Here is a 144,179-nt window from a genome sequence, read left to right as displayed (position 1 = left end):
GCAGTTCTGCATGCGCTTCCAGTATTGTAACTCCATTGTATTTGCTGCTGAAGCTATATGGCCATTTACAGCTCTCAAATTTAAAACCGGTGACCACATAGGAGGGCTTGCACAGCTCGAAGGCTGACTGCAATTATGTTTCAGTAGTCCTGCATTACTATAGCATTTTTTAATTGCAAAAGAGAAAATGCTATGTATGAAGGCCGTGGTTCCCACTCTGAGACGCAGCACCCTGGTGCGCTGTCAAAACTAGCCATGGGCGCTGCAAATTATTTGGGAACCACTGACGTTTGGCACTTGTTCAATATTTATTTCAGGATAAACTGATATCAACCTAGAAATGTTACGCATATTTATTCCAGCAGGTGGCGATCTTGCATAAAAAAATTAACAACTCTTAAACCTATGCCACTTACGCATCAATGAAAATAAATATTTTTTCAGTGTTTGTGTGTTGAATTGGTTTGTGTTTAAAAAAAAATAAAGTATTAAAATAATATTAATGGTGCACTTCCAGTGTTTGAATACTTGATATCCGAATCTTCCAAGCCACTCTTTGAACCACCATAAGATACAGACCCTCCCCTTAGCTCTCACCCCACCCTCAGTACTAGCAAAGTTTTGCACCAGTTTCTTCTGCATGGTGATTTTATAACACGAACTTGTTTTCACATTTTCTCCGCTCCGATTTGTTAAAGGAATCAGGTGCAGGCGCTCTGCCCATTTTGGGCCATATTTATACTTTTTGACGCAAAACTGCGCTAAAAATTTAGCGCCGGCTAACGCCATTCTGAAGCGCCATGCGGGCGCCGTATTTATTGAATGGCGTTAGCTGACCGGCGCTGCCTGGTGTGCGTTAAAAAAAACGACGTACACCAGGCAGCGCCGGCGTAGGGAAAAATGGCGTTTGGGCGTCCAAAAATGGGGCAAGTCAGGCTGAGGCAAAAATATCGCCTCAACCCGATTTGCGCCATTTTTTTACGACGCCCAACCCCCATTAACATGACTCCTGTCTTAGCAAAGACAGGAGTCATGCCCCCTTGCCCAATGGCCATGCCCAGGGGACTTATGTCCCCTGGGCATGGTCATTGGGCATAGTGGCATGTAGGGGGGCACAAATAAGGCCCCCCTATGCCACATAAAAAAAAAAATAATACTTACCTGAACTTACCTTAATGTCCCTGGGGTGGGTCCCTCCATCCTTGGGCGTCCTCCTGGGGTGGCAGGGGGTGTCCCTGGGGGCAGGGGAGGGCACCTCTGGGCTCATTCTGAGCCCACAGGTCCCTTAACGCCTGCCCTGACACAGACGTTGAAATCCGGCGCAAATGCAGGGTTTTTTGCCCCGCCCACTCCCGGGCGTCATTTTTGCCCAGGAGTATAAATACCACGCACATGCCTGGGAGTCATTTTTTTAGACGGGAACGCCTACCTTGCATATTATTAACGCAAGGAAGGTGTTCACGCAAAAAAATGACGCTAACTCCATGAACTTTGGCGCTAGATGCGTCTAACGCCAAAGTATAAATATGGAGTTAGTTTTGCGTCGAAAAAAACGACGCAAATTCTGCGCAAACGGAGTATAAATATGCCCCTTTATTTGTAGCGGATTGAGGCCAGAAGCTTCCTTCTTTCTATTTTTTTTTCTCAATGCCGTTGAAAGGAGTCCTGGAAAGTGAGTTAACGGTCCATGAACTTTCAATAAAAGCACCAGCCATTCACGAGAAAATCTGTATCTTCATCCTTGTTAATCTGCCCTCATGGCCGTAAGTATGGTGTGAGATCTGAGTGGTGGGCGTAGAGAGACATGCTACCAATTAACTGGTGTGGAGTTTTTGTTGTATCCATTGTGCATGGAACCATACCAAAGGCACTACTTGAACAATGGAATGTTTTATTTTTTATTAAACAAATATATATTTATTTTGATGCATCTATGATTAGAATAACTTCATCCCTATTATTTTCAGAGTGAAACTCAAGTACTCCCGAGGGTGGTCTTACATCATCCCCACGCGCCCAAAAAAATGTAACATAAGGGGAAACTGCAGCCAATAGGTCAAGGGAGCCGTGGGACAAAAAAACTTGGGGAAACACTGTATTACTGTATGTGGGTATTTCAAAGGACAGATGGAATTGTTTCCCTCAGAAAACTGTTGGTGTCAAACAAGTCATAAAACCTTCAAGCAATTGCGGTGGAACAAATTTTGGGGGTTATTCTAACTTTGGAGGAGGTGTTAATCCGTCCCAAAAGTGACGGAAAAGTGACGGATTTACCACCAGCCGTATTACGAGTCCATTATATCCTATGGAACTCGTAATACGGCTGGTGGTATATCCGTCACTTTACCGTCACTTTTGGGACGGATTAACACTCCTCCAAAGTTAGAATAACCCCCTTTGTGTCATACCATATAAATCATCCTTTGCACACCACAATGTTTAAAATGTAAATTTATAGAATGTGTGTACTGCACATAGCCAAGATTTTATTTCATGCTTTATAACTTCTAGGAGATCCGCAAAAACATGGAATTATGGAACACATAGAAAATATATCATAAAAACGGATTGAGTTGCTGCCCTCAAGGCATGCTGGGTCAACAAACGCCATGCTCTGCGCACATACCTTTGCATTAGAGAGTATATTAAAAGGCAAAATTATATAAAGAAAAGGTTACACAGTAATCTGGTGAGCAACATTAAGGGTATGTTTGCAAAAATATAGTTAATACAAGGATATCATGTTTAAGAAATTATCCCTTGGCCACTGACCATTTTATTTATTGTTTTGGTCCACCCCTTCCTCAAATTGCATACTTTCCGATGCCCCATCCTCTTTTGCGGGAGGACTTTACTCGAGAGGTATTTGGCTTTCTTTGAGCTACACTGATACATTACCCTCTGTTCTATGGGCGCAGGATACCTGTATCCTCATCCCTTATGTTTTTTGCAATTTATTTTTCCCTACCTGGCCCAAGTGAAAAACACAACGGCCGGCACAACTTTCTTCTCATGTTGCGGTCAGCTAACAGGGCTCCTTTTGCCTGGATCCTCGAGTAGCTCTTTGGCCCTAGATATCTATTTTTATTTATTTAATAGCTCCAAATCTACTGAACAGAGTTTTACCAAATAAAAAAACATCTTTCGGGATCCAGATCTAGCTTGCTGCCAAATTTTGTATACATCTGTTCAGTGGTTTGGGCTGTAGTTTTGTTCAAATAATGCAAAATCCCCAAACACATTGAATAGAGAAAGTGTTTTGTAAATCTCGCCCCCGCCCTTTCTTTTTTTTTGTTTGTTCTTTTGCCCCCCCCCCCCGGCTTGGCTAATCACCCCCCGAAGCTTTGCACACAGCAGCTAAACTAACTACTCTACGAGTTTTAAAATTTCAACAAACTGCTAAAGTTATGAGAACAACAAAAAAAATGCTTTGTCCATGGGAAAAGTTGGTCCTAACAATAACTACGAGTAGGTTATTACCTGGTGGCGGTTGCCACTCGGTAGGTATGGTTAGGACCTAGTTTCTATAGAAGAAGCAGTTTTGTGCTTGCCTATATCTTTTGTGCTGCTTGACCAATCTTCAGGAAATTTTCCCCAAAAAATGTGAGTGTAGCGTGAGCTGCTGCCTGGAAAGTTTTGGCTGATCTGTCAAGTGGGGGCTGAAATAAAAGGGGGGTGTAAAATTTAGAGCATGTCCAATGTTAATTCCCATAGGAGAAATTGAACGGCGATTGTGCAAAAAACGCTACATGGAATTACACCATGTTAGCCCTTTTTGTTTTTTGGTGTAAATCCGTTCTGTAGTTTTTGAGAAATTTAAGAAAATCCAAATTTTTACATGTAGGAATGCAAAGGAGTCGCGACTCCTCCTGATCTCGTGCTGAGATGTGATTGGCTGCTCACATCTCACCAACTCAAGTGTTGTCAGCCATCTTCGGACTCAGCTGAAGGAGAGTCCCAGGAAAAAAAATACAAAAGGGGCCAGGGTACGAACACTCTGACACATGGTGGGTGGGTCCCAAAAGATTTTGGCCCCCCCACTCCCTACCAGGCTAAAATTGATGTTTTCTTTTGATTGTAATGGCCGGATCCACTTTTAAATTAAAAAACAAAAAAGTGGTCTGCGCTTTATAATGCTCCTGGTTGGGTCAAGTCCGGAAAGTTTATTTTTTTTATTTTTTATATAAATACTACCCTGTCCATCAACCCCCCTTTCCCCCCCCCTAGGGCTTATAATGTATATGCAGGGGGCTGCGTGCCTGGTGACCCACCGCCCTGGAGACTGCCATCCCCACAGGGTGGTTATATTAGTGGGGGAGGGGGTGTCGCCGAGCCCCCACCTGCTGCCCCAGGCACAACCTCCTCCCCCTGGGGTAAATATTTAAATGAAAAGGGGGTCCCCCCACAGGGATACCCCTGGGGATCACCACTCCTGGGGCACATAATTGATAATGTAAAGGGTGTCTGTTCTGGGCTCCCATTAGCTCTAGGACCACCACTTCCCTGGGGCTATATTAATGGAGGGAAGCAGGGTGGTCCCCCTCGTGGAGCCACAGATGGCCCTGGGGACCCCCCTCACCAAACACATGCACACTGCGATTGCAGCTTGTGTGTGCTGGTGGGGAGAAAAAGATAAAATCGACATGGCATCCCTCTCTGGATGCTATGCCCACAAACCACTGCCTGTGGCATAGGTAAGTCACCCTTCTAGCAGGCCTTACAGCCCCAAGGCAGGGCGCACTATACCACAGGTGAGGGCATAGCTGCATGAGCAATATGCCCCTACAGTGACCAAGTCCATTCTTAGACAATGCAAGTGCAGTGTGGCCATATTAAGTACATGGGCTGGGAGTTAGTCATCACGAACTCCACAGCCCCATGATGGCTTCACTGACGATTAGAAAGTTTGGTATGAAATGTCTCAGTACAATAAACCCACACTGATGCTAGTGTGTGTGTGTTTTTTTTTTATTTTGGTAAAATGCACAGAGGGCATCTTGGAGATGCCCCTTGGATTTAACCAACCCTCTAATGTAGACCTGACCAGTCTATGCCAGCCTGCCACTAACAGACAAGTTTCTTTACCCATGGAGGGGAGAGCCTTTGTGCTCGCAGAGGTCAGGAACAAAGCCTGCTCTGGGTGGAGGTGATTTACGCCTCCTTCCTGCAGGAACAGGATCACTTGGTGGTGAGCGTCAAAGGCTCAGGCCTCCTGTTACACTGCCACATGCCACTCCAACTAGTGGAGATGCCCACCCCTGGGCCGGACCCCACTTTTAGCAGAAGGCCCAGCTGGAAAATTAGGTAAATCAAGGGAGTGCAACCACTTCAGTGGGGACCACCCCTAGTGTGTTCAGAGTTGAAGTGACCCCCTCCATGCAGAATCCTCCATCCTCCATCTTGCTTTGGAGGAGAGGGACCAATAGGGTTAGGAATGTGCCCTCCTCCTCAAAGGAAGTGGGCACAAGAAGGGTGTAGCACCCGCAGGGACAGTAGCCATTGGCTCCTGCTCTCTGACGCCTGTAACACCCTTAAATCTAGTATTTAGGGGCCTCCCTGAACCTTGTTCTTCGGGTTCCTGGCAACCTCACGAAGAAAAAAGAAGTGCTGAAGAGCTGACTCCAGATGACAACTGACTTGGCCCTAGCCCTACCAGCCTGTCCGCAGCTTCACTTCTACTACAAAAAAGCAGCGCATACTGCAGGACCAGCTATATCTACAAATCCCAGAGGAGTGCCTGCCCACCAGAGGATCAAAAACTCCAGAGGACAGCAGCCCTGTCCACAAGAGAAACTTCCAAAAAGGACTCTAGAACCACCGGGGGTCTGTGAGCCCTGTCCACTCTGCACCTCACACCCACGGCCTGTGTTGAGGTGGCCTGTCGGTTCAGAGGAGGTCCCCAGTGATTCCACACTCAAGTCCATGCTGGGTTGACTCCTCCTGGCCAACATGACGATGCCTGCAGCCTGAATCTGGTGGGCCCCGTTCCCCCACGCTCCTAGCCTCCACCCAGCAGATTTGATAAAGATTCCTGGCACCTAACGGTACTCCTGAACCCACAGCCCCCTGGCCTTGGGGAATCTGATCGAAGGTCTGGCAACATCCAGCAGGCTCCTCTCCTACCTGTCCAGCCTTTGGTTTTCAGCAACCACCGCCCTGGACCCAGCCTGCAGCATCTTTGTGATCCCTGGGGTTCCCCAATTGAAAAGCATTGGGTGCTCAATGCTGTGTTTGCACCTGGTTACCCATGCCGATGAGGGTGTGTTTGGTGCTGACCTGTGGTCGTCCCGGTGCTGATGTAAACCCCCCAGGTCTGTGCTCCTGAAGTTGTGGGTACTTACCTGCAAGCTGTTTCTTTCTAATTTTTTAAAATTATTATTTAAAAAAAAAAAAAAACTAAAACGTATTGCTTAGCGGACATCTACGGGGGCCTGCAGTAGTGCACTGTACCACTGCCTGCTCCCCGAGGCTGCCAACACCATTCACAAGGGGGAACTTCCTCTTCTCAAATCCTTTACACCTCCTTTGAGGTGGCGGCACCTGATCAATGTGGTGGGATACAATTGTGGTTGCGAACCATGGATGTGTACAATGTTTATCTCAACTAGAAAGGAATGCTCCTTTCATTCCTCCTCTTAATTACATTTAGGAATGTTGGTAAAACCAATTTGTGAGTTTTAAAAGCTTTTCCGACTCCCAAAATGTTTTTCCTACATATCAAAAAGCTATTTTGTGATCACGGATCCTGTGATTTTGAAAATTGCAGGGGTTTGTGACCACAAAATGACTTTGCACATCAGGCCCCTAAGGCTCTTAGGGACACGTGTAAGAGGCCCAGCGCCGTTCTCACACCACGTTAGTCTCATTGTTTAATGCTAATGTGACGTTAGAAAGGCAAAAATGCTGCACCATATTTACAAAGTGGCGCTACATTATGCCAGTGTAGGAAAGTACCATCTTGCCTGGCATGTTACCCCCATTTTTCACTGTATATATGTTGTTTTAGTGGTATGTGTCACTGGGACCCTGTTCTCCAGGGCACCAGTGCTCATAAGTGTGCCTGAATGTGTTACCTGTGTAGTGACTAACTGTCTCACTGAGGCTCTGCTAATCAGAACCTCAGTGGTTATGCTCTCTCATTTCTTTCAAATTGTCACTAACAGGCTAGTGACCAATTTTACCAATTTACATTGGCTTACTGGAACACCCTTATAATTCCCTAGTATATGGTACTGAGGTACCGAGGGTATTGGGGTTCCAGGAGATCCCTATGGGCTGCAGCATTTCTTTTGCCACCCATAGGGAGCTCTGACAATTCTTACACAGGCCTGCCACTGCAGCCTGAGTGAAATAACGTCCACGTTATTTCACAGCCATTTTACACTTCACTTAAGTAACTTATAAGTCACCTATATGTCTAACCTTTACCTGGTAAAGGTTAGGTGCAAAGTTACTTAGTGTGAGGGCACCCTGGCACTAGCCAAGGTGCCCCCACATTGTTCAGGGCCAATTCCCTGAACTTTGTGAGTGCGGGGACACCATTACACGCGTGCACTACATATAGGTCACTACCTATATGTAGCTTCACAATGGTAACTCCGAATATGGCCATGTAACATGTCTAAGATCATGGAATTGCCACCTCTATGCCATCCTGGCATTGTTGGCACAATTCCATGATCCCAGTGGTCTGTAGCACAGACCCTCGTACTGCCAAACTGCCTTTCCTGGGGTTTCACTGCAGCTGCTGCTGCTGCCAACCCTTCAGACAGGTTTCTGCCCCCCTGGGGTCAAGCCAGGCTTGTCCCAGGATGGCAGAATAAAGGACTTCCTCTGAGAGAGGGTGTTACACCCTCTCCCTTTGGAAAATGGTGTGAAGGCAGGGGAGGAGTAGCCTCCCCCAGCCTCTGGAAATGCTTTCTTGGGCACAGATGTGCCCAATTCTGCATAAGCCAGTCTACACCGGTTCAGGGACCCCTTAGCCCCTGCTCTGGCGTGAAACTGGACAAAGGAAAGGGGAGTGACCACTCCCCTGACCTGCACCTCCCCTGGGAGGTGTCCAGAGCTCCTCCAGTGTGCTCCAGACCTCTGCCATCTTGGAAACAGAGGTGCTGCCAGCACACTGGACTGCTCTGAGTGGCCAGTGCCACCAGGTGACGTCAGAGACTCCTTCTGATAGGCTCCTTCAGGTGTTAGTAGCCTATCCTCTCTCCTAAGTAGCCAAACCCTCTTTTCTGGCTATTTAGGGTCTCTGTCTCTGGGGAAACTTTAGATAACGAATGCAAGAGCTAATCAGAGTTCCTCTGCATCTCTCTCTTCACCTTCTGCCAAGGAATCGACTGCTGACCGCGCTGGAAGCCTGCAAAACTGCAACATAGTAGCTAAGACGACTACTGAAACTCTGTAACGCTGATCCTGCCGCCTTCTCAAATGTTTTCCTGGTGGTGCATGCTGTGGGGGTAGTCTGCCTCCTCTCTGCACTAGAAGCTCTGAAGAAATCTCCCGTGGGTCGACTGAATCTTCCCCCTGCTACCGCAGGCACCAAAAAGCTGAATGACCGGTCCCTTGGGTCTCCTCTCAGCACGACGAGCGAGGTCCCTCGAATCCAGAAACTCTGTCCAAGTGACTCCAACAGTCCAGTGACTCTTCAGTCCAAGTTTGGTGGAGGTAAGTCCTTGCCTCCCCACGCCAGACTGCATTGTTGGAAACCGCGTCTTTTGCAAATACTCCGGCTTCCGTGCACTTCCGGCAGAAATCCTTTGTGCACAGCCAAGCCTGGGTCCACAGCACTCTAACCTGCATTGCACGACTTTCTAAGTTGGTCTCCGGCGACGTGGGACTCCTTTGTGCAACTTCGGCGAGCACTGTTTCACGCATCATTGTAGTGCCTGTTTCTGGCACTTCTCTGGATGCTACCTGCTGTTGAGAGGGCTCCTTGTCTTGCTCGACGTCCCTTCTCTCTTCTGGTCCAATTTGCGACCTCCTGGTCCCTCCTGCACCGCAGCAGATTCCAAAAACGCTAACTGCACGATTTGCAGCTAGCAAGGCTTGTTGGCGTTCTTTCGGCGGGAAAACACATATGCAAAACTTTTCACGGCGAGTGGGATCAGTCTACCAAAGGGGAAGTCTCTAGCCCTTTTTGTTCCTGCAGAAACTGCAGCTTCTTCTGTCCAGTAGAAGCTTCTTTGCACCCACAGCTGGCATTTCCTGGGCATTTGCCCATCTCCGACTTGCTTGTGACTTTTGGACTTGGTCCCCTTGTTCCACAGGTACCCTAGATTTGAAATCCACAGTTGTTGCATTGTTGGTTTGTGTCTTTCCTGCATTATTCCTCTATCACAACTTCTTTGTCTTTTGGGGAACTTTAGTGCACTTTGCACTCACTTTTCAGGGTCTTGGGGAGGGCTAATTTTCTAACTCTCACTATTTTCTAATAGTCCCAGCGACCCTCTACAAGGTCACATAGGTTTGGGGTCCATTCGTGGTTCGCATTCCACTTTTGTAGTATATGGTTTGTGTTGCCCCTATCCCTATGTGTCCCCATTGCATCCTATTGTAGCTATACATTGTTTGCACTGTTTTCTAAGACTATACTGCATATTTTTGGTATTGTGTACATATAACTTGTGTATATTTGCTATCTTTTCACTGAGGGTACACTCTAAGATACTTTGGCATATTGTCATAAAAATAAAGTACCTTTATTTTTAGTATATCTGTGTATTGTGTTTTCTTATGATATTGTGCAAGTGACACTTGTGGTACTGTAGTAGCTTCACACGTCTCCTAGTTCAGCCTAAGCTGCTCTGCTAAGCTGCCATTATCTATCAGCCTAAGCTGCTAGACACCCTATACACTAATAAGGGATAACTGGGCCTGGTGCAAGGTGCAAGTACCCCTTGGTACTCACTACAAGCCAGTCCAGCCTCCTACATTGGTTGTGCAGCGGTGGGATAAGTGCTTTGAGACTACTTACCACTCTTGTCATTGTACTTTTCATAAGAGAAAAATATACAAAACAAGTTCAGTGTGTGTACACATTGCTAAAAAGTTTTGCATTCCCTCTTTTCACTCTTTTCTAAGTGCTGAAAAGTACTTCTAAACTTTCAAAAAGTTCTTAAAAGTTTCAAAAGTTTTTTTTCGGTCTTTCTAAAAAGTTCTGAAAACTTTTTTCTCTTTTTCTATCACTTTAACTATCTCTAAAAATGTCTGGCACAGGCCAAAATGCTGATCTGTCCAAACTTGCATATGATCACCTTAGCTGTAAAGGAGCAAGGAGTCTCTGCATAGAGAGAGGTTTGAGTGTAGGGAAGAATCCTTCCTTAGAACTGTTAATTAACATGCTTAGAGAACAGGATAAGGCCATAAGTGACCCATCTGTTGAAAAAGTAGCTAATGGTTCTCAATCTGATCCAGGGACTAGCCCAGGAAAAGATGTAGGGAAGAAACTCCCTAGCCTGCCCATTACTAGACAGTCTAGCATAGTTGGTAATGATGGAGAGCCACACCATACAAATAGTGTTGTCTCACATCATAGCAAAAGCATGTATTCTCACCATGCTGGTAGTGATGTTTCTGTTAGCCAAGCTGTTAGGGTGGCTTCTGTAAGGGACAGGTCTCCTTCTGTTCATTCTCATAACACCTCTGTGTCTAAGAATGTCCCTCCCACCAACCCTGATGACAGAATGTTAGAGAGGGAACTCAATAAGTTGAGGGTGGAACAAACCAGACTGAAGCTTAAAAAGCAACAGCTGGATTTGGATAGACAGTCTTTTGAACTAGAGAAAGAAAGACAGAAGTTGGGTTTTGAAACCCATGGTGGCAGCAGCAGTATTCCCCATAGTCATCCTGTAAAAGAGCATGATTCCAGGAATCTGCACAAGATAGTTCCCCCTTATAAGGAGGGGGATGACATTAACAAGTGGTTTGCTGCACTTGAGAGGGCCTGTGTTGTACAGGATGTCCCTCAAAGGCAGTGGGCTGCTATCCTATGGCTATCATTTAGTGGAAAAGGTAGGGATAGGCTCCTTACTGTGAAAGAAAATGATGCCAATAATTTCCAAGTTCTTAAGAATGCACTCCTGGATGGTTATGGCTTAACCACTGAACAATACAGGATAAAGTTCAGAGAGACCAAAAAGGAGTCTTCACAAGACTGGGTTGATTTCATTGACCATTCAGTGAAGGCCTTGGAGGGGTGGTTAAATGGCAGTAAAGTAACTGACTTTGAAAGCCTGTATAACTTGATCCTGAGAGAGCATATTCTTAATAATTGTGTGTCTGATTTGTTGCACCAGTACTTGGTGGACTCTGATCTGACCTCTCCCCAAGAATTGGGAAAGAAGGCAGACAAATGGGTCAGAACAAGAGTGAACAGAAAAGTTCATACAGGGGGTGACAAAGATGGCAACAAAAAGAAGGATGGTAAGTCTTCAGACAAGGGTGGGGACAAATCTAAAAATGAGTCTTCATCAGGCCCACAAAAACACTCTGGTGGGGGTGGTGGGCCCAAATCCTCTTTTAATCAGAACAAGGAAAAGAAACCATGGTGCTATTTATGTAAAATAAAAGGCCATTGGACAACAGATCCCAGTTGTCCAAAGAAAGGCACCAATGCTCCTACCACTACAACCCCTACTGCTACCCCTAGTGTCCCTACTAATAGCAGTGGTGGTGGGAGCAAACCTACTAATAGCCAATCCAAGGGAGTAGCTGGGCTCACTATTGGTAACTTAGTTGGGGTTGGCCTTGTTAGGGAGGCCAAAGAGGCTGTGTTAGTCTCTGAGGGGGCTATTGATTTAGCCACCTTAGTTGCTTGTCCACTTAATATGGATAAGTACAAGCAACTACCCCTAATAAATGGTGTTGAGGTTCAGGCCTACAGGGACACTGGTGCCAGTGTGACTATGGTCATAGAGAAACTGGTCCACCCTGAACAACACCTACTTGGTCACCAGTACCAAGTAACCAATGCTCACAACAACACACTTAGCCACCCCATGGCTGTTGTTAATCTCAACTGGGGGGGGGGTTACTGGTCCAAAGAAAGTTGTGGTAGCTTCAGATTTACCTGTAGACTGTCTATTAGGGAATAATTTGGAGACATCAGCTTGGTCAGATGTTGAGTTGGAGGCCCATGCAGCAATGCTGGGCATCCCAGGGCATATGTTTGCTTTGACAAGGGCTCAGGCCAAAAAGCAAAAAGGACAGGGAAGCTTGGATCCTGGAACAATGGACCAAGTGCTCCCTAAAGCTAGGGCTAGTAGAAGCAAACCACTTCCTACTATCCCTCCCTCTACAGTGGATTCAACTTCTGAGGAAGAAGAATTCCCTCCCTGTGCAGAACCTACACCAGAGGAGCTGGAAGCAGACACTGCTGAGCTTTTGGGTGAAGGGGGGCCTGCCAGAGAGGAGCTGAGTGTGGCACAGCAAACCTGTCTCACATTAGAGGGTCTCAGACAGCAAGCTGTCAAACAGGCTAATGGGGATGTCAGTGACTCTCACAGAGTTTACTGGGAGGACAACCTCTTGTACACTGAGCATAGGGATCCTAAACCTGGAGCTGCCAGGAGATTAGTGATTCCTCAGGAGTACAGAAAGTTGCTCCTAACTCTGGCACACGACATTCCCCTAGCTGGGCATCTAGGACAAATGAAAACTTGGGACAGGCTTGTTCCCTTGTTTCATTGGCCTAGAATGTCTGAGGACACAAAGGAATTTTGTAAGTCCTGTGAAACCTGTCAAGCCAGTGGCAAGACAGGTGGCACCCCAAAGGCACCCCTTATTCCACTGCCTGTGGTTGGGGTTCCCTTTGAAAGGGTAGGGGTTGACATAGTTGGCCCCCTTGACCCTCCTACTGCTTCAGGCAATAGGTTTATCTTGGTGGTAGTGGACCATGCCACAAGATATCCTGAAGCTATTCCCTTAAGGACCACTACAGCTCCTGCAGTGGCAAAGGCCCTCCTGGGACTATTTTCCAGGGTGGGCTTCCCAAAGGAAGTAGTATCAGACAGGGGAAGCAATTTCATGTCTGCATACTTAAAGGCCATGTGGAAGGAGTGTGGTGTGACTTATAAGTTCACTACACCCTATCATCCACAAACTAATGGACTGGTAGAGAGATTTAACAAAACTCTCAAAGGCATGATTATGGGTCTCCCTGAAAAACTCCACAGGAGATGGGATATCCTTTTACCATGCCTCCTTTTTGCCAACAGGGAGGTACCCCAAAAAGGAGTGGGCTTCAGCCCCTTTGAACTTCTTTTTGGACACCCTGTTAGGGGTCCACTAACACTTGTGAAGGAGGGTTGGGAACAACCTTTAAAAGCTCCTAAGCAGGATATTGTGGACTATGTACTTGGCCTCAGATCAAGGATGGCTGAGTATATGAAAAAGGCCAGTAAAAACCTCCAGGCCAGCCAAGAGCTCCAGAAGCAATGGCATGATCAGAAGGGTGTTTTGGTTCAGTACCAACCAGGGCAGAAAGTGTGGGTCTTGGAGCCTGTGGCCCCAAGAGCACTCCAAGATAAATGGAGTGGTCCCCACACAATTGTTGAGAAAAAGGGTGAAGTCACCTACTTGGTTGACGTAGGCACTGCCAGGAGTCCCCTTAGGGTGCTCCATGTCAACCGCCTGAAACCCTTCTATGACAGGGCTGATCTCACCCTGCTCATGGCAACTGATGAGGGACAGGAAGAAGACAGTGATCCTCTACCTGATCTCTTCTCTTCCACAGAACAAGATGCTCTTGTGGAAGGTTTAGTTTTGGCTGATTGTCTTACTGCTGAGCAGAAAGACCATTGCATAAATCTCCTAGATCAATTCTCTGAACTCTTCTCTACTGTGCCAGGTACCACTTCTTGGTGTGAGCACACTATAGATACTGGAGACAGCTTGCCTGTCAAAAGTAAAATCTATAGGCAGCCTGACCATGTCAGGAACTGCATAAAGCAAGAGGTCCAGAAAATGTTAGAACTAGGAGTGGTTGAGCACTCTGAAAGTCCATGGGCTTCTCCTGTGGTACTTGTACCAAAACCCCATTCCAAAGATGGAAAGAAGGAAATGCGGTTTTGTGTAGACTATAGAGGTCTCAACCTTGTAACCAAAACTGATGCTCACCTTATACCCAGGGCAGATGAGCTCATAGATACACTGGCATCTGCTAAGTATCTAAGCACTTTTGATTTGACTGCAGGGTATTGGCAGATCAAATTGTCAGAAGATGCTAAACCTAAAACTGCATTTTCAACCATTGGAGGACATTACCAGTTCACTGTAATGCCTTTTGGTTTGAAAAATGCACCTGCCACTTTTCAAAGGTTGGTGAACACAGTCCTGCAAGGGCTGGAGGCTTTCAGTGCAGCATACTTGGATGATATAGCTGTCTTTAGCTCCAGCTGGGATGATCACCTAGTCCACCTATGGAAAGTTTTGGAGGCCCTGCAAAAGGCAGGCCTCACTATCAAGGCTTCAAAGTGCCAGATAGGGCAGGGTAAGGTGGTTTATCTGGGACACCTTGTTGGTGGGGAACAGATTGCACCACTTCAGGGGAAAATCCAAACAATTATTGATTGGGTTCCCCCTACTACTCAGACTCAGGTGAGAGCCTTCCTAGGCCTCACTGGGTATTACAGGAGGTTCATTAAGAACTATGGCTCCATTGCAGCCCCTCTTAATGACCTCACTTCCAAGAAAATGCCTAAAAAGGTATTATGGACAGCAAACTGTCAGAAAGCTTTTGAGGAGCTGAAGCAGGCCATGTGCTCTGCACCTGTACTGAAAAGCCCTTGTTACTCTAAAAAATTCTATGTCCAAACTGATGCATCTGAATTAGGAGTAGGGGCAGTCCTATCACAACTTAATTCTGAGGGCCAGGATCAACCTGTTGCTTTTATTAGTAGGAGGTTGACCCCTAGAGAAAAGCGTTGGTCTGCCATAGAGAGGGAGGCCTTTGCTGTGGTCTGGGCTCTGAAGAAGTTGAGGCCATACCTGTTTGGCACTCACTTCATTGTTCAAACAGACCACAAACCTCTACTTTGGCTAAAACAAATGAAAGGTGAAAATCCTAAATTGTTGAGGTGGTCCATATCCCTACAGGGAATGGACTATACAGTGGAACATAGACCTGGGAGTAGCCACTCCAATGCAGATGGACTCTCCAGATATTTCCACTTAGACAATGAAGACTCATCAGGTCATGGCTAGTCTTATTGTCCTTCGTTTGGGGGGGGGGGTTGTGATAGGAAAGTACCATCTTGCCTGGCATGTTACCCCCCTTTTTCACTGTATATATGTTGTTTTAGTTGTATGTGTCACTGGGACCCTGTTCTCCAGGGCCCCAGTGCTCATAAGTGTGCCTGAATGTGTTACCTGTGTAGTGACTAACTGTCTCACTGAGGCTCTGCTAATCAGAACCTCAGTGGTTATGCTCTCTCATTTCTTTCAAATTGTCACTAACAGGCTAGTGACCAATTTTACCAATTTACATTGGCTTACTGGAACACCCTTCTAATTCCCTAGTATATGGTACTGAGGTACCCAGGGTATTGGGGTTCCAGGAGATCCCTATGGGCTGCAGCATTTCTTTTGCCACCCATAGGGAGCTCTGACAATTCTTACACAGGCCTGCCACTGCAGCCTGAGTGAAATAACGTCCACGTTATTTCACAGCCATTTTACACTTCACTTAAGTAACTTATAAGTCACCTATATGTCTAACCTTTACCTGGTAAAGGTTAGGTGCAAAGTTACTTAGTGTGAGGGCACCCTGGCACTAGCCAAGGTGCCCCCACATTGTTCAGAGCCAATTCCCTGAACTTTGTGAGTACGGGGACACCATTACATGCGTGCACTACATATAGGTCACTACCTATATGTAGCTTCACAATGGTAACTCCGAATATGGCCATGTAACATGTCTATGATCATGGAATTGCCCCCTCTATGCCATCCTGGCATAGTTGGCACAATCCCATGATCCCAGTGGTCTGTAGCACAGACCCTGGTACTGCCAAACTGCCCTTCCAGGGGTTTCACTGCAGCTGCTGCTGCTGCCAACCCCTCAGACAGGCAGCTGCCCTCCTGGGGTCCAGCCAGGCCTGGCCCAGGATGGCAGAACAAAGAACTTCCTCTGAGAGAGGGTGTGACACCCTCTCCCTTTGGAAAATGGTGTGAAGGCAGGGGAGGAGTAGCCTCCCCCAGCCTCTGGAAATGCTTTGTTGGGCACAGAGGTGCCCAATTCTGCATAAGCCAGTCTACACCGGTTCAGGGACCCCTTAGCCCCTGCTCTGGCGCGAAACTGGACAAAGGAAAGGGGAGTGACCACTCCCCTGACCTGCACCTCCCCTGGGAGGTGTCCAGAGCTCCTCCAGTATGCTCCAGACCTCTGCCATCTTGGAAACAGAGGTGCTGCTGGCACACTGGACTGCTCTGAGTGGCCAGTGCCACCAGGTGACGTCAGAGACTCCTGCTGATAGGCTCCTTCAGGTGTTAGTAGCCTATCCTCTCTCCTAGGTAGCCAAACCCTCTTTTCTGGCTATTTAGGGTCTCTGTCTCTGGGGAAACTGCAGATAACGAATGCATGAGCTCAGCCGAGTTCCTCTGCATCTCTCTCTTCACCTTCTGATAAGGAAACGACCGCTGACCGCGCTGGAAGCCTGCAAACCTGCAACATAGTAACAAAGACGACTACTGCAACTCTGTAACGCTGATCCTGCCGCCTTCTCGACTGTTTTCCTGCTTGTGCATGCTGTGGGGGTAGCCTGCCTCCTCTCTGCACCAGAAGCTCCGAAGAACTCTCTCGTGGGTCGACGGAATCTTCCCCCTGCAACCGCAGGCACCAAAAAGCTGCATTACCGGTCCCTTGGGTGTCCTCTCAGCACGACGAGCGAGGTCCCTCGAATCCAGCAACGCTGTCCAAGTGACCCCCACAGTCCAGTGACTCTTCAGCCCAAGTTTGGTGGAGGTAAGTCCTTGCCTCACCTCGCTGGGCTGCATTGCTGGGAACCGCGACTTTGCAGCTACTCCGGCCCCTGTGCACTTCCGGTGGAAATCCTTTGTGCACATCCAAGCCTGGGTCCACGGCACTCTAACCTGCATTGCACGACTTTCTAAGTTGGTCTCCGGCGACGTGGGACTCCTTTGTGCAACTTCGGCGAGCACCGTTTCACGCATCCTCGTAGTGCCTGTTTCTGGCACTTCTCCGGAAGCTACCTGCTTCAGTGAGTGCTCTTTGTCTTGCGCGACATCCCTTCTCTCTTCAGGTCCAATTTGCGACCTCCTGGTCCCTCCTGGGCCCCAGCAGCGTCCAAAAACGCTTAAAGCACGATTTGCGCCTAGCAAGGCTGGTTGGCGTCCTTTCGGCGGTAAAACACTTCTGCACAACTTTCCAATGCAAGAGGGATGCGTCCACCAAAGGGGAAGTCTCTAGCCATTTTCGTTCCTGCAGAAACCTCAGCTTCTTCTGTCCAGTCGAAGCTTCTTTGCACCCGCAGCTGGCATTTCCTGGGCATCTGCCCATCTCCGACTTGCTTGTGACTTTTGGACTTGGTCCCCTTGTTCCACAGGTACCCTAGATTGGAAATCCACAGTTGTTGCATTGCTGGTTTGTGTCTTTCCTGCATTATTCCTCTAACACGACTATTTTGTCCTTAGGGGAACTTTAGTGCACTTTGCACTCACTTTTCAGGGTCTTGGGGAGGGTTATTTTTCTAACTCTCACTATTTTCTAATAGTCCCAGCGACCCTCTACAAGGTCACATAGGTTTGGGGTCCATTCGTGGTTCGCATTCCACTTTTGGAGTATATGGTTTGTGTTGCCCCTATCCCTATGTTTCCCCATTGCATCCTATTGTAACTATACATTGTTTGCACTGTTTTCTAAGACTATACTGCATATTTTTGCTATTGTGTATATATATCTTGTGTATATTTCCTATCCTCTCACTGAGGGTACACTCTAAGATACTTTGGCATATTGTCATAAAAATAAAGTACCTTTATTTTTAGTATAACTGTGTATTGTGTTTTCTTATGATATTGTACATATGACACTAGGTGGTACTGTAGTAGCTTCACACGTCTCCTAGTTCAGCCTAAGCTGCTCTGCTAAGCTACCATTATCTATCAGCCTAAGCTGCTAGACACCCTATACACTAATAAGGGATAACTGGGCCTGGTGCAAGGTGCAAGTACCCCTTGGTACTCACTACAAGCCAGTCCAGCCTCCTACATTGGTTGTGCAGTGGTGGGATAAGTGCTTGAGACTACTTACCACTCTTGTCATTGTACTTTTCATAAGAGAAAAATATACAAAAGAAGGTCAGTGTATATACACATAGCCAAAAAGTTTTGCATTTCCTCTTTTCACTCTTTTCTAAGTGCTGAAAAGTACTCCTAAACTTTCAAAAAGTTCTTAAAAGTTTAAAAAGTTTTTTTTCTGTCTTTCCAAAAAGTTCTGAAAACTTTTTTCTATCACTTTAACTCTCTCTAAAAAATGTCTGGCACAGGACAAGGTGTTGATCTGTCCAAACTTGCATATGACAACCTTAGCTGGAAAAGAGCAAGGAGTCTCTGTATAGAGAGAGGTTTGAGTGTAGGGAAGAATCCTGCCTTGGAACTATTACTTAACATGCTTAGAGAACAGGATAAGGCCATAGGTGCCCCATCTGTTGAAAAAGTACCTAATAGTTCCCAATCTGATTCAGGGACTCCCCCAGGAAAAGATTCAGGGAAGAAACTTCCTAGCCTGCCCATTACTAGACAATCTAGCATAGATGGTAATGATGATGAGCCACACCAAATAAATAGTGTTGTCTCACATCATAGCAAAAGCATTTATTCTCACCATACTGGTAGTAATGCTTCTGTAAACCAAGCTGTTAAGTTGGCTTCTGTAAGGGACAGGTCTCCTTCTGTTCATTCCCATCATAGCTCTGTTTCTAGAAATGTCCCTCCCACCAACCCTGATGACAGAATGTTAGAGAGGGAACTCAATAAGTTGAGGGTGGAACAAACCAGACTGAAGCTTAAAAAGCAACAGCTGGATTTGGATAGACAGTCTTTTGAATTAGAGAAGGAAAGACAGAAGTTGGGTTTAGATACCCATGGTGGCAGCAGCAGTATTCCCATAGTCATCCTGCAAAAGAGCATGATTCCAGGAATCTGCACAAGATAGTTCCCCCTTATAAGGAGGGGGATGACATTAACAAGTGGTTTGCTGCACTTGAGAGGGCCTGTGTTGTACAGGATGTCCCTCAAAGGCAGTGGGCTGCTATCCTATGGCTATCATTTAGTGGAAAAGGTAGGGATAGGCTCCTCACTGTGAAAGAAAATGATGCTAATAATTTCCAAGTTCTTAAGAATGCACTCCTGGATGGTTATGGCTTAACCACTGAACAGTACAGGATAAAGTTCAGAGAGACCAAAAAGGAGTCTTCACAAGACTGGGTTGATTTCATTGACCATTCAGTGAAGGCCTTGGAGGGGTGGTTACATGGCAGTAAAGTTACTGATTATGAAAGCCTGTATAACACAATCCCGAGAGAGCATATACTTAATAATTGTGTGTCTGATTTGTTGCACCAGTACCTGGTAGACTCTGATCTGACCTCTCCCCAAGAATTGGGAAAGAAGGCAGACAAATGGGTCAGAACAAGGGTGAACAGAAAAGTTCATACAGGGGGTGACAAAGATGGCAATAAGAAGAAAGATGGTGAAAAATCTCAAGATAAGCATGGGGATAAGGGTAAAACCAAAGATCCCACTTCAAATCTTAAACACTCTTCAGAGGGTGGGGATAAAACAAATTCTTCCTCTTCTTCCCAACCTGCACACATTAAAAAGCCTTGGTGCTTTGTGTGTAAAAATAGAGGCCATAGGCCAGGGGATAAGTCCTGTCCAGGTAAACCCCCTGAGCCTACCACCACTAATACATCAAGCTCTAGTGCCCCTAGCAGTAGTGGTACTAGTGGTGGGACTGCTGGCAACAGTCAAGCAAAGGGTGTAGTTGGGTTCACTTATGGGTCCATAGTGGAAACTGATGTCATCAGTCCCAAGACAGTTTCTGTCACACCTAGTGGCACTGGCCTTGCCACACTGGCTGCTTGTTCCCTTACAATGGATAAGTACAGGCAGACAGTTACAATAAATGGTGTTGAGGCCTTGGCCTACAGGGACACAGGTGCCAGTTTCACTTTGGTGACTGAAAACCTAGTGCACCCTAATCAACACATCATTGGACAACAGTATAAGATTATTGATGTCCATAACTCCACTAAGTTTCTTCCCTTAGCTATAATTCAGTTTAGTTGGGGTGGAGTTACTGGCCCTAAGCAGGTGGTGGTATCACCTAGCTTGCCTGTAGACTGTCTCTTAGGTAATGACCTAGAGGCCTCAGGTTGGGCTGATGTAGAGTTTTATGCCCATGCAGCCATGCTGGGCATCCCTGAGGAATTGTTCCCTCTCATTTCTACTGAAATGAAAAAGCAAAGGAGAGAAGGCCTGAAAACTCAGGATCCCTCTCCATCAACAGGTAAAAAGGGTACCACAGTATCCCCTAACCACCCTACCATTCAGGATACCATTCCTGTGGTGGGAGAAACCTCTCCTGGGGTGGCACCTGTTCCAAGGGAATCATCAGCTGGCAAAGCTGGACTCCCTGAGGTAGAAGTACCTCTCTGTGGGATAACTAACATTAGTGACAAAAAGAGCACCATTTTAGTTAACATGGAGCATCCCTCCAACCCTCCCAGAGAAACTTTAGTGCAGAAACCCTGCACTGCCTCACAACACTTAGGACAGCATCCCTGCCCTAGTGTGGAGCTCATAGGACAGCATCCCTGCCCTGCTCCAACTCAAGAGAAACAGCATCCCTGTTCTCTCTTCCAGCCAAATGGACAAAGTTTTTGCCCAGCTATGGCTTTATTGAGACAGCATCCCTGTCTGGCATTTCCATCACTACAAATAGGTTCAGTGGACAATTCCCACTGCTCTAAACTAAAACTTACTGATAGAAACTCTGAAAATACATCTTCACATTGTTGCTTAGCTAAAAAACTTCAAACAGGGTGGTTTACATCCCCACAGGGAAGTAACCATATAGTGGATGATAAAGGGAGTAACCAGTCTATTGCAGAGCTACTCTCTACTTATCACCACTTAGACAATAAAGTCTCAACTGGCCAAGGTTAGCCTTATTGTCCTTCGTTTGGGGGGGGGTTGTGTGAGAAGGTAGCCTCTTTCTAGCCTTGTTACCCCCACTTTTGGCCTGTTTGTGAGTGTATGTCAGGGTGTTTGTCACTGTTTTCACTGTCTCACTGGGATCCTGATAGCCAGGCCTCAGTGCTCATAGTGAAAACACTATGTTTTCAGTATGTTTGTTATGTGTCACTGGGATCCTGCTGGTCAGGACCCCAGTGCTCATAGTTTTGTGGCCTATATGTATGTGTCACTGGGACCCTGTCACACAGGGCCCCAGTGCTCATAGGTGTGCATGTATATGTTCCCTGTGTGGTGCCTAACTGTCTCACTGAGGCTCTGCTAACCAGAACCTCAGTGGTTATGCTCTCTCATTACTTTCAAATTGTCACTAACAGGCTAGTGACCAATTTTACCAATTTGCATTGGCTTACTGGAACACCCTTATAATTCCCTAGTATATGGTACTGAGGTACCCAGGGTATTGGGGTTCCAGGAGATCCCTATGGGCTGCAGCATTTCTTTTGCCACCCATAGGGAGCTCTGACAATTCTTACACAGGCCTGCCACTGCAGCCTGAGTGAAATAACGTCCACGTTATTTCACAGCCATTTTACACTGCACTTAAGTAACTTATAAGTCACCTATATGTCTAACCTTCACTTGGTGAAGGTGCCAAGTTTCTTAGCGTGTGGGCACCCTGGCACTAGCCAAGGTGCCCCCACATCGTTCAGGGCCAATTCCCGGGACTTTGTGAGTGCGGGGACACCATTACACGCGTGCGCTATACATAGATCACTACCTATGTATAGCGTCACAATAGTAACTCCGAACATGGCCATGTAACATGTCCAAGATCATGGAATTGTCACCCCCAATGCCATGCTGGTATTGGGGGGTACAATTCCATTATCCCCCGGGTCTCTAGCACAGAACCCGGGTACTGCCAAACTGCTTTTCCGGGGTCTCCACTGCAGCAGCTGCCAACCCCTCAGACAGGTTTCTGGCCTCCTGGGGTCCAGGCAGCCCTGGCCCAGGAAGGCAGAACAAAGGATTTGCTCTGAGAGAGGATGTTACACACTCTCCCTTTGGAAATAGGTGTGAAGGGCTGGGGAGGAGTAGCCTCCCCCAGCCTCTGGAAATGCTTTGATGGGCACAGATGGTGCCCATCTCTGCATAAGCCAGTCTACACCGGTTCAGGGATCCCGCTGACTGCTCCAGGACGCCTGCAAAATCGCAACAAATTAGGAAGATGACTACCAGCAACATTGTAGCGCCTAATCATGCCTGCTTTCTCGACTGTTTCCAGGTGGTGCATGCTCTGGGGGTAGACTGCCTTCACCCTGAACCAGAAGCTCCGAAGAAATCTCCTGAAGGAATCTTCCCCCTGCTAACGCAGGCACCAAAGACTGCATCACTGGTCCTCTGGGTCCCCTCTCATCCTGACGAGCGTGGTCCCTGGAACACAGCAACTCTGTCCAACTGATTCCCACAGTCCAGTGACTCTTCAGTCCAGGTTTGGTGGAGGTAAGTCCTTGCCTCCCCACACTAGACTGCAAAGCTATGTACAGCCTGATTTAAACCTGCTCCGGCTCCTGTGAACTCTTCCAGGATTTCCTTCATGAACAGCCAAGCCTGGGTCCCCGCCACTCCATCCTGCAGTGCACAACCTTCTGAGTTGTTCCATCGGCATTGTGGGACTCCCTTTTGTGACTTTGCATGGACTCCAGTTCACTTTTGTTCTAACGGCCTGTTGGGGGTACTTCTACGGGTGCTGCCTGCTTCTGTGAGGGCTCCCTAAGTTGCTGGGCGCCCCTTCTGTCCCCTCTTCCAAAAGGCGACATCCTGGTCCCTCCTGGGCCACAGCAGCACCCAAAAACCTTTACTGTGACCCTTGCAGCTATCAAGGCTTGTTTGCGGTCTTTCTGCGTGGGAACACCTCTGCAAGCTTCATCTCGACGTGGGACATCCGTCTTCCAAAGGAGAGGTCCCTAGTCCTCTTCTTTTTTGCAGAACTTCAAGCTTCTTCCAATCAGTGGCAGCTTCCTTGCACCCTCAGCTGGCATTTCCTGGGCTCCTGCCCACTCTCGACACTGTTGCGACTATTGGACTAGGTCCCCTTGTCTTACAGGTACTCAGGTCTGGAAATCCACTGTTGTTGCATTGCTGGTGTTTGTTCTTCCTGCAGAATCTCCCATCACAGCTTCTGTGCTCTCTGGGGGTAGTAGGTGCACTTTACAGCTACCTTACAGGGTCTTGGGGTGAGCTTTTTTTCTAACCCTCACTATTTTCTTACAGTCCCAGCGACCCTCTACAAGTTCACATAGGTTTGGGGTCCATTCGTGGTTCGCATTCCACTTTTGGAGTATATGGTTTGTGTTGCCGCTATACCTATGTGCTCCTATTGCAATCTATTGTAATTCTACACTGTTTGCATTACTTTTCTTGCTATTACTTACCTCATTTTGGTTTGTGTACCTATAACTTGTATATATAACTTATCCTCTTACCGAGGATACTCACTGAGATACTTTTGGCATATCGTCTGTGCATTATGTTTTCCAATGATATTGCGCATATGACACCAGTGGTATAGTAGGAGCTTTACATGTCTCCTAGTTCAGCCTAAGCTGCTTTGCCATTGCTACCTTTGATCAGTCTAAGCTGCTAGAAGCACCTCTTGTACACTAATAAGGGATAACTGGACCTGGCACAAGGTGTAAGTTCCTCTGGTACCCACTACAAGCCAGGCCAGCCTTCTACAGGGAGCTGCTGCCAAAGCATTTCCATGCTTGCTGAAGCATTGGCACTGCGAGGGAAGCCTTAAGGACTTTGAATTAAAAAAAAATATTTAAAAAGTAGGGACTGCAGGGGGAGCCCTTGACGGCTCCCACGCGGTCCCACATAGCCCACAAAGGGATTAAAGAAAAAAAGAAAAGAAAAAGAATAATCCCTGTAGCTCAGTGTGAATGTTGCAGTTCTTCACACTGAGCTATGGGAGTTTGAGTCAAGGTGGACTGTTTTTTTTTTTGTTTTAGTTAATAAGAAATAATTCTACTTTTTAAAATATATTAAAGAATTTTTCTTGTTAAATCCAACAAAAATATCTCATTCTAAGTATATGAGATATTAAAGCCTAAAAGAACTCTCTCTTTCTCTCTCACTTTCTTTCTCGCCTTCTGCCTCTCTTTCAATCCATTTCTCTCACTCACACAACCACTCAGACATTCACACACCCCCTCACAGACCCATTCAGACACTCATGCACCCACTCACAGACCCACTCAGACATTCACGCACCTACTCACAGACCCACTCAGACACTCACACACCCCCTCACAGACCCACTCAGACACTCACATACCCCCTCACAGACCCACTCAGACACTCATGCACCCAGTCACAGACCCACTCAGACACTCACGCACCTACTCACAGACCCACTCAGACACTCACAAACCCCCTCACAGAACCACTCAGACACTCACACACCCACTCACAGACCCACTGACACCCTCATGCAGCCACTCACAGACCTGTGCACAGACTGTCGCTCTCTTACACTCAGACAGACAATCTGACAACCACTCTCACCCCCCAGATAAACCCTCTCACACCTATTCTCACACCCAGAGAAGCTGTGGCTAACTCCCCCTGCGCTCTGCGAGAGGGCTGTGCACAGTGTGGGTTTGGGTCATTGGGGAGTGTTGGCCGCAGGGTCTGGCTGCAGTCTAGATCTTGTGGGCAACGTCCCCTGCACATGGGTGAAGGACGTGCACAGGTGGGTGCTTATAGGGAGTTGGCCTCAGGGCCTAGCTGCAGGCCAGGCTATATGTTAAAAAAACATAGAAATTCAGTTAAAAAAACTAAGGTTACAAAGAAGTTATACTTACAAATTTTAATTTAAAAAACACATATAAATTCACTTAAAAAAACAAAGGTTACAGGGACGTTATAGTTAGGCTCATATTTAAAACATACAAAACCATAGAAATTCACCAGTTATAGTTAGAGTTACCTCAAGTAACTATAACTCGTGCTTAAGGTAACTATAACTCGTGTCCTCGCCATGTACTGCAAAATACCCTACAAATTGTGGCAATCATGCCATCTTTCATAGCATTGTTGATTATATCAATGTAATATCTTCAGTCACATTTTTTATAAAAAAACTGTGCAACACTTCGGAAATCTCAAGCGCTTATAAAAACCTCTCATCCAACCATGGGGGCAGTATCCTCCCTCCTCGGCTCAATGGCCTTCTGTATATTTCTCACGCCGAATGTGTGTCTTCATATGAGACCATTACAGGAATGTCTCTAGGACCAGAGGGACCAGTCGACAGGCAATTGGGAGGACAGAATTCAGCTTTCCCATCACCCAAAACTGTCATTGAAATGGTGGCGCTCTCCAACCAACATCCTGCGAGGAACACCATTCCATCAGGACATTCCTCTTTAAGCAATAGTCACGGAGAAACTTATCCCAATAATCTCTTAGAGCTGCGCTCATCCATCGTTCACCTCCAACTCCCTGCTTGTTCAGACGGACAATACAGCAACCAGGTGCTACCTCAACAAACAGGGTGGAACGAGGTCCAGGCTCTTTTCTCACGAAGCCCGGATAATCTGGAAATGGCTTCTATCTAGGGACATTGTTTTCTCTCTCTCATCCATTTGCTTTTCTCACCACTGCACTCAGTATTGCTCCCTGTCCCCACCGTCTGCTTTTACCTGCCCCCACCCAAGCCCCCCAGGTTGCTCCCCCATCCTTGCCTAGTGTTGATTACTCCAAACAAGCAGCTTCTCCCAACAGAGTTCCCTTGCTGTGTCTGCCCTGTATTGGTTCCCACCACCCACTATTAAAAAAATGGATCAGTAAATAAAAAGGGAGAACAATGCCCGGGCAGCTGCATGAAGCTCTTTTTTAATTCTTCTTTAGACATGCTGCACAGCATCGGGGATGCTCTACAGCATCGCTAAAAACCAGTGCAAAAGGTGGGTTTATTGGCTTTGCCAGTGCTTGTTGTTATATCATCTATGTGTGATTTGCTCATTGTACAATGTGATATGCCCCCCTTTCCATCCGAGGTAAACAGGTTGGTTTTAGAGAAAATTCACACATTATTTTTGAAAGTAGAAATGATATCTGACGCAAAGGAAGTGTCCCTCTGTGCTCTTTTCCCTAACTATTTATTTTAAATGGTCTTGTAGGAAGTTCTACAGGATCCTGTTGCAGTTTAAGAGGGCCCTTTTATTGTAAGTTTATTTGTGTCAAATCCTGAATGAAGCCCTTCATCTCTCTTTTATCTAAGTCCCTCTTCTCTTTTCATACATATGTTATGTTCTCCAGTGTATGGTGCAGCTTGTGAGTGCCCTCTTGTGGTGTCAGAGGGCACTGCCGAAACGTGAAGATGTTGGGTACTTTATGACATCACATCAGCTCATCAGCTCCTTCACCCACTCTCCCTGGGTTTTCACAGACTGAAGGGACTCATGGCAGGGATTGTTGGCTGTGCTGCTGCCTCTTAGGTGCCCATTCCTCTCCCACCTACACATAAGGGACTAGGTGTCCTGCAGTGTGGAGGCAGTCTCTTGTCCTGGAAAATATTGCTATTTTATAGTCTATCCTGCAAACTAAATGATCCTCTCAGATGCACATCCTGGTGATTTGGAGTCTCTTCCTATGTTTAAAGCCCCCCTACCGTCTCTGCGGTCTCTGGGGACTTCAGGGAAGTGTTAAGAGGATGGGACATTGCAGCACGACGCTAATAGTTTTTAATCCGTCTCCATCAGGAGTCCTCATTTGTGGGATTCCATGGAAATGCAAGTGCTGCTTTCGGCCTTTCTGCTCCTTCTCCTTGTTGGAAGAGCAGAGCGCAGGGACCACAATTCATGTTTCTAATAATCTACTTTAATTCAGGCAGGACAGAGGTTACAATTACAGTGTCCTTTCTACACAGCAGTGAATACAATTCTAGTAAGCATTTGCAATGCAATGGGTCTCGCGTTTGCTCGAGTTAGCGCAATTAGCGTTGTAAATTCCTAACTGGACTTTTCTAGCCACATAAATTGAAAATGAACAGTACAACAGTTGACATAAGCGGGCCGTTTCAAAGCACCGCAGCGGCCATGAGCGCGAGAAACACAAAAGGAAAGAGAAGTTTGCTCGCTGTAAGGAAATACCTCCTTGGCAAGGTTACCCCCTGACTTTTTGCCTTTTGTTGATGCCAGTTATGATTGAAAGTGTGCTGGGACCCTGCTAACCAGGCCCCAGCACCAGTGTTATTTCCCCAAACTGTACCTTTGTTCCCACAATTGGCACAGTCCTGGATCCCAGATCAGTCCCTTGTAAATGGTCCCCCTGGTACCAAGGGCCCTTGATGCCCGGGAAGGTCTTTAAGGGCTGCAGCTTCTCTTATGCCACCCTGGGGACCCACCACTCTGACATGCACACTGCCTCACAGCTTGTGTGTGCTGGTGGGGAGAAAATGACTAAGTCGACATGGCATTTCCCTCAGAGTGCCATGCCCACCTCTCACTGCCTGTGTCATAGGTAAGTCACCCTTCTAGCAGGCCTTACAGCCCTAAGGCAGGGTGCACTATACCACAGGTGAGGGCATATGTGCATGAGCACTATGCTCCTTCAGTGTCTAAGCAAATGCTTAGACATTGTAAGTGCAGGGTAGCCATAAAGAGTATATGGTCTGGGAGTTTGTCAAACACAAACTCCACAGTTCCATAATGGCTACAATGAAATCTGGGAAGTTTGGTATCAAAGTTTTCAGCACAATAAATGCACACTGATGCCAGTGTGGGATTTATTGTAAAATGCACCCAGAGGGCATCTTAGAGATGCCCCCTGAATACCAGCCGACTCCTAGTGCTAGGCCGACCAGTTTCTGCCAGCCTGCCACAATCAGATGAGTTTCTGGACACATGGGGTGAGTGCCTTTGTCAATCTGTGGCCAGGAACAAAGCCTGTACTGGGTGGAGCTGCTTCTCACCTCCCCCTGCAGGAACTGTAACACCTGGTGGTGAGCCTCAAAGGCTCATGCCTTTTGTTACAGCACCCCAGGGCATCCCAGCTAGTGGAGATGCCTGCCCCTCCGGCCACTACCCCCACTTTTGGCATGAAGGCAGGAGAGGATGTTGAGAAAAACAAATAGGAGTCACCCAAGAGTCAGGACAGCCCCTAAGGTGTCCTAGCTCAGGTGACCTTTGTCTTTAGGAATCCTCCATCTTGAGTTTGGAGGATTCCCCCAATAGAATTAGGGGTGTGCCCCCCTCCCCCGAGGGAGGAGGCACAAAGAGGGCATAGCCACCCTCCAGGACAGTAACCATTGGCTACTGCCCTCCCAGACCTAAGCACACCCCTAAATTTAGTATTTAGGTATTTAGGGGCAACCCAGAATTCAGGAAATCAGATTACTGCAACCTACACAAAGGAGAAGGACTGCTGACATGAAAGCACTGCAGAGATGACTGAGACGACAACTGACTTGGCCCCAGCCCTACCGGCCTGTCTCCTTCTCAAAGAACCTGCACAGCGACGCATCCGACAGGAACCAGGGACCTCTGAGGACTCAGAGGACTGCCCTGAAACTAAAGGACCAAGAAACACCCAAGAACAGCTGCACTGTTCAATAACAGCAACATAGGTGCAACAAAGAAGCAACTTTTAAAGAACTCAATCTTCCCGCCGGAAGCGTGAGACTTCACACTCCGCACCCGACGACCCCGGCTCGAGCTCCAGAGGACTAACACCGCAGAGAGGACTCCCAGGTGACTGTGACTTCATGAGTAACCTGAGACGACCACCCTGCACCGCCACAGTGACGCCTGCAGAGAGGATCCAAAGGCACCCCCTGACCGCGACTGCCAGGTAACAAAGAACCCGACGCCTGGACCAAGCATTGCATCCGCAGCCCCCAGGACCTAAAGGAACCAACCTCCAGTGCAGGAGTGACCATCAGGTGGCCCTCTTCCTAGCCCAGTCAGTGGCTGGCCCCAAGAAGCCCCCCTGTGCCCTGCCTGCATTGCCTAAGTGACCCCCGAGTCCCTCCTTTGCTTTCTATAGCAAGCCCACAGCCAACTTTGCACATTGCACTCGGCCGCCCCTGTGCCACTGAGGATGTGTTTTTTGTGCCTGTTTGTATCCTACCCAGTGCTCTACAAAACCCTCCTGGTCTGCTCCCCCAGGACGCAGGTACTTACCTGCCAGCAGACCGGAACCGGAGCCCCCCTGTTCGCCATAGGCACCTATGTGTTTTGGGCTCTCCTTTGACCTCTGCACCTGACAGGCCCTATGTTGCTGCTGCAGTGACTTTGGGGTTGCCTTGAACCCCCAACAGTGGGCTGCCTATGCTCGGGAGACTGACTGTGTAAGTGCTTTACTTACCTGCAAAAACTAATCAAACTTACCTCCCCCAGGAACTGTTGATTTTTGCACTGTGTCCACTTTTAAAATAGCTTATTGCCATTTTAACCAATACTGTGTGTACTACTGCTTTAATTCAAAGCTCCTTACTTACCTCTTGTGGAGTACCTTGCATTTTATGTATTTACTTCAAACCTTGAATCTTGTGGTTCTAAAGTAAATTAAGAAAATATATTTTTCTATTTAAAAACTATTGGTGAGGAGTTAAATCTCTGAGTGTGTGTTCCTCATTTATTGCCTGTGTGTGTACAACAAATGCTTAACACTATCCCCTGATAAGCCTGCTGCTCGACCACATTACCACAAAATTGAGCTTTAGAATTATCTAATGTTGCCACTATCAGCCTCTAAGGGGAACCCTTGGACCCTGTGCACACTATCTCTCACGGTGCGATAGTATATACAGAGCCAGCTTCCTACATTGGTGGATCAGAGGTGGGGTCTAAGACTTTGCATTTGCTGGGCTACTCAGCCAATACCTTGTCACACAACTAAATTCCACAAATTGTCATTAGAAACAGATTTTTGCAATTTGAACTATTTTTCTAAATTATTAAAAGTCCTGCTAGGGCCTTGTGTAAGTCCCTGTTTGCATTTCTTTTAGAGTTTAAAAGTTTGTAAAAGTTTAGATTTAAGTTCTAGAAGTAGTTTTTAGATTCTTAAACAGTAATCCTAACTTTTAGAGTGATAATGTCTAGTACAGATGAGATGGTGGTGGAACTCAACCTCACCCCTTACCTGCATCTAGGGATGTCAGAGTTTAGGTCTCTCTGTAAAATTTAAAAGATAACAAATTGGTCCAACCCTACAAAACTAAGGCTCCAGGAGCTTTTGGCAGAGTTTACAAGGGACCACCCCTCTGAGGATAATCCTACAGATGGGGAAGTTAGTGAACTGGAGGATGATTTGCCCCCTCCTGCCCTAACCAGGGAGAACAGGGTTTCTCAACTTCACAAATCATAGTCAGAGAGACTGGCTCTTCCACAGGGTAGACCAGTTACTCTGGAAGCATTGAGGGCAGCCTCAATCAATCTGACCTCCTGTTAGCCAGGATGGTCAAAAGATTAGCTTTGGAGAGACAGCTCCTAGCCATAGAAAGGGAAAGACATGAGATGGGTTTAGCTCCCATCAATGGTGGCAGCAACATAAATAGGGTCAGAGAGAATACTGACCCAAAAAGGATTGTAACAAAATATGAAGATGGTGATGATATCACCAAATGGTTCACAGCTTTTGAGAGAGCTTGTGCAACCAGAAAAGTAAACAAATTGCACTGGGGTGCTCTCCTTTGGGAAATGTTTACTGGAAAGTGTAGAGATAGACTCCACACACTCTCTGGAAAAGATGCAGAATCCTATGACCTCATGAAGGCTACCCTGAATGAGGGCTTTGGATTCTCAACTAAGGAGTACAAGATTAGGTTCAGGGGGGCTCAAAAATCTTCGAGCCAGACCTGGGTTGATTTTGTTGACTTCTCAGTCAAAACACTGGATGGTTGGATAACTGGCCGTGGTGTAAATGATTATGATGGAATGCATAACTTGTTTATGAAAGAACATCTGTTAAGTAATTGGTTCAATGACAAACTGCATCAGCATCTGGTAGACCTAGGTCCAATTTCTCCCCAAGAATTTGGAAAGAAGGCAGACTATTAGGTCAAGACTAGGGTGACCAAGACTTCCACAGGGGGTGACCAAAAGAAAGGGATCACAAAGCCTGCCCAGGGAAAGAGTGTTGAGACATCCAAGGAAAAAAATGTAAAGAGTCTTCTACAGGGCCCCAAAAAACCTGCTCAGGAGGGTGGGCCCTGGGCCTCTTCACAGTCCTCAAATGGGTATAAGGGTAAAAACTTTGATCCCAAGAAGGCCTGGTGTCGCATCTGTACTCAGCATGGACACCAAACTGGAGGCAAGGCCTGTCCCAAGAAAGTTAGACAACTAATACTACTCCAGTTAGCATTGGAATAGGCAGTCTCCAGGTGGGATCAACAGTGTGCCCAGAGGAAATCAGGGTTCACACTGAACCTACATTAGTCTCTGAGGGTGGGGTGGATTTAGCCACACTTGCTGCCTGGCCACCTAACATGCAAAAATACAGACAGCAGCTCTTAATCAATGGGACTAGAGTAGAAGCCCTGAGGGATGTAGGAGCCAGTGTCACAATGGTGACAGACAAACTGGTTTCCTCAGGACAGTACCTAGCCGGACAGACATATCCAGTCACAAATGCTGACAATCAGACTGAAGTCCATTCCATGGCAATGGTAACTTTAGAATGGGGAGGGGTCATCAGCATAGGCTGAGGTAGAGCTCAAAACCCATGCAGTCATGCTGGCTATCTCTTAACTAGTGTGTCTAGACAAGGGCACAAAGCAGGGCTCAGGGTGAAAAAGAAGTGTTGGAGTCTGAAATAATGGCCCATCCTTCCAAGAGAAAATGAAAGAAGACTGGGGAACCAGCTTCAACACAGCAAAAGAAATAGAACCTCTCTTCCCAGGAAGATGTCCTATCCCCTGAGGGAACTGAGTCCATGGAGCTGGAGCCTTACCAGGTTGAACTCTTGGGCCCAGGGGGGCCCTCAAGGGAACAGCTGTGTAAGGGGCAAGATACCTGTCCCTCTCTTGAAGGCCTAAGACAGCAAGAAGCTGAGCAAGAAAAAAAAGATGTAAGTGGTACCCACATAGTCTATTGGGAAGATGGGCTCCTTTAAACTGAGGTAAGAGATCCAAAACCTGGTGCCACTAGGAGAGTGGTAGTGCCTCAGGAGGAGTTTAGGGAGTTCATTCTGATCTTAGCTCATGACATTCCCCTTGCTGGGCATTTGGGACAAACCAAGACATGGGAAAGATTATTCAATCATGTCTACTGGCCCAATATGTCCCAGAAGGTAAAGGAGTATTGCACCTCCTGTGTCAACTGTCAAGTCAGTGGTAAGACAGGTGGCCATCCAAAGCCCCCCCTCATTCCACTTCCAGTGGTGGGGGTCCCCACTGAAAGAGTAGGAGTTGACATAGTGGGTCCACTGGAACCTCCCACAGCCTCAGGGAACCAGTATATCCTAGTAGTAGTGGATCATGCCACTAGGTACCCTGAGGCAATTCCCCTTAGGTCCACTACTGCCCCTGCAGTAGCAAAAACACTCATTGGTATTTTTACCAGAGTGGGATTTCCTAAGGAGGTGGTTTCCGACAGAGGTTAAACTTCATGTCAGCTTACCTAAAACACATGAGGAATGAGTGTGGGGTGACTTATAAATTCACCACACCATACCATCCACAAACCAATGGTCTTGTGGGGAGATTTAGCGAGACATTGAAGGGCATGATCATGGGGCTCCCTGAAAAACTCATAAAGAGATGGGATGTCCTCTTGCCATGTCTACTTTTCACCTACAGGGAGGTGCCACAGAAGGGAGTAGGGGTTTCCCCCTTTGAGCTTCTGTTTGGCCATCCTGTTAGGGGACCCTTGGCACCTGTAAAAGAAGGCTGGGTGAGACCTCTCCATGAGCCTAAACAATATGTGGTGGACTCTGTACTAGGCCTAGGTTCAAGGATGGCAGAGTACATGGAAAAGGCAAGCAAAAACCTTGAGGCCAGCCAACATCTCCAGAAGTTGTGGTATGACCAAAAGGCTGCTGTGGTTGAGTTTCAGCCAGGGCAGAAAGTCTGGGTTCTGGAGCCTGTGGCTCCCAGGGCACTTCAGGACAGATGGAGTGGCCCTTATCCAGTACTTAAGAAAAAGAGTCAGGTCACCTACCTGGAGGACCTAGGCACTAGCAGGGCCCCCAAGAGCGTGATCCATGTGAACCGCCTTAAACTCTTTCATGATAGTGCAGATGTAAACATGTTAATGGTTACAGATGAGGATCAGGAAGCAGAAAGATAAATCTCTCCCTGATCTCCTCTCCACTGACCCTAAAGATGGCTCAGTAGATGGAGTGATCGATTCAGACACCCTCGCTGGCCAACAGCAAGCTGACTGCAGTTAAGTCCTCCAGCAGTTTCCTGAGCGCTTTTCTTTGACCCCTGGTCAGACACACCTGTGTACCCATGATGTGGACACAGGAGACAGTATGCCTGTCAAAAATAAAATATTCAAACAGTCTGACCAAGTCAAGGAAGGCCACAAGATGCTGGAGTTAGGAGTGATTGAGCAATCTGACAGTTCCTGGGCTAGCCCAGTGGTCTTGGTCCCCAAACCTCATACAAAAGATGGCAAGAGAGAGATGAGGTTAAGTACTGGGCTGCCCAGACCCCAGGAGGGCAGAACCCTGTCTATGGGTGGCGTCAGCGGTAGCTACAGAGAAAACCCCAGAGAGCTGGTTTGGCAGTACCCGGGGTCCATAGTGGAGCCCCGGAGATGCATGTAATTGGCTCCGCAATACCAGATTTTGGCATGAGGGACAATTCCATGATCTTAGACACGTTATATGACCATATTCGGAGTTACTATTGTGCACATGTGTAATGGTGTCAACGCACTCACAATGTCCGGGGAAATTGCCCTGAACTATGTGGGGGCACCTTTGCTAGTGCAAGGGTGCCCTCACACTTAGGGACTTTGCACCTAACCTTCATCAAGTGGAGGCTAGACATATAGGTGACTTATAAGTTACTTATGTGCAGTGAAAATGGCTGTGAAATAACGTGGATGTTATTTCACTCAGGCTGCAGTGGCAGTCCTTTGTAAGAATTGTCTGAGCTACCTATGGGTGGCAAAAGAAATGCTGCAGCCCATAGGGATCTCCTGGAACCCCAATACCCTGGGTACCTAGGTACCATATACTAATGAATTATAAGGGTGTCCCAGTGTGCCACTTAGAATTGGTAAAAATGGTCACTAGCCTATAGTGACAAATTTAAAGGCAGAGAGAGCATAATCACTGACGTTCTGGTTAGCAGAGCTGCGGTGACACAGTTAGTCCCTTCATAGGTACACACATTCAGGCCACAAACTATGAGCACTGGGGTCCTGGCTAGCAGGATCCCAGTGAGACAGGCAAAAGCAAACTTACATACATGTAAAAATGCAAGGCAAGATGGTACTTTCCTACAAAACCCTCCCAAACGAGGGACAATAAGGGTAACCTTGTCCAGATGAGTCTTCATTGTCTAAGTGGAAATATCTGGAGAGTCCATCTGCATTGGAGTAGGTACTCCCAGGTCTATGTTCCACTGTATAGTCCTTTCCCTGTAGGGAGATGGACCACCTCAACAATTTAGGGTTTTCACCTTTCATTTGTTTAAGCCATAATAGAGGTTTGTGGTCTGTCTGAACAATAAAGTGAGTACCAAACAGGTATGGTCTCAACTTTTTCAGGGCCCAGTGCACAGCAAAGGCCTCCCTCTCTATGGCAGACCAACGCTTTTCTCTAGGGGTCAACCTCCTGCTGATAAAAGCAACAGGTTGATCCAGGCCCTCAGTGTTAAGCTGTGATAGCAATGACCCAACCACAAATTCAGAAGCATCAGTCTGGACTATGAACGTTTTGGAGTAGCAAGGGCTTTTTAGGATAGGTGCAGAGCACATGGCCTGTTTGAGCTCATCAAAAGCTTTTTGACAGCTACCTGCCCACAATACCTTCTTAGGCATCTTCTTACTAGTGAGGTCATTAAGAGGAGCTGCAATGGAGCCATAATTCTTAATGAACCTCCTATAGTACCCTGTGAGGCCTAGAAAGGCTCTCACCTGGGTTTGAGTTGTAGGGGGACCCCATTCCATAATGGTCTGGATCTTCCCTTGCAGTGGTGCAATCTGTTCCCCACCTACCAGGTGGCCCAGATAATCCACTTTCCTCTGCCCTATCTGGCACTTGAAGCCTTGATAGTGAGGCCTGCCTTTTGCAGGGCCTCCAAAACTTTCCATAGGTGGACCAGGTGCTCATCAAAGGTGGAGCTAAAGACAGCTATATCATCTAGATATGCTGCACTAAAAGCTTCCAAACCTTGCAGGACTATGTTCACCAACCTTTGAAAAGTGTCAGGTGCATTTTTCAAACCAAAGGGTATCACAATGAACTGACAGTGCCTTCCAATGGTGGAAAATGCAGTTTTAGGTTTAGCATCTTCTGATAATTTAATCTGCCAATACCTTGCAGTTAAATCAAAAGTGCTTAGATACTTGGCAGAAGCCAGTGTATCTATTAGCTCATGTGCCCTGGGTATAGGGTGAGCATCTGTCTTGGTTACTTGATTGAGACCTCTATAGTCAACACAAAACATCATCTCTCTTTTACCATCCTTACTGTGAGGTTTTCGGACAAACACCACTGGGCTAGCCCATTGGCGTTCTGAAGGCTCAATCACTCCTAAGTCCAGCATCTTCTGCACCTCTTGTTTTATGCAATCCCCGACATGGTCAGGCTGCCTATAAATTTTACTCTTGACAGGTAAACTGTCTCTAGATTTGATTGTATGCTCACACCAGGTAGTTGTACCTGGTATCAGTGAGAAGTGGTCAGAAAATTGTCCTAGGAGATTAATCCAATTGTCCTGCTCAGCAATAAGGCAATCTGCAAGCACCACTCCCTCCAGTAAGCCATCAGCTTTAGTGGTGAGGAAGAGATCAGGGAGAGGGTCACTCTCTTCTTCCTGTCCCTCATCAGTTGCCATGAGCAGGGTTAAGTCAACCCTGTCATAGTAGGGTTTTAGGCGGTTGACATGGAGCACCCTAAGGGGACTCCTGGCAGTGCCCAGTTCTTCCAAATAGGTAACCTCACTCTTTTTCTCAACAATGAGATGGTGTCCACTCCATTTGTCTTGGAGTGCTCTTGGCACCACTTCCTTAGGGAATCCCACTCTGGAAAAGATTCCCAGGAGGGCCTTTGCCACTGCAGGTGCTGTAGTGGTCCTTAAGGGGGTAGCTTCAGGATACCTAGTGGCATGGTCCACTACCACAAGAATAAACCTACTGCCTGAAGCTGTTGGAGGGTCAAGGGGGCCAACTATGTCAACATCTACCCTTTCAAAGGGCACCCCAACAACAGGAAGTAGAATTAAGGGGGCCTTTGGTGTGCCCCCAGTCTTGCCACTGGCTTGGCAGGTCACACAAGAGCGACAAAACTCTTTAGTGTCCTCTGACATATGAGGCCAGTGGAACAATGGAACAAGCCTGTCCCAAGTTTTACTCTGACCCAAATGCCCAGCCAAAGGAATGTCATGTGCCAAGGTTAGAAGAAGATCCCTATACTGCAAAGGGATGACCAATCTCCTGGCAGCTCCAGGTTTAGGGTCCCATGATTCAGTACACAGGATGTTGTCTTCCCAATACACCTTATGGCTATGACTGACATCCCCATTCTTCTGTTTGACAGCTTGCTGTCTCAAACTCTCTAGTGTGGGGCAGGTCTGCTGTGCCACACTCAGATCTTCCCTAGCGGGCCCCCCTGCACTCAAAAGCTCAGCAGTGTCTGATGCCCGCTCCTCTAGTGTAGGTTCTGCACAGGGGGAGGATTCCTCTTCCTCAAAAAGGGGAATCTTCTGGAGAGGGAGGGATAGTGGGCAAGGATTTACCCTTACTATCCCAAGTTTTTGGGAGCACTTGGTCCTTTGTTCCAGGATCCAAGTCACCCTGTCCTTTTTGCTTTTTTGCCTGAGCCCTTGTCAAAGCAAAAATATGCCCAGGAATGCCCAGCATTGCTGCATGAGCCTCCAACTCCACTTCAGCTCAAGCTGATGTCTCCAAATCATTGCCTAGTAAGCAATCTACAATTAATTCAGTGGCTACCACAACTTTCTTTGGACCAGAACCTCCCCCGCCCAGTTGAGATTCACAACAGCCACAGGGTGGCTAAGTGTGTTCTTGTGAGCATCAGTTACTTGGTACTGCTGACCAAGTAGGTGTTGATCAGGGTGAACCAGTGTCTCTATCCCCATAGTTACACTGGCTCCTGTGTCCCTGTAGGTCTCAACCTCAAGACCATTTATTAGGGGAAGTTGTTTGTACTTACCCATAATAACGGGACCAACAAACACAGTGACAAAGTCAATACCACCATCAGAAACTAAAACAGCCTCTGTGGTCTCCCTAACAAGACCAACCCCAACTACAATACCAGTGGTGAGCCCAGCTACACCCTTAGATTGGCTATTTGTGTAGGAGGCTGGCCTGGCTTATAGTGGGTACCTTGTGGTACTTACACCCTGCGCCAGGTCCAGTTATCCCATATTAGTAGAATAGAGGTGTTTCTAGCAGCTTAGGCTGATAGAAGGTAGCTATGGCAAAGCAGCTTAGGCTGAACTAGGAGACATGCAAAGCTCCTACTATACCACTTGTATCATATAGCACAATATCATAAGAAAACACAATACTCAGAGTTACTAAAAATAAAGGTACTTTATTTTTATGACAATATGCCAAAAGTATCTCAGAGAATACCCTCACTTAGAAGGTAAGTAATATACACAAGTTATATGTACACAAACCCAAAACAGGTAAGTAACAGTAAGAAAAGTAGTGCAAACAATGTAGGAGCACAATAGGATGCAATAGGTAAACATAGGTCTAGGGGCAACCCAAACCATATACTCCAAAAGTGGAATGCGAATCACAAATGGACTCCAGACCTATGGGAGCTTGTAGAGGGTCACTGGGACTGTAGGAAAAAAGTCAGGGTGTCCAAGATACCCCACCCCAAGACCCTGAAAAGTAGGAGTAAAGTTACCCTACTACCCCAAAAGGACACAATAGTCGTGATAGGGGGATTCTGCAAGAACCACAAGCACCAGAAAAACACTGAAGACAGATTCCTGACCTGAGGACCTGCAAGGCAAGGGGACCAAGTCCAAGAGTCGCGATAGTGTCCGGGGAGGAAGGAGCCCAGGAAGCCCCGGATGAAGTTGTAGGAGGCTGGCCTGGCTTGTAGTGGGTACCAAAGGTACTTCCACTTTGTGCCAGGTCCAGTTATCCCTTATTAGATAGAAGAGGTGTTTCTAGCAGCTTAGGCTGATAGAAGGTAGCTCTGGCAAAGCAGCTTAGGCTGAACTAGGAGACATGGAAAGCTCCTACTATGCCACTGGTGTCATATGCACAATATCATAAGGAAACACAATACACAGATATACTAAAAATAAAGGTACTTTATTTTTATAACAATGTGCCAAAAGTATCTCAGAGAATACCCTCACTTAGAAGGTGAGTAATATACACAAGTTATATGTTCACAAACCCAAAACAGGTAAGTAACAGAAATAAAAGTAGTGCAAACAATGTAGGATCACAATAGGATGCAATAGGTAAACATAGGTCTAGGGGCAACACTAACCATATACTCCAAAAGTGGAATGCAAATCACGAATGGACCCCAAACCTATGGGAGGTTGTAGAGGGTCGCTGGGACTGTAAGAAAACAGTCAGGGTGTCCAAGATACCCCAACCCAAGACCCTGAAAAGTAGGAGTAAAGTTACCCTACTACCCCAAAAGGACACAATAGTTGTGATAGGGGGATTCTGCCAGAACCACAGGCACCAGCAAAACACTGAAGATCGATTCCTGGACGTGAGGACCTGCATGGCAAGGAGACCAAGTCCAAGAGTCACGATAGTGTCCGGGGGGGCAGGAGCCCAGGAAACCCTGGATGAAAGTGCAAAAGGGCTGCCTTCGGGTGGAAGAAGCTTAGGATTCTGCAACAACGAAGAGAGCCAGGAACTTCTCCTTTGGATGGAAGATGTCACACGGTGTGCTGAAGGTTGCAGAAGTGTTTCCTTGCAGAAATACCGCGAACAAGCCTTGCTAGCTGCAAGGGTCGCAGTAGAGGTTTTTGGGTGCTGCTGGGAACCAGGAAGGACCAGGATGTCACTCCTTGGAGGAGGAGACAGAGGGGGCGCTCAGCAACTAAGAGAGCCCCCGCAGAAGCAGGAAGCGCCTGCAGAAGTACCGGAGCAGGCATTTGGAAGTTCTGTGAAACCACAAAAGGAGGGTTCCACGATGTCGAAGTCCAACTCAGAGGGATGAGCACTGCAGGACGGAGTGCTGGGGACCCAGGCTAGGCTGTGCAAAAAGGAATCCTTGGAGAAGTGCACAGAAGCCGGAGCAGCTGCAAATCACACAGTACACAGGTTTGCAGTCTAGCGTGGGGAGGCAAGGACTTACCTCCACCAAACTTGGACTGAAGGATCACTTGACTGTGGGGGTCACTTGGATCTAGCTCCTGTGTTCCAGGGACCACGCTCGTCAGCATGAGAGGGGACCCAGAGGACCGGTGATGCAGTCTTTTGGTGCCTGCGTTAGCAGGGGGAAGATTCCGTCGACCCACAGGAGATTTCTTCTTGGCTTCCAGTGCAGGGTGAAGGCAAACAGCCCTCAGAGCATGCCCCACCAGGAAACAGTCGAGAAAGCTGGCAGGATGAGGCGCTACAATGTTGCTGGTAGTCTTCTTGCTACTTTGTTGCGGTTTTACAGGTGCCCTGGAGCAGTCAGCGGTAGATCCTTGGCAGAAGTCAAAGAGGGAAGTGCAGAGGAACTCTGGTGAGCTCTTACATTCGTTATCTGAAGAATACCCCAGAGGAGAGACCCTAAATAGCCAGAAAAGGAGGTTTGGCTACCAAGAAAGGGTGTTTGGCTTCCAAGAGATGTAAGAACCTATCAGAGGGGGTCTCTGACATCACCTGCTGGCACTGGCAACTCAGAGCAGTCCAGTGTGTCCCCAACAACTCTGAATCCAAGATGGCAGAGGCGTGGGACACACTGGAGGAGCTCTGGGCACCTCCCCTCGGAGGTACTGGTCAGGGGAGTGGTCACTCCCCTTTACTTTGTCCAGTTTCGCTCCAGAGCAAGGCTGGGGGATCCCTGAACCGGTGTAGACTGGCTTATGCAGAGATGGGCACCAGCTGTGCCCATCAAAGCATTTCCAGAGGCTGGGGGAGGCTACTCCTCCCCAGCCCTTCACACCTATTTAGAAACGGAGAGTGTGTAACACCCTCTCTCAGAGGAAATCCTTTGTTTTGCCTTCCTGGGCTGGGGCTGCCCAGACCCCAGGAGGGCGGAATCCTGTCTGAGGGGTTGGCAGCAGCAGCAGCTGCAGTGGAAACCCCGGAAAGGCAGTTTGGCAGCACCCGGGCTCTGTGGTAGAGACCCGGGGGATCATGGAATTGTCACCCCAATACCAGAATGGTATTGGGGTGACAATTCCATGATCTTAGACATGTTACATGCCCATGTTCTGAGTTACCATTGTGACGTTATACATAGGTAGTGACCTATGTATAGTGCACGCGTGTAATGGTGTCCCCGCACTCACAAAGTTCAAGAAATTTGCCCTGAACAATGTGAGGGCACCTTGGCTAGTGCCAGGGTGCCCACACACTAAGTAACTTGGAACCTAACCTTCACCAAGTGAGGGTTAGACATGTAGGTTACTTATAAGTTACTTATCTGCCGTGAAAAATGGCTGTGAAATAACGTGGACGTTATTTCACTCAGGCTGCAGTGGCAGTCCTGTGTAAGAATTGTCTGAGCTCCCTATGGGTGGCAAAAGAAATGCTGCAGCCCATTGGGATCTCCTGGAACCCCAATACCCTGGGTAACTAGGTACCATATACAAGGGAATTATATGGGTGTTCCAGTGTGTAGGAGGCTGTACTGGCTTGTAGTGAGTACCACGGGGTACTTACACCTTGCACCAGGCCCAGGTATCCCTTATTAGTGTATAGGGTGTCTAGCACATTAGGCTGATAGATATAGTTAATGGTAGCTTAGCAGAGCAGCTTAGGCTGAACTAGGAGACGAGTGAAGCTCCTACAGTACCTCTAGTGTCACTTGCACAATATCATAAGAAAACACAATACACAGATATACTAAAAATAAAGGTACTTTATTTTTATGAATATATGTCAAAGTATCTCAGTGAGTACCCTCAGTGTGAGGATAGCAATTATACACAAGATATATGTACACAATACCAGAAATATGCAGTATAGTCTCAGAAAACAGTGCAAACAATGTATAGTTACAATAGGATGCAATGGGAGCACATAGGGATAGGGGCAACACAAACCATATACTCCAGAAGTGGAATGCGAACCACGAATGGACCCCAAACCTATGTGACCTTGTAGAGGGTCGCTGGGGCTGTAAGAAAACAGTGAGGGTTAGAAAAATAGCACACCCCAAGACCCTGAAAAGTGAGTGCAAAGTGCACTAAAGTTCCCCAAAGAGCACAGAAGTCGTGATAGGGGAATTCTGCCGGAAAGACCAACACCAGCAACGCAACAACGATGGATTTCCAGACGAGAGGACCTGTGGAACAAGGGGACCAAGTCCAAAAGTCCCGAGCAAGTTCGGGAGTGGGCAGATGCTCAGGAAATGCCAGCTGTGGGTGCAAAGAAGCTGCTACTAGGCAGTAGAAGCTGAGGATTCTGCAAGAACGACAAGGGCTAGAAACTTACTCTTTGGAGGATGGATGTCCCACATTGTGAAGAGTCGTGCAGAAGTGTTTTCCTGAAGAAAGACCGCAAACAAGCCTTGCTAGCTGCAAATCGTGCGGTTAGGATTTTTGGATGCTGCTGTGGTCCAGGAGGGACCAGGATGTCGCCAATTGCGTGTGGGGACAGAGAAAGCGTCCAGCAGGACAAGGAGTCCTCTCAAAAGCAGGCAGCATCCAGAAAAGTGCCAGAACAGGCACTACAAAGAGGAGTCAAACGGTGCTCACCCGAAGTTGCACAAGAGAGTCCCACGCCGCCGGAGGACAACTCAGGAGGTCGTGCAATGCTGGTTAGAGTGCCATGGAATCAGGCTTGGCTGTGAACAAAAGAAATCCTGGAAAAGTGCACAGGAGCCGGAGCAGCTGCAAAAGACGCGGTTCCCAGCAATGCAGTCTGGCGTGGGGAGGCAAGGACTTACCTCCACCAAACTTGGACAGAAGAGTCACTGGACTGTGGGAGTAACTTGGACAGAGTTGCTGGATTCAAGGGACCGCGCTCGTCATGCTGAAAGGAGACCCAGGGGACCAGTGATGCAGTTCTTTGGTGCCTGCGGTTGCAGGGGGAAGATTCCGTCGACCCACGGGAGATTTCTTCGGAGCTTCTAGTGCAGAGAGGAGGCAGACTACCCCCACAGCATGCACCACCAGGAAAACAGTAGAGAAGGCGGCAGGATCAGCGTTACAGAGTTGCAGTAGTCGTCTTCGCTACTTTGTTGCAGTTTTGCAGGCTTCCAGCACGGTCAGCAGTCGATTCCTTGGCAGAAGGTGAAGAGAGAGATGCAGAGGAACTCTGATGAGCTCTTGCATTCGTTATCTAAGGAATTCCCCAAAGCAGAGACCCTAAATAGCCAGAAAAGAGGGTTTGGCTACTTAGGAGAGAGGAAAGGCTAGCAACACCTGAAGAAGCCTATCAGAAGGAGTCTCTGACTCACCTGCTGGCCCTGGCCACTCAGAGCAGTCCAGTGTGCCAGCAGCACCTCTGTTTCCAAGATGGCAGAGGTCTGGAGCACACTGGAGATGCTCTGGGCACCTCCCAGGGGAGGTGCAGGTCAGGGGAGTGGTCACTCCCCTTTCCTTTGTCCAGTTTCGCGCCAGAGCAGGGCTGAAGGGTCCCTGAACCGGTGTAGACTGGCTTATGCAGAAATGGGCACCATCTGTGCCCATGAAAGCATTTCCAGAGGCTGGGGGAGGCTACTCCTCCCCTGCCTTACCACCTTTTTGCAAAGGGAGAGGGTGTAACACCCTCTCTCTGAGGAAATCCTTTGCTCTGCCTTCCTGGGCCAAGCCTGGCTGGACTCCAGGAGGGCAGAAACCTGTCTGAGGGGTTGGCAGCAGCAGCAGCTGCAGTGAAACCCCTGAAAAGGTAGTTTGGCAGTACCCGGGTCTGTGCTACAGACCCGTGGGATCATGGGATTGTGCCAACAATGCCAGGATGGCATAGAGGGGGCAATTCCATGGTCTTAGACATGTTACATGGCCATATTCGGAGTTACCATTGTGAAGCTACACATAGGTAGTGACCTATGTGTAGTGCACACATGTAATGGTGTCCCCGCACTCACAAAGTCCGTGGAATTTGCCCGAATGATGTGGGAGCACCTTGGCTAGTGCCAGGGTGCCCACACACTAAGTAACTTAGCACCCAACCTTTACTAAGTAAAGGTTAGACATATAGGTGACTTATAAGTTACTTAAGTGCAGTGAAAAAATGGCTGTGAAATAATGTGGGCATTATTTCACTCAGGCTGCAATGGCAGGCCTGTGTAAGAATTGTCAGAGCTCCCTATGGGTGGCAAAAGAAATGCTGCAGCCCATAGGGATCTCCTGGAACCCCAATACCCTGGGTACCTTAGTACCATATACTAGGGAATTATAAGGGTGTTCCAGTATGCCAATCTGAATTGGCGAAATTGTCACTAGCCTGTTAGTGACAATTTGTAAAGAGAGAGCATAACCACTGAGGTTCTGGTTAGCAGAGCCTCAGCGAGACAGTTAGGCATCACAAAGGGAACACATACATATAGGTCACAAACCTATGAGCACTGGGGTCCTGGCTAGCAGGGTCCCAGTGACACAAAACAAACATACTGAAAACATAGGGTTTTCACTATGAGCACTGGGCCCTGGCTGGCAGGATCCCAGTGAGACAGTAAAAACACCCTGACATACACTTACAAACAGGCCAAAAGAGGGGGTAACAAGGCTAGAAAGAGGCTACTTTCTCACACAACCCCCCCCAAACGAAGGACAATAAGGCTAACCTTGGCCAGTTGAGACTTTATTGTCTAAGTGGTGATAAGTAAAGAGTAGCTCTGCAATAGACTGGTTACTCCCTTTATCATCCACTGTATGGTTACTTCCCTGTGGGGATGTAAACCACCCATTGATGTTTTTTAGCTAAGCAACAATGTGAAGATGTATTTTCAGAGTTTCTATCAGTAAGTTTTAGTTTAGAGCAGTGGGAATTATCCACTGAACCTATTTGTAATGATGGAAATGCCAGACAGGGATGCTGTCTCAGTAAAGCCATAGCTGGGCAAAAACTTTGTCCACATGGCTGGAAGAGAGAACAGGGATGCTGTTTCTCTTTAGTTGGAGCAGGGCAGGGATGCTGTCTTATGAGCTCCACACTAGGGCAGGGATGCTGTCCTAAGTGTTGTGATGTAGTGCAGGGTTTCTGCACTAAAGTTTCTCTGGGAGGGTTGGAGGGATTCTCCATATTAACTAAAATGGTGCTCTTTTTCTCACCAATGTTAGTTATCCCACAGAGAGTTACTTCCACCTCAGGGAGTACAGCTTTGCTAGCTGATGATTCCCTTGGAACAGGTGCCACCCCAGGAGAGGTTTCTCCCACCACAGGAATGGTATACTGAACGGTAGGGTGGTTAGGGGATACTGTGATACCCTTTTTACCTGTTGATGGAGAGGGATCCTGAGTTTTCAGGCCTTCTCTCCTTTGCTTTTTGATTTCAGTAGAAATGAGAGGGAACAATTCCTCAGGGATGCCCAGCAAGGCTGCATGGGCATAAAACTCTACATCAGCCCAACCTGAGGCCTCTAGGTCAGTACCTAAGAGACAGTCTACAGGTAAGCTAGGTGATATTACCACCTGCTTAGGGCCAGTAACTCCACCCCAACTAAACTGAATTATAGCTAAGGGAAGAAACTTAGTGGAGTTATGGACATCAATAATCTTATACTGTTGTCCAATGATGTGTTGTTCAAGAAGCACTAGGTTTTCAGTCACCAAAGTGATACTGGCACCTGTGTCCCTGTAGGCCAAGGCCTCAACACCATTTATTGAAATTGTCTGCCTGTACTTATCCATTGTAAGGGGACAAGCAGCCAGTGTGGCAAGGCCAATGCCACTAGGTGTGACAGAAACTGTCTTGGGACTGACTACCCCAGTTTCTATGATGGATCCATAAGTGAACCCAACTACACCTTTTGCTTGACTGTTGCCAGCAGTCCCACCATTAGTACCACTACTGCTAGGGGCACTAGAGCTTGATGTATTCGTGGTGGTAGGCTCAGGGGGTTTACCTGGACAGGACTTATCCCCTGGACTATGGCCTCTGTTTTTACACACAAAGCACCAAGGTTTTTTAACTTGCGTAGGTTGTGAAGAAGAGGAAGAATTTGTTTTATCCCCACCCCCTGAAGAGTGTTTAGGATTTGAAGAAGGATCTTTGGTTTTACCCTTATCCCCATGCTTATCTTGAGATTTTTCACCATCTTTCTTCTTGCCATCCTTGTCACCACCTGTATGAACTTTTCTGTTCACTCTTGTTCTGACCCATTTGTCTGCCTTCTTTCCCAATTCTTGGGGAGAGGTCAGATCTGAGTCCACTAGATACTGGTGCAACAAATCAGACACACAAATATTAAGAATATGCTATCTCAGGATAAAGTTATACAGGCTTTCATAATCAGTAACTTTACTGCCATGTAACCACCCCCCCAAGGCCTTCACTGAATGGTCAACAAAGTCTACCCAGTCTTGTGAAGACTCCTTTTTGGTTTCTCTGAACTTCATCCTGTACTGTTCAGTGGTTAAGCCATAACCATCAAGGAGTGCATTCTTAAGAACTGCTAAATTATTGGCATCACTTTCTTTCACAGTAAGGAGCCTATCCCTACCCTTTTCACTAAATGATAGCCATAGGATAGCAGCCCACTGCCTTTGAGCGACATCCTGTACAACACAGGCCCTCTCAAGTGCAGCAAACCCCTTGTTAATGTCATCCCCCTCCTTATAAGGGGGAACTATCTTGTGCAGATTCCTAGAATCATGCTCTTTTGCAGGATGACTATTTGGAATACTGCTTCTGCCACCATGTGATTCAAATCCCAGTTTCTGTCTTTCTCTTTCTATCTCTAAGGACTGCCTATCTAAATCCAGCTGTTGCTTCTTGAGCTTCAGTCTGGATTGTTCCACTCTCAATCTATTGAGCTCCCTTTCTAACATTCTGTCATCAGGGTGGGTGGGAGAGGCATGTCTAGAAACAGAAGTATGCTGGGATTGAACAGAAGGAGACCTGGCCCTAAGAGATGGCACTCTAACAACCTGGCTAACAGAATGAACACTCCCACTATGATGAGAATGAACACTTTTACTGTGATGTGAGGCAACACTCACATCAGTGCCAGCTATGCTAGGTGGCTTGCTAGGGGGCAGGTTGGAAAGATTCCCTCCCACATCTTTTGCTAGGGGTGCCCCAGAATCAGAATGGGAACCATCAGCTAATTTCTCACCAGAAGTGCCAACTAAGGTCTTATCTTGTTAAATGAGCATATTAACCAACAGTTGTCTTGAAGGATTCTTTCCTACCCCTAAACCTCTATCTATGCAGAGACCCCTTGCGTCCTTCCAGCTCAGGTTGTCATAAGCTATGTTGGACAGATCAAGAGGTAGGCCTGTACCAGACATGATAGAAAGTGTTTAATGGACAGAAAAAGTGAGAAAAAAGTTTTCAGAACTTTTTAAAGAACAGAAAAAAAACTTTTAAAACTTTTTAAGAACTTTTAGAAGATTTAGAGGTACTTTTCAGCACTTAGCAAAGAAGTGAAAGAGGAAAAGCAAAACTTTTTTGTTCTGTGTACATACACTGATCTTGTTTTGTATATTTTTCTCTTATGAAAAGTACAATATGACAAAAGTTGTAAGTAGTTGCAAAGTACTTATCCCACCGCTGCCACCAATGTAAGAGGCTGGACTGGCTTGTAGTGAGTACCACAGGGTACTTACACCTTGCACCAGGCCCAGGTATCCCTTATTAGAGTATAGGGTGTCTAGCAGCTTAGGCTGATAGATAATGGTAGCTTAGCAGAGCAGCTTAGGCTGAACTAGGAGACAAGTGAAGCTCCTACAGTACCACTAGTGTCACTTCCACAATATCATAAGAAAACACAATACACATATATACTAAAAATAAAGGTACTTTATTTTTATGACAATATGCCAAAGTATCTCAGTGAGTACCCTCAGTATGAGGATAGCAAATATACACAAGATATATGTACACAATACCAAAAGTATGCAGTATAGTCTTAGAAAACAGTGCAAACAATGTATAGTTACAATAGGATGCAATGGGAGCACATAGGGATAGGGTCACCACAAACCATATACTCCAGAAGTGGAATGCGAACCACGAATAGACCCCAAACCTTTATGACCTTGTAGAAAGTCGCTGGGGCTGTAAGAAAACAGTGAGGGTTAGAAAAATAGCCCACCCCAAGACCCTGAAAAGTGAGTGCAAAGTGCACTAAAGTTCCGCAAAGAGCACAGAAGTCGTGATAGGGGAATTCTGCAGGAAAGACCAACACCAGCAATGCAACAACGATGGATTTCCAGACGAGAGGACCTGTGGAACAAGGGGACCAAGTCCAAAAGTCACGAGCAAGTCGGGAGTGGGCAGATGCCCAGGAAATGCCAGCTGTGGGTGCAAAGAAGCTGCTACTAGGCAATAGAAGCTGAGGATTCTGCAAGAATGACAAGGGCTAGAAACTTCCCCTTTGGAGGATGGATGTCCCACTTCGTGAAGAGTTATGCAGAAGTGTTTTCCTGAAGAAACACCGCAAACAAGCCTTGCTAGCTGCAAATCGTGCAGGTTTAGTTTTTGGATGTTGCTGTGGCCCAGGAGGGACCAGGATCTCGCCAATTGTGTGTGGAGACAGAAGGGATGTCCAGCAGGACAAGGAGCCCTCTCAGATGCATGCAGCACCCGGAGAAGTGCCAGAACAGGCACTACAAAGAGGAGTGAAATGGTGCACACCCGAAGTTGCACAAGAGAGTCCCACGCCACCAGAGGACAACTCAGGAGGTCATGCAATGCAGGTTAGAGTGCTGTGGACCCAGGCTTGGCTGTGCACAAAGGAAATCCTGGAAAAGTGCACAGGAACCGTAGCAGCTGCAAAAGACACGGTTCCCAGCAATGCAGTCTGGCGTGGGGAGGCAAGGACTTACCTCCACCAAACTTGGACTGAAGAGTCACTGAACTGTGGGAGTAACGTGGACAGAGTTGCTGGATTCAAGGGACCTCGCTCGTCATGCTGAAAGGAGACCCAGGGGACTGGTGATGCAGTTCTTTGGTGCCTGCGGTTGCAGGTGGAAGATTCCGTCGACCAACGGGAGATTTCTTCGGAGCTTCTAGTGCAGAGAGGAGGCAGACTACCCCCACAGCATGCACAACCAGGAAAACAGTCGAGAAGGCGACAGGATCAGCGTTACAGAGTTGCAGTAGTCGTCTTCGCTACTTTGTTGCAGGTTTGCAGGCTTCCAGCGCGGTTAGCAGTCGATTCCTTGGCAGAAGGTGAAGAGAGAGATGCAGAGGAACTCTGATGAGCTCTTGCATTCGTTATCTAAGGAATTCCCCAAAGCAGAGACCCTAAATAGCCAGAAAAGAGGGTTTGGCTACTTAGGAGAGAGGATAGGCTAGCAACACCTGAAGGAGCCTATCAGAAGGAGTCTCTGACTCACCTGATGGCCCTGGCCACTCAGAGCAGTCCAGTGTGCCAGCAGCACCTCTGTTTCCAAGATGGCAGAGGTCTGAAGCACACTGGAGGAGCTCTGGGTACCTCCCAGGGGAGGTGCAGGTCAGGGGAGTGGTGTAGGAGGCTGGACTGGCTTGTAGTGAGTACCAAGGGGTACTTGCACCTTGCACCAGGCCCAGTTATCCCTTATTAGTGTATAGGGTGTCTAGCAGCTTAGGCTGATAGATAATGGTAGCTTAGCAGCGCAGCTTAGGCTGAACTAGGAGACGTGTGAAGCTACTACAGTACCACTTAGTGTCATATGCACAATATCATAAGAAAACACAATACACAGTTATACTAAAAATAAAGGTACTTTATTTTTATGACAATATGCCAAAGTATCTTAGAGTGTACCCTCAGTGAGAGGATAGGAAATATACACAAGATATATATACACAATAGCAAAAATATGCAGTATAGTCTTAGAAAACAGTGCAAACAATGTATAGTTACAATAGGATGCAATGGGGAAACATAGGGATAGGGGCAACACAAACCATATACTCCAGAAGTGGAATGCGAACCACGAATGGATCCCAAACCTATGTGACCTTGTAGAGGGTCGCTGGGACTATTAGAAAATAGTGAGAGTTAGCAAAATAACCCTCCCCAAGACCCTGAAAAGTGAGTGCAAAGTGCACTAAAGTTCCCCTAAGGACAAAATAGTCGTGTTAGAGGGAGAATGCAAGGAAAACACAAATCAGCAATGCAACAACGATGGATTCCTGTCTAAGGGTACCTGTGGAACAAGGGGACCAAGTCCAAAAGTCACAAGCAGCTCGGAGATGGGCAGATGCCCAAGAAATGCCAGCGGTTGGTGCAAAGAAGCTCTTACTAGGCTGAAGAACTGTGAATACTGCAGGAACGACAAGGGCTAGAGACTTCCCCTTTGGAGGATGGATCCCCCACGCCTTGGAGAGTCGTGCAGAAGTATTTTCCCGCCGGATGGACGCCAACAAGCCTTGCTACACGCAAATCGTGCGTTTGGCGTTTTTGGACGCTGCTGGGGCCCAGGAGGGACCAGGAGGTCGCAAATTGGACCTGCAGAGAGAGGGGACGTCGAGCAAGACAATGAGCCCTCACTGAAGCAGGTAGCACCCGGAGAAGTGCCAGAAACAGGCACTACGAGGATGCGTGAAACGGTGCTCGCCAAAGTTGCACAAAGGAGTCCCACGTCGCCGGAGACCAACTTAGAAAGTCGTGCAATGCAGGTTAGAGTGCCGTGGACCCAGGCTTGGATGTGCACAAAGGATTTCCGCCGGAATTGCACAGGGGCCGGAGTAGCTGCAAAGTCGCGGTTCCCAGCAATGCAGCCCAGCGAGGTGAGGCAAGGACTTACCTCCACCAAACTTGGGCTGAAGAGTCACTGGACTGTGGGGGTCACTTGGACGGTGTCGCTGGATTCGAGAGACCTCGCTCGTCGTGCTGAGAGGAGACCCAAGGGACGGAAATGCAGCTTTTTGGTGCCTGCGGTTGCAGGGGGAAGATTCCGTCGACCCACGGGAGATTTCTTCGGAGCTTCTGGTGCAGAGAGGAGGCAGACTACCCCCACAGCATGCACAAGCAGGAAAACAGTCGAGAAGGCGGCAGGATCAGCGTTACAGAGTTGCAGTAGTCGTCTTTGCTACTATGTTGCAGGTTTGCAGGCTTCCAGCGCGGTCAGCGGTCGTTTCCTTATCAGAAGGTGAAGAGAGAGATGCAGAGGAACTCGGCTGAGCTCATGCATTCGTTATCTAAAGTTTCCCCAGAGACAGAGACCCTAAATAGCCAGAAAAGAGGGTTTGGCTACCTAGGAGAGAGGAAAGGCTACTAACACCTGAAGGAGCCTATCAGCAGGAGTCTCTGACGTCACCTGGTGGCACTGGCCACTCAGAGCAGTCCAGTGTGCTAGCAGCACATCTGTTTCCAAGATGGCAGAGGTCTGGAGCACACTGGAGGAGCTCTGGACACCTCCCAGGGGAGGTGCAGGTCAGGGGAGTGGTCACTCCCCTTTCCTTTGTCCAGTTTCGCGCCAGAGCAGGGGCTAAGGGGTCCCTGAACCGGTGTAGACTGGCTTATGCAGAATTGGGCACATCTGTGCCCAACAAAGCATTTCCAGAGGCTGGGGGAGGCTACTCCTCCCCTGCCTTCACACCATTTTCCAAAGGGAGAGGGTGTCACACCCTCTCTCAGAGGAAGTTCTTTGTTCTGCCATCCTGGGCCAGGCCTGGCTGGACCCCAGGAGGGCAGATGCCTGTCTGAGGGGTTGGCAGCAGCAGCAGCTGCAGTGAAACCCCAGGAAGGGCAGTTTGGCAGTACCAGGGTCTGTGCTACAGACCACTGGGATCATGGAATTGTACCAACAATGCCAGGATGGCATAGAGGGGGCAATTCCATGATCATAGACATGTTACATGGCCATATTCGGAGTTACCATGGTGAAGCTACATATAGGTAGTGACCTATATGTAGTGCACGCGTGTAATGGTGTCCCCGCACTCACAAAGTTCAGGGAATTGGCTCTGAACCATGTGGGGGCACCTTGGCTAGTGCCAGGGTGCCCTCACACTAAGTAACTTTGCACCTAACCTTTACCAGGTAAAGGTTAGACATATAGGTGACTTATAAGTTACTTAAGTGCAGTGTAAAATGGCTGTGAAATAACGTGGACATTATTTCACTCAGGCTGCAGTGGCAGGCCTGTGTAAGAATTGTCAGAGCTCCCTATGGGTGGCAAAAGAATTGCTGCAGCCCATAGGGATCTCCTGGAACCCCAATACCCTGGGTACCTTAGTACCATATACTAGGGAATTATAAGGGTGTTCCAGTAAGCCAATGTAAATTGGTAAAATTGGTCACTAGCCTGTTAGTGACAATTTGAAAGTAATGAGAGAGCATAACCACTGAGGTTCTGGTTAGCAGAGCCTCAGTGAGACAGTTAGGCACCACACAGGGAACATATACATGCACACCTATGAGCACTGGGGCCCTGTGTGACAGGGTCCCAGTGACACATACATATAGGCCACAAACCTATGAGCACTGGGGTCCTGACCAGCAGGATCCCAGTGACATAACAACCATACTGAAAACATAGTGTTTTCACTATGAGCACTGAGGCCTGGCTATCAGGATACCAGTGAGACAGTGAAAACAGTGACAAACACCCTGACATACACTCACAAACAGGCCAAAAGTGGGGGTAACAAGGCTAGAAAGAGGCTACCTTCTCACAAGTGGTCACTCCCCTTTCCTTTGTCCAGTTTCGCGCCAGAGCAGGGCTGAGGGGTCCCTGAACCAGTGTAGACTGGCTTATGCAGAAATGGGCACCATCTGTGCCCATGAAAGCATTTCCAGAGACTGGGGGAGGCTACTCCTCCCCTGCCTTAACACCTTTTTCCAAAGGGAGAGGGTGTAACACCCTCTCTCTGAGGAAGTCCTTTGTTCTGCCTTCCTGGGCCAAGCCTGGCTGGACCCCAGGAGGGCAGAAACCTGTCTGAGGGGTTGGCAGCAGCAGCAGCTGCAGTGAAACCCCTGAAAAGGTAGTTTGGCAGTACACAGGTCTGTGCTACAGACCCGTGGGATCATGGGATTGTGCCAACAATGCCAGGATGGCATAGAGGGGGAAATTCCATGATCTTAGACATGTTACATGGCCATATTCGGAGTTACCATTGTGAAGCTACACATAGGTAGTGACCTATGTGTAGTGCACGCGTGTAATGGTGTCCCCGCACTCACAAAGTCCGTGGAATTTGCCCTGAACGATGTGAGAGCACCTTGGCTAGTGCCAGGGTGCCCACACACTAAGTAACTTAGCACCCAACCTTTTCTAAGTAAAGGTTAGACATATAGGTGACTTATAAGTTACTTAAGTGCAGTGAAAAAATGGCTGTGAAATAATGTGGGCATTATTTCACTCAGGCTGCAATGGCAGGCCTGTGTAAGAATTGTCAGCGCTCCCCATGGGTGGCAAAAGAAATGCTGCAGCCCATAGGGATCTCCTGGAACTCCAATACCCTGGGTATGTTAGTACCATATACTAGGGAAATTATAAGGGTGTTCCAGTATGCCAATCTGAATTGGTGAAATTGTCACTAGCCTGTTAGTGACAATTTGTAAAGAGAGAGCACAACCACTGAGGTTCTGGTTAGCAGAGCCTCAGTGAGACAGTTAGGCCTCACAAAGGGAACACATACATATAGGTCACAAACCTATGAGCACTGGGGTCCTGGCTAGCAGGGTCCCAGTGACACAAAACAAACATACTGAAAACATAGGGTTTTCACTATGAGCACTGGGCCCTGGCTGGCAGGATCCCAGTGAGACAGTTAAAACACCCTGACATACACTTACAAACAGGCCAAAAGTGGGGGTAACAAGGCTAGAAAGAGGCTACTTTCTCACACAACCCTCCCCCCCCCAAACGAAGGACAATAAGGCTAACCTTGGACAGTTGAGACTTTATTGTCTAAGTGGTGATAAGTAGAGAGTAGCTCTGCAAGAGACTGGTTACTCCCTTTATCATCCACTGTATGGTTACTTCCCTGTGGGGATGTAAACCACCCTGTTTGATGTTTTTTAGCTAAGCAACAATGTGAAGATGTATTTTCAGAGTTTCTATCAGTAAGTTTTAGTTTAGAGCAGTGGGAATTATCCACTGAACCTATTTGTAATGATGGAAATGCTAGACAGGGATGCTGTCTCAGTAAAGCCAGAGCTGGGCAAAAACTGTGTCCATATGGCTGGAAAAGAGAACAGGGATGCTGTTTCTCTTTAGTTGGAGCAGGGCAGGGATGCTGTCCTATGAGCTCCACACTAGGGCAGGGATGCTGTCCTAAGTGTTGTGAGGTAGTGCAGGTTTTCTGCACTAATGTTTCTCTGGGAGGGTTGGAGGGATTCTCCATATTAACTAAAATGGTGCTCTTTTTCTCACCAATGTTAGTTATCCCACAGAGAGGTACTTCCACCTCAGGGAGTAGAGCTTTGCTAGCGGATGATTCCCTTGGAACAGGTGCCACCCCAGGAGAGGTTTCTCCCACCACAGGAATGGTATCCTGAATGGTAGGGTGGTTAGGGGATACTGTGATACCCTTTTTACCTGTTGATGGAGAGGGATCCTGAGTTTTCAGGCCTTTTCTCCTTTGCTTTTTGATTTCAGTAGAAATGAGAGGGAACAATTCCTCTGGGATGCCCAGCATGGCTTCATGGGCATAAAACTCTACATCAGCCCAACCTGAGGCCTCTAGGTCAGTACCTAAGAGACAGTCTACAGGTAAGCTAGGTGATACTACCACCTGCTTAGGGCCAGTAACTCCACCCCAACTAAGCTGAATTATAGCTAAGGGAAGAAACTTAGTGGAGTTATGGACATCAATGATCTTATACTGTTGTCCAATGATGTGTTGTTCAGGATGCACTAGGTTTTCAGTCACCAAAGTGATACTGGCACCTGTGTCCCTGTAGGCCAAGGCCTCAACACCATTTATTGAAACTGTCTGCCTGTACTTATCCATTGTAAGGGGAATAGCAGCCAGTGTGGCAAGGCCAATGCCACTAGGTGTGACAGAAACTGTCTTGGGACTGACTACCCCGTTTCTATGATGGACCCATAAGTGAACCCAACTACACCCTTTGCTTGACTGTTGCCAGCAGTCCCACCATTAGTACCAATACTGCCAGGGGCACTAGAGCTTGTTGTATTAGTGGTGGTAGGCTCAGGGGGTTTACCTGGACAGGACTTATCCCCTGGCCTATGGCCTCTGTTTTTACACACAAAGCACCAAGGCTTTTTAACTTGCGTAGGTTGTGAAGAAGAGGAAGAATTTGTTTTATCCCCACCCCCTGAAGAGTGTTTAAGATTTAAAGAAGGATCTTTGGTTTTACCCTTATCCCCATGCTTATCTTGAGATTTTTCACCATCTTTCTTCTTGCCATCCTTGTCACCACCTGTATGAACTTTTCTGTTCACTCTTGTTCTGACCCATTCGTCTGCCTTCTTTCCCAATTCTTGGGGAGAGGTCAGATCTGAGTCCACTAGATACTGGTGCAACAAATCAGACACACAATTATTAAGAATATGCTCTCTCAGGATTAAGTTATACAGGCTTTCATAATCAGTAACTTTACTGCCATGTAACCACCCCTCCAAGGCCTTCACTGAATGGTCAACAAAGTCTACCCAGTCTTGTGAAGACTCCTTTTTGGTTTCTCTGAACTTCATCCTGTACGGTTCAGTGGTTAAGCCATAACCATCAAGGAGTGCATTCTTAAGAACTGCAAAATTATTGGCATCACTTTCTTTCACAGTAAGAAGCCTATCCCTACCCTTTCCACTAAATGATAGCCATAGGATAGCAGCCCACTGTCTTTGACGGACATCCTGTACAACACAGGCCCTCTCAAGTGCAGCAAACAACTTGTTAATGTCATCCCCCTCCTTATAAGGGGGAACTATCTTGTGCAGATTCATAGAATCATGCTCTTTTGCAGGATGACTATTTGGAATACAGCTGCTGCCACCATGGGATTCAAATCCCAGTTTCTGTCTTTCTCTTTCTATCTCTAAGGACTGCCTATCTAAATCCAGCTGTTGCTTCTTGAGCTTCAGTCTGGATTGTTCCACTCTCAATCTATTGAGCTCCCTTTCTAACATTCTGTCATCAGGGTGGGTGGGTGAGGCATGTCTTGAAACAGAACTATGGTGAGAATGAACAGAAGGAGACCTGGCCCTAACAGATGGCACTCTAACAACCTGGCTAACAGAAGTAATACTCTTACTATGATGCAGGTTAGAGTGTCGGGGACCCAGACTTGGCTGTGCACGAAGGAAATCCTGGAAGAGTGCACAGGAGCCGGAGCAGCTGCAAATCACGTGGTACCCAGCAATGCAGTTTAGCGTCGGGAGGCAAGGACTTACCTCCACCAAACTTGGACTGAAGAGTCACTGGACTGTGGGAGTCACTTGGACAGAGTGGCTGAGTTCCAGGGACCACGCTCGTCGTGCTGAGAGGGGACCCAGAGGACCGCTGATGCAGTCTTTTGTTGCCTGCGGTTGCAGGGGGAAGATTCCATTGACCCAGGGGAGATTTCTTCAGAGCTCCTGGTGCAAGAAGGAGGCAGGCTACCCCAAGAGCATGCACCATCAGAAAACAGTCGAGAAAGCCGGCAGGATGAGGTGATACAAGGTTGCAGTAGTCGTCTTTGCTACTTTGTTGCGGTTTTGCAGGCGTCCTGAGCAGTCAGCGGTCGATCATTTGGCGGTGAAGAGGGAGATGCAGAGGAACTCTGGTTAGATCTTGCATTTGGTATCTGAAGAATTCCCCAAAGCAGAGACCCAAAATAGCCAGAAAAGGAGGTTTGGCTACTTAGGAAGGAAGATAGGCTAGTAAGAAAGGTAAGAGCCTATCAGAAGGAGTCTCTGACTGGCAGAGGTCTGGGGCAACGCTGGAGGAGCTCTGGGCACCTCCCCTGGGAGGTGCAGGTCAGGGGAGTGGTCACTCCCCTTTCCTTTGTCCAGTTTCGCGCCAAACCAGGGCTGGGGGATCCCTAAACCGGTGTAGACTGGCTTATGCAGAGATGGGCAGCATCTGTGTCCATCAAAGCATTTCCAGAGGCTGGGGGAGGCTACTCCTCCCCAGCCTTCACACCTATTTCCAAAGGGAGAGGGTGTTACACCCTCTCTCAGAAGAAATCCTTTCTTCTGCCTTACTGGGCTAGGGCTGCCTGGACCCCAGGAGGGCAGAAACCTGTCTGAGGGGTTGGCAGCAGCAGCAGCTGCAGTGGAGACCCAGGAAAGGCAGTTTGGCAGTACCCGGGTTCTGTGCCAGAGACCCGGGGGATCATGGAATTGTCTCCCCAATGCCAGAATTATCTTTGACATGTTAAATGCCCATGTTCGGAGTTACCATTGTGACGCTATACATAGGTAGTGACCTATATATAGTGCACGCGTGTAATGGTGTCCCCGCACTCACAAAGTCCGGGGAATTTGCCCTGAACAATGTGGGGGCACCTTGGCTAGTGCCAGGGTGCCCACACACTAAGTAACTTAACACCCAACCTTTACCAGGTAAAGGTTAGACATATAGGTGACTTATAAGTTACTTAAGTGCAGTGGTAAATGGCTGTGAAATAACGTGGACGTTATTTCACTCAGGCTGCACTGGCAGGCCTGTGTAAGAATTGTCAGATCTCCGTATGGGTGGCAAAAGAAATGCTGCAGCCCAGAGTGATCTCCTGGAACCCCAATACCATGGGTACCTCAGTACCATATACTAGGGAATTATAAGGGTGTTCCAGTATGCCAATGTGAATTGGTGAAATTGGTCACTAGCCTGTTAGTGACAATTTGGAAGGCGCAGAGAGTATAACCACTGAGGTTCTGGTTAGCAGAGCCTCAGTGAGACAGTTAGTCATCACACAGGGAACACATACAGGGCACATACTTATGAGAACTGGGGCCAGTGACACATAGACTAAAACAACATATATACAGTGAAATATGGGGGTAACATGCCAGGCAAGATGGTACTTTCCTACACCCACTTTATGAACTTTTCTCTTCACTCTTGTTCTGACCCATTTGTCTGCCTTCTTTCCCAATTCTTCGGGAGAGGTCAGATCTCAGTCTACCAAGTACTGGTGCAACAAATCAGACACGCAATTGTTCAAAATATGCTCTCTCAGGATTAGATTATACAGGTTTTCATAGTCAGTCACCTTACTGCCATGTAACCAACCCTCCAAGGCCTTCACTGAACAGTATACAAAGTCTGTCCAGTTGTGTGAGGACTCTTTTCTGGTGTCTCTGAACTTAATCCTGTATTTTTCACTGGTTAGGCCAAATCCATCCAAGAGTGCATCCTTCAAATCTTTGTAATTGTTAGCATCACTTTCTCTGACAGTAAGGAGCCTATCCCTACCCTTACCAGTGAAAGATAGCCACAAGATAGCAGCCTACTACCTTTGAGGGACCATCTGTACCATACAGGCCCTCTCAAGTGTAGCAAACCACTTGTTAATGTCATCCCCCTCCTTGTAAGGGGAACTATCTTATGCAGATTTCTGGAACCTTGTTCTCTCACAGGATTGCTACCAATAACACTGCTGCTGCCACCATAGGGAACTAACCCCAAACTCTGCCTTCCCCTTTACATCTAGAGATTCCCTGTCTAATGCCAGTTGCTGCTGTTTTAGCTTCAGCCTGGCCTCTTCCAACCTCAGCTTTCTGAGTTCTCTTTCCATAATTTTATCCTCAGGGTGGGAGGCTTGGAAATTCTGAGACACAGAAGAAATGTGGGAATTGGGAGGGTGTGACTTGTCTCTAACTGACTGGACTCTAGTTACCTGGCCTTTAGCAGTGAAATGTGCCCTATTAGTGTGTGACCCCCCTCCCACTACCAATGTGACTAGATGGCCTGTTAGCGCACATCTCTGGATGAACCCTCCCCAGCATCCTCAGGGGACTCCTCTGAGTCTTGCTGGGTACCCCCCTGATCCTGGGATGGGTCAGACTGGTTCTGGACACTTTCTAGGAGAAGGCTAAGGAGAAGATCTTTTGTAGGATTCTTACCAATGCTTAAACCTCTTTCAATGCAGAGACCCCTCAAACTTTTAAAGTTTAAACTAGCATATGTTGCCTGGACAACTGTGGGAGTAAGTTCTACTGTAGACATGATTGTTAGAAAGAGTTTAGGACAGAGAGGAACATGTTCAGAAACTTTTAGAGAAAATAGAAAACCTTTTTCAAACTCTTCAAAACTTTTGAAAACTTTTGAAAACTTTTCTAAAACTTTTTAAAAAGATTAAAGAAATAAAGTTAATCTGTTTAGGTTAACTGTGTATATTCTGGAGTATTTGGTATATGTTTTTTTTTATGAAAAGCACCAATGACAAAGTGGTAAGCAAGTTACAAGTACTTATTCCACCGTGTCACCAACGTAGGAGGCTGGTCTGGCTTATAGTGGGTACGTGATGGTGCTTACACATTGTGCCAGGTCCAATTATCCCTTATTAGTAGATTAGTAGTGTTCTAGCAGCTTAGGCTGAGAGAGGTAGCTATAGCAGAGCAGCTTAGGCTGAACTAGGAGACATGCAAAGCTCCTACTATACCACTTATACCATATAGCACTATGGGGGTCATTACAACACTGGCGGACGGTGTTAAAGCGGCGGTAATACCGCAAACAGGCCGGCAGAACAAATCAAATCAAATCAAATCAAATCAAATCATTAACATTTATAAAGCGCGCTACTCACCCGTGCGGGTCTCAAGGCGCTAGGGGGGAAAGGGGGGGTTATCGCTGCTCGAACAGCCAAGTCTTTAGGAGTCTCCGGAAAGCGGAGTGGTCCTGGGTGGTCCTGAGGCTGGTGGGGAGGGAGTTCCAGGTCTTGGCCGCCAGGAAGAAGAAAGATCTCCCACCCGCCGTGGAGCGGCGGGTGCGAGGGACGGCAGCAAGTGCGAGGCCAGCGGAGCGGAGGGGGCGGGTGGGGACGTAGAAGCTGAGGCGTCTGTTGAGGTATTCCGGTCCCTTGTTGTGGAGGGCTTTGTGTGCGTGGGTGAGAAGACGGAAGGTGATCCTTTTGCTGACTGGGAGCCAATGCAGGTGTCTCAGGTGTGCGGAGATGTGGCTGTTGCGGGGTACGTCGAGGATGAGGCGGCCCGAGGCGTTTTGGATGCGTTGCAGGCGGTTTTGGAGTTTGGCGGTGGTCCCGGCATAGAGGGTGTTGCCGTAGTCCAGGCGACTCATGACAAGGGCGTGGGTCACGGTTTTTCTGGTGTCGGCGGGGATCCAGCGGAAGATCTTGCGGAGCATGCGGAGAGTGAGGAAGCAGGCGGAGGACACGGCGTTGACTTGCTTGGTCATGGTGAGAAGAGGGTCCAAGATGAAGCCGAGGTTGCGGGCGTGGTCTGCGGGGGTCGGCGCGGTGCCGAGGGCCGTGGGCCACCAGGAGTCGTCCCAGGCGGACGGGGTGTTGCCGAGGATGAGGACTTCCGTTTTTTCAGAGTTCAGCTTTAGGCGGCTGAGCCTCATCCAATCTGCGACGTCCTTCATACTCTCTTGTAGGTTGGTCTTGGCGCTGGCGGGGTCCTTGGTGAGGGAGAGTACAAGTTGGGTGTCGTCGGCGTAGGAGGTGATGATGATGTCGTGCTTGCGTACGATGTCGGCGAGGGGGCTCATGTAGACATTGAAGAGTGTCGGGCTGAGCGATGAGCCTTGAGGTACGCTGCAGATGATCTTGGTGGGTTCTGAGCGAAACGGAGGGAGGTAAACTCTTTGGGAGCGGTTAGCAAGGAAGAGGTAAACTCTTTGGGAGCGGTTAGCGAGGAAGGAGGCGATCCAGTCCAGGGCCTGGCCTTGTATCCCGGTGGAGCGTAGGCGGGGAACAAAAAAGGGAATTATGACCGTGGCGGAAACCGCAAATATAGACAGCCGCTTTAACACTCCGACCGCCACAGCGGTACAGACAAGCAGCGTGGCGGTCACGGGCAAAAGACAGGCGGAAGACAAAGTACCGCCCACAGTATTACAACAGGCCAATTTTTCCGGGGAAGATTCACCGTGGATAAAAACACGGCGGAAAAAGCTTTTGCAATGGGAAAATGCTCACCTTAACACACTCCACGAGGAAGGAGGGCACCATGGAGCCGGAACTCCAAATACTCCGTGCAATAGTCTTCCTGTTCCTCTACGAACATCAGCAACGGCGGCGCCGAAGACAACGGTGAGTACTGCACCTACGACATAGGGGTGGGGGGAGGCAAAAGTCAGGGACACACACATGCAACCCCCCCACCCCGACCCTCACACACTACAACACACACACCAATGCATTTCCAAACATCACAATAACAACCCACAACCCCCCCGGAAGAATGCAAAGACAAAAAGGAATTCAGTACAACCATTGTAATGTATCAAAATACAGTAAGCTCATATATACATAAATATATACACATTCCAAATATATACATCACGGTTAGTTGTGCAGGTATGCACAATTCAATGTCCGTGGACCACTGGGCCCAAAATGCCTGGGTGAGGCCCACACACAATACCTGTCCAGAAATGGAGAGAACACTGCAGGGGCATCAGATAGAAATACAACAGGCACCTCAGGGGGAAGGGAAAGGGGGGCACCTCAGCCGGATTACAGCACCACGTCAGTCCATGACGGGGCACCATGCCCATTGATGTATCCTCGGGAGTGCAAAGCCACAGTCTCACAAGTCTTTGCAGTGGGTGGTTTGCCCACTACTCTATCCTGGGGAGTGCAAAGCCACAGTCTCACAAGTCTTTGCAGTGGGTGGGTTGCCCACTGTACCATCCTGGGGAGTGCAAAGCCACAGTCTCACAAGTCTTTGCAGTGGGTGGGTTGCCCACTGCACCATCCTGGGGAGTGCAAAGCCACAGTCTCACAAGTCTTTGCAGTGGGTGGGTTGCCCACTGCACCATCCTGGGGAGTGCAAAGCCACAGTCTCAAAAGGCTTTGCAGTGGGTGGGTTGCCCACTGCACCATCCTGGGGAGTGCAAAGCCACAGTCTCACAAGTCTTTGCAGTGGGTGGGTTGCCCACTGCACCATCCTGGGGAGTGCACAGCCACAGTCTCACAAGTCTTTGCAGTGGGTGGTTTGCCCACTGCTCTATCCTGGGGAGTGCAAAGCCACAGTCTCACAAGTCTTTGAAGTGGGTGGTTTGCCCACTGCTCTATCCTGGGAGTGCAAAGCCACAGTCTCACAAGTCTTTGCAGTGGGTGGGTTGCCCACTGTACCATCCTGGGGAGTGCAAAGCCACCGTCTCACAAGTGGATAACAGTCTCCACTGGTTCTGGAGGGGGACTGGTGCCCAGAGTGCTTCATCCTGTTAACTACTCAGGTAGTGGATGCTGTTCTCCACTGGTTCTGGAGGGGGACTGGTGCCCAGAGTGCTTCATCCTGTTAAGGACTCAAGTAGTGGATGCTGTTCTCCAATGGTTCTGGAGGGGGACTGGTGCCCAGAGTGCATCACGCTCCCCGTAACGGTCCCAGTTCCGTCACTGGCCCAGCCGCACATGGGCTAACAATGCTTGAGTTAGCGGTCTTTGCCCTGTTCAGCGGTGCTTGCCCTGTTCAGCGGTGCTTGCCACGGCGGTCTTTGCCCTGCTCAGCGGTTTTTGCCATGTTCAGCGGTGCTTGCCCTGTTCAGAGGTGCTTGCCATGGCGGTCTTTGCCCTGTTCAGCGGTGCTTGCCCTATTCAGCGGTGCTTGCCATGGTGGTCTTTGCCCTGTTCAGCGGTGCTTGCCCTGGCGGTCTTTGCTCTGTTCAGCGGTGCTTGCCCTGTTCAGCGGTGCTTGCCAGGACGGTCCTTGCCCTGTTCAGCGGTGCTTGCCATGGCGGTCTTTGCCCTGTTCAGCGGTGCGTGCCCTGTTCAGCGGTGCTTGCCATGGCGGTCTTTACCCTGTTCAGCGGTGCTTGCCCTGTTCAGCGGGGCTTGACTTTGCTGTCTCTGACCTGTGCAGCGGTGTGTGCCATGGCGGTCCCTCATTGCCCAGTGGGGCTGTGACTGCCGGGGCCCTCCTGGGCACTGACTCTGGCAGTGGTCTCCGGACCAGTGACGTGACGATTGTGCTGCCCTCCTGGGTACTGATTCTGGTGGTGGTCTCCGGACCAGTGACGATTGTGCTGCCCTCCTGGGCACTGACTCTGGCAGTGGTCTCCTGACCAGTGACGATTGTGCTGCCCTCCTGGGCACTGACTCTGGCGGTGGTCACCGGACCAGTGACGATGGGACTGGCGGTGGCGTCCTGGCCAGCGGGGAGGATGGCGTCCTTCTCCGCCGTGCTGCTCTTCCCAGACTTTGGCGACTTCTTCTGCCCCTTCCCCACCTTGGGAGAAGTCACAGCTGACTCGACACTCCCCCTGGGACCCTTGTGAGCGGCTTTGCCGGCAGGAGTCTTCACCCTCTCCCGTCGGGCACTGTCCAACTTCTGGTGCTTCACAGGGGTTGGACTGGCAGTGCTTTGGCTCCGTGTCACACTGGCTGCCCTGGTGCCCGGTGCACTCCACATACCTCTAACAGGCACCAATGGTACTGGACTTTTTTTGGCTGAGGTGCTAGTACCGGACCTATGAATTGGAGGGTGGGGGTGGTGAGACAGAGGTCAAGGTTGCGCAGGAAAAGTTTCTGATGAAAACTGGGACGGGTAGCTGGAGGGGGTCTGGGAGTGGAGGAAGAGGAGGTGGTTGTAGGAGGTGTAACTTTAGATGATTTGGGTTCAGGTGCATGTTCTGGAGGCTGTCGTGAGGTGGATGGATGTTGGGTGTGTGTGTGCCCGCGTTTGTGTACTTTGGGAGGGGGTGTCACAGTCATACTGGGAGAGGACACAGGGGACGTGTAAATGGTAGTGGGGGTGGTGAGTGCAGGTGAGCGGGGTGTGGTGCTGGGTGTTCTGGTGCGAGTCCTAGTGGCTGTATTGGTAGTGCATGCAGGTGAGAGTGTAGACGACACTGGGAGGGAGGACGGAGACGACGAGGAGGGGGATACAGTGGAGGCAGTGGATGTTGCTGTGTCTGTATGTGGGTGATGCTTGTGTGAGTGCCTGTGGGATGTGTGGTGCCTATGTTTGCCTGAGCTGCCTTTGTGTGTTGACGTGTGTGCAGGCTGGTCTGATGGTGTGCTTGGGATAGGCTGGTGTACAGGGGATTGGGTCTGGGTGGAGGAAGTTGGAGGGGGGAGGCTAGACACAGGGACAATGGCTGCCATCAGTGCTGAGGCCAGAGATTGCAGGGTTCGATGATGGGCAGCCTGACCAGAATGAATGCCCTCCAGGAATGCATTAGTGTGTTGCAACTCCCTTTCTACACCCTGGATGGCATTCACAATGGTAGACTGCCCAACAGTGAGTGACCTGAGGAGGTCAATGGCTTCCTCACTGAGGGCAGCAGAGGTGACAGGGGCAGGGGCTGAGGTGCCTGGGGCGAAGGTGATGCCCACCCTCCTGGATGAGCGGGCACGGAGCGAAGGCTGAGGGGCTGCTGGGAGGGCGGTGCTGGTAGGAGTTGTGGCGGCTGTACCTGTAGAAGTGGGGGGCACAGATGGTGCCGCCACCACAAGGGAGCTCCCATCGAAGGGCCGAGTCCGTGTCGCTGGTTGCTGATCCGGTGACCGAAGTGAAGCTCCCCTCGCCCTCCGTCCCACTGGTGTATTCTGAGTCCGTGGTGTGGCTCTCCATGGCCATGTGGGATGCAGCCCCCTCGTGCTCTGGTGCCCCTGTACCTCCGCCTGATGATGCTGATGCACAAAAGAACAGGAAGAGCACAAAAATGGGTGGGGAAACAGAAGAAAGGCAGGTTGAGTGCATGGCTTACCGCTACCGTTGGCGGACAATACAGACACAGCAGCCCCCTGCACTACGCCGTGCTCTTGGCCTCTACAGATGCAGTTCTTGGGATATGGCCTCCATGGCTATGAGTGTCATCTGCCCAAATAGATGACACAGGGGCATGTATACCTGTACTTGGCACTCTACAGAGGTGGGGTGGAGTGTCACATGGCCTGCATTACGGAGGGGCCTAGCCTACGGAACTCGCCTTGGCCTAGGGACACCCACAGCCCTCCTCCCCCACCCAGACCCCTCCACTGCGCGCAAAGTCATGAGAATGTGAGTGTACTCACTCCCTTGTGTCTGCTGTGATGCCCTCATGCGCCCATCCAACTCAGGGTAGGCCACCGCAAGGATCCAGAACATCAGGCGGGTCATGGTGTGACGGACACCCCTCCCACGTTGGGAGGCCATCCCCAGCTGAGCCTCCGCCGTCTTCTTGCTCCAGCGGCGAATGTCCTCCCATCTTTTACGGCAGTGGGTGCTCCGTCTCTGGTGGACCCCCAGGGTCCGGACGTCCTTGGCAATGGCACGCCAAATATCCTTCTTCTGGTGGGCGCTGACCTACATGACATGTACAGGGGAAGAAGAGAAGTCATTAGCAACTGCACCGTCGAAGTGAGTGGCCCACATCCCTGCCCTTGCCATGTGGCACATGCAATCACACTCCTTCATGCTGGCAGAACTCTGCCCCCTTCCTACTTGCATCCAGCACTCTCCATCCAGGCATAGCCCATACAACTTGCACCCTATCTTCTCACCTGTTGGTCTGGAGGACCGTAGAGTAGCGTGTACTGGGGGAAGACCCCTTCCACGAGATTCTCCAACTCCTGTGCAGTGAAGGCAGGGGCCCTTTCCCCAGACGCACGTGCCATTGTCTCTTCCAGACCAAGGTCACAGCAGCACTTGCAGTGTAGGTCCTCTCCTGTCGAAGATCAGGTATCGAGTGATTGAACAGATAGAAAATGGCGGTCACGTCCGCGGCGGTGACATCCGCGGTGGTGCGTATCATCACCGCTGGCGCACTTCGTCATTGGCTCCTGGGACCCATAGGGTCCAATGTTAACCAATGCAGCATTTTGCCGCGGTCTACGACCGCCTACTGCGACGGTGTACAACGCCAGCGCAGTTACCTCACATCCCATCGTCCCACTTTACAGGTCAGGCATCCACCATTTCAGGGGCCCACATGGCTTCATTTACAACTGCGTCACACATACCTAGGCCTGGACTCAACACACATACAGGAAGACTTTTGTATTTTGTGTCGTTTTCTGTGTAGCTGTGGGTACATAACTAAGAATTGGTTGACTCTGTGGTCGCTGTTGTCCTTCCTAGGCACCGTCAGCTGGGACATGTGAGGAGATGGCGGAATACTCCGGTGTACCGACCGCTGGTGGACCTGTCGACAATGGAGGAGCAACATTTAATCATTGTGAGAAAGTAGCCTCTTTCTAGCCTTGTTACCCCCACTTTTGGCCTGTTTGTGAGTATATGTCAGGTGTTTTCACTGTCTCACTGGGATCCTGCTAGCCAGGGCCCAGTGCTCATAGTGAAAACCCAATGTTTTCAGTATGTTTGTTATGTGTCACTGGGACCCTGCTAGTCAGGACCCCAGTGCTCATAAGTTTATGACCTATAGGTATGTGTTCCCTGTGTGGTGCCTAACTGTCTCACTGAGGCTCTGCTATCCAGAACTTCCGTGGTTATGGTCTCTCTTTACAAAATTGTCACTAACAGGCTAGTGACCAATTTCACCAATTTACATTGGCATACTGTGTAGGAAAGTACCATCTTGCCTGGCATGTTACCCCTATAATTCACTGAATATATGTTGTTTTAGTTGGATGTGTCACTGGCACCCTGCCAGCCAGGGCCCTAGTGCTCATAAGTGTGCCCTGAATGTGTTACCTGTGTTATGACTAACTGTCTCACTGAGGCTCTGTTATCCAGAACCTCAGTGGTTATGCTCTCTCATTTCTTTCCAAATTGTCACTAACAGGCTAGTGACCAATTTCTCCAATTCACATTGGCATACTGGAATACCCTTATAATTCAATAGTATATGGTACTGAGGTACCCAGGGTATTGGGGTTCCAGGCGATCCCTATGGGCTGCAGCATTTCTTTTGCCACCAATAGGGAGCTCTGACAATTCTTACACAGGCCTGCCACTGCAGCCTGAGTGAAATAATGCACACATCATTTCACAGCCATTTTCACTGCACTTAAGTAACTTATAAGTCACCTATATGTCTAACCTTTACTTAGTAAAGGTTGGGTGCTAAGTTACTTAGTGTGTGGGCACCCTGGCACTAGCCAAGGTGCTCCCACATTGTTCAGGGCAAATTCCCCGGACTTTGTGAGTGCGGGGACACCATTACACGCGTGCACTACACATAGGTCACTACCTATGTGTAGCTTCAGAATGGTAACTCCGAATATGGCCATGTAACATGTCTAAGATCATGGAATTGCCCCCTCTATGCCATCCTGGCATTGTTGACACAATCCCATGATCCCAGTGGTCTGTAGCACAGACCCGGGTACAGCCAAACTGCCTTTTCAGGGGTTTCACTGCAGCTGCTGCTGCCAACCCCTCAGACAGGTTTCTGCCCTCCTGGGGTCCAGCCAGGCTTGGCCCAGGAAGGCAGAACAAAGGACTTCCTCAGAGAGAGGGTGTTACACCCTCTCCCTTTGGAAAAAGGTGTGAAGGCAGGGGAGGAGTAGCCTCCCCCAGCCTCTGGAAATGCTTTCATGGGCACAGATGGTGCCCATTTCTGCATAAGCCAGTCTACACCGGTTCAGGGACCCCTCAGCCCTGCTCTGGCGCGAAACTGGACAAAGGAAAGGGGAGTGACCACTCCCCTGACCTGCACCTCCCCTTGGAGGTGCCCAGAGCTCCTCCAGTGTGCTCCAGACCTCTGCCATCTTGGAAACAGAGGTGCTGCTGGCACACTGGACTGCTCTGAGTGGCTCAGAGTCTCCTTCTGATAGGCTCCTTCAGGTGTTGCTAGCCTATCCTCTCTCCTAGGTAGCCAAACCCTCTTTTCTGGCTATTTAGGGTCTCTGCTTTGAGGAATTCCTTAGATAACGAATGTAAGAGCTCATCAGAGTTCCTCTGCATCTCTCTCTTCACCTTCTGCCAAGGAATCGACTGCTGACCACGCTGGAAGCTTGCAAAACTGCAACAAAGTAGCAAAGACGACTACTGCGACACTGTAACGCTGATCCTGCCGCCTTCTCGACTGTTTTTCTGGTGGTGCATGCTGTGGGGGTAGTCGGCCTCCTCTCTGCACTAGAAGCTCCGAAGAAATCTCCCGTGGGTCGACGGAATCTTCCCCCTGCAACCGCAGGCACCAAAGAACTGCATCACCGGTCCCATGGGTCTCCTCTCAGCACGACGAGCGAAGTCCCTTGAATCCAGCAACTCTGTCCAAGTAACTCCCACAGTCCAGTGACTCTTCAGTCCAAGTTTGGTGGAGGTAAGTCCTTGCCTCCCCATGCCAGACTGCATTGCTGGGAACTGCGTCTTTTGCAGCTACTCCGGCTCCTGTGCACTTTTACAGGATTTCCTTTGTGCACAGCCAAGCCTGGGTCCACGGCACTCTAACCTGCATTGCACGACCTCCTGAGTTGTCCTCCGGCGGCGTGGGACTCTCTTGTGCAACTTTGTGTGAGCACCATTTTACTCCTCTTCGTAGTGCCTGTTCTGGCACTTCTCCGGGTGCTGCTTGCTTTTGAGAGGGCTCCTTGTCTTACTGGATGCCCCCTCTGTCCCCTAACACAATTGTCGACATCCTGGTCCCTCCTGGGCTACAGCAGCATCCAAAAACCCTAACCGCACGATTTGCAGCTAGCAAGGCTTGTTTGCGGTCTTTCTTCAGGAAAATACTTTTGCACAACTTTTCACGACGTGGGACATACATTCTCCAAAGGGAAAGTTTGTAGCCCTTGTCGTTCTTGCAAAATCCGTAGCTTCTACTGCCAAGTAGCAGCTTCTTTGCACCCACAGCTGGCATTTCCTGGGCATCTGCCCACTCTCGACTTGCTCATGACTTTTGGACTTGGTCTCCTTGTTCCACATGTCCTCTCGTCTGGAAACCCATTGTTGTTGCATTGCTGGTGTTGATCTTTCCTGCAGAATTCCCCTATCACGACTTCTGTGCTCTTTGGGGAACTTTAGTGAACTTTGCACTCACTTTTCAGGATCTTGGGGTGGGCTATTTTTCTAACCCTCACTGTTTTCTTACAGTCCCAACGACCCTCTACAAGGTCACATAGGTTTGGGGTCCATTCGTGGTTCGCATTCCACTTCTGGAGTACATGGTTTGTGTTGCCCCTATCCCTATGTGCTCACATTGCATCCTATTGTAACTGTACATTGTTTGAACTGTTTTCTAATACTATACTGCATATTTTTGGTGTTGTGTACATATATCTTGTGTATATTTTGCTATCCTCATACTGAGGGTACTCACTGAGATACTTTGGCATATTGTCATAAAAATAAAGTACCTTTATTTTTAGTATATCTGTGTATTGTGTTTTCTTATGATATTGTGCAAGTGACACTAGTGGTACTGTAGGAGCTTCACTCGTCTCCTAGTTCAGCCTAAGCTGCTCTGCTAAGCTACCATTATCTATCAGCCTAAGCTGCTAGACACCCTATACACTAATAAGGGATACCTGGGCCTGGTGCAAGGTGTAAGTACTCCTTGGTACTCACTACAAGCCAGTCCAGCCTCCTACATTGGTTGTGCAGCGGTGGGATAAGTACTTTGCAACTACTTACCACTTTTGTCACTGTACTTTTCATAAGAGAAAAATATACAAAACAAGTTCAGTGTATATAGACATAACCAAAAGGGTTTGCTTTTCTTCTCTCACTTCTTTGCTAAGTGCTGAAATGTACCTCTAAACTTTCTAAAAAGTTCTTAAAACGTTTTAAAAGTTTTTTTTCTGTCTTTCAAAAAGTTCTGAAAACTTTTTTCTCACTTTTTCTGTCCCTTAAACACTTTCTATCATGTCTGGTACAGGCCTACCTCTTGATCTGTCCAACATAGCTTATGACAACCTTAGCTGGAAGGAAGCAAGGAGTCTCTGCATAGATAGAGGTTTAGGGGTAGGAAAGAATCCTTCAAGACAACTGTTGGTTAATATGCTCATTGAACAAGATAAGACCTTAGTTGGCACTTCTGGTTAGAAATTAGCTGGTGGTTCCCATTCTGATTCTGGGGCACCCCTAGCAAAAGATGTGGGAGGGAATCTTTCCAACCTGCCCCCTAGCAAGCCACCTTGCATAGCTGGCACTGATGTGAGTGTTGCCTCACATCACAGTAAAAGTGTTCATTCTCATCATAGTAGGAGTGTTCATTCTGTTAGCCAGGTTGTTAGAGTGCCATCTGTTACGGCCAGGTCTCCTTCTGTTCAATCTCAGCATACTTCTGTTTCTAGACATGCCTCTCCCACCCACCCTGATGACAAAGTGTTAGAAAGGGAGCTCAATAGATTGAGAGTGGAACAATTCAGAATGAAGCTCAAAAAGCAACAGCTGGATTTAGATAGGCAGTCCTTAGAGATAGAAAGAGAAAGACAGAAACTGAGGTTTGAATCCCATGGTGGCAGCAGCAGTATTCCAAATAGTCATCCTGCAAAAGAGCAAGATTCTAGGAATCTGCACAAGATAGTTCCCCCTTATAAGGAGGGGGATGACATTAACAAGTGGTTTGCTGCACTTGAGAGGGGCTGTGTTGTACAGGATGTCCCTCAAAGGCAGAGGGCTGCTATCCTATGGCTATCATTTAGTGGAAAAGGTAGGGATAGGCTCCTTACTGTGAAAGAAAGTGATGCCAATAATTTTACAGTTCTTAAGAATGCACTCCTAGATGGTTATGGCTTAACCACTGAACCGTACAGGATGAAGTTCAGAGAGACCAAAAAGGAGTCTTCACAAGACTGGGTAGACTTTGTTGACCATTCAGTTAAGGCCTTGGAGGGGTGGTTACATGGCAGTAACGTTACTGATTATGAAAGCCTGTATAACTTAATCCTGAGAGAGCATATTCTTAATAATTGTGTGTCTGATTTGTTGCACCAGTACCTGGTAGACTCTGATCTGACCTCTCCCCAAGAATTGGGAAAGAAGGCAGACAAATGGGTCAGAACAAGGGTGAACAGAAAAGTTCATACAGGGGGTGACAAAGATGGCAAGAAGAAGGATGGTAAGTCTTCTGACAAGGGTGGGGACAAATCTAAAAATGAGTCTTCATCAGGCCCACAAAAACACTCTGGTGGGGGTGGTGGGTCCAAATCCTCTTCCAATCAAAACAAAGAAAAGAAACCATGGTGCTATTTATGTAAAATAAAAGGCCATTGGGCAACAGATCCCAGTTGTCCAAAGAAAAGCACCAAGCCTCCTACCACTACAACCCCTACTGCTATACCTAGTGTCCCTACTAATAGCAGTGGTGTGGGAGCAAACCTACTAATAGCCAATCCAAGGGAGTAGCTTGGCTCACTTTTGGTAACTTAGTTTGGGTTGGTCTGATTAGGGAGACAACAGAGGCTGTGTTAGTCTCTGAGGGGGCTATTGATGTAGCCACCTTAGTTGCTTGTTCCCTTAACATAAATGGTGTTGAGGTTCAGGCCTACAGGGACACAGGTGCCAGTGTTACAATGGTAATAGAGAAACTGGTCCACCCTGAACAACACCTACTTGGTCACCAGTACCAAGTAACCGATGCTCATAACAACACCCTTAGCCACCCCATGGCTGTTGTGAATCTCAACTGGGGGGGGGGTTACTGGCCCAAAGAAACTTGTGGTTGCCTCAGATTTACCTGTAGACTGTCTATTAGGAAATGATTTATAGACATCAGCTTGGGCAGAAGTGGAGTTGGAGGCTCATGCAGCAATGCTGGGCATTCCAGGGCATATTTTTGCTTTGACCAGGGCTCAGGCCAAAAAGCAAAAAGGACAGGGTGACTTGGATCCTGGAAGAGTGGACCAAGTGCTCCCTAAAGCTAGGGGTAGCAAAGGTAAAACAGTACCTACTATCCCTCCCTCTACAGTGGATTCTACTTCTGAGGAAGAAGAATTCCCACCCTGTGCAGAACCTACACCAGAGGAGCTGGAAGCAGACACTGCTGAGCTTTTGGGTGAAGGGGGGCCTGCCAGGGAGGAGCTGAGTGTGGCACAGCAGACCTGTCCCACACTAGAGGGTCTAAGACAGCAAGCTGTCAAACAAGCAAATGGGGATGTCAGTGACTCTCACAGAGTTTACTGGGAGGACAACCTCTTGTACTCTGAATCAAGGGATCCAAAACCTGGAGCTGCCAGGAGATTAGTGACTCCTCAGGAGTACAGAAAGTTCCTCCTAACTCTAGCCCACGACATTCGCTTAGCTGGACATTTGGGGCAAATGAAAACTTGGGACAGGCTTGTTGCCCTGTTTCATTGGCCTAGAATGTCAGAGGACACAAAGGAATTGTGTAAGTCCTGTGAAACCTGTCAAGCCAGTGGCAAGACAGGTGGCACTCCAAAGGCACCCCTTATTCCACTGCCTGTGGTTGGGGTTCCCTTTGAAAGGGTAGGGGTTGACATAGTTGGCCCCCTTGACCCTCCTACTGCTTCAGGCAATAGGTTTATCTTGGTGGTAGTGGACCATGCCACCAGATATCCTGAAGCAATTCCTCTTAGGACCACAACAGCTCCTGCAGTGGCAAAGGCCCTCCTGGGAATCTTTTCCAGGGTGGGCTTCCCAAAAGAGGTGGTATCAGACAGAGGAAGCAATTTCATGTCTGCTTACTTAAAGGCCATGTGGAAGGAGTGTGGTGTGACATACAAGTTCACTACACCCTATCATCCACAAACAAATGGACTGGTGGAGAGATTTAACAAAACTCTCAAAGACATGATTATGAGACTCCCTGAAAAACTCCGCAGGAGATGGGATATCCTGTTACCTTGCCTCCTTTTTGCTTACAGGGAGGTACCCCAGAAAGGAGTGGGCTTCAGCCCCTTTGAGCTCCTATTTGGACACCCTGTGAGAGGTCCTCTAACACTTGTTAAGGAGGGTTGGGAACAACCTTTAAAAGCTCCAAAGCAAGACATAGTGGACTATGTACTTGGCCTCAGATCAAGGATGGCTGAGTAATTGAAAAAGGCCAGTAAAAACCTTCAGGCCAGCCAAGAGCCCCAAAAGCAATGGCATGACCAGAAGGCTGTTTTGGTTCAGTACCAACCAGGGCAGAAAGTGTGGGTCTTGGAGCCTGTGGCCCCAAGAGCACTCCAAGATAAATGGAGTGGACCCCACACAATTGTTGAAAAGAAGGGTGAAGTCACCTACTTAGTTGACTTAGCCACTGCCAGGAGGCCCCTTAGGGTGTTCCATGTCAATCGCCTGAAACCCTACTATGACAGGGCTGATCTCACCCTGCTCATGGCAACTGATGAGGGACAGGAAGAAGAGAGTGACCCTCTCCCTGATCTTTTCTCTTCCACAGAACAAGATGCTCTAGTGGAAGGTGTACTACTAGCAGATTGTCTTACTGCTGAGCAGAAAGACCACTGCATAAATCTCCTGGGTCAGTTTTCTGAACTCTTCTCTACTGTGCCAGGTACCACTTCTTGGTGTGAGCACACTATAGATACTGGAGACAGCTTGCCTGTCAAAAGTAAGATCTATAGGCAGCCTGACCATGTCAGAGACTGCATAAAGCAAGAGGTGCAGAAAATGCTAGAACTGGGAGTGGTTGAGCACTCTGAAAGTCCATGGGACTCTCCTGTGGTACTTGTACCAAAACCTCATTCCAAAGATGGAAAGAAGGAAATGCGGTTTTGTGTTGACTACAGAGGTCTCAACCAGGTAACCAAAACTGATGCTCATCCTATACCCAGGGCAGATGAGCTAATAGATACACTGGCATCTGCCAAGTATCTAAGCACTTTTGATTTGACTGCAGTGTATTGGCAGATCAAGTTATCAGAAGATGCAAAAGCTAAAACTGCATTTTCAACCATTGGAGGCCATTACCAATTCACAGTAATGCCTTTTGGATTGAAAAATGCACCTGCCACTTTTCAAAGGTTGGTGAATACAGTCCTGCAAGGGTTGGAAGCTTTTAGTGAAGCATATTTGGACGATATAGCTGTCTTTAGCTCCAGCTGGGATGATCACCTGGTCCACCTATGGAAAGTTTTAGAGGCCCTGCAAAAGGCAGGCCTCACTATCAAGGCTGCAAAGTGCCAGATAGGCCAGGGGAAGGTGGTTTATCTGGGACACCTGGTTGGTGGAGAACAGATTGCACCACTTCAGGGGAAAATCCAAACTATTATAGATTGGGTTCCCCCTACTACTCAGACTCAGGTGAGAGCCTTTTTAGGCCTCACTGGGTATTACAGGAGGTTCATAAAGAACTATGGCTCCATTGCAGCCCCTCTTAATGACCTCACATCCAAGAAAATGCCTAAACTGGTATTATGGACAGCAAACTGTCAGAAAGCTTTTGAGGAGCTGAAGCAGGCCATGTGCTCTGCACCTGTCCTGAAAAGCCCCTGTTACTCCAAAAAAATCTATGTCCAAACTGATATATCTGAATTAGGGGTAGGGGCAGTCTTATCACAACTTAATTCTGAGGGCCAGGATCAACCTGTTGCTTTTATCAGCAGGAGGTTGACCCCTAGAGAAAAACGTTGGTCTGCCATAGAGAGGGATGCCTTTGCTGTGGTCTGGGCACTGAAGAAGTTGAGGCCATACCTGTTTGGCACTCACTTCATTGTTCAGACAGACCACAAACCTCTACTTTGGCTAAAACAAATGAAAGGTGAAAACCATAAATTGTTGAGGTGGTCCATATCTCTACAGGGGATGGACTATACAGTGGAACATAGACCTGGGAGTACCCACTCCAATGCAGATGGACTCTCCAGATATTTCCACTTAGACAATGAAGACCCATCAGGTAATGACTAGTCTTATTGTCCTTCGTTTGGGGGGGGGATTGTGTTGGAAAGTACCATCTTGCCTGGCATGTTACCCCCATAACTCACTGTATATATGTTGTTTTAGTTGTATGTGTCACTGGGACCCTGCCAGCCAGGGCACCAGTGCTCATAAGTGTGCCCTGAATGTGTTACCTGTGTTATGACTAACTGTCTCACTGAGGCTCTGCTATCCAGAACCTCAGTGGTTATGCTCTCTCATTTCTTCCCAAATTGTCATTAACAGGCTAGTGACCAATTTCACCAATTCACATTGGCATACTGGAACACCCTTATAATTCCCTAGTATATAGTACTGAGGTACCCAGGGTATTGGGGTTCCAGGAGATCCCTATGGGCTGCAGCATTTCTTTTGCCACCCATAGGGAGCTCTGACAATTCTTACACAGGCCTGCCACTGCAGCCTGAATGAAATAATGCACACATCATTTCACAGCCATTTTCACTGCACTTAAGTAATTTATAAGTCACCTATATGTCTAACCTTTACTTAGTAAAGGTTGGGTGCTAAGTTACTTAGTGTGTGGGCACCCTGGCACTAGCCAAGGTGCTCCCACATCGTTCAGGGCAAATTCCCCGGACTTTGTGAGTGCGGGGACACCATTACATGTGTGCACTACACATAGGTCACTACCTATGTGTAGCTTCACAATGGTAACTCCAAATATGGCCATGTAACATGTCTAAGATCATGGAATTGCCCCCTCTATGCCATCCTGGCATTGTTGGCACAATCTCATGATCCCACGGGTCTGTAGCACAGACCCGGGTACTGCCAAACTGCCTTTTCAGGGGTTTCACTGCAGCTGCTGCTGCCAACCCCTCAGACAGGTTTCTGCCCTCCTGAGGTCCAGCCAGGCTTGGCACAGCAAGGCAGAACAAAGGAATTCCTCAGATAGAGGGTGTTACACCCTCTCCCTTTGGAAAAAGGTGTGAAGGCAGGGGAGGAGTAGCCTCCCCCAGCCTCTGGAAATGCTTTCATGGGCACAGATGGTGCCCATTTCTGCATAAGCCAGTCTACACCGGTTCAGGGATCCCCCAGCCCTGCTCTGGCGCGAAACTGGACAAAGGAAAGGGGAGTGACCACTCCCCTGACCTGCACCTCCCCTGGGAGGTGCCCAGAGCTCCTCCAGTGTGCTCCAGACCTCTGCCATCTTGGAAACAGAGGTGCTGCTGGCACACTGGACTGTTCTGAGTGGCCAGTGCCAGCAGGTGACGACAGAGACTCCTTCTGATAGGCTCCTCCAGGTGTTGCTAGCCCATCCTCTCTCCTAAGTAGCCAAACCTCCTTTTCTTGCTATTTAGGGTCTCTGCTTTGGGGAATTCCTTAGATAACGAATGCAAGAGCTCATCAGAGTTCCTCTGCATCTCTCTCTTCACCTTCTGCCAAGTTATCGACTGCTGACCGCGCTGGAAGCCTGCAAAACTGCAACAAAGTAGCAAAGACGACTACTGCGACCTTGTAACACTGATCCTGCTGCCTTCTCAACTGTTTTCCTGGTGGTGCATGCTGTGGGGGTAGTCTGCCTCCTCTCTGCACTAGAAGCTTTGAAGAAATCTCCAGTGGGTCGACGGAATCTTCCCCCTGCAACCGCAGGCACCAAAGAATTGCATCACCGGTCCTCTGGGTCTCCTCTCAGCATGACGAGCGAGGTCCCTTGAACTCGGCAACTCTGTCCAAGTGACTCCCACAGTCCAGTGACTCTTTAGTCCAAGTTTGGTGGAGGTAAGTCCTTGCCTCCCCACGCTAGACTGCATTGCTGGGAACCACGTGTTTTGCAGCTACTCCGGCTCCTGTGCACTCTTCCAGGATTTCCTTTGTGCACTGCCAAGCCTGGGTCCTGGCACTCTAACCTGCATTACACCACCTCCTGAGTTGTCCTCCGGCGTCGTGGGACCCTCTTGTGTAACTGCGGGTGAGCTCCGGTTCACTCCACATCGTAGTGCCTGTTCCTGCACTTCTCCGGGTGCTGCTTGCTTCTGAGTGGGCTCTTTGTCTTTCTGGACGTCCCCTCTGTCTCCTCACGCAATTGGCGACATCCTGGTCCCTCCTATGCCACAGCAGCATCCAAAAACCCTAACAGCGACCCTTGCAGCTAGCAAGGCTTGTTGCGGTCTTTCTGCACGGAAACACCTCTGCACGACTCTTCACGACGTGGGACATCCATCCTCCAAAGGGGAAGTTTCTATCCCTTGTCGTTCTTGCAGAATTCACAGCTTCTACCATCCGGTGGCAGCTTCTTTGCACCCACAGCTGGCACTTCCTGGGCATCTGCCCACTCCCGACTTGATCGTGACTCTTGGACTTGGTCCACTTGTTCCACAGGTACTCTTGTCAGGAAATCCATCGTTGTTGCATTGCTGGTGTTGGTCTTCCTTGCAGAATTCCCCTATCACTACTTCTGTGCTCTTTGGGTAACTTAGGTGCACTTTGCACCCACTTTTCAGGGTCTTGGGGTGGGCTATTTTTTTAACCCTCACTGTTTTCTTACAGTCCCAGCGACCCTCTACAAGGTCACATAGGTTTGGGGTCCATTCGTGGTTCGCATTCCACTTCTAGAGTATATGGTTTGTGTTGCCCCTATCCCTATGTGCCCCCATTGCATTCTATTGTGACTATACATTGTTTGCACTGTTTTCTATTGCTATTACTGCATATTTTGGTATTGTGTACATATATCTTGTGTATATTTGCTATCCTCATACTGAGGGTACTTACTGAGATACTTTGGCATATTGTCATAAAAATAAAGTACCTTTATTTTTAGTATATCTTTGTATTGTGTTTTCTTATGATATTGTGCAAGTGACACTAGTGGTACTGTATGAGCTTCACTCGTCTCCGAGTTCAGCCTAAGCTGCTCTGCTAAGATACCTTTTCTATCAGCCTAAGCTGCTAGACACCCCTCTACACTAATAAGGATTACCTGGGCCTGGTGCAAGGTGTAAGTACCTCTTGGTACCCACTATAAGCCAGTCCAGCCTCCTACAATCATCACCTACCGGTTTGACCGTGCCACAATCTAGGAACTGTGTACCCAGTTGGAGCCAGACCTTATATCAGCAATCCGCCATCGCACAGGAATCCCCCCTCAAGTGCAGGTGGTATCAGTGCTCCATTTCCTTGCAAGTGGGTAATTTCAAACAACAGTGGCCATGGCATCAGGGATGTCCCAAGCTATGTTTTCCAACGTGTTGTCCAGAGTTTTGTCTGCCCTGCTGAAACACATGAGGAGCTACATTGTTTTCCCTCAGGTGAAGGATTTGGCTACAGTTAAAGGTGACTTCTATTCCCTGGGACATATCCCTAACATCATAGGTGCCATTGATGGGACCCATGTAGCTCTGGTCCCCCCCCCCCCACAGGAGTGAACAGGTGTACAGGAACCAGAAGAGTTATCAATCGATTAATGTACAGATGGTATTTTTGGCAGACCAGTACATCTTGCAGGTAAATGCTATGTTCCCTGGCTCAGTGCATGACGCCCACATCCTGCGGAATAGCAGCATTCCTTATGTGATGGGTCAACTCCAGAGGCACCGGGTGTGTCTATTAGGGGACTCTGGTTACCCCAACCTGTCATGGCTACTGACCCCAGTGAGGAATCCCAGGACCAGGGCAGAGGAACGCTACAATGAGGCCCATGGGCGGACTAGGAGGGTGATCGAACGCACCTTCGGCCTCCTGAAGGCCAGGCTCAGGTGCCTGCATATGAGAGGTGGTTCCCTATTCTACTCACCAAGGAACATCATCATCGCCTGCTCTATGCTTCACAATCTTGCTTTGCGTCTCCACGTGCCTTTTCTGCAGGAGGATGGTCCAGATGACGGTGTTGTGGCAGCTGTGGAGCCTGTGGACAGTGATGAGGAGGAAGGTGAGGAAGAAGACATTGACAAGAGGGCCTCTGTCATACAGCAATATTTCCAGTGACACACAGGTGAGAACAATTTCTTTACTAGTACATTTAATTTCACACTTCTACCTCTATCCTGTCTGTCACTTTGAAGCAGTATTTGGTAACTGAGTTGTACATTTCCATTACGGTTTCACAGGTGTGGTTACCAACGTGTGTCATCTGCTTGCATCCTTCATGGACTTGTGATGTGTGACATAGATATGTTGACATTACATTTTCAAAAGGATTTTGTCATTGTCATAGATAATACACATTTTCAAAATCACAGACTGACTCCAAATTGTTTTGTGGTTCAAGGGTGTTTATTGAAGTGCTAATTATTGGAGCGGGTGGCAAAATGGTGCTGGGTGATGGTGGAGGAATGTCCATGGCAGAGTCCAGTCTATTAGTCTCACAGGTGCACTGCCCATATGGGCATAGGAAGTGGAGCTGGGGCAGTTCCAATATGGACAGGGTAACAAAGTGTGATAGTGGGATGACAATCAGGGTGGTCTCATTTCCTGGCGGGGGTCTTGCCATCTTGCTCTGTCCTGTTCCTGGATCTCAGGGACCGCTTGCGGGTGGTTCTTCGTCTGCAGGGGGTGGAGTGCTAGTGTGGTGGTCCTATGGCGGGGCGTCCTGTCCACTAGCACCGGTGGAGGTGGTGGGCCGTTCATCGTCCAGGCTAGTGTCAGGGGCCCCTTGGAGTGCCACGGTGTCCCTCATGGTCTTCTGTATGTCCTTCAGCACCCCTACGATGGTGCCCAGGGCGGAGCTGATGGTTCTGAGCTCCTCCCTGAACCCCAAATACTGTTCCTCCTGCATGCGCTGGGTCTCCTGAAACTTGGCCAGGACCGTAGCCATTGTCTCCTGGGAGTGGTGGTATGCTCCCATGATGGAGGAGAGGGCCTCGTGGAGAGTGGGTTCCCTTGGCCTGTCCGCCCCCTGCCGCACAGCAGCCCTCCAAGTTCCCCTGGGTTCCTGTGCCTCCGTCTCCTGGACCGTGTGCCCGCTACCACTGCCCCCAGGTCCCTGTTGTTGTTGGGGTGGTGGGTTATCCTGGGTTCCCTGTAGTGGTGGACACACAGCTGATTGAAGTGTCCTGGGTACGGAGGTATGGGCCCGCTGGGTGGGTGCTGTGCTGGTGTTACCAGAGGGTGGAAGGTCAGTGTTGGGCTGTGTCTGTGCGAGGGGAACCGACTGTCCCGAGGCCCACGATGGTCCGGGCTGGTCATTTGGATCCAGTTGGCCAGAGCTGCTGTCATCACTGTGGGCCTCTTCTCTGGGTGGGGTAAAGATGTCTGGACCCTCCTGTCTGGTGACAATACATAGTGGTCCTGCAGGGGTATAAAAGCATGATTATTGCATCTGTGTGTGTCATGGTGTGCAATGGGTGGGTGAGCGTGTACCCCAGTGCAAGCATTCCTGTGTGGGGGCTTGTGTGATGATGGTTAGGGGGTGTTATGGGTATGTGCAGTGGGCATGCTTTAGTGATGGGTGTCCATGCTTTGTTGTGTCATGCAGGGCTTGGTTTTGGGATGGGTGGTTTGTGTTATTAGTACATTAGTGAGGAATTGGAGTGATAGGGGAAGGGGTGAGGGTGGGGGTGTGTGATAGCATGCAGGTATGGTGGGGGATATGATAGTTAAGATTTGACTTACCAGTGTCCATTCCTCCAGTGACTCCTCTGAGGCCTTCTGGATGCATAGTGGTCAAGACGTGCTCCTCCCATGTTGTTAATTGTGGGGGAGGAGGTGGGGATCCGCCGCCAGCCCGCTGAATTGCGATGTTGTGCCTGGAGACCACGGAACGCACCTTCCACCGTAGGTCGTTCCACCTCTTCCTGATGTCCTCCCGATTTCTTGTGTGCTGTCCCACTGCTTTGACCCTGTCCACGATTCTTCACCATAGCTCCATCTTCCTAGCTATAGAGGTGTGCTGCACCTGTGATCCAAATAGCTGTGGCCCTACCCGTACGATTTCCTCCACCATAACCCTGAGCTCCTCCTCCGAAACCTGGGGTGTCTTTGGCGTGCCATGGGGTGGTGTAGGTGATGTGTGGGGTGGTGTATGTGGTGATGAGTGTGGTGATGTGTAGTGGTGTGGGGTGTTTTGTGCGTTGGTGTTGTGTGGGTGATGGTGTTGTGTGCCTCTGTGTGGTGGGGTTGTCTATTGCTGTGCTCTCTCTCTGTCGCCTTCGTCTCAAATTTTTGGTCGTCGGGGTTTGTGGGTGATGTGGGTGTGTGTTTTATATTGTGTTGGGTGTGTGGGAGTGGTGTTTGTATGTGTATCAGGTGTGTGTATTTTGAATTGTCCATTGTGGCGGTGTTTTGGAGATGTGTGTGTATTTTGAGCGCGGTGGTGTGTACCGCCAATGGAATACCGCGGTTGAAAGACGGCCGCGTGGATTCGTGGTTCGTAATAGCATGGGCATGTTTCTGTTGGCGTGACGGTGGAGGATTTGTTTTCGCCAGTTTATCACTGACCTTTGGTGTGGCGGACTTGTGTGGGTGTCTGAATTTCGTCGGATTGCGAGATGTGGGTCATAATAGCTGTGGCGGAATTCCGCGGCCGCAGCGGTGTATTGGCGGTCTTCTGCACGGCGGTAAGCGGCTTTTACCAGCAATATTGTAATGACCCACTATGTCATAAGAATCACAATACTCGGAGTTACTAAAAATAAAGGTACTTTATTTTAATGACATTGTGTCAGAAATATGTCAGAGGATATACTCCCTTAGGAGGTAAGTAAAATACACAAAATATACTCACAAACCAAAATCAGGTAAGTAAATAGTTATAAAAGTAGTGCAAACACTGTAGAACACAATAGGATGCATTAGGCTTAGGGGCAACAAAAACCATATACTCTAAAAGTGGAATGCGAACCACAAATGGACCCCAGGTCTAGTGTAGTGTGTAGAGGGTCGAAGGGAGTGTAAGAAAACACTAAGGGTGTCTAAGATACCCCACCCCAAGACCCTGTAAAGTAGGAGTAAAGTTACCCTACTTCCCCAGAAACACACTAAAGTCGTGATAGGAGATTCTGCAAAGACAACAACTTACTGCAAAGCCCTGAAGATGGATTCCTGGACCCGAGGACCTGCAAAGGAAGGGGACCAAGTCCAAGAGTCACGCAAGTGTCCAGGGAGGGCAGGAGCCCACTAAACCCTGGATGAAGGTGCAAAAGGGCTGCCTCTGGGTGGAAGAAGCTGAAGATTCTGCAACAATGGAAAATGCGGGAACTTCTCCTTTGCACAGAACATGTCCCATTGCGTGCTGGAGGATGCCGAGTTGTTTCCACGCAGAAAGACCACAAACAAGCCTTGCTAACTACAATAGTTGTGTTTGAAGAAAATGGGTGCAGTCCGGGCCCAGGAAGGACCAGGAGTTCGCCCCTTGGAGGAGGAGACAGAGGGGGCACTCAGCAGTACAGAGAGCCCACGAAGAAGCAGGCAGCACTGCAGAAGCACTTGAACAGGTGTTCAAGAAATCTGAGCACAGTGGTTGTCTCAACACTACAAAGGAGGGTCCCACAAAGCCGGTGGTTAACTCAGCGAGTTGAGCAATGCAGGACAGAGAGCTGGGGACCTGGGCTGTGCATGAAGGATTCCTTGCCAAAGTGCACAGAAGCCCTAGCAGCTGCAGTTCACGCAGTGCACAGGATTACTGTCTGGCGTGGGGGGCAAGGACTTACCTCCACCAGATTTGGACAGAAGGACCACTGGACTGTCGGCGTCACTAGGATCCAGCTCCTGTGTTCCAGGGACCGTGCTCATCAAGATGAGAGGGGACCCAGAGGACCGGTGATGCAGAGGTTTGGTGCCTGCGTTAGCAGGGGGAAGATTCTGTCAACCCACTGGAAATTTCTTCTTGGCTTCCAGTGCAGGGTGAAGGCAGACAGCTTCCAGTGCATGCACCACCAGGAAACAGTCGAGAAAGGAGCCCACAAAACCCAGGAAGAAGGTGCAAAAAGGCTGCCTCCGGGTTGAAGAAGCCGAAGATTCTGCAACAACGAAAAGAGCTAGGAAATTCTCCTTTGGGTGGAAGATGTCCCACGGCGTGCTGGAGGTTGCAGAATTGTTTCCAGGCAGAAATACTGCAAACAAGCCTTACAAGCTGCAGGAGTCACAGTTGAGAATTTTGGGTGCGACTGGGTACCAGGAAGGACCAGGATGTCGCCCCTTGGAGGAGGAGACAGAGGGGGTGCTCAGCAACTCAGGGAGCCCCCGCAGAAGCAGGCAGCACCCGCAGAAGTACCGGAACAGGCACTTAGAAGATCTGTGAACTCAGAGTCACACAGCGTCAGATTTCAACTCAGCGAGTTGGGCAATGCAGGACTGAGTGCTAGGGACCCAGGCTAGGCTGTGCCCTAGCAGCTGCAAATCACGCAGTACACAGGTTTGCTGTCTGGCGTGGGGATGCAAGGACTTACCTCCACCAAATTTGGACAGAAGGGCCACTGGACTGTGGCAGACACTTGGACCCAGCTCCTGTGTTCCAGGGACCACGCTCGTCAGGATGAGAGGAGACCCAGAGGACCGGTGATGCAGACGTTTGGTGCCTGCGTTGGCTGGGGGAAGATTCTGTCGACCCACAGGAGATTTCTTCTTGGCTTCCAGTGCAGGGTGAAGGCAGACAGCCCTCAGAGCATGCACCACCAGGAAACAGTCGAGAAAGCCGGCAGGATGAGGAGCTACAATGTTGCTGGTAGTCTTCTTGCTACTTTGTTGCAGTTTTGCAGGAGTCCTGGAGCAGCTGGGGATGCATGGTATACCAGATTTGGCATGGGGGGACAATTAAATGATCTTAGACATGTTACATGGCCATATTCGGAGTTACCATTGTGAAGCTACATATAGGTATTGACCTATACGTAGTGCACACGTGTAATGGTGTCCCCGCAATCACAAAGTCTGGGGAAATTGCCCTGAACTATGTGGGGGCACCTTGGCTAGTGCCAGGGTGCCCTCACACTTAGTAACTTTGCACCTAACCTTCAATAGGTGAGGGTTAGACATATAGGTGACTTATAAGTTACTTAAATGCAGTGTAAAATGGCTGTGAAATAACATGGACGTTATTTCACTCAGGCTGCAGTGGCAGTCCTTTGTAATATTGGTCTGAGCACCCTATGGGTGGCAAAAGAAATGCTGCAGCCCATAGGGATCTCCTGGAACCCCAATACCCTTGGTACCTAGGTACCATATACCAGGGAATTATAAGGGTGTTCCAGTGTGCCAATCAGAATTGGTGAAAATGGTCACTAACCTGCAGTGACAATTTTAAAATCAGAGAGAGCATAAGCACTGAGGTTCTGGTTAGCAGATCCTCAGTGACACAGTTAGGCACCATACAGGCAACACATATAGACCACAAACTATGAGCAATGGGGTCCTGGCTAGCAGGATCCCAGTGACACAGGCAAAAACAAACTGACACACAAGTAAAAATGTGGTCAACATGCCAGGCAAGATTGTACTTTCCTACACCTATCTGTCAACAAGCCTCCTAGTATAACTGGTAGTGGGAAGGGTTCACACACAAGTAGGGCTCCCTTTGCCCCTAGAGGCCATGGCAATAGGGTGGCCCCTGTTAGAGACAGGTCTGCCTTTGCACACTCTCATCTTAACTCTGTTTCAGAGGTTTCACATAATTCTAAACCCGAGGACCAGTCCCTAGATAGGGAACTCAGAAAGCTGAGGATAGACGAGGCCAGACTGAAGCTAATGTAGCAGCAGTTCGCCTTAGACAGGGAATCCCTGGCTGTGGAGAAAGAGAGGCAGGGTTTGGGGTTAGTTTCCCATGGTGGCAACAGCAGTTTTAGGAATATAAATGTTAGGGAACCTTCATTTAATTCTAGAATTCTGCATAAAGCTGTCTATCCTTACAAGGATGGTGATGACATAAACAAGTGGTTTGCTGCACTTGAGAGGGCCTGGAAAGTTCTAAGGGTCCGTCATGTACAGTGGGCTGCTATCCTTTGGTTATCCTTCTCTGGCAAAGGTAGAGGCAGACTTCTGATTGTCAGGGAGGATGATGCAGATAAATATCAGGTTCTTAGAGGTGCACTCTTAGATGGTCTGGGCTTAACCACTGAACAGTACAGACTTAAGTTCAGAGAGACCAGAAAAGAGCCATTACAGGACTGGACAGACTTTTGGGGACTGTTTTGTGATGGCCCTAGAAGGTTGGTTACATGGCAGTAAGGTGATTGATTATGAAAGCCGATATAACTTGATACTGAGAGAGCATATCTTGAATAATTCTGTGTCTGACTTTTTGCATCAATATCTTGTGTACTCAGATCTAACTTCTCCCCAAGAACTGAAGGCAGACAAATGGGTCAGAACAATGGTGAGCAGAAAAGCTCATACAGGGGGTGACAAGGATGGCAAGAAGAAGGATGGTAAGTCACATGACAAGGGCGGGGAGAAAGATAAAAAATCATCAGAGTCTTCATCAGGCTAACAAAAATCCTCTAGGGGTGGTGGGTCCAAATCCTCTTCTCACTAAGATAAGAAAGCTTGGTGTTATATCTGTAAAGCCAAAGGCCATTGGGTAACTGTAGGAGGCTGGACTGGCTTGTAGTGAGTACCAAGGGGTACTTACACCTTGCACCAGGCCCAGGTATCCCTTATTAGTGTATAGGGTGTCTAGCAGCTTAGGCTGATAGAAAAGGTAGCTTAGCAGAGCAGCTTAGGCTGAACTAGGAGACGAGTGAAGCTCCTACAGTACCACTAGTGTCACTTCCACAATATCATAAGAAAACACAATACACAGATATACTAAAAATAAAGGTCCTTTATTTTTATGACAATATGCCAAAGTATCTCAGTGAGTACCCTCAGTATGAGCGACCTCTGACCTGCCTTAGGTCTAGAGCTCGCCCCCCACGTCCGCAGCACCACCCTGCTGTCTCCTGCCCCTGATCCCCCGCCCACGCTGCTGCTAGCGTGTTCGAGGCCCTCCTCCACCCGCAGGCATCCTCCTGCGCCTCATCCCTGGTGTCTAGTGGGCTCTAGTAAGCTTCACTTGACCCGTGTGCCGCTTTTCGCCGTCCTGTAAGTGTTTTTTCTAATTTTCAGGGCCTTGCCTCCTTGCGCTTCTGCCCCCGTTGTGCCCCTTCTGATTGTGCCGCTTTTCGCCGTCCTGTAAGTGCATTTCTATTTTTTCAGCGCCTTGCCTCCTTGCGCTTCTGCCCCTGTTGTGCCCCTCTGATTGCTGTACCCCGATTGTAACTTGTGCCATAATTGTATTTTGTGCCTGTTTTTAAACTTTTCCTTACTGTTTTGTGCCTTGCTTTTTCCCTGGTTTTTCGCCCCTTGGGCGCTCTCCCTTGCCGCTGCCTTCCTGCGGCCCCGCCCCCCTCGCGCCCCCATTGGCCGCTCCCTCCCGCCTCCCGCCTCCCAGCTGCTCCTCCCTCCCCCCTCCCTTCTTAATGGCTGGCGCTGCGCGTCGCGAGTGAGCGACCTCTGACCTGCCTTAGTTCTAGAGCTCGCCCCCCACGTCCGCAGCACCACCCTGCTGTCTCCTGCCCCTGACCCCCGCCCACGCTGCTGCTAGCGTGTTCGAGGCCCTCCTCCACCCGCAGGCATCCTCCTGCGCGTCATCCCTGGTGTCTAGTGGGCTCTAGTAAGCTTCACATGACCCGTGTGCCGCTCTTCGCCGTCCTGTAAGTGTTTTTTCTAATTTTCGGCGCCTTGCCTCCTTGCGCTTCTGCCCCCGTTGTGCCCCTTCTGATTGTGCCGCTTTTCGCCGTCCTGTAAGTGCATTTCTTTTTTTTTAGTGCCTTGCCTCCTTGCGCTTCTGCCCCCGTTGTGCCCCTCTGATTGCTGTACCCCGATTGTAACTTGTGCCATAATTGTACTTTGTGCCTGTTTTTAAACTTTTCCTTACTGTTTTGTGCCTTGCTTTTTCCCTGGTTTTTCGCCCCTTGGGCGCTCCCCCTTGCCGATCTCCCCTTGCCGCTGCCTCCCTGCGGCCCCGCCCCCCTCGCGCCCCCATTCGCCGCTCCCTCTCACCTCCCGCCTCCCAGCTGCTCCTCCCTCCCCCCCTCCCTTCTTAATGGCTGGCACTGCGTGTCGCGAGTGAGCGACCTCTGACCTGCCTTTGGTCTAGAGCTCGCCCCCCCGTCCGCAGCACCGCCCTGCTGTCTCCTGCCCCTGACCCCCACTGCTGCTAGCGTGCTCGAGGCCCTCCTCCACCCGCAGGCATCCTCCTGCGCCTCATCCCTGGGGTCTAATGGGCTCTAGTAAGCTTCACTTGACCCATGTGCCGCTTTTCGCCGTCCTGTAAGTGTTTTTTCTAATTTTCAGCCCCTTGCCTCCTTGCGCTTCTGCCCCCGTTGTGCCCCTTCTGATTGTGCCGCTTTTCGCCGTCCTGTAAGTGCATTTCTATTTTTTCAGCGCCTTGCCTCCTTGCGCTTCTGCCCCCGTTGTGCCCCTCTGATTGCTGTACCCCGATTGTAACTTGTGCCATAATTTTATTTTGTGCCTGTTTTTAAACTTTTCCTTACTGTTTTGTGCCTTGCTTTTTCCCTGGTTTTTCGCCCCTTGGGCGCACCCCATTGCCGATCTCCCCTTGCCGCTGCCTCCCTGCGGCCCCGCCCCCTCGTGCCCCCATTCGCCGCTCCCTCCCGCCTCCCAGCTGCTCCTCCCTCCCCCCTCCCTTCTTAATGGCTGGCGCTGCATGTCCCGAGTGAGCGACCTCTGACCTGCCTTAGGTCTACAGCTCGCCCCCCACGTCCGCAGCACCGCCCTGCTGTCTCCTGCCCCTGACCCCCGCCCACACTGCTGCTAGCGTGTTCGAGGCCCTCCTCCACCCGCAGGCATCCTCCTGCGCCTCATGCCTGGTGTCTAGTGGGCTCTAGTAAGCTTCACTTGACCCGTGTGCCGCTTTTCGCCGTCCTGTAAGTGTTTTTTCTCATTTTCAGCGCCTTGCCTCCTTGCGCTTCTGCCCCCGTTGTGCCCCTTCTGATTGTGCCGCTTTTCGCCGTCCTGTAAGTGCATTTCTATTTTGTCAGCGCCTTGCCTCCTTGCGCTTCTGCCCCCGTTGTGCCCCTCTGATTGCTGTACCCCGATTGTAACTTGTGCCATAATTGTACTTTGTGCCTGTTTTTAAACGTTTCCTTACTGTTTTGTGCCTTGCTTTTTCCCTGGTTTTTCACCCCTTGGGCGCTCCCCCTTGCCAATCTCCCCTTGCCGCTGCCTCCCTGCGGCCCGCCCCCCTCGCGCCCCCATTCGCTGCTCCCTCCCCCCTCCCAGCTGCTCCTCCCTCCCCCTCCCTTCTTAATGGCTGGCGCTGCGCGTCGCGAGTGAGCGACCTCTGACCTGCCTTAGGTCTCGCCCCCCACGTCCGCAGCACCACCCTGCTGTCTCCTGCCCCTGACCCCCGCCCACGCTGCTGCTAGCGTGTTCGAGGCCCTCCTCCACCCGCAGGCATCCTCCTGCACCTCATCACTGGTGTCTAGTGGGCTCTAGTAAGCTTCACTTGACCCGTGTGCCGCTTTTCGCCGTCCTGCAAGTGTTTTTTCTAATTTTCGGCGCCTTGCCTCCTTGCGCTTCTGCCCCCATTGTGCCCCTTCTGATTGTGCCGCTTTTCGCCATCCTGTAAGTGCATTTCTATTTTTTCAGCGCCTTGCCTCCTTGCGCTTCTGCCCCATTGTGCCCCTCTGACTGCTGTACCCCGATTGTAACTGTGCCATAATTGCATTTTGTGCCTGTTTTAAAACTTTTCCTTACTGTTTTGTGCCTTGCTTTTTCCCTGGTTTTTCGCCCCTTGGGCGCTCCCCCTTGCCGATCTCCCCTCGCCACTGCCTCCCTGCGGCCCCGCCCCCCTTGTGCCCCCGTTTGCCGCTCTCTCCCGCCTCCCGCCTCCCAGCTGCTCCTCCCTCCCCCCTCCCTTCTTAATGGCTGGCGCTGCGCGTCGCGAGTGAGCGACCTCTGACCTGCCTTAGGTCTAGAGCTCGCCCCCCACGTCCGCAGCACCACCCTTCTGTCTCCTGCCCCTGACCCCCGCCCACGCTGCTGCTAGCGTGTTCGAGGCCCTCCTCCACCCGCAGGCATCCTCCTGCGCCTCATCCCTGGTGTCTAGTGGGCTCTAGTGAGCTTCACTTGACCCGTGTGCCGCTTTTCGTCGTCCTGTAAGTGTTTTTTCTAATTTTCGGCGCCTTGCCTCCTTGCGCTTCTGCCCCCGTTGTGCCCCTTCTGATTGTGCCGCTTTTCGCCGTCCTGTAAGTGCATTTCTATTTTTTCAGCGCCTTGCTTCCTTGCGCTTCTGCCCCCGTTGTGCCCCTCTGATTGCTGTACCCCGATTGTAACTTGTGCCATAATTATATTTTGTGCCTGTTTTTAAACTTTTCCTTACAGTTTTGTGCCTTGCTTTTTCCCTGGTTTTTCGCCCCTTGGGCGCACCCCATTGCCGATCTCCCCTTGCCGCTGCCTCCCTGCGGCCCGCCCCCCTCGCGCCCCCATTCGCTGCTCCCTCCCGCCTCCCAGCTGCTCCTCCCTCCCCCCTCCCTTCTTAATGGCTGGCGCTGCGTGTCGCGAGTGAGCGACCTCTGACCTGCCTTAGGTCTAGAGCTCGCCCCCACGTCCGCAGCACCACCCTGCTGTCTCCTGCCCCTGAACACCGCCCACGCTGCTGCTAGCGTGTTCGAGGCCCTCCTCCACCCGCAGGCATCCTCTTGCGCCTCATCCCTGGTGTCTAGTGGGCTCTAGTAAGCTTCATTTGACCCGTGTGCCGCTTTTCGCCGTCCTGTAAGTGTTTTTTCTAATTTTCAGCGCCTTGCCTCCTTGCGCTTCTGCCCCTGTTGTGCCCCTTCTGATTGTGCCGCTTTTCGCCGTCCTGTGAGTGCATTTCTATTTTTTCAGCGCCTTGCCTCCTTGCGCTTCTGCCCCCGTTGTGCCCCTCTGATTGCTGTACCCCGATTGTAACTTGTGCCATAATTGTATTTTGTGCCTGTTTTTAAACTTTCCTTACTGTTTTGTGCCTTGCTTTTTCCCTGTTTTTTCTCCCCTTGGGCGCTCCCCCTTGCCGATCTCCCCTTGCTGCTGCCTCCCTGCGGCCCCGCCCCCCTCGCGCCCCCATTCGCTGCTCCCTCCCGCCTCCCAGCTGCTCCGCCCTCCCCCTCCCTTCTTAATGGCCGGCGCTACGCGTCGCGAGTGAGCGACCTCTGACCTGTCTTAGGTCTAGAGCTCTCCCCCCCGTCCGCAGCACCGCCCTGCTGTCTCCTGCCTCTGACCCCCGCTGCTGCTAGCGTGCTCAAGGCCCTCCTCCACCCGCAGGCATCCTCCTGCGCCTCATCCCTGGGGTCTAGTGGGCTCTAGTAAGCTTCACTTGACCCATGTGCCGCTTTTCGCCGTCCTGTAAGTGTTTTTTCTAATTTTCAGCGCCTTGCCTCCTTGCGCTTCTGCCCCCGTTGTGCCCCTTCTGATTGTGCCACTTTTCGCCGTCCTGTAAGTGCATTTCTATTTTTTCAGCGCCTTGCCTCCTTGCGCTTCTGCCCCTGTTGTGCCCCTCTGATTGCTGTACCCTGATTGTAACTTGTGCCATAATTGTACTTTGTGCCAGTTTTTAAACTTTCCCTTACTGTTTTGTGCCTTGCTTTTTCCCTGTTTTTTCTCCCCTTGGGCGCTCCCCCTTGCCGATCTCCCCTTGCCGCTGCCTCCCTGCGGCCCCGCCCCCCTCGCGCCCACATTCGCTGCTCCCTCCCGCCTCCCAGCTGCTCCGCCCTCCCCCTCCCTTCTTAATGGCCGGCGCTGCGCGTCGCGAGTGAGCGACCTCTGACCTGTCTTAGGTCTAGAGCTCGCCCCCCACGTCCGCAGCACCACCCTGCTGTCTCCTGCCCCTGACCCCCGCCCACGCTGCTGCTAGCGTGTTCGAGGCCCTCCTCCACCCGCAGGCATCCTCCTGCGCCTCATCCCTGGTGTCTAGTGGGCTCTAGTAAGCTTCACTTGACCCGTGTGCCGCTTTTCGCCGTCCTGTAAATGTTTTTTCTAATTTTCGGCGCCTTGCCTCCTTGCGCTTCTGCCCCCGTTGTACCCCTTCTGATTGTGTCGCTTTTCGCCGTCCTGTAAGTGCATTTCTATTTTTTCAGCGCCTTGCCTCCTTGCGCTTCTGCCCCCGTTGTGCCCCTCTGATTGCTGTACCGCGATTGTAACTTGTGCCATAATTTGCATTTTGTGCCTGTTTTTAAACTTTTCCTTACAGTTTTGTGCCTTGCTTTTTCCCTGGTTTTTCGCCCCTTGGGCGCTCCCCCTTGCCGATCTCCCCTTGCCGCTGCCTCCCTGCGGCCCCGCCCCCCTCGCGCCCCCATTCGCCGCTCCGTCCCGCCTCCTAGCTTCTCCTCCCTCCCCCCTCCCCCCTCACTTGTTAATGGCTGGCGCAGCGCGTCCACGCAGCGGGCGCGCCTCTGGTGCGCCAGAGGCGCACCAGAGGCAAGCCCGTCTGCGCCCGTCCGCGCCCGTCCGCGCCTGGACCGCACCCAGCGCCACCCCCCCTGGTCCTCACGCCCCTCGTGCCACCAGCCTTCACTACTCAGCCAGCGAACTCCACGCACTCAACCCCGGACCCTCGACTGCCGGCTGCCAAGCCACCCCGAAGCAGACCAAAGGACCCTTCTCCTGCCGCAACTGCAACTTCACTTGCAACAGAACAACAAAGCCTGCAACAACCAACACCAACCACCTGCACTGCATTCTCCTCAACACACGCTCCGCACGAAAACACGCCATCGAGCTCTGGGACCTGCTCAACACCACCACCCCAGACGTAGCCTTCCTGACAGAAACCTGGTGGAAAGACTCCTCGGCCCCTGACATCGCCATCGCCATCCCTGACGGCTACAAAATCACCAGAAGAGATAGCACCAACGGAATCCGTGGTGGAATAGCCATCGTCCACAAATCCATCCTCAAGATTCACACCCACACGGATGAAACCCTCAAGACAGCCGAACACCTCCACTTCCAGATCCACACGGACCCCAACACTACCCTCAGAGGAACCCTCATATATCGACCTCCAGGGCCAAGAGCCCCCTTCAGTGACACCATTTCCGACCTCTCAAGCACCCACGCCCTCGCCTCCATGGACTACATCCTCCTGAGAGACCTCAACTTCCACCTGGAGAACAACAATGACGCCAACACCGCATCTCTGACCACCAACCTCTCCAACCTCGGACTCAGGCAACTGGTCAACACTCCCACTCACATCGCCGGTCACACCCTTGACCCGCTCTTCACTGCAAGCAACCACATCTCTTTCAGCCACACCTCAGAACTCCACTGGACCGACCACTACTGCGTCCATTTCACTTTCAAGAAAAACACCGAACACCACCGCACCCCACTACCTCCTAACCAGCACCCTCGCCAAGAACCCACCACCCGACCCCACCGACCCGGACTCCGCCGCCATCAACCTCCAACAGTGGATCCTCAACTGCGCCAACATCCTAGCACCACTCAAAAAACCCACCATCAACCAAGGAAAGAAAAAAGCAGCCTGGTTCACAGACGAACTGATCACCTCCAAACACAACTGCCAGAAGCTCAAGATAAAATGGATCCTCGAGCGCACACCCGACAGCCTAGCAACCCACAAGGAAGCCAGCCACATACACCACCAACTGGTCCGACTCGCCAAACGCTCCCACTTCACAGAACGCCTAAACAACAACGCACACGACAGCAAGGAACTCTTCTGCATCGTGAAGGAGCTCTCCAACCCCAACGCCAACATCAACGACATCCAACCATCCCAGAAACTCTGCGACGCTCTCTCCACATTCTTCTACCAGAAAATCCACGACAGCTTCAACACCATACCTTCGTCAGACCCCACCCCCAACATCTCCTCCCACGCCGACCACCTCACCACATGGACCCACATAGATGACGCCGAAACCCTAAAGACCATGAACTCCATTCACTCAGGATCTTCCTCTGACCCCTGCCCACATCACGTCTTCAACAAAGCTGACGCCACCATCGCCCCCCAACTCCGCAAGATCATCAACCTTTCCTTCGACACCGCTACCTTCCCGGACAGCTGGAAACACGCCGATATCCAACCCCTCCTCAAGAAACCCAAAGCTGACCTCAACGACCTCAAAAACATCCGAACGATCTCCCTCCTCCCCTTCCCAGCGAAGGTCATCGAGAAGATCGTAAACACACAGCTCTCCCACTACCTCGAAGACAACCCCATCCTAGACCCCTCCCAATCCGGATTCAGACGCAATCACAGCACTGAGACTGCGCTCCTCGCCGCCACAGACGACATCAGACAACAAATGGACAACGGCAAAACTTCAGCCCTGATCCTCTTAGACCTATCCGCCGCCTTCAATTCGGTCTGCCACCGCACCCTACTAACTCGTCTCCACGAAGCCGGAATTCAAGACAAAGCCCTCAACTGGATCTCCTCTTTTCTCTCCGGTAGAACCCAGAGAGTCCGACTCTCACCTTTCCGCTCCGAAGCCACCAACCTCATCTGCGGCGTCCCCCAAGGCTCCTCGCTAAGCCCAAGGCTGTTCAACGTATACATGGCGCCCCTCGCACACCTAGCCCATCAGCACAGCCTCAGCATCCTCTCATACGCCGACGACACCCAGCTTGTCCTCTCCCTCACAAAAGATCCTCACACCGCCAAAGCCAACCTCCACGAGGGACTGAAGTCCATCGCCGAATGGATGAGAAACAGCCGCCTGAAGCTAAACTCTGACAAGACGGAAGTTCTCATCCTCGGTCGTTCCCCCTCGGCCTGGGATGACTCTTGGTGGCCCACCACACTGGGTCCCCCACCCACTCCAGCCAACCACGCACGCAACCTCGGCTTCATCCTCGACTCTCACCATGTCCAAACAGGTCAACGCAGTCTCCTCCTCCTGTTTCAACACCCTCTGAATGCTCCGCAGAATCTTCAAGTGGATCCCGACGGAAACTAAAACGGTGACCCAAGCCCTCGTCAGTAGCAGACTTGACTACGGCAACGCACTCTACACAGGCATCCCAACAAAAGACATCCAACGACTCCAACGCATCCAGAACGCATCTGCCCGCTTGATCCTCGACATACCCCGCCGATGCCACATCTCCCACCACCTGAGGGACCTCCACTGGCTCCCCGTGGACAAGAGGATCACCTTTAAACTTCTCACCCATGCACACAAAGCACTACACAATGCCGGACCCGCCTACCTGAACAACAGACTCCAATTCTACACCCCCTCCCGCCAACTCCGCTCTGCCAACCTTTCCCTTGCATCGTTCCCCGAATCCAGTGCAAGACCTCAGGCGGCAGATCCTTCTCCTACCTCGCCGCCAAGACCTGGAACTCACTCCCGACCTCCCTACGCCAGACCCAGGACCTCCTCACCTTCAGGAGACTCCTCAAGACATGGCTCTTCGACCGATAGCAGCTACCCCCCCCCCCCAGCGCCTTGAAACCCTAACATAGCGCGCTTTATAATTTTATTGATTGATTGATTGATTGATATGAGGATAGCAAATATACACAAGATATATGTACACAATACCAAAATATGCAGTAATAGCAATAGAAAACAGTGCAAACAATGTATAGTCACAATAGTATGCAATAGGGGCACATAGGGATAGGGGCAACACAAACCATATACTCTAGAAGTGGAATGCGGACCATGAATGGACCCCAAATCTATGTGACCTTGTAGAGGGTCGCTGGGACTGTAAGAAAACAGTGAGGGTTAGAAAAATAGCCCACCCCAAGACCCTGAAAAGTGAGTGCAAAGTGCACTGAAGTTCCCCAAAGAGCACAGAAGTTGTGATAGGGGAATTCTGCAGGAAAGACCAACACCAGCAATGCAACAACGATGGATTTCCAGACGAGAGTACCTGTGGAACAAGGGGACCAAGTCCAAAAGTCACGATCAAGTCGGGAGTGGGCAGATGCCCAGGAAATGCCAGCTGTGGGTGCAAAGAAGCTGCCACTGAATGGTAGAAGCTAAGGATTCTGCAAGAACGACAAGGGCTAGAAACTTCTCCTTTGGAGGATGCATTTCGCACATCTTGAGGAGTTGTGCACAAGTGATTTCCTGCAGAAAGACTGCAAACAAGCCTTGCTAGCTGCAAGGGTTGCGATTAGGATTTTTGGATGCTGCTGTGGCCCAGGAGGGACCAGGATGTCGCCAATTACGTGAGGAGACAGAGGGGGCGCCCTGCAAGACAAAGAGCCCACTTAGAAGCAAGCAGCACCCAGAGAAGTGCCGGAACAGGAACTACGAAGTGGAGTGAATTGGTGCTCACCCGAAGTTGCACAAGAGAGTCCCACACCGCCAGAGGACAACTCAGGAGGTTATGCAATGCAGGTTAGAGTGCCGTGGACCCAGGCTTGGCTGTGCACAAAGGAAATCCTGGAAAAGTGCACAGGAGCCGGAGTAGCTGCAAAACAAGCGGTTCTCAGCAATGCAGTCTGGCGTGGGGAGGCAAGGACTTACCTCCACCAAACTTGGACTGAAGAGTCACTGGACAGTGGGAGTCACTTGTACAGAGTTGCTGAGTTCAAAGGACCTCGCTCGTTGTGCTAAGAGGAGACCCAGAGGACCGGTGATGCAGTTCTTTGGTGCCTGCGGTTGCAGGGGGAAGATTCCGTCCACCCACGCGAGATTTCTTCGGAGCTTCTAGAGCAGAGAGGAGGCAGACTACCCCCACAGCATGTACCACCAGGAAAACAGTCAAGAAGGTGGCAGGATCAGCGTTACAAGGTCACAGTAGTCATCTTTGCTACTTTGTTGCAGTTTTGCAGGCTTCCAGCGCGGTCAGCAGTCGATTCCTTGGCAGAAGGTGAAGAGAGAGATGCAGAGGAACTCTGATGAGCTCTTGCATTCGTTATCTAAGGAATTCCCAGAAGCAGAGACCCTAAATAGCCAGAAAAGGATGTTTGGCTACCTAGGAGAGAGGATGGGCTAGCAACACCTGGAGGAGCCTATCAGAAGGAGTCTCTGACATCACCTGCTGGCACTGGCCACTCAGAGCAGTCCAGTGTGCCAGCAGCACCTCTGTTTCCAAGATGGCAGAGGTCTGGAGCACACTGGAGGAGCTCTGGGCACCTCCCAGGGGAGGTGCAGGGGAGTGGTCACTCCCCTTTCCTTTGTCCAGTTTCGCGCCAGAGCAGGGCTGGGAGATCCCTGAACCGGTGTAGACTGGCTTATGCAGAAATGGGCACCATCTGTGCCCATGAAAGCATTTCCTGAGGCTGGGGGAGGCTACTCCTCCTAAGCCCTAACACCTTTTTCCAAAGGGAGAGGGTGTAACACCCTCTCTCTGAGGAAGTCCTTTGTTCTGCCTTCCTGGGCCAAGCCTGGCTGGACCCCAGGAGGGCAGAAACCTGTCTGAGGGGTTGGCAGCAGCAGCAGCTGCAGTGAAACCCTGGGAAAGGCAGTTTGGCAGTACCCGGGTCTGTGCTAAAGACCCGGGGGATCATGGGATTGTGCCAACAATGCCAGGATGGTATTGAGGGGGCAATTCCATGATCATAGACATGTTACATGGCCATATTCGGAGTTACCATTGTGAAGCTATACATAGGTAGTGACCTATGTATAGTGCACGCGTGTAATGGTGTCCCCGCACTCACAAAGTCCTGAACAATGTGGGGGCAACTTGGCTAGTGCCAGGTTGCCCACACACTAAGTAACTTAGCACCCAACCTTTACCAGGTAAAGGTTAGACATATAGGTGACTTATAAGTTACTTAAGTGCAGTGGTAAATGGCTGTGAAATAACGTGGACGTTATCTCACTCAGGCTGCAATGGCAGGAATGTGTAAGAATTGTCAGAGCTCCCTATGGGTGGCAAAAGAAATGCTGCAGCCCATAGGGATCTCCTGGAACCCCAATACCCTGGATACCTCAGTACCATATACTAGGGAATTATAAGACTGTTCCAGTATGCCAATGTAAATTGGTGAAATTGGTCACTAGCCTGTTAGTGACAATTTGGAAAGAAATGAGAGAGCATAACCACTGAGGTTCTTGATAGCAGAGACTCAGTGAGACAGTTAGTCATAACACAGGTAACACATACAGGGCACACTTATGAGCACTGGGGCCCTGGCTGGCAGGGTCCCAATGACACATACAACTAAAACAACATATTTACAGTGAAATATGGGGGTAACATGCCATGCAAGATGGTACTTTCCTACACAACCCCCCTCCCCAAACGAAGGACAATAAGACTAGCCATGACCTGATGAGTCTTCATTGTCTAAGTGGAAATATCTGGAGAGTCCATCTGCATTGGAGTGGGTACTCCCAGGTCTATGTTCCACTGTATAGTCCATTCCCTGTAGAGATATGGACCACCTCAACAATTTAGGGTTTTCACCTTTCATTTGTTTTAGCCAAAGTAGAGGTTTGTGGTCTGTCTGAACAATGAAGTGAGTGCCAAATAGGTATGGCCTCAACTTCTTCAGTGCCCAGACCACAGCAAAGGCCTCCCTCTCTATGGCAGACCAACGCTTTTCTCTAGGGGTCAACCTCCTGCTGATAAAAGCAACAGGTTGATCCTGGCCTTCAGAATTAATTTGTGATAAGACTGCCCCTACCCCTAATTCAGATGCATCAGTTTGGACAATTAAGTTTTTGGAGTAACAGGGTCTTTTCAGGACAGGTGCAGAGCACATGGCCTGCTTCAGCTCCTCAAAAGCTTTCTGACAGTTTGCTGTCCATAATACCTTTTTAGGCATTTTCTTAGATGTGAGGTCATTAAGAGGGGCTGCAATGGAGCCATAGTTCTTTATGAACCTCCTGTAGTACCCAGTGAGTCTGAGTAGTAGGGGGAACCCAATCTATAATAGTTTGGATTTTCCCCTGAAGGGGTGCAATCTGTTCTCCACCTACCAGGTGTCCCAGATAAACCACCTTCCCCTGCCCTATCTGGAACTTTGAAGCCTTGATAGTGAGGCCTGCCTTTTAAAGGGCCTCCAAAACGTTCCATAGGTGGACCAGGTGATCATCCCAGCTGGAGCTAAAGACAGTTATATCATCTAGATATGCTGCACTAAAAGCTTCCAGCCCTTGCAGGACTGTATTCACCAACCTTTGAAAAGTGGCAGGTGCATTTTTCAATCAAAAAGGCATTACTGTGAATTGGTAATGGACTCCAATGGTTGAAAATGCAGTTTTTGCTTTTGCATCTTCTGATAATTTGATCTGCCAATACCCTGCAGTCAAATCAAAAGTGCTTAGATACTTGGCAGATGCCAGTGTATCTATTAGCTCATCTGCCATGGGTATAGGGTGAGCATCAGTTTTGGTTACCTGGTTGAGACCTCTGTAATCCACACAAAATCTCATTTCCCTTTTACCATCTTTGGAATGAGGTTTTGGTACAAGTACCACAGGAGAGGCCCATGGACTTTCAGAGTGCTCAACCACTCCCAGTTCAAGCATTTTCTGCACCTCTTGCTTTATGCAGTCTCTGACATGGTCAGGCTGCTTATAGATCTTACTTTTAACAGGCAAGCTGTCTCCAGTATCTATAGTGTGCTCACACCAAGAAGTGGTGCCTGGCACAGTATAGAAGAGTTCAGAGAACTGACCTAGGAGATTGATGCAGTGGTCTTTCTGCCTAGCAGTAAGACAATCTGCCAAAACTACACCTTCCACTCGAGCATCTTGCTCTGTGGAAGAGAAGAGATCAGGGAGAGGGTCACTCTCTTCTTCCTGTCCCTCATCTGTTGCCATGAGCAGGGTGAGATAAGCCCTGTCAGAGTAGGGTTTCGGGCGACTGACATGGAGCACCCTAAGGGGACTCCTGGCAGTGCCTAAGTCAACTAAGTAGGTGACTTCACCCTTTTTCTCAACAATTGTGTGGGGTCCACTCCATTTATCTTGGAGTGCTCTTGGGGTCACAGGCTCCAAGACCCACACTTTCTGTCCTGGTTGGTACTGAACCCAAACAGCCTTCTGGTCATGCCATTACTTCTGGAGCTCTTGGCTGGCCTGAAGGTTTTTACTGGCCTTTTTCATGTACTCAGCCATCCTTGATCTGAGGCCAAGTACATAATCCACAATATCTTGCTTTGGAGCTTTTAGAGGTTGTTCCCAACCCTCCTTGACAAGTGTGAGTGGACCCCTAACAGGGTGTCCAAAAAGAAGTTCAAAGGGGCTGAAGCCCACTCCTTTCTGGGGTACCTCCCTGTAGGCAAAAAGGAGGCATGGTAACAGGATATCCCATCTCCTGCGGAGTTTTTCAGGGTGACCCATAATCATGCCTTTGAGAGTTTTATTAAATCTCTCCACCAGTCCATTTGTTTGTGGATGATAGGGTGTAGTGAACTTGTAAGTCACACCACACTCCTTCCACATGGCCTTCAAGTAAGCAGACATGAAATTGCTTCCTCTGTCTGATACCACCTCTTTTGGGAAGCCCACTCTGGAAAATATTCCCAGGAGGGCCTTTGCCACTGCAGGAGCTGTAGTGGTCCTAAGAGGAATAGCTTCAGGGTATCTTGTGGCATGGTCCACTACCACCAAGATAAACCTATTGCCTGAAACAGTAGGAGGGTCAAGGGGGCCAACTATGTCAACCCCTACCCTTTCAAAGGGAACCCCAACCATAGGCAGTGGAATAAGGGGTGCCTTTGGAGTGCCACCTGTCTTGCCACTGGCTTGACAGGTTTCACAGGACTTACAAAAATCTTTTGTGTCCTCAGACATTCTAGGCCAATGAAACAAGGGAACAAGCCTGTCCCATGTTTTCATTTGTCCTAGATGCCCAGCTAGGGGAATGTCGTGAGCCAGTGTTAGGAGGAACTTTCTGTACTCCTGAGGAATCACTAATCTCCTGGCAGCTCCAGGTTTAGGTTCCGTTGCCTCAGAGTACAAGAGATTGTCCTCCCAGTAAACTCTGTGAGAGTCAATGACATCAACATTAGCCTGTTTGACAGCTTGCTGTCTGAGACCCTCTAATGTGGGACAGGTTTGCTGTGCCACACTCAGCTCCTCTCTGGCAGGCCCCCCTTCACCCAAAAGCTCAGCAGTGTCTGCTTCCAGCTCCTCTGGTGTAGGTTCTGCACAGGGAGGGAATTCTTCTTCCTCCGAAGTAGAATCCACTGTAGAGGGAGGGATAGTAGGTAGTGCTTTACTTCTACTAGCCCTAGCTTTAGGGAGCACTTGGTCCATTGTTCCAGGATCCAAGCTTCCCTGTCCTTTTTGCTTTTTGGCCTGAGCCCTGGTTAAAGCAAAAATATGCCCTGGGATGCCCAGCATTGCTGCATGGGCCTCCAACTCCACATCTGACCAAGCTGATGTCTCCAAATCATTTCCTAGTAGACAGTCTACAGGTAAATCTGAGGCTACCACAACTTTCTTTGGACCAGTAACCACCCCCCAGTTGAGATTTACAACAGCCATGGGGTGGCTAAGTGTGTTGTTGTGAGCATCAGTTACTTGGTACTGGTGACCAAGTAGGTGTTGTTCAGGGTGGACCAGTTTCTCAATTACCATAGTAACACTGGCACCAGTGTCCCTGTAGGCCTGAACCTCAACTTTATTTATTAGGGGTAGTTGATTGTACTTATCCATGTTAAGGGGAAAAGCAACCAAGGTGGCTAAATCAATTGCCCCCTCAGAGACTAACACAGCCTCTGTGGTCTCCCTAATCAGACCAACCCCAACTAAGTTACCAATAGTGAGCCCAGCTACTCCCTTGGATTGGCTATTAGTAGGTTTGCTCCCACCACCACTGCTATTAGTAGGGACACTAGGTGTAGCAGCAGGGGTTGTAGTGGTAGGAGGCTTGGTGCTTTTCTTTGGACAACTGGGATCTGTTGTCCAATGGCCTTTTATTTTACATAAATAGCACCATGGTTTCTTTTCTTTGTTTTGATTAGAAGAGGATTTGGGCCCACCACCCCCACCAGAGTGTTTTTGTGGGCCTGATTGTGAGAAGGTAGCCTCTTTCTAGCCTTGTTACCCCCACTTTTGGCCTGTTTGTGAGTGTATGTCAGGGTGTTTGTCACTGTTTTCACTGTCTCACTGGGATCCTGATAACCAGGCCTCAGTGCTCATAGTGAAAACACTATGTTTTCAGTATGGTTGTTATGTGTCACTGGGATCCTGCTGGTCAGGACCCCAGTGCTCATAGGTTTGTGGCCTATATGTATGTGTCACTGGGACCCTGTCACACAGGGCCCCAGTGCTCATAGGTGTGCATGTATATGTTCCCTGTGTGGTGCCTAACTGTCTCACTGAGGCTCTGCTAACCAGAACCTCAGTGGTTATGCTCTCTCATTACTTTCAAATTGTCACTAACAGGCTAGTGACCAATTTTACCAATTTACATTGGCTTACTGGAACACCCTTATAATTCCCTAGTATATGGTACTGAGGTACCCAGGGTATTGGGGTTCCAGGAGATCCCTATGGGCTGCAGCATTTCTTTTGCCACCCATAGGGAGCTCTGACAATTCTTACACAGGCCTGCCACTGCAGCCTGAGTGAAATAACGTCCACGTTATTTCACAGCCATTTTACACTGCACTTAAGTAACTTATAAGTCACCTATATGTCTAACCTTTACCTGGTAAAGGTTAGGTGCAAAGTTACTTAGTGTGAGGGCACCCTGGCACTAGCCAAGGTGCCCCCACATTGTTCAGAGCCAATTCCCTGAACTTTGTGAGTGCGGGGACACCATTACACGCGTGCACTACATATAGGTCACTACCTATATGTAGCTTCACCATGGTAACTCCGAATATGGCCATGTAACATGTCTATGATCATGGAATTGCCCCCTCTATGCCATCCTGGCATTGTTGGTAAAATTCCATGATCCCAGTGGTCTGTAGCACAGACCCTGGTACTGCCAGACTGCCCTTCCTGGGGTTTCACTGCAGCTGCTGCTGCTGCCAACCCCTCAGACAGGCAGCTGCCCTCCTGGGGTCCAGCCAGGCCTGGCCCAGGATGGCAGAACAAAGAACTTCCTCTGAGAGAGGGTGTGACACCCTCTCCCTTTGGAAAATGGTGTGAAGGCAGGGGAGGAGTAGCCTCCCCCAGCCTCTGGAAATGCTTTGTTGGGCACAGAGGTGCCCAATTCTGCATAAGCCAGTCTACACCGGTTCAGGGACCCCTTAGCCCCTGCTCTGGCGCGAAACTGGACAAAGGAAAGGGGAGTGACCACTCCCCTGACCTGCACCTCCCCTGGGAGGTGTCCAGAGCTCCTCCAGTGTGCTCCAGACCTCTGCCATCTTGGAAACAGAGGTGCTGCTGGCACACTGGACTGCTCTGAGTGGCCAGTGCCACCAGGTGACGTCAGAGACTCCTGCTGATAGGCTCCTTCAGGTGTTAGTAGCCTTTCCTCTCTCCTAGGTAGCCAAACCCTCTTTTATGGCTATTTAGGGTCTCTGTCTCTGGGGAAACTTTAGATAACGAATGCATGAGCTCAGCCGAGTTCCTCTGCATCTCTCTCTTCACCTTCTGATAAGGAATCGACCGCTGACCGCGCTGGAAGCCTGCAAACCTGCAACATAGTAGCAAAGACGACTACTGCAACTCTGTAACGCTGATCCTGCCGCCTTCTCGACTGTTTTCCTGCTTGTGCATGCTGTGGGGGTAGCCTGCCTCCTCTCTGCACCAGAAGCTCCGAAGAAATCTCCCGTGGGTCGACGGAATCTTCCCCCTGCAACCGCAGGCACCTAAAAGCTGCATTACCGGTCCCTTGGGTCTCCTCTCAGCACGACGAGCGAGGTCCCTCGAATCCAGCGACTCTGTCCAAGTGACCCCCACAGTCCAGTGACTCTTCAGCCCAAGTTTGGTGGAGGTAAGTCCTTGCCTCACCTCGCTGGGCTGCATTGCTGGGAACCGCGACTTGGCAGCTACTCCGGCCCCTGTGCACTTCCGGCGGAAATCCTTCGTGCACAGCCAAGCCTGGGTCCACGGCACTCTAACCTGCATTGCACGACTTTCTAAGTTGGTCTCCGGCGACGTGGGACTCCTTTGTGCAACTTCGGCGAGCACCGTTTCACGCATCCTCGTAGTGCCTGTTTCTGGCACTTTTCCGGGAGCTACCTGCTTTACTGAGGGCTCTTCGTCTTGCTCGACGTCCCTTCTCTCTGCAGGTCCAATTTGCGACCTCCTGGTCCCTCCTGGGCCCCAGCAGCGTCCAAAAACGCTAAACGCACGATTTGCGTGTAGCAAGGCTTGTTGGCGTCCTTCCGGCGGGAAAACACTTCTGCACGACTTTCCAAGGCAAGTGGGATCCGTCCACCAAAGGGGAAGTCTCTAGCCCTTTTCGTTCCTGCAGAAACCTCAGCTTTTTCCATCCAGTCGAAGCTTCTTTGCACCCGCAGCTGGCATTTCCTGGGCATCTGCCCATCTCCGACTTGCTTGTGACTTTTGGACTTGGTCCCCTTGTTCCACAGGTACCCTAGATTGGAAATCCACAGTAGTTGCATTGCTGGTTTGTGTCTTTCCTGCATTATTCCTCTAACACGACTCTTTTTGTCCTTAGGGGAACTTTAGTGCACTTTGCACTCACTTTTCAGGGTCTTGGGGAGGGTTATTTTTCTAACTCTCACTATTTTCTAATAGTCCCAGCGACCCTCTACAAGGTCACATAGGTTTGGGGTCCATTTGTGGTTCGCATTCCACTTCTGGAGTATATGGTTTGTGTTGCCCCTATCCCTATGTTTCCCCATTGCATCCTATTGTAACTATACATTGGTTGCACTGTTTTCTAAGACTATACTGCATATTCTTGCTATTGTGTATATATATCTTGTGTATATTTCCTATCCTCTCACTGAGGGTAAACTCTAAGATACTTTGGCATATTGTCATAAAAATAAAGTACCTTTATTTTTAGTATAACTGTGTATTGTGTTTTCTTATGATATTGTGCATATGACACTAGGTGGTACTGTAGTAGCTTCACACGTCTCCTAGTTCAGCCTGAGCTGCTCTGCTAAGCTACCATTATCTATCAGCCTAAGCTGCTAGACACCCTATACACTAATAAGGGATAACTGGGCCTGGTGCAAGGTGCAAGTACCCCTTGGTACTCACTACAAGCCAGTCCAGCCTCCTACATTGGTTGTGCAGTGGTGGGATAAGTGCTTGAGACTACTTACCACTCTTGTCATTGTACTTTTCATAAGAGAAAAATATACAAAACAAGGTCAGTGTATATACACATAGCCAAAAAGTTTTGCATTTCCTCTTTTTCACTCTTTTCTAAGTGCTGAAAAGTACTTCTAAACTTTCAAAAAGTTCTTAAAAGTTTAAAAAGTTTTTTTTCTGTCTTTCCAAAAAGTTCTGAAAACTTTTTTCTCTTTTTCTATCACTTTAACTCTCTCTAAAAAATGTCTGGCACAGGCCAAAATGTTGAACTGTCCAAACTTGCATATGATCACCTTAGCTGGAAAGGAGCAAGGAGTTTCTGCATAGAGAGAGGTTTGAGTGTAGGGAAGAATCCTTCCTTAGAACTGTTAATTAACATGCTTAGAGTACAGGATAAGGCCATAAGTGCCCAATCTGGTGAAAAAGTAGCTAATGGTTCTCAATCTGATCCAGGGACTCCCCCAGGAAAAGATTCAGGAAAGAAACTTCTCAGCCTGCCCATTACTAGACAGTCTAGCATAGTTGGTACAGAGGTTGAATCACACCATACTGATGGTGTGCTCTCACATTATACTGTTAGCCAAGCTGTTAGGGTGCCTTCTGTAAGGGACAGGTCTCCTTCTGTTCATTCCCATCATACCTCTGTATCTAGAAATGTCCCTCCCACCCACCCTGATGACAGATTGTTAGAAAGGGAGCTCAATAGATTGAGAGTGGAACAAACCAGACTGAAGCTCAAGAAGCAACAGCTGGATTTGGATAGACAGTCTTTAGAATTAGAGAAGGAAAGACAGAAGTTGGGTTTAGATACCCATGGTGGCAGCAGCAGTATTCCCCATAGTCATCCTGCGAAAGAGCATGATTCCAGGAATCTGCACAAGATAGTTCCCCCTTATAAGGAGGGGGATGACATTAACAAGTGGTTTGCTGCACTTGAGAGGGCCTGTGCTGTACAGGATGTCCCTCAAAAGCAGTGGGCTGCTATCCTATGGCTATCATTTAGTGGAAAAGGTAGGGATAGGCTCCTTACTGTAAAAGAAAATGATGCTAATAATTTCCAAGTTCTTAAGAATGCACTCCTGGATGGTTATGGCTTAACCACTGAACAGTACAGGATAAAGTTCAGAAAGACCAAAAAGGAGTCTTCACAAGACTGGGTTGATTTCATTGACCATTCAGTGAAGGCCTTGGAGGGGTGGTTACATGGCAGTAAAGTTACTGATTATGAAAGCCTGTATAACACAATCCTGAGAGAGCATATACTTAATAATTGTGTGTCTGATTTGTTGCACCAGTACCTGGTAGACTCTGATCTGACCTCTCCCCAAGAATTGGGAAAGAAGGCAGACAAATGGGTCAGAACAAGGGTGAACAGAAAAGTTCATACAGGGGGTGACAAAGATGGCAATAAGAAGGAAGATGGTGAAAAATCTCAAGATAAGCATGGGGATAAGGGTAAAACCAAAGATCCCACTTCAAATCTTAAACACTCTTCAGAGGGTGGGGATAAAACAAATTCTTCCTCTTCTTCCCAACCTGCACACATTAAAAAGCCTTGGTGCTTTGTGTGTAAAAACAGAGGCCATAGGCCAGGGGATAAGTCCTGTACAGGTAAACCCCCTGAGCCTACCACCACTAATACATCAAGCTCTAGTGCCCCTAGCAGTAGTGGTACTAGTGGTGGGACTGCTGGCAACAGTCAAGCAAAGGGTGTAGTTGGGTTCACTTATGGGTCCATAGTGGAAACTGATGTAATCAGTCCCAAGACAGTTTCTGTCACACCTAGTGGCATTGGCCTTGCCACACTGGCTGCTTGTCCCCTTACAATGGATAAGTACAGGCAGACAGTTTCAATAAATGGTGTTGAGGCCTTGGCCTACAGGGACACAGGTGCCAGTTTCACTTTGGTGACTGAAAACCTAGTGCCTCCTGAACAACACATCATTGGACAACAGTATAAGATTATTGATGTCCATAACTCCACTAAGTTTCTTCCCTTAGCTATAATTCAGTTTAGTTGGGGTGGAGTTACTGGCCCTAAGCAGGTGGTGGTATCACCTAGCTTACCTGTAGACTGTTTCTTAGGTAATGACATAGAGGCCTCAGGTTGGGCTGATGTAGAGTTTTATGCCCATGCAGCCATGCTGGGCATCCCTGAGGAATTGTTCCCTCTCATTTCAAGTGAAATGAAAAAGCAAAGGAGAGAAGGCCTGAAAACTCAGGATCCCTCTCCATCAACAGGTAAAAAGGGTATCACAGTATCCCCTAACCACCCTACCATTCAGGATACCATTCCTGTGGTGGGAGAAACCTCTCCTGGGGTGGCACCTGTTCCAAGGGAATCATCAGCTGGCAAAGCTGGACTCCCTGAGGTGGAAGTACCTCTCTGTGGGATAACTAACATTGGTGAGAAAAACAGCACCATTTTAGTTAACATGGAGCATCCCTCCAACCCTCCCAGTGAAACTTTAGTGCAGAAACCCTGCACTTCCTCACAACACTTAGGACAGCATCCCTGCCCTAGTGTGGAGCTCATAGGACAGCATCCCTGCCCTGCTCCAACTCAAGAGAAACAGCATCCCTGTTCTCTCTTCCAGCCAGATGGACAAAGTTTTTGCCCAGCTATGGCTTTTCTGAGACAGCATCCCTGTCTGGCATTTCCATCACTACAAATAGGTTCAGTGGACAATTCCCACTGCTCTAAACTAAAACTTACTGATAGAAACTCTGAAAATACATCTTCACATTGTTGCTTAGCTAAAAAACTTCAAACAGGGTGGTTTACATCCCCACAGGGAAGTAACCATATAGTGGATGATAAAGGGAGTAACCAGTCTATTGCAGAGCTACTCTCTACTTATCACCACTTAGACAATAAAGTCTCAACTGGCCAAGGTTAGCCTTATTGTCCTTCGTTTGGGGGGGGGTTGTGTGAGAAGGTAGCCTCTTTCTAGCCTTGTTACCCCCACTTTTGGCCTGTTTGTGAGTGTATGTCAGGGTGTTTGTCACTGTTTTCACTGTCTCACTGGGATCCTGATAACCAGGCCTCAGTGCTCATAGTGAAAACACTATGTTTTCAGTATGGTTGTTATGTGTCACTGGGATCCTGCTGGTCAGGACCCCAGTGCTCATAGGTTTGTGGCCTATATGTATGTGTCACTGGGACCCTGTCACACAGGGCCCCAGTGCTCATAGGTGTGCATGTATATGTTCCCTGTGTGGTGCCTAACTGTCTCACTGAGGCTCTGCTAACCAGAACCTCAGTGGTTATGCTCTCTCATTACTTTCAAATTGTCACTAACAGGCTAGTGACCAATTTTACCAATTTACATTGGCTTACTGGAACACCCTTATAATTCCCTAGTATATGGTACTGAGGTACCCAGGGTATTGGGGTTCCAGGAGATCCCTATGGGCTGCAGCATTTCTTTTGCCACCCATAGGGAGCTCTGACAATTCTTACACAGGCCTGCCACTGCAGCCTGAGTGAAATAACGTCCACGTTATTTCACAGCCATTTTACACTACACTTAAGTAACTTATAAGTCACCTATATGTCTAACCTTTACCTGGTAAAGGTTAGGTGCAAAGTTACTTAGTGTGAGGGCACCCTGGCACTAGCCAAGGTGCCCCCACATTGTTCAGAGCCAATTCACTGAACTTTGTGAGTGCGGGGACACCATTACACGCGTGCACTACATATAGGTCACTACCTATATGTAGCTTCACCATGGTAACTCCGAATATGGCCATGTAACATGTCTATGATCATGGAATTGCCCCCTTTATGCCATCCTGGCATTGTTGGTACAATTCCATGATCCCAGTGGTCTGTAGCACAGACCCTGGTACTGCCAAACTGCCCTTCCTGGGGTTTCACTGCAGTTGCTGCTGCTGCCAACCCCTCAGACAGGCATCTTCCCTCCTGGGGTCCAGCCAGGCCTGGCCCAGGATGGCAGAACAAAGAACTTCCTCTGAGAGAGGGTGTGACACCCTCTCCCTTTGGAAAATGGTGTGAAGGCAGGGGAGGAGTAGCCTCCCCCAGCGTCTGGAAATGCTTTGTTGGGCACAGAGGTGCCCAATTCTGCATAAGCCAGTCTACACCGGTTCAGGGACCCCTTAGCCCCTGCTCTGGCGCGAAACTGGGCAAAGGAAAGGGGAGTGACCACTCCCCTGACCTGCACCTCCCCTGGGAGGTGTCCAGAGCTCCTCCAGTGTGCTCCAGACCTCTGCCATCTTGGAAACAGAGGTGCTGCTGGCACACTGGACTGCTCTGAGTGGCCAGTGCCACCAGGTGACGTCAGAGACTCCTGCTGATAGGCTCCTTCAGGTGTTAGTAGCCTTTCCTCTCTCCTAGGTAGCCAAACCCTCTTTTCTGGCTATTTAGGGTCTCTGTCTCTGGGGAAACTTTAGATAACGAATGCATGAGCTCAGCCGAGTTCCTCTGCATCTCTCTCTTCACCTTCTGATAAGGAATCGACCGCTGACCGCGCTGGAAGCCTGCAAACCTGCAACATAGTAGCAAAGACGACTACTGCAACTCTGTAACGCTGATCCTGCCGCCTTCTCGACTGTTTTCCTGCTTGTGCATGCTGTGGGGATAGCCTGCCTCCTCTCTGCACCAGAAGCTCCGAAGAAATCTCCCGTGGGTCGACGGAATCTTCCCCCTGCAACCGCAGGCACCAAAAAGCTGCATTACCGGTCCCTTGGGTCTCCTCTCAGCACGACGAGCGAGGTCCCTCGAATCCAGCGACTCTGTCCAAGTAACCCCCACAGTCCAGTGACTCTTCAGCCCAAGTTTGGTGGAGGTAAGTCCTTGCCTCACCTCGCTGGGCTGCATTGCTGGGAACCGCGACTTGGCAGCTACTCCGGCCCCTGTGCACTTCCGGCGGAAATCCTTCATGCACAGCCAAGCCTGGGTCCACGGCACTCTAACCTGCATTGCACGACTTTCTAAGTTGGTCTCAGGCGACGTGGGACTCCTTTGTGCAAATTCGGCGAGCACCGTTTCACGCATCCTCCTAGTGCCTGTTTCTGGCACTTCCTTGGGTGCTACCTGCTTCAGTGAGGGCTCTTTGTCTTGCTCGACGTCCCCTCTCTCTGCAGGTCCAATTTGCGACCTCCTGGTCCCTCCTGGGCCCCAGCAGCGTCCAAAAACGCCAAACGCACGATTTGCGTGTAGCATGGCTTGTTGGTGTCCATCCGGCGGGAAAACACTTCTGCACGACTCTCCAAGGCGTGGGGGATCCATCCTCCAAAGGGGAAGTCTCTAGCCCTTGTCGTTCCTGCAGTATTCACAGTTCTTCAGCCTAGGAAGAGCTTCTTTGCACCAACCGCTGGCATTTCTTGGGCATCTGCCCATCTCCGAGTTGCTTGTGACTTTTGGACTTGGTCCCCTTGTTCCACAGGTACCCTCAGTCAGGAATCCATCGTTGTTGCATTACTGATTTGTGTTTTCCTTGCATTTTCCCTCTAACACGACTATTTTGTCCTTAGGGGAACTTCAGTGCACTTTGCACTCACTTTTCAGGGTCTTGGGGAGGGTTATTTTTCTAACTCTCACTATTTTCTAATAGTCCCAGCGACCCTCTACAAGGTCACATAGGTTTGGGGTCCATTCGTGGTTCACATTCCACTTTTGGAGTATATGGTTTGTGTTGCCCCTATCCCTATGTTTCCCCATTGCATCCTATTGTAACTATACATTGTTTGCACTGTTTTCTAAGACTATACTGCATATTTTTGCTATTGTGTATATATATCTTGTGTATATTTCCTATCCTCTGACTGAGGGTACACTCTAAGATACTTTGGCATATTGTCATAAAAATAAAGTACCTTTATTTTTAGTATAACTGTGTATTGTGTTTTCTTATGATATTGTGCATATGACACTAAGTGGTACTGTAGTAGCTTCACACGTCTCCTAGTTCAGCCTAAGCTGCTCTGCTAAGCTACCATTATCTATCAGCCTAAGCTGCTAGACACCCTATACACTAATAAGGGATAACTGGGCCTGGTGCAAGGTGCAAGTACCCCTTGGTACTCACTACAAGCCAGTCCAGCCTCCTACACTGGGGCCCTGGGTTACCAGGGTCCCAGTGACACATACAACTAAAACAACATATATACAGTGAAAAATGGGGGTAACATGCCAGGCAAGATGGTACTTTCCTACACAACCCCCCCCCAAACGAAGGACAATAACACTAGCCATGACCTGATGAGTCTTCATTGTCTAAGTGGAAATATCTGGAGAGTCCATCTGCATTGGAGTGGCTACTCCCAGGTCTGTGTTCCACTGTATAGTCCATTCCCTGTAGGGATATGGACCACCTCAACAATTTAGGATTTTCACCTTTCATTTGTTTTAGCCAAAGTAGAGGTTTGTGGTCTGTCTGAACAATGAAGTGAGTGCCAAACAGGTATGGCCTCAACTTCTTCAGTGCCCAGACCACAGCAAAGGCCTCCCTCTCAATGGCAGACCAACGCTTTTCTCTAGGGGTCAACCTTCTACTAATAAAAGCAACAGGTTGATCCTGGCCCTCAGAATTAAGTTGTGATAGGACTGCCCCTACTCCTAATTCAGATGCATCAGTTTGGACATAGAATTGTTTAGAGTAACAAGGGCTTTTCAGGACAGGTGCAGAGCACATGGCCTGCTTCAGCTCCTCAAAAGCTTTCTGACAGTTTGCTGTCCATAATACCTTTTTAGGCATTTTCTTGGATGTGAGGTCATTAAGAGGGTCTGCAATGGAGCCATAGTTCTTAATGAACCTCCTGTAATACCCAGTGAGGCCTAGGAAGGCTCTCACCTGAGTCTGAGTGGTAGGGGGAATCCAATCAATAATTGTTTGGATTTTCCCCTGAAGTGGTGCAATCTGTTCCCCACCAACAAGGTGTCCCAGATAAACCACCTTACCCTGCCCTATCTGGCACTTTGAAGCCTTGATAGTGAGGCCTGCCTTTTGCAGGGCCTCCAAAACTTTCCATAGGTGGACCAGGTGATCATCCCAACTGGAGCTAAAGACAGCTATATTGTCCAAATATGCTGCACTGAAAGCTTCCAGCCCTTGCAGGACTGTGTTCACCAACCTCTGAAAAGTGGCAGGTGCATTTTTCAAACCAAAAGGCATTACAGTAAACTGGTAATGTCCTCCAATGGTTGAAAATGCTGTCTTAGGTTTAGCATCTTCTGACAATTTGATCTGCCAATACCCTACAGTCAAGTCAAAAGTGCTTAGATACTTGGCAGATGCCAGTGTATCTATGAGCTCATCTGCCCTGGGTATAGGGTGAGCATCAGTTTTGGTTACCAAGTTGAGACCTCTATAGTCTACACAAAACCGCATTTCCTTCTTTCCATCTTTGGAATGAGATTTTGCTACAAGTAACACAAGAGAAGCCCATGGACTTTCAGAGTTCTCAACCACTCCTAGTTCTAACATTTTCTGCACCTCTTGCTTTATGCAGTCCCTGACATGGTCAGGCTGCCTATAGATCTTACTTTTGACAGGTAAACTGTCTCCAGTATCTATAGTGTGCTCACACCAATAAGTGGTACCTGGCACAGTAGAGAAGAGTTCAGAGAATTGATCTAGGAGATTTATGCAATTATCTTTCTGCTCAGCAGTAAGACAATCAGCCAAAACTACACCTTCCACAAGAGCATCTTGTTCTGTGGAAGAGAAGAGATCAGGTAGAGGATCACTGTCTTCTTCCTGTCCCTCATCAGTTGCCATGAGCAGGGTGAGATCAGCCCTGTCATAGTAGGGTTTCAGGCGGTTGACATGGAGCACCCTAAGGGGACTCCTGGCAGTGCCTAAGTCAACTAAATAGGTGACTTCTCCCTTCTTTTCAACAATTGTGTGGGGACCACTCCATTTGTCTTGGAGTGCTCTTGGGGCCACAGGCTCCAAGACCCACACTTTCTGCCCTGGTTGGTACTGAACCAAAACAGCCTTCTGATCATGCCATTGCTTCTGGAGCTCTTGGCTGGCCTGAAGGTTTTTACTGGCCTTTTTCATGTACTCAGCCATCCTTGATCTGAGGCCAAGTACATAATCCACAATATCCTGCTTAGGAGCTTTTAAAGGTTGTTCCCAACCCTCCTTTACAAGTGTGAGTGGACCCCTAACAGGGTGTCCAAAAAGAAGTTCAAAGGGGCTGAAGCCCACTCCTTTCTGGGGTACCTCCCTGTAGGCAAAAAGGAGGCATGGTAGAAGGATATCCCATCTCCTGCGGAGTTTTTCAGGGAGACCCATAATCATGCCTTTGAGAGTTTTATTAAATCTCTCCACCAGTCCATTTGTTTGTGGATGATAGGGTGTTGTGAACTTGTACGTTACACCACACTCCTTCCACATGGCCTTTAAGTATGCAGACATGAAATTGCTTCCCCTGTCTGATACTACTTCCTTTGGGAAGCCCACCCTGGAAAATATTCCCAGGAGGGCCTTTGCCACTGCAGGTGCTGTAGTGGTCCTTAAAGGAATAGCTTCAGGATATCTTGTGGCATGGTCCACTACCACCAAGATAAATCTATTGCCTGAAGCAGTAGGAGGGTCAAGGGGGCCAACTATGTCAACCCCTACCCTTTCAAAGGGAACCCCAACCACAGGCAGTGGAATAAAGGGTGCCTTTGGGGTGCCACCTGTCTTGCCACTGGCTTGACAGGTTTCACAGGACTTACAAAATTCCTTTGTGTCCTCAGACATCCTAGGCCAATGAAACAATGGAACCAATCTGTCCCAAGTTTTCATTTGACCCAGGTGTCCAGCTAGGGGAATGTCATGTGCCAGGGTTAGGAGGAACTTTCTGTACTCCTGAGGAATCACTAATCTCCTGGCAGCTCCAGGTTTAGGATCCCTATGCTCAGTGTACAAGAGGTTGTCCTCCCAGTAAACTCTGTGAGAGTCACTGACATCCCCATTAGCCTGTTTGACAGCTTGCTGTCTGAGACCCTCTAATGTGAGACAGGTTTGCTGTGCCACACTCAGCTCCTCTCTGGCAGGCCCCCCTTCACCCAAAAGCTCAGCAGTGTCTGCTTCCAGCTCCTCTGGTGTAGGTTCTGCACAGGGAGGGAATTCTTCTTCCTCAGAAGTTGAATCCACTGTAGAGGGAGGGATAGTAGGAAGTGGTTTGCTTCTACTAGCCCTAGCTTTAGGGAGCACTTGGTCCATTGTTCCAGGATCCAAGCTTCCCTGTCCTTTTTGCTTTTTGGCCTGAGCCCTTGTCAAAGCAAACATATGCCCTGGGATGCCCAGCATTGCTGCATGGGCCTCCAACTCAACATCTGACCAAGCTGATGTCTCCAAATTATTCCCTAATAGACAGTCTACAGGTAAATCTGAAGCTACCACAACTTTCTTTGGACCAGTAACCCCCCCCCAGTTGAGATTAACAACAGCCATGGGGTGGCTAAGTGTGTTGTTGTGAGCATCGGTTACTTGGTACTGGTGACCAAGTAGGTGTTGTTCAGGGTGGACCAGTTTCTCTATGACCATAGTCACACTGGCACCAGTGTCCCTGTAGGCCTGAACCTCAACACCATTTATTAGGGGTAGTTGCTTGTACTTATCCATATTAAGTGGACAAGCAACTAAGGTGGCTAAATCAATAGCCCCCTCAGAGACTAACACAGCCTCTTTGGCCTCCCTAACAAGGCCAACCCCAACTAAGTTACCAATAGTGAGCCCAGCTACTCCCTTGGATTGGCTATTAGTAGGTTTGCTCCCACCACCACTGCTATTAGTAGGGACACTAGGGGTAGCAGTAGGGGTTGTAGTGGTAGGAGCATTGGTGCCTTTCTTTGGACAACTGGGATCTGTTGTCCAATGGCCTTTTATTTTACATAAATAGCACCATGGTTTCTTTTCCTTGTTCTGATTAAAAGAGGATTTGGGCCCACCACCCCCACCAGAGTGTTTTTGTGGGCCTGATGAAGACTCATTTTTAGATTTGTCCCCACCCTTGTCAGAAGACTTACCATCCTTCTTTTTGTTGCCATCTTTGTCACCCCCTGTATGAACTTTTCTGTTCACCCTTGTTCTGACTCATTTGTCTGCCTTCTTTCCCAATTCTTGGGGAGAGGTCAGATCAGAGTCCACCAAGTACTGGTGCAACAAATCAGACACACAATTATTAAGAATATGCTCTATCAGGATCAAGTTATACAGGCTGTCATAATCAGTAACTTTACTGCCATGTAACCACCCCTCCAAGGCCTTCACTGAATGGTCAATGAAATCAACCCAGTCTTGTGAAGACTCCTTTTTGGTCTCTCTGAACTTTATCCTGTACTGTTCAGTGGTTAAGCCATAACCATCCAGGAGTGCATTCTTAAGAACTTGGAAATTATTAGCATCATTTTCTTTCACAGTAAGGAGCCTATCCCTACCTTTTCCACTAAATGATAGCTATAGGATAGCAGCCCACTGCCTTTGAGGGACATCCTGTACAACACAGGCCCTCTCAAGTGCAGCAAACCACTTGTTAATGTCATCCCCCTCCTTATAAGGGGGAACTATCTTATGCAGATTCCTGGAATCATGCTCTTTTGCAGGATGACTATGGGCAATACTGCTGCTGCCACCATGGGTTTCTAAACCCAGTTTCTGTCTCTCCTTCTCTACTTCTAAAGTCTGTCTATCCAAATCCAGCTGTTGCTTCTTGAGCTTCAGTCTGGTTTGTTCCACTCTCAATCTATTGAGCTCCCTTTCTAACAATCTGTCATCAGGGTGGGTGGGAGGGACATGCCTTGAAACAGAAGTATGGTGAGAATGGACAGAAGGAGACCTGTTACTTACAGAAGCCACCCTAACAGCTTGGCTAACAGAAACATCACTACCAGTATGGTGAGAATAAATGCTTTTGCTATGATGTGAGACAACACTATTTATATGGTGTGGCTCATCATCATTACCAACTATGCTAGACTGTCTAGTAATGGGCAGGCTAGGAAGTTTCTTTCCTGAATCTTTTCCTGGGGGAGTCCCTGGATCAGATTGAGAACCATTAGCTACTTTTTCAACAGAATGGGCACTTATGGCCTTATCCTGTACTCTAAGCATGTTAATTAACAGTTCTAAGGAAGGATTCTTCCCTACACTCAAACCTCTCTCTATGCAGAGATTCCTTGCTCCTTTCCAGCTAAGGTGATCATATGCAAGTTTGGACAGATCAACATTTTGGCCTGTGCCAGACATTTTTTAGAGAGAGTTAAAGTGATAGTAAAAGATAAAAAGTTTGTCAGAGCTTTTAGAAAGACAGAGAAAAAAATATTTGTAAACTTTTTAGAACTTTTTAGAAAGTTAGAAGTACTTTTCAGCACTTAGAAAAGAGTGAAAAGAGGAAATGCAAAACTTTTTGGCCATGTGTATATACACTGACCTTGTTTTGTATATTTTTCTCTTATGAAAAGTACAATGACAAGAGTGGTAAGTAGTCTCAAAGCACTTATCCCACCACTGCACAACCAATGTAGGAGGCTGGACTGGCTTGTAGTGAGTACCAAGGGGTACTTGCACCTTGCACCAGGCCCAGATATCCCTTATTAGTGTATAGGGTGTCTAGCAGCTTAGGCTGATAGATAATGGTAGCTTAGCAGAGCAGCTTAGGCTGAACTAGGAGACGTGTGAAGCTACTACAGTACCACTTAGTGTCATATGCACAATATCATAAGAAAACACAATACACAGTTATACTAAAAATAAAGGTACTTTATTTTTATGACAATATGCCAAAGTATCTTAGAGTGTACCCTCAGTGAGAGGATAGGAAATATACACAAGATATATATACACAATAGCAAAAATATGCAGTATAGTCTTAGAAAACAGTGCAAACAATGTATAGTTACAATAAGATGCAATGGGGAAACATAGGGATAGGGGCAACACAAACCATATACTCCAAAAGTGGAATGCGAACCACGAATGGACCCCAAACCTATGTGACCTTGTAGAGGGTCGCTGGGACTATTAGAAAATAGTGAGAGTTAGCAAAATAACCCTCCCCAAGACCCTGAAAAGTGAGTGCAAAGTGCACTAAAGTTCCCCTAAGGACAAAGAAGTCGTGTTAGAGGAATAATGCAGGAAAGACACAAACCAGCAATGCAACAACTGTGGATTTCCAATCTAGGGTACCTGTGGAACAAGGGGACCAAGTCCAAAAGTCACAAGCAAGTCGGAGATGGGCAAATGCCCAGGAAATGCCAGCTGCGGGTGCAAAGAAGCTTCTACTGGACAGAAGAAGCTGAGGTTTCTGAAGGAACGAAAAGGTCTAGAGACTTCCCCTTTGGTGGACGGATATCTCTCGCCGTGGAGAGTCGTGCAGAAGTGTTGTCCCGCCGAAAGAACGCCAACAAGCCTTGCTAGCTGCAAATCATGCGGTTACCGTTTTTGGACGCTGCTGAGGCCCAGGAGGGACCAGGAGGTCGCAAATTGGACCAGCAGAGAGAAGGGACGTCGAGCAAGACAAGGAGCCCTCACTGAAGCAGGTAGCTCCCGGAGAAGTGCCAGAAATAGGCACTACAAGGATGCATGAAACGGTGCTCGCCGAAGTTGCACAAAGGAGTCTCACGTCGCCGGAGACCAACTTAGAAAGTCGTACAATGCAGGTTAGAGTGCCGTGGACCCAGGCTTGGCTGTGCACAAAGGATTTCCGCTGGAAGTGCACAGGGGCCGGAGTAGCTGCAAAGTCGCGGTTCCCAGCAATGCAGCCCAGCGAGGTGAGGCAAGGACTTACCTCCACCAAACTTGGACTGAGGAGTCACTGGACTGTGGGGGTCACTCGGACAGAGTCGCTGGATTCGAGAGACCTCGCTCGTCGTGCTGAGAGGAGACCCAAGGGACCGGTAATGCAGCTTTTTGGTGCCTGCGGTTGCAGGGGGAAGATTCCGTCGACCCACGGGAGATTTCTTCGGAGATTCTGGTGCAGAGAGGAGGCAGACTACCCCCACAGCATGCACAAGCAGGAAAACAGTCGAGAAGGCGGCAGGATCAGCGTTACAGAGTTGCAGTAGTCGTCTTTGCTACTATGTTGCAGGTTTGCAGGCTTCCAGCGCAGTCAGCAGTCGATTCCTTATCAGAAGGTGAAGAGAGAGATGCAGAGGAACTCGGCTGAGCTCATGCATTCGTTATCTAAAGTTTCCCCAGAGACAGAGACCCTAAATAGCCAGAAAAGAGGGTTTGGCTACCTAGGAGAGAGGATAGGCTAGCAACACCTGAAGGAGCCTATCACAAGGAGTCTCTGACGTCACCTGGTGGCACTGGCCACTCAGAGCAGTCCAGTGTGCCAGCAGCACCTCTGTTTCCAAGATGGCAGAGGTCTGGAGCACACTGGAGGAGCTCTGGACACCTCCCAGGGGAGGTGCAGGTCAGGGGAGTGGTCACTCCCCTTTCCTTTGTCCAGTTTCGCGCCAGAGCAGGGCTAAGGGGTCCCCTGAACCGGTGTAGACTGGCTTATGCAGAATTGGGCACCTCTGTGCCCAACACAGCATTTCCAGAGGCTGGGGGAGGCTACTCCTCCCCTGCCTTCTCACCATATTCCAAAGGGAGAGGGTGTCACACCCTCTCTCAGAGGAAGTTCTTTGTTCTGCCATCCTGGGCCAGGCCTGGCTGGACCCCAGGAGTGCAGATGCCTGTCTGAGGGGTTGGCAGCAGCAGCAGCTGCAGTGAAACCCCAGGAAGGGCAGTTTGGCAGTACCAGGGTCTGTGCTACAGACCACTGGGATCATGGGATTGTGCCAACTATGCCAGGATGGCATAGAGGGGGCAATTCCATGATCATAGACATGTTACATGGCCATATTCGGAGTTACCATTGTGAAGCTACATATAGGTAGTGACCTATATGTAGTGCACGCGTGTAATGGTGTCCCCGCACTCACAAAGTTCAGGGAATTGGCTCTGAACAATGTGGGGGCACCTTGGCTAGTGCCAGGGTGCCCTCACACTAAGTAACTTTGCACCTAACCTTTACCAGGTAAAGGTTAGACATATAGGTGACTTATAAGTTACTTAAGTGCAGTGTAAAATGGCTGTGAAATAACGTGGACGTTATTTCACTCAGGCTGCAGTGGCAGGCCTGTGTAAGAATTGTCAGAGCTCCCTATGGGTGGCAAAAGAAATGCTGCAGCCCATAGGGATCTCCTGGAACCCCAATACCCTGGGTACCTCAGTACCATATACTAGGGAATTATAAGGGTGTTCCAGTAAGCCAATATGAATTGGTAAAATTGGTCACTAGCCTGTTAGTGACAATTTGTACAGAGAGAGCATAACCACTGAGGTTCTGGTTAGCAGAGCCTCAGTGAGACAGTTAGGCACCACACAGGGAACACATACATATAGGCCACAAACTTATGAGCACTGGGGTCCTGACTAGCAGGGTCCCAGTGACACATAACAAACATACTGAAAACATAGGGTTTTCACTATGAGCACTGGTCCCTGGCTAGCAGGATCCCAGTGAGGCAGTGAAAACACCCTGACATACACTCACAAACAGGCCAAAAGTGGGGGTAATAAGGCTAGAAAGAGGCTACTTTCTCACAACTAATTTTACCAATTCTCATTGGCACAGTGGAACACCCTTATAATTCCCTTGTATATGGTACGTAGGTACTCAGGGTACTGGGGTTCCAGGAGATCCCTATGGGCTGAAGCATTTCTTTTGCCACCCATAGGGAGCTCAGACAATTCTTACACAGGCCTGCCATTGCAGCCTGAGTGAAGTAACGTCCACGTTATTTCACAGCCATTTTCACAGCACAGAAGTAACTTATAAGTCAACTATATGTCTAACCCTCACTTGGTGAAGGTTAGGTGTCAAGTTACTTAGTGTGTGGGCACCCTGGCACTAGCCAAGGCGCCCCCACATTGTTCAGGGCAAATTCACAGAACTTTGTGAGTGCGGGGACACCATTACACGTGTGCACTACATATAGGTCACTACCTATATGTAGCATCACAATGGTAGCTCTGAACATGGCCATATAACATGTCTAGGATCATGGAATTGTTATCCCAATACCATCCTGGTATTGGGGGGACAATTCCATGCATCCCCGGGTCTCTAGCACAGAACCCGGGTACTGCCAAACTGCCTTTCCGGGTCTCCACTGCAGCTGCTGCCAACCTCTCAGACAGGTTTATGCCCCCCCCCGGGCCTGGGCAGCCTCGTCCCAGTTAGGCAGAACAAAGGATTTCCTCTGAGAGAGGGTGTTACACCCTCTCCCTTTAGAAATAGGTTTGAAGGGCTGGGGAGGAGTAGCCTCCCCCAGCCTCTGCAAATGCTTTGATGGGCAGAGATGGTGCCCATCTCTGCATAAGCCAGTCTACACCGGTTCAGGCCAGCCCTGCTCTGGCGCGAAACTGACAAAAGGAAAGGGGAGTGACCACTCCCCTGACCAGTACCTCCCAGGGGAGGTGCCCAAAGCTCCACCAGTGTGTCCCAGACCTCTGCCATCTTGGATTTAGAGGTGTTGGGGGCACAATGGACTACTCTGAGTGGCCAGTGCCAGCAGGTGATGTTAGAGGCCCATCCTGATAGGTGCTTACCTCTCTTGGTAGCCAAACCTCCTTTCTCAGAAGCCAAACCTCCTTTTCTGGCCATTTATGGTCTCTCCTCTGGGCTATTCCTCAGATAACGAATGCAAGAATTCACCAGAGTTCCTCTGCACTTCCCTCTTCGACTTCTGCCAAGGATCAACCGCTGACTTCTCCAGGACGCCTGCAAAACCGCAACAAAGTAGCAAGAAGACTACCAGCAACATTGTAGCACCTCATCCTGCTGACTTTCTCAACTGTTTCCTGGTGGTGCGTGCTCTGAGTGCTGTCTGCCTTCATCCTGCACTGGAAGCCAAGAAGAAATCTCCTGTGGGTCGCCGGAATCTTCCCCCTGCCAACGCAGGCACCAAACGTCTGCATCACCGGTCCTCTGGGTCCCCTCTCATCCTGACGAGTGTGGTCCCTGGAACACAGGAGCTGGGTAAAAGTGTCTGCCACAGTCCAGTGGTCCTTCTGTCCAAATTTGGTGGAGGTAAGTCCTTGCCTCCCCACGCCAGACAGCAAACCTGTGTACTGCGTGATTTGCAGCTGCTCCGGCTTCTGTGCACTTTTCCAAAGATTCCATTGTGCACATCCTAGCCTGGGTCCCCAGCACTCCGTCCTGCATTGCCCAACTCGCTGAGTTGAAATCCGACATTGTGGGACCCTCCTTTTGTGACTCTGAGTTCACATATCTTCTAAGTGCCTCTTCCGGTACTTCTGCGGGTGCTGCATGCTTCTGCAGGGGCTCTCTGAGTTGCTGAGCGCCCCCTCTGTCTCCTCCTCTAAGGGGCGACATCCTGGTCCTTCCTGGTTCCCAGCAGCACCCAAAATTCTCAATGTGACTCTTGCAGCTAGCAAGGCTTATTTGCGGTATTTCTGCCTGGAAACAATTCTGCAACCTCCGGCACACAGTAGGACATCTTCCATCCAAAGGAGAAGTTCCGAGCCCTTTTTGTTGTTTCAGAATCTTCGGCTTCTTCCACCTGGAGGCAGCCCTTTCGCACCTTCATCCACTGTTTTGTGGGCTCCTGCCGCCCCCGGACACTTGCGTGACTCTTGGACTTGGTCCCCGTCCTTTACAGGTCCTCAGGTCCAGGAATTCGTCTTCAGTGTTTTTTTGGTGCTTGTGGTTCTTGCAGAATCCCCTATCACGACTATTCTGTTTTTCTGGGGTAATAGGTTATCTTTACTCCTACTTTCAGGGTCTTGGGTTGGGGTACCTTGGACACCCTTACTGTTTTCTTACAGTCCCAGTGACCCTCTACAACCTACACTAGGTCTGGGGTCCATTCGTGGTTCGCATTCCACTTTTGGAGTATATGGTTTATGTTGCCCCTAGGCTTATTTCTACCTATTACATTCTATTGCGATTCTACATTGTTTGCACTACTTTTCTTACTGTTACTTACCTGTTTTGGGTTTGTGTAAATATAATTTGTGTATATTACTTACCTCCTCAGTGAGGGTATCCTCTGAGATACTTTTGGCATATTGGGGGTCATTCTGAGTCTGGCGGGCGGCGGAGGCCGCCCGCCAGACTTCCCCCACCAAAATACCGCTCCGCGGTCGAAAGACCGCTGAGGGTATTTTGGCTTTTGCACTGGGCTGGTGGGCGACCGCCAGCCCAGTGCAAAAGAACCTTCCCACGAGGACGAGGTGGGAAGGTGCGACGGGTGCAGTGGCACCTGTCGCGTATTTCAGTGTCTGCAATGCAGACACTGAAATACAAAGTGGGGCCCTCTTACGGGGGCCCCTGCAGTGCCCATGCCATTGGCATGGGCACTGCAGGGGCCCCCAGGAGCCCCACGACAACCCATACCGCCATCCTGTTCCTGAACAGGATGGCGGTATGGGCTGTCAGAATCCCCATGGCGGCGGAGCGCGCTCCGCCGCCATGGAGGATTCATATGGGTAGCGGAAAACCGTCGGGAGACCGCCGGTTTTCCGCATCTGACCGCGGCCAAACTGCCGCGGTCAGAATGCCCTGCGGGGCACCGCCGGCCTGTCGGCGGTGCTCCCGCCGACCCTGGCCCCGGCGGTTCCTTACCGCCGGGGTCATAATCAGGCCCATTGTCTCTAAAATAAAGTACTTTTATTTTTAGTAACTCTGAGTATTGTGTTTTCTTATGATATTGTGCTATATGATATAAGTGGCATAGTAGGAGCTTTGATGTCTTCTAGTTCAGCCTAAGCTGCTTTACCATAGCTACTTCTAACAGTCTAAGCTGCTAGAAACACCTCTATTCTACTAATAAGGGATAACTGGACCTGGCACAAGGTGTAAGTACCACAAGGTACCCACTATAAGCCAGGCCAGCCTCCTGCAGAGGCCCATCCTGATAGGTACTTACCTGACTAGGTGGCCAATCCTCCTCTGAGGGCTATTTAGGGTCTCTCCTGTGGGCTCCTCTGCAGATAACAAATGCAAGAGCTCACCAGAGTTCCTCTGCATCTCCCTCTTCGACTTCTGCCAAGGATCGACCTATGACTGCTCCTGGTCACCTGCAAAACTGCAACAAAGTAGCAAGAAGACTACCAGTGACATTGTAGCGCCTAATCCTGCCAGATTTCTCATCTGTTTCCTGGTGGTGCCTGCTCTGGGGGCAGTCTGCCTTCACCCTGCACTAGAAGCCAAGAAGAAACCTCCTGTGGGTTGACGGAATCTTCCCCCTGCTAACACAGGCACCAAACTTCTGCTTCACCGGTCCTCTGGGTCCCCTCTCATCGTAACGAGCGTGGTCGCTAGAACATAGGAGCTAGATCCAAGTGACCCCGACAGTCCACTGGTCCATCGTTCCAAATTTGGTGGAGGTAAGTCCTTGCCTCTCCATGCCAGACAGTAATCCTGTGTAGTGCGTGAACTGCAGCTAGTAGGGCTTCTGTGCTCTTTTTTGAAGGAATCCTTCATGCACAGCACAGCCCACGTCCCCAGCACTCCTTCGTGCATTGCTCAACTCGCTGAGTTGACCACCAGCTTCGTGGGACCCTCCTTTGTAGTGTTGAGACGATGGCCATGCTCAATTTTCTTGAACCCATGTTTAAGTACTTCTGTGGGTACTGCCTGCTTCTGTGTGGGCTCTCTGTATTGCTGAGTGCCCCCTCCATCTCCTCCTCCAAGAGGCGACCTCCTGGTCCTTCCTGGGCCCGGGCAGCACCCATTTGCTTCAACTGCGTCCTTTGCAGCTAGCAAGGCTTGTTTGCAGTCTTTCTGCATGGAAACAACTCTGCATCCTCCAGAACCCCGTGGGACATCTGTGCAAAGGAGAAGTTCCTGGCATCTTCCGTTGTTACAGAATCTTCAGCTTCTTCCACCCAGAGGCAGACATTTTGCACCTTCATCTGGGTTTTAATTGGCTCCTGTCCCCCCTGAAGACTTTTGTGACTCTTGGACTTGGTCCCCTTCCTTTGCAGGTCCTCAGGTCCAGGAATCCGTCTTCAGTGCTTTGCAGTCAGTTATGGTCTTTGCAGAATCTCCTATCACAACTTTATTGGGTTTCTGGGAAAGTAGGGTAACTTTTCTCCTACTTTTCAGGGTCTTGGGGTGGGGTATCTTGGACACCCTTAGTGTTTTCTTACACTCCCAGCAACCCTCTACACACTACACTAGGCCTGGGGTCCCTAAGTGGTTCGCATTCTACTTTCTTAGTTTATGGTTTGTGTTGCCCCTAGGCCTATGGCATCCTAGTGTATTCAACAGTGTTTGCACTATTTTTCTAACTGTTTACTTACTTGATTTTGGTTTGTGTGAGAAAGTAGCCTCTTTCTAGCCTTGTTACCCCCACTTTTGGCCTGTTTGTGAGTGTATGTCAGGGTGTTTTCACTGTCTCACTGGGATCCTGCTAGCCAGGGCCCAGTGCTCATAGTAAAAAAAAAAAAAGTTTTCAGTATGTTTGTTATGTGTCACTGGGACCCTGCTAGCCAGGACCCCAGTGCTCATAAGTTTGTGGACTATATGTATGTGTTCCCTGTGTGATGCCTAACTGTCTCACTGAGGCTCTGCTAATCAGAACCTCAGTGGTTATGCTCTCTCATTTCTTTCAAATTGTCACTAACAGGCTAGTGACCAATTTTACCAATTTACTTTAGCTTACTGGAACACCCTTATAATTCCCTAGTATATGGTACTGAGGTACCCAGGGTATTGGGGTTCCAGGAGATCCCTATGGGCTGCAGCATTTCTGTTGCCACCCATAGGGAGCTCTGACAATTCTTACACAGGCCTGCCACTGCAGCCTGAGAGAAATAATGCCCACATTATTTCACAGCCAGTTTCACTGCACTTATGTAACTTATAAGTCACCTATATGTCTAACCTTTACCTGGTAAAGGTTAGGTGCAAAGTTACTTAGTGTGAGGGCACCCTGGCACTAGCCAAGGTGCCCCCTGTAGGAAAGTACCATCTTGCCTGGCATGTTACCCCCATTTTTCACTGTATATATGTTGTTTTAGTTGTATGTGTCACTGGGACCCTGGTAACCCAGGGCCCCAGTGCTCATAAGTGTGCCTGAATGTGTTACCTGTGTAGTGACTAACTGTCTCACTGAGGCTCTGCTAATCAGAACCTCAGTGGTTATGCTCTCTCATTTCTTTCCAAATTGTCACTAACAGGCTAGTGACCATTTTTACCAATTGACATTGGGTTACTGGAACACCCTTATAATTCCCTAGTATATGGTACTGAGGTACCCAGGGTATTGGGGTTCCAGGAGATCCCTATGGGCTGCAGCATTTCTTTTGCCACCCATAGGGAGCTCTGACAATTCTTACACAGGCCTGCCACTGCAGCCTGAGTGAAATAACGTCCACGTTATTTCACAGCCATTTTACACTGCACTTAAGAAACTTATAAGTCACCTATATGTCTAACCTTTACCTGGTAAAGGTTAGGTGCAAAGTTGCTTAGTGTGAGGGCACCCTGGCACTAGCCAAGGTGCCCCCACATTGTTCAGAGCCAATTCCCTGAACTTTGTGAGTGCGGGGACACCATTACACGCGTGCACTACATATAGGTCACTACCTATATGTAGCTTCAGAATGGTAACTCCGAATATGGCCATGTAACATGTCTATGATCATGGAATTGCCCCCTCTATGCCATCCTGGCATAGTTGGCACAATCCCATGATCCCTGTGGTCTGTAGCACAGACCCTGGTACTGCCAAGCTGCCCTTCCTGGGGTTTCACTGCAGCTGCTGCTGCTGCCAACCCCTCAGACAGGCATCTGCCCTCCTGGGGTCCAGCCAGGCCTGGCCCAGGATGGCAGAACAAAGAACTTCCTCTGAGAGAGGGTGTGACACCCTCTCCCTTTGGAAAATGGTGTGAAGGCAGGGGAGGAGTAGCCTCCCCCAGCCTCTGGAAATGCTTTGTTGGGCACAGAGGTGCCCAATTCTGCATAAGCCAATCTACACCGGTTCAGGGATCCCTTAGCCCCTGCTCTGGCGCGAAACTGGACAAAGGAAAGGGGAGTGACCACTCCCCTGACCTGCACCTCCCCTGGGAGGTGTCCAGAGCTCCTCCAGTGTGCTCCAGACCTCTGCCATCTTGGAAACAGAGGTGCTGCTGGCACACTGGACTGCTCTGAGTGGCCAGTGCCACCAGGTGACGTCAGAGACTCCTTGTGATAGGCTCCTTCAGGTGTTGCTAGCCTATCCTCTCTCCTAGGTAGCCAAACCCTCTTTTCTGGCTATTTAGGGTCTCTGTCTCTGGGGAAACTTCAGATAACGAATGCATGAGCTCAGCCGAGTTCCTCTGCATCTCTCTCTTCACCTTCTGATAAGGAATCGACTGCTGACCGCGCTGGAAGCCTGCAAACCTGCAACATAGTAGCAAAGACGACTACTGCAACTCTGTAACGCTGATCCTACCGCCTTCTCGACTGTTTTCCTGCTTGTGCATGCTGTGGGGGTAGCCTGCCTCCTCTCTGCACCAGAAGCTCCAAAGAAATATCCCGTGGGTCGACGGAATCTTCCCCCTGCAACCGCAGGCACCAAAAAGCTGCATTACCGGTCCCTTGGGTCTCCTCTCAGCACGACGAGCGAGGTCCCTCGAATCCAGCGACTCTGTCCAAGTGACCCCCACAGTCCAGTGACTCTTCAGTCCAAGTTTGGTGGAGGTAAGTCCTTGCCTCACCTCGCTGGGCTGCATTGCTGGGAACGCGACTTTGCAGCTACTCCGGCCCCTGTGCACTTCCGGCAGAAATCCTTTGTGCACAGCCAAGCCTGGGTCCACGGCACTCTAACCTGCATTGCACGACTTTCTAAGTTGGTCTCCGGCGACGTGGGACTCCTTTGTGCAACTTCGGCGAGCACCATTTCATGCATCCTCGTAGTGCCTGTTTCTGGCACTTCTCCGGAAGCTACCTGCTTCAGTGAGGGCTCTTTGTCTTGCTCGACGTTCCCTCTCTCTTCAGGTCCAATTTGCGACCTCCTGGTCCCTCCTGGGCCCCAGCAGCGTCCAAAAACGCCAAACGCACGATTTGCAGCTAGCAAGGCTTGTTGGCGTTCTTTCGGCGGGAAAGCACTTCTGCACGACTCTCCACGGCAAGTGGGATCCGTCCACCAAAGGGGAAGTCTCTAGCCCTTTTCGTTCCTGCAGAAACCTCAGCTTCTTCTGTCCAGTAGAAGCTTCTTTGCACCCGCAGCTGACATTTCCTGGGCATCTGCCCATCTCCGACTTGCTTGTGACTTTTGGACTTGGTCCCCTTGTTCCACAGGTACCCTAGATTGGAAATCCACAGTGGTTGCATTGCTGGTTTGTGTCTTTCCTGCATTATTCCTCTAACACGACTACTTTGTCCTTAGGGGAACTTTAGTGCACTTTGCACTCACTTTTCAGGGTCTTGGGGAGGGTTATTTTTCTAACTCTCACTATTTTCAAATAGTCCCAGCGACCCTCTACAAGGTCACATAGGTTTGGGGTCCATTCGTGGTTTGCATTCCACTTTTGGAGTATATGGTTTGTGTTGCCCCTATCCCTATGTTTCCCCATTGCATCCTATTGTAACTATACATTGTTTGCACTGTTTTCTAAGACTATACTGCATATTTTTGCTATTGTGTATATATATCTTGTGTATATTTCCTATCCTCTCACTGAGGGTACACTCTAAGATACTTTGGCATATTGTCATAAAAATAACGTACCTTTATTTTTAGTATAACTGTGTATTGTGTTTTCTTATGATATTGTGCATATGACACTAAGTGGTACTGTAGTAGCTTCACACGTCTCCTAGTTCAGCCTAAGCTGCTCTGCTAAGCTACCATTATCTATCAGCCTAAGCTGCTAGACACCCTATACACTAATAAGGGATAACTGGGCCTGGTGCAAGGTGCAAGTACCCCTTGGTACTCACTACAAGCCAGTCCAGCCTCCTACATTGGTTGTGCAGTGGTGGGATAAGTGATTGAGACTACTTACCACTCTTGTCATTGTACTTTTCATAAGAGAAAAATATCCAAAACAAGGTCAGTGTATATACACATAGCCAAAAAGTTTTGCATTTCCTCTTTTCACTCTTTTCTAAGTGCTGAAAAGTACTTCTAAACTTTCAAAAAGTTCTTAAAAGTTTAAAAAGTTTTTTCTGTCTTTCCAAAAAGTTCTGAAAACTTTTTTTCTTTTTCTATCACTTTAACTCTCTCTAAAAAATGTCTGGCACAGGCCAAAATGTTGATCTGTCCAAACTTGCATATGACAACCTTAGCTGGAAAAGAGCAAGGAGTCTCTGTATAGAGAGAGGTTTGAGTGTAGGGAAGAATCCTTCCTTGGAACTGTTACTTAACATGCTTAGAGAACAGGATAAGGCCATAGGTGCCTCATCTGTTGAAAAAGTACCTAATAGTTCCCAATCTGATTCAGGGACTCCCCCAGGAAAAGATTCAGGAAAGAAACTTCCTAGCCTGCCCATTACTAGACAGTCTAGCATAGTTGGTAATGATGATGAGCCACACCATACAAATAGTGTTGTCTCACATCATAGCAAAAGCATTTATTCTCACCATACTGGTAGTAATGTTTCTGTTAACCAAGCTGTTAGGGTGGCTTCTGTAAGGGACAGGTCTCCTTCTGTTCATTCCCATCATAGCTCTGTTTCTACGAATGTCCCTCCCACCAACCCTGATGACAGAATGTTAGAGAAGGAACTCAATAAGTTGAGAGTGGAACAAACCAGACTGAAGCTTAAAAAGCAACAGCTGGATTTGGATAGACAGTCTTTTGAATTAGAGAAGGAAAGACAGAAGTTGGGTTTAGATACCCATGGTGGTAGCAGCAGTATTCCCCATAGTCATCCTGCAAAAGAGCATGATTCCAGGAATCTGCACAAGATAGTTCCCCCTTATAAGGAGGGGGATGACATTAACAAGTGGTTTGCTGCACTTGAGAGGGCCTGTGTTGTACAGGATGTCCCTCAAAGGCAGTGGGCTGCTATCCTATGGCTATCATTTAGTGGAAAAGGTAGGGATAGGCTCCTTACTGTGAAAGAAAATGATGCTAATAATTTCCAAGTTCTTAAGAATGCACTCCTGGATGGTTATGGCTTAACCACTGAACAGTACAGGATAAAGTTCAGAGAAACCAAAAAGGAGTCTTCACAAGACTGGGTTGATTTCATTGACCATTCAGTGAAGGCCTTGGAGGGGTGGTTACATGGCAGTAAAGTTACTGATTATGACAGCCTGTATAACTTAATCCTGAGAGGCATATTCTTAATAATTGTGTGTCTGATTTGTTGCACCAGTACTTGGTGGACTCTGATCTGACCTCTCCCCAAGAATGGGAAAGAAGGCAGTCAAATGGGTCAGAACAAGAGTGAACAGAAAAGTTCATACAGGGGGTGACAAAGATGGCAACAAAAAGAAGGATGGTAAGTCTTCTGACAAGGGTGGGGACAAATCTAAAAATGAGTCTTCATCAGGCCCACAAAAACACTCTGGTGGGGGTGGTGGGTCCAAATCCTCCTTTAATCAGAACAAGGAAAAGAAACCATGGTGCTTCTGCCAAGGAATCGACTGCTGACCGCGCTGGAAGCCTGCAAAACTGCAACATAGTAGCAAAGACAACTACTGCAACTCTGTAACGCTGATCCTGCCACCTTCTCGACTGTTTTCCTGGTGGTGCATGCTGTGGAGGTAGTCTGCCTCCTCTCTGCACTAGAAGCTCCGAAGAAATCTCCCGTGGGTCGACGGAATCTTCCTCCTGCAAGCGCATGCACCAAAAAGCTGCATTACGGGTCCCTTGGGTCTCCTCTCAGCACAACGAGTGAGGTCCCTTGAATCCAGCAACTCTGTCCAAGTGACTCCCACAGTCCAGTGACTCTTCAGTCCAAGTTTGGTGGAGGTAAGTCCTTGCCTCCCCACGCCAGACTGCATTGTTGGAAACCGCGTCTTTTGCAACTACTCCGGCTTCCGTGCACTTCCGGCGGAAATCCTTTGTGCACAGCCAACCCTGGGTCCACGGCACTCTAACCTGCATTGCACGACTTTCTAAGTTGGTCTCCGGCGACATGGGACTCCTTTGTGCAACTTCGGCGAGCACCATTTCACGCATCCTTGTAGTGCCTGTTTCTGGCACTTCTCTGGGTGCTAACTGCTGCAGAGAGAGCTTCTTGTCTTTCCCGACGTCTCCTCTCTCACCTGGTCCAATTTGCGACCTCCTGGTCCCTCCTGGGCCACAGCAGCGTCCAAAAACGCTAACCACACGATTTGCAACTAGCAAGGCTTGTTGGCGTTCTATCGGCGGGAAAACACTTCTGCACGACTTTCCATAGCAAGAGGGATTTGTTCCCTAAAGGGGAAGTCTTTAGCCTTTTTTGTTCCTGCAGAAATTGCAGCTTCTTCTGTCCAGTAGAAGCTTCTTTGCACCCACAGCTGGCATTTCCTGGGCATCTGCCCATCTCCGACTTGCTTGTGACTTTTGGACTTGGTCCCCTTGTTCCACAGGTACCCTAGATTGGAAATCCACAGTTGTTGCACTGTTGGTTTGTGTCTTTCCTGCATTATTCCTCTATCACGACTTCTTTGTCTTTTGGGGAACTTCAGGGCACTTTGCACTCACTTTTCAGGGTCTTGGGGTGGGCTATTTTTCTAACCCTCACTATTTTCTAATAGTCCCAGCGACCCTCTACAAGGTCACATAGGTTTGGGGTCCATTTGTGGTTCACATTCCACTTTTGGAGTATATGGTTTGTGTTGCCCCTATCCCTATGTGTCCCCATTGCATCCTATTGTAACTATACATTGTTTGCACTGTTTTCTAAGACTATACTGCATATTTTTGGTATTGTGTACATATAACTTGTGTATAATTGCTATCCTCATATTGAGGGTACTCACTGAGATACTTTGGCATATTGTCATAAAAATAAAGTACCTTTATTTTTAATATATCTGTGTATTGTGTTTTCTTATGATATTGTGCAATTGACACTTGTGGTACTGTAGTAGCTTCACTCGTCTCCTAGTTCAGCCTAAGCTGCTCTGCTAAGCTACCATTATCTATCTGCCTAAGCTGCTAGACACCCTATACACTAATAAGGGATAACTGGGCCTGGTGCAAGGTGCAAGTACCCCTTGGTACTCACTACAAGCCAGTCCAGCCTCCTACACCCCCACATTGTTCAGGGCAAATTCCCCGGACTTTGTGAGTGCGGGGACACCATTACACGCGTGCACTACATATAGGTCACTACCTATATGTAGCTTCACAATGGTAACTCCGAATATGGCCATGTAACATGTCTATGATCATGGAATTGCCCCCTCTATGCCATCCTGGCATAGTTGGCACAATCCCATGATCCCAGTGGTCTGTAGCACAGACCCTGGTACTGCCAAACTGCCTTTCCTGGGGTTTCACTGCAGCTGCTGCTGCTGCCAACCCCTCAGACAGGTTTCTGCCCCCCTGGGGTCAAGCCAGGCTTGTCCCAGGATGGCAGAACAAAGGACTTCCTCTGAGAGAGGGTGTTACACCCTCTCCCTTTGGAAAATGGTGTGAAGGCAGGGGAGGAGTAGCCTCCACCAGCCTCTGGAAATGCTTTCATGGGCACAGATGTGCCCAATTCTGCATAAGCCAGTCTACACCGGTTCAGGGGACCCCTTAGCCCTGCTCTGGCGTGAAACTGGACAAAGGAAAGGGGAGTGACCACTCCCCTGACCTGCACCTCCCCTGGGAGGTGTCCAGAGCTCCTCCAGTGTGCTCCAGACCTCTGCCATCTTGGAAACAGAGGTGCTGCTGGCACACTGGACTGCTCTGAGTGGCCAGTGCCACCAGGTGACGTCAGAGACTCCTTCTGATAGGCTCCTCCAGGTGTTGCTAGCCTATCCTCTCTCCTAGGTAGCCAAACCCTCTTTTCTGGCTATTTAGGGTCACTGTCTCTGGGGAAACTTTAGATAACGAAGGCAAGAGCTCATCAGAGTTCCTCTGCATCTCTCTCTTCACCTTCTGCCAAGGAATCGACTGCTGACCGCGCTGGAAGCCTGCAAAAACTGCAACATAGTAGCAAAGACAACTACTGCAACTCTGTAACGCTGATCCTGCCACCTTCTCGACTGTTTTCCTGGTTGTGCATGCTGTGGAGGTAGTCTGCCTCCTCTCTGCACTAGAAGCTCCGAAGAAATCTCCCGTGGGTCGACGGAATCTTCCTCCTGCAAGCGCATGCACCAAAAAGCTGCATTACGGGTCCCTTGGGTCTCCTCTCAGCACAACGAGTGAGGTCCCTTGAATCCAGCAACTCTGTCCAAGTGACTCCCACAGTCCAGTGACTCTTCAGTCCAAGTTTGGTGGAGGTAAGTCCTTGCCTCCCCACGCCAGACTGCATTGTTGGAAACCGCGTCTTTTGCAACTACTCCGGCTTCCGTGCACTTCCGGCGGAAATCCTTTGAGCACAGCCAAACCTGGGTCCACGGCACTCTAACCTGCATTGCTCGACTTTCTAAGTTGGTCTCCGGCGACATGGGACTCCTTTGTGCAACTTCGGCGAGCACCATTTCACGCATCCTTGTAGTGCCTGTTTCTGGCACTTCTCTGGGTGCTAACTGCTGCAGAGAGAGCTCCTTGTCTTTCTCGACGTCTCCTCTCTCACCTGGTCCAATTTGCGACCTTCTGGTCCCTCCTAGGCTACAGCAGCGTCCAAAAACTCTAACCACACGATTTGCAACTAGCAAGGCTTGTTGGCGTTCTATTGGCGGGAAAACACTTCTGCACGACTCTCCATAGCAAGAGGGATTTGTTCTCTAAAGGGGAAGTCTTTAGCCTTTTTTGTTCCTGCAGAAATTGCAGCTTCTTCTGTCCAGTAGAAGCTTCTTTGCACCCACAGCTGGCATTTCCTGGGCATCTGCCCATCTCCGACTTGCTTGTGACTTTGGACTTGGTCCCCTTGTTCCACAGGTACCCTGGATTGGAAATCCACAGTTGTTGCACTGTTGGTTTGTGTCTTTCCTGCATTATTCCTCTATCACGACTTCTTTGTCTTTTGGGGAACTTCAGGGCACTTTGCACTCACTTTTCAGGGTCTTGGGGTGGGCTATTTTTCTAACCCTCACTATTTTCTAATAGTCCCAGCGACCCTCTACAAGGTCACATAGGTTTGGGGTCCATTTGTGGTTCACATTCCACTTTTGGAGTATATGGTTTGTGTTGCCCCTATCCCTATGTGTCCCCATTGCATCCTATTGTAACTATACATTGTTTGCACTGTTTTCTAAGACTATACTGCATATTTTGGGTATTGTGTACATATAACTTGTGTATAATTGCTATCCTCATATTGAGGGTACTCACTGAGATACTTTGGCATATTGTCATAAAAATAAAGTACCTTTATTTTTAATATATCTGTGTATTGTGTTTTCTTATGATATTGTGCAAGTGACACTTGTGGTACTGTAGGAGCTTCACTCGTCTCCTAGTTCAGCCTAAGCTGCTCTGCTAAGCTACCATTATCTATCAGCCTAAGCTGCTAGACACCCTATACACTAATAAGGGATAACTGGGCCTGGTGCAAGGTGCAAGTACCCCTTGGTACTCACTACAAGCCAGTCCAGCCTCCTACAGATGTCCATGACTCCACTAAGCATCTTCCCTTAGCTATAATTCAGTTTAGTTGGGGTGGAGTTACTGGCCCTAAGCAGGTGGTGGTATCTCCTAGCTTACCTGTAGACTGTCTCTTAGGTAATGACCTAGAGGCCTCGGGTTGGGCTGATGTAGAGTTTTATGCCCATGCAGCCATGCTGGGCATCCCTGAGGAATTGTTCCCTCTCATTTCTACTGAAATGAAAAAGCAAAGGAGAGAAGGCCTGAAAACTCAGGATCCCTCTCCATCAACAGGTAAAAAGGGTATCACAGTATATCCTAACCACCCTACCATTCAGGATACCATTCCTGTGGTGGGAGAAACCTCTCCTGAGGTGGCACCTGTTCCAAGGGAATCATCAGCTGGCAAAGCTGGACTCCCTGAGGTAGAAGTACCTCTCTGTGGGATAACTAACATTGGTGAGAAAGAGAGCACCATTTTAGTTAACATGGAGCATCCCTCCAACCCTCCCAGAGAAACTTTAGTGCAGAAACCCTGCACTGCCTCACAACACTTAGGACAGCATCCCTGCCCTAGTGTGGAGCTCATAGGACAGCATCCCTGCCCTGCTCCAACTCAAGAGAAACAGCATCCCTGTTCTCTCTTCCAGCCATATGGACAAAGTTTTTGCCCAGCTATGGCTTTTCTGAGACAGCATCCCTGTCTAGCATTTCCATCAATACAAATAGGTTCAGTGGACAATTCCCACTGCTCTAAACTAAAACTTACTGATAGAAACTCTGAAAATACATCTTCACATTGTTGCTTAGCTAAAAAACTTCAAACAGGGTGGTTTACATCCCCACAGGGAAGTAACCATATAGTGGATGATAAAGGGAGTAACCAGTCTATTGCAGAGCTACTCTCTACTTATCACCACTTAGACAATAAAGTCTCAACTGGCCAAGGTTAGCTTTATTGTCCTTCGTTTGGGGGGGGTTGTGTGAGAAAGTAGCCTCTTTCTAGCCTTGTTACCCCCACTTTTGGCCTGTTTGTGAGTGTATGTCAGGGTGTTTTCACTGTCTCACGGGGATCCTGCTAGCCAGGGCCCAGTGCTCATAGTGAAAACCCTATGTTTTCAGTATGTATGTTATGTGTCACTGAGACCCTGCTAGCCAGGACCCCAGTGCTCATAAGTTTGTGGCCTATATGTATGTGTTCCCTGTGTGATGCCTAACTGTCTCACTGAGGCACTGCTAATCAGAACCTCAGTGGTTCTGCTCTCTCATTTCTTTCAAATTGTCACTAACAGGCTAGTGACCAATTTTACCAATTTACATTGGCTTACTGGAACACCCTTATAATTCCCTAGTATATGTTACTGAGGTACTCATGGTATTGGGGTTCCAGGAGATCCCTATGGGCTGCAGCATTTCTTTTGCCACCCATAGGGAGCTCTGACAATTCTTACCCAGGCCTGCCACTGCAGCCTGAGTGAAATAACGTCCACATTATTTCACAGCTATTTTACACTGCACTTAAGTAACTTATAAGTCACCTATATGTCTAACCTTTACCTGGTAAAGGTTAGGTGCAAAGTTACTTAGTGTGAGGGCACCCTGACACTAGCCAAGGTGCCGCCACATTGTTCAGGGCCAATTCCCCGGACTTTGTTAGTGTGGGGACACCATTACACGCGTGCACTACATATAGGTCACTACCTATATGTAGCTTCACAATGTTAACTCCGAATATGGCCATGTAACATGTCTATGATCATGGAATTGCCCCCTCTATGCCATCCTGGCATAGTTGGCACAATCCCATGATCCCAGTGGTCTGTAGCACAGACCCTGGTATTGCCAAACTGCCTTTCCTGGGGTTTCACTGCAGCTGCTGCTGCTGCCAACCCCTCAGACAGGTTTCTGCCCTCCTGGGGTCAAGCCAGGCTTGTCCCAGGATGGCAGAACAAAGGACTTCCTCTGAGAGAGGGTGTTACACCCTCTTCCTTTGGGAAATGGTGTGAAGCCAGGGGAGGAGTAGCCTCCCCCAGCCTCTGGAAATGCTTTCATGGGCACATTTGGTGCCCATTTCTGTATAAGCCAGTCTACACCGGTTCAGGGACCCCTTAGCCCAGCCCTGGCGCCAAACTGGACAAAGGAACCTCTACCTGATCAGGGTGTGAAGGCAGGGGAGGAGTAGCCTCCCCCAGCCTCTGGAAATGCTTTGTTGGGCACAGATGTGCCCAATTCTGCATAAGCCAGTCTACACCGGTTCAGGGACCCCTTAGCCCCTGCTCTGGCGCGAAACTGGACAAAGGAAAGGGGAGTGACCACTCCCCTGACCTGCACCTCCCCTGGGAGGTGTCCAGAGCTCCTCCAGTGTGCTCCAGACCTCTGCCATCTTGGAAACAGAGGTGCTGCTGGAACACTGGACTGCTCTGAGTGGCCAGTGCCACCAGGTGACGTCAGAGACTCCTCCTGGTAGGCTCCTTCAGGTGTTGCTAGCCTATCCTCTCTCCTAGGTAGCCAAACCCTCTTTTCTGGCTATTTAGGGTCTCAGTCTAGCAGAGCAGCTTAGGCTGAACTAGGAGACGTGTGAAGCTACTACAGTACCACTTAGTGTCATATGCACAATATCATAAGAAAACACAATACACAGTTATACTAAAAATAAAGGTACTTTATTTTTATGACAATATGCCAAAGTATCTTAGAGTGTACCCTCAGTGAGAGGATAGGAAATATACACAAGATATATATACACAATAGCAAAAATATGCAGTATAGTCTTAGAAAACAGTGCAAACAATGTATAGTTACAATAGGATGCAATGGGGAGACATAGGGATAGGGGCAACACAAACCATATACTCCAGAAGTGGAATGCGAACCACGAATGGACCCCAAACCTATGTGACCTTGTAGAGGGTCGCTGGGACTATTAGAAAATAGTGAGAGTTAGAAAAATAACTCTCCCCAAGACCCTGAAAAGTGAGTGCAAAGTGCACTAAAGTTCCCCTAAGGACAAAATAGTCGTGTTAGAGGGAAAATGCAAGGAAAACACAAATCAGCAATGCAACAACGATGGATTCCTGACTGAGGGTACCTGTGGAACAAGGGGACCAAGTCCAAAAGTCACAAGCAACTCGGAGATGGGCAGATGCCCAAGAAATGCCAGCGGTTGGTGCAAAGAAGCTCTTACTAGGCTGAAGAACTGTGAATACTGCAGGAACGACAAGGGCTAGAGACTTCCCCTTTGGAGGATGGATCCCCCACGCCTTGTAGAGTCGTGCAGAAGTGTTTTCTTGCCGGATGGACGCCAACAAGCCTTGCTACACGCAAATCGTGCGTTTGGAGTTTTTGGACGCTGCTGGGGCCCAAGAAAGACCAGGAGGTCGCAAATTGAACCTGCAGAGAGAGGGGACGTCGAGCCAGACAGAGAGCCCTCACTGAAGCAGGTAGCACCCGGAGAAGTGCCAGAAACAGGCACTAAAAGGATGCGTGAAACAGTGCTCGCCGAAGTTGCACAAAGGAGTCCCACGTCGCCGGAGACCAACTTAGAAAGTCGTGCAATGCAGGTTAGAGTGCAGTGGACCCAGGCTCGGCTGTGCACGAAGGATTTCCGCCGGAAGTGCACAGGGGCCGGAGTAGCTTGCAAAGTCACGGTTCCCAGCAATGCAGCCCAGCGAGGTGAGGCAAGGACTTACCTCCACCAAACTTGGGCTGAAGAGTCACTGGACTGTGGGGGTCATGTGGACGGTGTCGCTGGATTCGAGGGACCTCGCTCGTCGTGCTGAGAGGAGACCCAAGGGACCGGTAATGCAGCTTTTTGGTGCCTGCGGTTGCAGGGGGAAGATTCCGTCGACCCACAGGAGATTTCTTCTGAGCTTCTGGTGCAGAGAGGAGGCAGACTACCCCCACAGCATGCACAAGCAGGAAAACAGTCGAGAAGGCGGCAGGATCAGCGTTACAGAGTTGCAGTAGTCGTCTTTGCTACTATGTTGCAGGTTTGCAGGCTTCCAGCGCGGTCAGCGGTCGATTCCTTATCAGAAGGTGAAGAGGGAGATGCAGAGGAACTCGGCTGAGCTCATGCATTCGTTATCTAAAGTTTCCCCAGAGACAGAGACCCTAAATAGCCAGAAAAGAGGGTTTGGCTACCTAGGAGAGAGGAAAGGCTACTAACACCTGAAGGAGCCTATCAGCAGGAGTCTCTGACGTCACCTGGTGGCACTGGCCACTCAGAGCAGTCCAGTGTGCCAGCAGCACCTCTGTTTCCAAGATGGCAGAGGTCTGGAGCACACTGGAGGAGCTCTGGACACCTCCCAGGGGAGGTGCAGGTCAGGGGAGTGGTCACTCCCCTTTCCTTTGTCCAGTTTCGTGCCAGAGCAGGGGCTAAGGGGTCCCTGAACCGGTGTAGACTGGCTTATGCAGAATTGGGCACATCTGTGCCCAACAAAGCATTTCCCGAGGCTGGGGGAGGCTACTCCTCCCCTGCCTTCACACCATTTTCCAAAGGGAGAGGGTGTCACACCCTCTCTCAGAGGAAGTTCTTTGTTCTGCCATCCTGGGCCAGGCCTGGCTGGACCCCAGGAGGGCAGCTGCCTGTCTGAGGGGTTGGCAGCAGCAGCAGCTGCAGAGAAACCCCAGGAAGGGCAGTCTGGCAGTACCAGGGTCTGTGCTACAGACCACTGGGATCATGGAATTGTACCAACAATGCCAGGATGGCATAGAGGGGGCAATTCCATGATCATAGACATGTTACATGGCCATATTCGGAGTTACCATGGTGAAGCTACATATAGGTAGTGACCTATATGTAGTGCACGCGTGTAATGGTGTCCCCGCACTCACAAAGTTCAGTGAATTGGCTCTGAACAATGTGGGGGCACCTTGGCTAGTGCCAGGGTGCCCTCACACTAAGTAACTTTGCACCTAACCTTTACCAGGTAAAGGTTAGACATATAGGTGACTTATAAGTTACTTAAGTGCAGTGTAAAATGGCTGTGAAATAACGTGGACGTTATTTCACTCAGGCTGCAGTGGCAGGCCTGTGTAAGATTTGTCAGAGCTCCCTATGGGTGGCAAAAGAAATGCTGCAGCCCATAGGGATCTCCTGGAACCCCAATACCCTGGGTACCTCAGTACCATATACTAGGGAATTATAAGGGTGTTCCAGTAAGCCAATCTAAATTGGTAAAAATGGTCACTAGCCTGTTAGTGACAATTTGGAAAGAAATGAGAGAGCATAACCACTGAGGTTCTGATTAGCAGAGCCTCAGTGAGACAGTTAGTCACTACACAGGTAACACATTCAGGCACACTTATGAGCACTGGGGCCCTGGGTTACCAGGGTCCCAGTGACACATACAACTAAAACAACATATATACAGTGAAAAATGGGGGTAACATGCCAGGCAAGATGGTACTTTCCTACACAACCCCCCCCCAAACGAAGGACAATAAGACTAGCCATTACCTGATGAGTCTTCATTGTCTAAGTGGAAATATCTGGAGAGTCCATCTGCATTGGAGTGGCTACTCCCAGGTCTATGTTCCACTGTATAGTCCATTCCCTGTAGGGATATGGACCACCTCAACAATTTAGGATTTTCACCTTTCATTTGTTTTAGCCAAAGTAGAGGTTTGTGGTCTGTCTGAACAATGAAGTGAGTGCCAAACAGGTATGGCCTCAACTTCTTCAGAGCCCAGACCACAGCAAAGGCCTCCCTCTCAATGGCAGACCAACGCTTTTCTCTAGGGGTCAACCTTCTACTAATAAAAGCAACAGGTTGATCCTGGCCCTCAGAATTAAGTTGTGATAGGACTGCCCCTACTCCTAATTCAGATGCATCAGTTTGGACATATAATTTTTTAGAGTAACAAGGGCTTTTCAGGACAGGTGCAGAGCACATGGCCTGCTTCAGCTCCTCAAAAGCTTTCTGACAGCTTGCTGTCCATAATACCTTTTTAGGCATTTTCTTGGAAGTGAGGTCATTAAGAGGGGCTGCAATGGAGCCATAGTTCTTAATGAACCTCCTGTAATACCCAGTGAGGCCTAGGAAGGCTCTCACCTGAGTCTGAGTGGTAGGGGGAACCCAATCAATAATTGTTTGGATTTTCCCCTGAAGTGGTGCAATCTGTTCCCCACCAACAAGGTGTCCCAGATAAACCACCTTACCCTGCCGTATCTGGCACTTTGAAGCCTTGATAGTGAGGCCTGCCTTTTGCAGGGCCTCCAAAACTTTCCATAGGTGGACCAGGTGATCATCCCAGCTGGAGCTAAAGACAGCTATATCATCCAAATATGCTGCACTGAAAGCTTCCAGCCCTTGCAGGACTGTGTTCACCAACCTCTGAAAAGTGGCAGGTGCATTTTTCAAACCAAAAGGCATTACAGTAAACTGGTAATGTCGTCCAATGGTAGAAAATGCAGTCTTAGGTTTAGCATCTTCTGACAATTTGATCTGCCAATACCCTGCAGTCAAATCAAAAGTGCTTAGATACTTGGCAGATGCCAGTGTATCTATGAGCTCATCTGCCCTGGGTATAGGGTGAGCATCAGTTTTGGTTACCAAGTTGAGACCTCTATAGTCTACACAAAACCTCATTTCCTTCTTTCCATCTTTAGAATTGGGTTTTGGTACCAGTACCACAGGAGAAGCCCATGGACTGTCAGAGTGCTCAACCACTCCTAGTTCCAACATTTTCTGAACTTCTTGCTTTATGCAGTCCCTGACATGGTCAGGCTGCCTATAGATCTTACTTTTGACAGGTAAACTGTCTCCAGTATCTATAGTGTGCTCACACCAAGAAGTGGTGCCTGGCACAATGGAGAAGAGTTCTGAAAATTGTCCTAGGAGATTTATGCAATTATCTTTCTGCTCAGCAGTAAGACAATCAGCCAAAACTACACCTTCCACAAGAGCATCTTGTTCTGTGGAAGAGAAGAGATCAGGTAGAGGATCACTGTCTTCTTCCTGTCCCTCATCAGTTGCCATGAGCAGGGTGAGATCAGCACTGTCATAGTAGGGTTTCAGGCGGTTGACATGGAGCACCCTAAGGGGACTCCTTGCAGTGCCTAAGTCAACCAAGTAGGTGACTTCACCCTTCTTTTCAACAATTGTGTGGGGTCCACTCCATTTATCTTGGAGTGCTCTTGGGGCCACAGGCTCCAAGACCCACACTTTCTGCCCTGGTTGGTACTGAACCAAAACAGCCTTCTGATCATGCCATTGCTTCTGGAGCTCTTGGCTGGCCTGAAGGTTTTTACTGGCCTTTTTCATGTACTCAGCCATCCTTGATCTGAGGCCAAGTACATAATCCACAATATCCTGCTTAGGAGCTTTTAAAGGTTGTTCCCAACCCTCCTTTACAAGTGTGAGTGGACCCCTAACAGGGTGTCCAAAAAGAAGTTCAAAGGGGCTGAAGCCCACTCCTTTCTGGGGTACCTCCCAGTAGGCAAAAAGGAGACATGGTAGAAGGATATCCCATCTCCTGCGGAGTTTTTCAGGGAGTCCCATAATCATGCCTTTGAGAGTTTTATTAAATCTCTCCACCAGTCCATTTGTTTGTGGATGATAGGGTGTTGTGAACTTGTAAGTTACACCACACTCCTTCCACATGGCCTTTAAGTATGCCGACATGAAATTGCTTCCTCTGTCTGATACTACTTCCTTTGGGAAGCCCACCCTGGAAAATATTCCCAGGAGGGCCTTTGCCACTGCAGGAGCTGTAGTGGTCCTTAAAGGAATAGCTTCAGGATATCTTGTGGCATGGTCCACTACCACTAAGATAAACCTATTGCCTGAAGCAGTAGGAGGGTCAAGGGGGCCAACTATGTCAACCCCTACCCTTTCAAAGGGAACCCCAACCACAGGCAGTGGGATAAGGGGTGCCTTTGGAGTGCCACCTGTCTTGCCACTGGCTTGACAGGTTTCACAGGACTTACAAAATTCCTTTGTGTCCTCAGACATCCTAGGCCAATGAAACAATGGTACCAATCTGTCCCAAGTTTTCATTTGACCCAGGTGCCCAGCTAAGGGAATGTCATGTGCCAGTGTTAGGAGGAACTTTCTGTACTCCTGAGGAATCACTAATCTCCTGGCAGCTCCAGGTTTAGGATCCCTATGCTCAGTGTATAAGAGGTTGTCCTCCCAGTAAACTCTGTGAGAGTCACTGACATCCCCATTAGCCTGTTTGACAGCTTGCTGTCTGAGACCCTCTAATGTGGGACAGGTTTGCTGTGCCACACTCAGCTCCTCCCTGGCAGGCCCCCCTTCACCCAAAAGCTCAGCAGTGTCTGCTTCCAGCTCCTCTGGTGTAGGTTCTGCACAGGGAGGGAATTCTTCTTCCTCAGAAGTAGAATCCACTGTAGAGGGAGGGATAGTAGGAAGTGGTTTGCTTCTACTAGCCCTAGCTTTAGGGAGCACTTGGTCCATTGTTCCAGGATCCAAGCTTCCCTGTCCTTTTTGCTTTTTGGCCTGAGCCCTTGTCAAAGCAAAAATATGCCCTGGGATGCCCAGCATTGCTGCATGGGCCTCCAACTCCACATCTGACCAAGCTGATGTCTCCAAATCATTCCCTAATAGACAGTCTACAGGTAAATCTGAAGCTACCACAACTTTCTTTGGACCAGATACCCCCCCCCCAGTTGAGATTTACAACAGCCATGGGGGGGCTTTGTGTTATGTTGTGAGCATCGGTTACTTGGTACTGGTGTCCAAGTATGTGTTGTTCAGGGTGCACCAGTTTCTCAATCACCATTGTGACACTGGCACCTGTGTCCCTGTAGGCCTGGACCTCAACACCATTTATTAGGGTTAGTTGCTTGTACTTCTCCAAGTTATGGGGGCAAGCAACCAAAGTGGCTAAATCAATAGCCCCTTCAGAGACTAAAGTAGCCTCTGTGGTCTCCCTAATCAGACCAACCCCAACTAAATTACCAAAAGTGAGCCCAGCTACTCCCTTGGATTGGCTATTAGTAGGTTTGCTCCCACCACCACTGCTATTAGTAGGGACACTAGGTGTAGCAGTAGGGGTTGTAGTGGTAGGAGCTGTGGTGCCTTTCTTTGGACAACTGGGATCTGTTGTCCAATGGCCTTTTATCTTACATAAATAGCACCATGGTTTCTTTTCCTTGTTCTGATTAAAGGAGGATTTGGGCCCACCACCCCCACCAGAGTGTTTTTGTGGGCCTGATGAAGACTCATTTTTAGATTTGTCCCCACCCTTGTTTGAAGACTTACCATCCTTCTTTTTGTTGCCATCTTTGTCACCCCCTGTATGAACATTTCTGTTCACTCTTGTTCTGACCCATTTGTCTGCCTTCTTTCCCAATTCTTGGGGAGAGGTCAGATCAGAGTCCACCAAGTACTGGTGCAACAAATCAGACACACAATTATTAAGAATATGCTCTCTCAGGATCAAGTTATACAGGCTGCCATAATCAGTAACTTTACTGCCATGTAACCACCCCTCCAAGGCCTTCACTGCCTGGTCAATGAAATCAACCCAGTCTTGTGAAGACTCCTTTTTGGTATCTCTGAACTTTATCCTGTACTGTTCAGTGGTTAAGCCATAACCATCCAGGAGTGCATTCTTAAGAACTTGGAAATTGTTAGCATCATTTTCTTTTACAGTAAGGAGCCTATCCCTACCTTTTCCAGTAAATGATAGCCATAGGATAGCAGCCCACTGCTTTTGAGGGACATCCTGTACAGCACAGGCCCTCTCAAGTGCAGCAAACCACTTGTTAATGTCATCCCCCTCCTTATAAGGGGGAACTATCTTGTGCAGATTCCTGGAATCATGCTCTTTTGCAGGATGACTATGGGGAATACTGCTGCTGCCACCATGGGTATCTAAACCCATCTTCTGTCTTTCCCTCTCTATTTCTAAAGACTGTCTATCCAAATCCAGCTGTTGCTTCTTGAGCTTCAGTCTGGTTTGCTCCACTCTCAATCTATTGAGCTCCCTTTCTAACAATCTGTCATCAGGGTGGGTGGGAGGGACATTTCTAGATACAGAGGTATGATGGGAATGAACAGAAGGAGACCTGTCCCTTACAGAGGGCACCCTAACAGCTTGGCTACCAGTATAATGTGAGAGCACACCATTAGTATGGTGTGATTCAACCTCTGTACCAACTATGCTAGACTGTCTAGTAATGGGCAGGCTGAGAAGTTTCTTTCCTGAACCTTTTCCTGGGGGAGTCCCTGGATCAGATTGAGAACCATTAGCTACATTTTCTACAGATTGGGCACTTATGGCCTTATCCTGTACTCTAAGCATATTAATTAACAGTTCTAAGGAAGGATTCTTCCCTACACTCAAACTTCTCTCTATGCAGAGACTCCTTGCTCCTTTCCAGCTAAGGTGATCATATGCAAGTTTGGACAGTTCAACAATTTTTCCTGTGCCAGACATTTTTTAGAGAGAGTTAAAGTGATAGGAAAAGAGAAAAAAGGTTTCAGAACTTTTTGGAATGACAGAAAAAAACTTTTTAAACTTTTAAGAACTTTTTGAAAGTTTAGAAGTACTTTTCAGCACTTAGAAAAGAGTGAAAAGAGGAAATGCAAAACTTTTTGGCTATGTGTATATACACTGACCTTGTTTTGTATATTTTTCTCTTATGAAAAGTACAATGACAAGAGTGGTAAGTAGTCTCAAGCACTTATCCCACCACTGCACAACCGATGTAGGAGGCTGGACTGGCTTGTAGTGAGTACCAAGGGGTACTTGCACCTTGCACCAGGCCCAGTTATCCCTTATTAGTGTATAGGGTGTCTAGCAGCTTAGGCTGATAGATAATGGTAGCTTAGCAGAGCAGCTTAGGCTGAACTAGGAGACGTGTGAAGCTACTACAGTACCACTTAGTGTCATATGCACAATATCATAAGAAAACACAATACACAGTTATACTAAAAATAAAGGTACTTTATTTTTATGACAATATGCCAAAGTATCTTAGAGTGTACCCTCAGTGAGAGGATAGGAAATATACACAAGATATATATACACAATAGCAAAAATATGCAGTATAGTCTTAGAAAACAGTGCAAACAATGTATAGTTACAATAGGATGCAATGGAGAGACATAGGGATAGGGGCAACACAAACCATATACTCCAGAAGTGGAATGCGAACCACGAATGGACCCCAAACCTATGTGACCTTGTAGAGGGTCGCTAGGACTATTAGAAAATAGTGAGAGTTAGAAAAATAACCCTCCCCAAGACCCTGAAAAGTGAGTGCAAAGTGCACTAAAGTTCCCCTAAGGACAAAATAGTCGTGTTAGAGGGAAAATGCAAGGAAAACACAAATCAGCAATGCAACAACGATGGATTCCTGACTGAGGGTACCTGTGGAACAAGGGGACCAAGTCCAAAAGTCACAAGCAACTCGGAGATGGGCAGATGCCCAAGAAATGCCAGCGGTTGGTGCAAAGAAGCTCTTACTAGGCTGAAGAACTGTGAATACTGCAGGAACGACAAGGGCTAGAGACTTCCCCTTTGGAGGATGGATCCCCCACGCCTTGGAGAGTCGTGCAGAAGTGTTTTCCCGCCAGATGGACGCCAACAAGCCTTGCTACACGCAAATCGTGCGTTTGGCGTTTTTGGACGCTGCTGGGGCCCAGGAGGGACCAGGAGGTCGCAAATTGGACCTGCAGAGAGAGGGGACATCGAACCAGACAGAGAGCCCTCACTGAAGCAGGTAGCACCCGGAGAAGTGCCAGAAACCGGCACTACGAGGATGCGTGAAACGGTGCTCGCCGAAGTTGCACAAAGGAGTCCCACGTCGCCGGAGACCAACTTAGAAAGTCGTGCAATGCAGGTTAGAGTGCCGTGGACCCAGGCTTGGCTGTGCACGAAGGATTTCCGCCGGAAGTGCACAGGGGCCGGAGTAGCTTGCAAAGTCACGGTTCCCAGCAATGCAGCCCAGCGAGGTGAGGCAAGGACTTACCTCCACCAAACTTGGGCTGAAGAGTCACTGGACTGTGGGGGTCACTTGGACGGTGTCGCTGGATTCGAGGGACCTCGCTCGTCGTGCTGAGAGGAGACCCAAGGGACCGATAATGCAGCTTTTTGGTGCCTGCGGTTGCAGGGGGAAGATTCCGTCGACCCACGGGAGATTTCTTCGGAGCTTCTGGTGCAGAGAGGAGGCAGAC

This window comes from Pleurodeles waltl, chromosome 2_1 (assembly GCF_031143425.1).
Source record: "Pleurodeles waltl isolate 20211129_DDA chromosome 2_1, aPleWal1.hap1.20221129, whole genome shotgun sequence".
NCBI lineage: Eukaryota > Metazoa > Chordata > Amphibia > Caudata > Salamandridae > Pleurodeles > Pleurodeles waltl.
This window is presented reverse-complemented; position numbering follows the sequence as displayed.